The sequence below is a fragment of the Oncorhynchus nerka genome, linkage group LG24 (assembly GCF_034236695.1).
Source record: "Oncorhynchus nerka isolate Pitt River linkage group LG24, Oner_Uvic_2.0, whole genome shotgun sequence".
Classification (NCBI taxonomy): Eukaryota; Metazoa; Chordata; class Actinopteri; order Salmoniformes; family Salmonidae; genus Oncorhynchus; species Oncorhynchus nerka.
The window spans coordinates 2,672,310-2,816,488 of NC_088419.1; positions in this window are offsets into that span (position 1 = coordinate 2,672,310).

Genomic DNA, 144,179 nt, shown 5'->3' on the forward strand with positions numbered 1-144,179 from the left:
TTATTTGGCCCTAAACAGAGAGTACACAGCGGCAGAATACCTGACCACTGTGACTGACCCAAAATTAAGGAAAGCTTTGACTATGTACAGACTCAGTGAGCATAGCCTTGCTATTGAGAAAGGCCGCCGTAGGCAGACATGGCTCTCAAGAGAAGACAGGCTATGTGCTCACTGCCCACAAAATAAGGTGGAAACTGAGCTGCACTTCCTAACCTCCTGCCCAATGAATGACCATATTAGAGACACATATTTCCCTCAGATTACACAGATCCACAAAGAATTTGAAAACAAATCCAATTTTGATAAACTCCCATATCTACTGGGTGAAATTCCACAGTGTGGCATCACAGCAGCAAGATTTGTGACCTGTTGCCACGAGAAAAGAGCAACCAGTGAAGAACAAACACCATTGTAAATACAACCCATATTTATGCTTATTTATTTTATCTTGTGTCCTTTAACCATTTGTACATTGTTAAAACACTGTATATATATATATATAATATGACATTTGTAATGTCTTTACTGTTTTGAAACTTGTATGTGTAATGTTTACTGTTAATTTTTATTGTTTATTTCACTTTTGTATATTATCTACCTCACTTGCTTTGGCAATGTTAACACATGTTTCCCATGCCAATAAAGCCCTTGAATTGAATTGAATTGAGAGAGAGACAGAGAGAGAGACAGAGAGAGAGACAGAGAGAGAGAGACAGAGAGAGAGAGAGAGAGAGAGAGAGAGAGAGAGAGACAGAGAGAGAGAGAGAGAGAGAGAGAGAGAGACAGAGAGACAGCTAGATGTATATGTAATCTGCAGCTATGTCACTGTGTGTGATGTGTAAATTTAGAAGCACCAATTATTTCTCAGTCCTTTCATTTCTCATCTGTGTTTGACAACGTGTGTGGCTAGCAGGACGTTTGCTGCCTTTTTCTTTGGCTAAACCAACAAGGCTCATCATTTAACAATTGTATTTGTATTTACAGGTTTACATACAAGTTTGTTATTAAGACACATGAAAGTTCACATGAAAGTAAAAAAAGAAAAACACATTTAGATGTTTTGTTTTAAACGTTCAAACGGCTCTCGCGTGAAGTAGTAACCGACGACATACGCCTAGTTTCCTGAAGGATAAATAAACTCCTCCTCGTGGGCCTGCCTCGATTCGTGGGTCTGCCTCGATTCGTGGGTCTGCCTCGATTCGTGGGTCTGCCTCGATTCGTGGGTCTGCCTCGATTCGTGGGTCTGCCTCGATTCATGGGTCTGCCTCGATTCATGGGTCTGCCTCGATTCATGGGTCTGCCTCGATTCATGGGTCTGCCTCGATTCGTGGGTCTGCCTCAAAACAATTGTGGCTGTTCTGTGGACAAAAGAAGGTGCATCTCAGTATTAAGAAGTTAACATTGTTTTGTACACTCAGTGTTTATCAATGAATTGGCACTAGAACAGTCTGCAGCACCCGGCCTCACCCTATTAGAATCTAAAGTCAAATGTCTACTGTTTGCAGATTAATCTGGTGCTTCTGTCCCCAACCAAAGAGGGCCTACAGCAGCACCTAGATCTTCTGCACAGATTCTGACAGACCTGGGTCCTGCCAGACCTGGGTCCTGCCAGACCTGGGCCCTGACAGACCTGGGCCCTGCCAGACCTGGGCCCTGACGGACCTGGGCACAGACAGACCTGGGGCCTGACAGACCTGGGCCCTGACAGACCTAAATCTCAGTAAGACAAGCATAATGGTGTTCCAAAAAAAAGGTCTAGTTGCCAGGACAACCAATTCCGTCTAGACACTGTTTCCCTAGAGAAGTGGTTCCCAACCAAGGGTACCAGGACCACAGGGGGTACTTGGTCTATCCACAGGGGGTACTTGGTCTATCCACAGGGGGTACTTGAGAAGACTTATGAGACCATAGAACTACTGGTAAAATGCACGAGGGGGTAAAAATATTTGTCACAAGCTTTGTAAAACTACAGGTGTAGACTAACACTGAAAACGCTTTACAGGGTTTCCCAACAATGCAGGGAGAAATGTGTTAGCATTAATGTGATGACAAGCTATTTATCGAATAATTAACTATGTTTATTATTTACATGATTAAATTAATCATGTAACAATTAACTCAGTAACCTGGGGCACCACGGGGAAAAGTTTGTTTGACTTCCTCAGGATTGGTGGGTCCAAACTGGACGGTTGAGCTAACGTAGGCTAGTGAGATTAGCAATGGTTGTTTTTGTTTTGTATTGTCTAATACCAGATCTATTGTGTTATATTCCACTACATTACCAGATCTATTGTGTTATATTCCACTACATTACCAGATCTATTGTGTTATATTCCACTACATTACCAGATCTATTGTGTTATATTCCACTACATTCCTTTCACATTTCCATAAACGTCTAAAGTGTTTATTCTTTCAATTACCCTATTGTGTTATATTCCACTATTCCTTTCACCCATAAACGTAAAGTACCCATCTTACTATTACCCATATAAACTATTACCCATGTAAACTATTACCCATATATACTATTACCCATATAAACCATTAGCCATATATACTATTACCCATATATACTATTACCCATATAAACCATTAGCCATATAAACTATTACCCATATAAACTATTACCCATATAAACTATTACAAATGTAAACTATTACCATATATACTATTACCCATATAAACTCTTACCCATATAAACTATTACCCATATAAACTATTACCCATATATACTATTACAAATGTAAAATATTACCCATATATTATACCATTTAGTAATCTGATACAGATGCATATTTCCCAGAATACCCTGGGGATTTCATATTTCAGACCCAGTTAGAGTGGGTTATAATTACAGATCTCAGTGCAGGATATATATTTAAAGATAGCTGGAACATCACACTATCTCAATACTAATGGGTTTCAAATGTAACATATTACTGTGAATGAATTGTGATATTTGTGAAGAAGAGAAAGGCTACAGACAGATCATGCTTTCCATATGATCCTTCAACCTCCACTGTGTACAGGCTGGCCATAGGATCCTTCAACCTCCACTGTGTACAGGCTGGCCATATGATCCTTCAACCTCCACTGTGTACAGGCTGGCATATGATGCTTCAACCTCCACTGTGTACAGGCTGGCCATATGATCCTTCAACCTCCACTGTGTACAGGCTGGCCATGTGGACCTTCAACCTCCACTGTGTACAGGCTGGCCATATGATCCTTCAACCTCCACTGTGTACAGGCTGGCCATATGATCCTTCAACCTCCACTGTGTACAGGCTGGCCATATGATCCTTCAACCTCCACTGTGTACAGGCTGGCCATGTGGACCTTCAACCTCCACTGTGTACAGGCTGGCATATGATCCTTCAACCTCCACTGTGTACAGGCTGGCCATATGATCCTTCAACCTCCACTGTGTACAGGCTGGCCATGTGGACCTTCAACCTCCACTGTGAACAGGCTGGCCATGTGGACCTTCAACCTCCACTGTGTACAGGCTGGCCATATGATCCTTCAACCTCCACTGTGTGCAGGCTGGCCATATGATCCTTCAACCTCCACTGTGTACAGGCTGGCCATGTGGACCTTCAACCTCCACTGTGTGCAGGCTGGCCATATGATCCTTCAACCTCCACTGTGTACAGGCTGGCCATGTGGACCTTCAACCTCCACTGTGTACAGGCTGGCCATATGATCCTTTAACCTCCACTGTGTACAGGCTGGCCATGTGGACCTTCAACCTCCACTGTGTACAGGCTGGCATATGATCCTTCAACCTCCACTGTGTACAGGCTGGCCATATGATCCTTCAACCTCCACTGTGTACAGGCTGGCCATGTGGACCTTCAACCTCCACTGTGAACAGGCTGGCCATGTGGACCTTCAACCTCCACTGTGTACAGGCTGGTCATATGATCCTTCAACCTCCACTGTGTGCAGGCTGGCCATATGATCCTTCAACCTCCACTGTGTACAGGCTGGCCATGTGGACCTTCAACCTCCTCTGTGTACAGGCTGGCCATGTGGACCTTCAACCTCCACTGTGTGCAGGCTGGCCATATGATCCTTCAACCTCCTCTGTGTACAGGCTGGCCATGTGGACCTTCAACCTCCTCTGTGTACAGGCTGGCCATGTGGACCTTCAACCTCCACTGTGTGCAGGCTGGCCATATGATCCTTCAACCTCCTCTGTGTGCAGGCTGGCCATATGATCCTTCAACCTCCGCCCTGCAGACTGCGGAGGCCTTGTTTACCCATGTCTTCTGACACTATGGGGTGCCTGAGGACATCGTTTCTGATCGGGGTCCCCAATTTACGTCCAGAGTATGGAGGGCGTTTATGGAGAGACTGGGGGTCTCGGTCAGCTTAACCTCAGGTTTTTCACCCAGAGAGTAATGGGCAGGTGGAGCGTGTAAACCAGGATGTGGGCAGGTTTCTGCGGTCATATTGCCGGGACCGGCCTGGTGAGTGGGCAAGTTATGTTCCTTGGGCTGAGCTCGCTCAGAACTCCCTACGCCACTCCTCAACTAACATGTCCCCTTTTCAGTGTGTGTTAGGTTACCAGCCGGTCCCTGGCCCCATGGCGGCAGGGTAGCCTAGTGGTTAGAGCGTTGGACTAGTAACCGGAAGGTTGCAAGTTCAAACCCCCGAGCTGACAAGGTACAAATCTGTCGTTCTGCCCCTGAACAGGCAGTTAACCCGCTGTTCCTAGGCCGTCATTGAAAATAAGAATTTGTTCTTAACTGACTTGCCTAGTTAAATAAAGGTAAAACAAAATATAATGGCTTCAGAGCCAGACCGAGGCTCCTGCGGTTGAGGAATGGGTACAGCGCTCCAAGCACACCTGGAAAACCGTCCAGAAATCGCTAAGGTTAGCGGGAGAACGGCAGAAGAGGTGCGCTGACCAGCACCGCAGAGGGGGACAGCGTCTGGCTCTCGACCCAAAACCTGCCCCTCCACCTGCCCTGTCGGAACCGTTATTAACCCCTCGTTTCATGTGGCTGGTCCCCTGCAAGACGGTGAGGTGCCTGACGTCCCTCCTCCCCCTCTGGACATCGAGGGGTCCCTGGCGTACACAGTACGTGGCATTCTGGACTCGAGACGCCGGGTGAGGGGCATACAGTACCTCGTGGACTGGGAGGGGTACGGTCCGGAGGAGAGATGCTGGGTTCCGGTGGGGGACATTTTAGACCCTTCTCTCCTGAGAGATTTCCACCGCCTCGTCGTCCTCGAGGCCAGTGGTGGCACGCTGCGGGAGCCGCGCGTCAGGGGGGTACTGTCACGACTTCCGCCAACTCCCCTGCCTGTTCGGGACTCGCGGTAGAACCCTCCTAACCAACAGCAGGACTAATAGAACTGAACCAACAGCAGGACTAATAGAACTGAGAACTGAACCAACAGCAGGGATATAAGAACTGAACCAACAGCAGGACTAATAGAACTGAACCAACAGCAGGGCTAATAGAACTGAACCAACAGCAGGGATATAAGAACTGAACCAACAGCAGGGATATAAGAACTGAACCAACAGCAGGACTAATAGAACTGAACCAACAGCAGGACTAATATAACTGAACCAACAGAAGGACTAATAGAACTGAACCAACAGCAGGACTAATAGAACTGAACCAACAGCAGGACTAATAGAACTGAACCAACAGCAGGGATATAAGAACTGAACCAACAGCAGGACTAATAGAACTGAACCAACAGCAAGACTAATAGAACTGAACCAACAGCAGGTCTAATGGAACTGAGAACTGAACCAACAGCAGGGATATAAGAACTGAACCAACAGCAGGACTAATAGAACTGAACCAACAGCAGGGCTAATAGAACTGAACCAACAGCAGGATAATAAGAACTGAACCAACAGCAGGGATATAAGAACTGAACCAACAGCAGGACTAATAGAACTGAACCAACAGCAGACTAATAGAACTGAACCAACAGCAGGTCTAAACTGAGAACTGAACCAACAGCAGGGTAATAGAACTGAACCAACAGCAGGACTAATAGAACTGAACCAACAGCAGGGCTAATAGAACTGAACCAACAGCAGGGATATAAGAACTGAACCAACAGCAGGGATATAAGAACTGAACCAACAGCAGGACTAATAGAACTGAACCAACAGCAGGACTAATAGAACTGAACCAACAGCAGGACTAATAGAACTGAACCAACAGCAGGACTAATAGAACTGAACCAACAGCAGGGATATAAGAACTGAACCAACAGCAGGGATATAAGAACTGAACCAACAGCAGGGATATAAGAACTGAACCAACAGCAGGATAATAGAACTGAACTGAACCAACAGCAGGACTAATAGAACTGAAACCAACAATAGAACTGAGGGACTAATAGAACTGAACCAACAGCAGGACTAATAGAACTGAACCAACAGCAGGACTAATAGAACTGAACCAACAGCAGGACTAATAGAACTGAACCAACAGCAGGGATATAAGAACTGAACCAACAGCAGGACTAATAGAACTGAACCAACAGCAGGACTAATAGAACTGAACCAACAGCAGGACTAATAGAACTGAGAACTGAACCAACAGCAGGGATATAAGAACTGAACCAACAGCAGGACTAATAGAACTGAACCAACAGCAGGACTAATAGAACTGAACCAACAGCAGGACTAATAGAACTGAACCAACAGCAGGACTAATAGAACTGAACCAACAGCAGGGATATAAGAACTGAACCAACAGCAGGACTAATAGAACTGAACAAACAGCAGGACTAATAGAACTGAACCAACAGCAGGACTAATAAAACTGAGAACTGAACCAACAGCAGGGATATAAGAACTGAACCAACAGCAGGACTAATAGAACTGAACCAACAGCAGGGCTAATAGAACTGAACCAACAGCAGGACTAATAGAACTGAACCAACAGCAGGGATATAAGAACTGAACCAACAGCAGGGATATAAGAACTGAACCAACAGCAGGGATATAAGAACTGAACCAACAGCAGGAATAATAGAACTGAACCAACAGCAGGACTAATAGAACTGAACCAACAGCAGGACTAATAGAACTGAACCAACAGCAGGACTAATAGAACTGAACCAACAGCAGGACTAATAGAACTGAACCAACAGCAGGACTAATAGAACTGAACCAACAGCAGGACTAATAGAACTGAACCAACAGCAGGACTAATAGAACTGAACCAACAGCAGGACTAATAGAACTGAACCAACAGCAGGACTAATAGAACTGAACCAACAGCAGGACTAATAGAACTGAGAACCAACAGCAGGGATATAAGAACTGAACCAACAGCAGGACTAATAGAACTGAACCAACAGCAGGACTAATAGAACTGAACCAACAGCAGGACTAATAGAACTGAACCAACAGCAGGACTAATAGAACTGAACCAACAGCAGGGATATAAGAACTGAACCAACAGCAGGACTAATAGAACTGAACCAACAGCAGGACTAATAGAACTGAACCAACAGCAGGACTAATAGAACTGAGAACTGAACCAACAGCAGGGATATAAGAACTGAACCAACAGCAGGACTAATAGAACTGAACCAACAGAAGGACTAATAGAACTGAACCAACAGCAGGACTAATAGAACTGAACCAACAGCAGGACTAATAAAACTGAACCAACAGCAGGACTAATAGAACTGAACCAACAGCAGGGCTAATAGAACTGAACCAACAGCAGGACTAATAGAACTGAACCAACAGCAGGGATATAAGAACTGAACCAACAGCAGGGATATAAGAACTGAACCAACAGCAGGACTAATAGAACTGAACCAACAGCAGGACTAATAGAACTGAACCAACAGCAGGACTAATAGAACTGAACCAACAGCAGGACTAATAGAACTGAACCAACAGCAGGACTAATAGAACTGAACCAACAGCAGGACTAATAGAACTGAACCAACAGCAGGACTAATAAGAACTGAACCAACAGCAGGACTAATAGAACTGAACCAACAGCAGGACTAATAGAACTGAACAACAGCAGGGCTAATAGAACTGAACCAACAGCAGGGATATAAGAACTGAACCAACAGCAGGGATATAATAACTGAACCAACAGCAGGACTAATAGAACTGAACCAACAGCAGGACTAATAAAACTGAACCAACAGCAGGACTAATAGAACTGAACCAACAGCAGGACTAATAGAACTGAACCAACAGCAGGACTAATAGAACTGAACCAACAGCAGGACTAATAAAACTGAACCAACAGCAGGACTAATAGAACTGAACCAACAGCAGGACTAATAGAACTGAACCAACAGCAGGACTAATAGAACTGAACCAACAGCAACTGAACCAACAGCAGGGATATAAGAACTGAACCAACAGCAGGACTAATAGAACTGAACCAACAGCAGGACTAATAGAACTGAACCAACAGCAGGACTAATAGAACTGAACCAACAGCAGGACTAATAAAACTGAGAACTGAACCAACAGCAGGGATAAAGAACTGAACCAACAGCAGGACTATAAGAACTGAACCAACAGCAGGACTAATAGAACTGAACCAACAGCAGGATAATGAACCAACAGCAGAACTGAACCAACAGCAGGATAATAGAACTGAACCAACAGCAGGACTAATAGAACTGAACCAACAGCAGGATAACCAACAGCAGGACTAAGAACTGAACCAACAGCAGGACTAATAGAACTGAACCAACAGCAGGACTAATAGAACTGAACCAACAGCAGGGCTAATAGAACTGAACCAACAGCAGGACTAATAGAACTGAACCAACAACAGGGATATAAGAACTGAACCAACAGCAGGACTAATAGAACTGAACCAACAGCAGGACTAATAGAACTGAACCAACAGCAGGACTAATAGAACTGAACCAACAGCAGGATAATAGAACTGAACCAACAGCAGGACTAATAGAACTGAACCAACAGCAGGACTAATAGAACTGAACCAACAGCAGGACTAATAGAACTGAACCAACAGCAGGACTAATAGAACTGAACCAACAGCAGGACTAATAGAACTGAACCAACAGCAGGGATAATAAGAACTGAACCAACAGCAGGACTAATAGAACTGAACCAACAGCAGGGATATAAGAACTGAACCAACAGCAGGACTATAAGAACTGAACCAACAGCAGGACTAATAGAACTGAACCAACAGCAGGACTATAGAGAACTGAACCAACAGCAGGATATATAGAACTGAACCAACAGCAGGACTAATAGAACTGAACCAACAGCAGGACTAATAGAACTGAACCAACAGCAGGACTAATAGAACTGAACCAACAGCAGGACTAATAGAACTGAACCAACAGCAGGACTAATAGAACTGAACCAACAGCAGGACTAATAGAACTGAACCAACAGCAGGACTAATAGAACTGAACCAACAGCAGGACTAATAGAACTGAACCAACAGCAGGACTAATAGAACTGAACCAACAGCAGGACTAATAGAACTGAACCAACAGCAGGACTAATAGAACTGAACCAACAGCAGGACTAATAGAACTGAACCAACAGCAGGACTAATAGAACTGAACCAACAGCAGGACTAATAGAACTGAACCAACAGCAGGACTAATAGAACTGAACCAACAGCAGGGATATAAGAACTGAACCAACAGCAGGACTAATAGAACTGAACCAACAGCAGGACTAATAGAACTGAACCAACAGCAGGACTAATAGAACTGAACCAACAGCAGGACTAATAGAACTGAACCAACAGCAGGACTAATAGAACTGAACCAACAGCAGGACTAATAGAACTGAACCAACAGCAGGACTAATAGAACTGAAACCAACAGCAGGACTAATAGAACTGAACCAACAGCAGGGATATAAGAACTGAACCAACAGCAGGACTAATAGAACTGAACCAACAGCAGGACTAATAGAACTGAACCAACAGCAGGACTAATAAAACTGAGAACTGAACCAACAGCAGGACTATATAGAACTGAACCAACAGCAGGACTAATAGAACTGAGAACTGAACCAACAGCAGGGATATAAGAACTGAACCAACAGCAGGGACTATAGAACTGAACCAACAGCAGGACTAATAGAACTGAACCAACAGCAGGACTAATAGAACTGAACCAACAGCAGGACTAATAGAACTGAACCAACAGCAGGGCTAATAGAACTGAACCAACAGCAGGACTAATAGAACTGAACCAACAGCAGGGATATAAGAACTGAACCAACAGCAGGACTAATAGAACTGAACCAACAGCAGGACTAATAGAACTGAACCAACAGCAGGGCTAATAGAACTGAACCAACAGCAGGATTAATAGAACTGAACCAACAGCAGGACTAATAGAACTGAACCAACAGCAGGACTAATAGAACTGAACCAACAGCAGGGCTAATAGAACTGAACCAACAGCAGGACTAATAGAACTGAACTAACAGTAGGGATATAAGAACTGAACCAACAGCAGGACTAATAGAACTGAACCAACAGCAGGGATATAAGAACTGAACCAACAGCAGGGATAATATAAGAACTGAACCAACAGCAGGACTAATAGAACTGAACCAACAGCAGGGATATAAGAACTGAACCAACAGCAGGAATAATAGAACTGAACCAACAGCAGGACTAATAGAACTGAACCAACGGCAGGACTAATAGAACTGAACCAACAGCAACTGAACCAACAGCAGGACTAATAAGAACTGAACCAACAGCAGGACTAATAGAACTGAACCAACAGCAGGACTAATAGAACTGAACCAACAGCAGGACTAATAGAACTGAACCAACAGCAGGACTAATAGAACTGAACCAACAGCAGGACTAATAGAACTGAACCAACAGCAGGACTAATAGAACTGAACCAACAGCAGGACTAATAGAACTGAACCAACAGCAGGACTAATAGAACTGAACCAACAGCAGGACTAATAGAACTGAACCAACGGCAGGACTAATAGAACTGAACCAACAGCAGGGATATAAGAACTGAACCAACAGCAGGACTAATAGAACTGAACCAACAGAAGGACTAATAGAACTGAACCAACAGCAGGACTAATAGAACTGAACCAACAGCAGGACTAATAGAACTGAACCAACAGCAGGACTAATAGAACTGAACCAACAGCAGGACTAATAGAACTGAACCAACAGCAGGACTAATAGAACTGAACCAACAGCAGGGATATAAGAACTGAACCAACAGCAGGACTAATAGAACTGAACCAACAGCAGGACTAATAGAACTGAACCAACAGCAGGGATATAAGAACTGAACCAACAGCAGGACTAATAGAACTGAACCAACAGCAGGACTAATAGAACTGAACCAACAGCAGGACTAATAGAACTGAACCAACAGCAGGACTAATAGAACTGAACCAACAGCAGGACTAATAGAACTGAACCAACAGCAGGACTAATAGAACTGAACCAACAGCAGGACTAATAGAACTGAACCAACAGCAGGACTAATAGAACTGAACCAACAGCAGGACTAATAGAACTGAACCAACAGCAGGACTAATAGAACTGAACCAACAGCAGGGATATAAGAACTGAACCAACAGCAGGACTAATAGAACTGAACCAACAGCAGGACTAATAGAACTGAACCAACAGCAGGGATAATAAGAACTGAACCAACAGCAGGACTAATAGAACTGAACCAACAGCAGGACTAATAGAACTGAACCAACAGCAGGACTAATAGAACTGAACCAACAGCAGGACTAAAGAACTGAACCAACAGCAGGACTAATAGAACTGAACCAACAGGGATATAGAACTGAACCAACAGCAGGACTAATAGAACTGAACCAACAGCAGGACTAATAGAACTGAACCAACAGCAGGACTAATAGAACTGAACCAACAGCAGGACTAATAGAACTGAACCAACAGCAGGACTAATAGAACTGAACCAACAGCAGGACTAATAAAACTGAACCAACAGCAGGACTAATAGAACTGAACCAACAGCAGGGCTAATAGAACTGAACCAACAGCAGGACTAATAGAACTGAACCAACAGCAGGGATATAAGAACTGAACCAACAGCAGGACTAATAGAACTGAACCAACAGCAGGACTAATAGAACTGAACCAACAGCAGGACTAATAGAACTGAACCAACAGCAGGACTAATAGAACTGAACCAACAGCAGGACTAATAGAACTGAACCAACAGCAGGACTAATAGAACTGAACCAACAGCAGGACTAATAGAACTGAACCAACAGCAGGACTAATAGAACTGAACCAACAGCAGGACTAATAGAACTGAACCAACAGCAGGACTAATAGAACTGAACCAACAGCAGGACTAATAAGAACTGAACCAACAGCAGGGATATAAGAACTGAACCAACAGCAGGACTAATAGAACTGAACCAACAGCAGGACTAATAGAACTGAACCAACAGCAGGACTAATAGAACTGAACCAACAGCAGGACTAATAGAACTGAGAACTGAACCAACAGCAGGGATATAAGAACTGAACCAACAGCAGGACTAATAGAACTGAACCAACAGCAGGGCTAATGGAACTGAACCAACAGCAGGGATATAAGAACTGAACCAACAGCAGGGATATAAGAACTGAACCAACAGCAGGACTAATAGAACTGAACCAACAGCAGGACTAATAGAACTGAACCAACAGCAGGGCTAATAGAACTGAACCAACAGCAGGGCTAATAGAACTGAACCAACAGCAGGACTAATAGAACTGAACCAACAGCAGGGATATAAGAACTGAACCAACAGCAGGGATATAAGAACTGAACCAACAGCAGGACTAATAGAACTGAACCAACAGCAGGACTAATAGAACTGAACCAACAGCAGGACTAATAGAACTGAACCAACAGCAGGACTAATAGAACTGAACCAACAGCAGGACTAATAGAACTGAACCAACAGCAGGACTAATAGAACTGAACCAACAGCAGGGCTAATAGAACTGAACCAACAGCAGGACTATAAGAACTGAACCAACAGCAGGACTAATAGAACTGAACCAACAGCAGGACTAATAGAACTGAACCAACAGCAGGACTAATAGAACTGAACCAACAGCAGGACTAATAGAACTGAACCAACAGCAGGACTAATAGAACTGAACCAACAGCAGGACTAAAGAACTGAACCAACAGCAGGACTAATAGAACTGAACCAACAGCAGGACTGAACCAACAGCAGGGATATAAGAACTGAACCAACAGCAGGAATAATAGAACTGAACCAACAGCAGGACTAATATAACTGAACCAACAGCAGGACTAATAGAACTGAACCAACAGCAGGGATATAAGAACTGAACCAACAGCAGGACTAAAATAACTGAACCAACAGCAGGACTAATAGAACTGAACCAACAGCAGGACTAATAGAACTGAACCAACAGCAGGACTAATAGAACTGAACCAACAGCAGGACTAATAGAACTGAACCAACAGCAGGACTAATAGAACTGAACCAACAGCAGGGATATAAGAACTGAACCAACAGCAGGACTAATAGAACTGAACCAACAGCAGGGATATAAGAACTGAACCAACAGCAGGACTAATAGAACTGAACCAACAGCAGGGATATAAGAACTGAACCAACAGCAGGGATATAAGAACTGAACCAACAGCAGGACTAATAGAACTGAACCAACAGCAGGACTAAAAGAACTGAACCAACAGCAGGACTAATAGAACTGAACCAACAGCAGGGATATAAGAACTGAACCAACAGCAGGACTAATAGAACTGAACCAACAGCAGGACTAATAGAACTGAACCAACAGCAGGACTAATAGAACTGAACCAACAGCAAGACTAATAGAACTGAGAACTGAACCAACAGCAGGGATATAAGAACTGAACCAACAGCAGGACTAATAGAACTGAACCAACAGCAGGGATATAAGAACTGAACCAACAGCAGGGATATAAGAACTGAACCAACAGCAGGGATATAAGAACTGAACCAACAGCAGGACTAATAGAACTGAACCAACAGCAGGACTAATAGAACTGAACCAACAGCAGGACTAATAGAACTGAACCAACAGCAGGACTAATAGAACTGAACCAACAGCAGGGATATAAGAACTGAACCAACAGCAGGACTAATAGAACTGAACCAACAGCAGGACTAATAGAACTGAACCAACAGCAGGACTAATAGAACTGAACCAACAGCAGGACTAATAGAACTGAACCAACAGCAGGACAAATAGAACTGAACCAACAGCAGGGATATAACAACTGAACCAACAGCAGGACTAATAGAACTGAACCAACAGCAGGACAAATAGAACTGAACCAACAGCAGGGATATAACAACTGAACCAACAGCAGGACTAATAGAACTGAACCAACAGCAGGGCTAATAGAACTGAACAAACAGCAGGGCTAATAGAACTGAACCAACAGCAGGACTAATAGAACTGAACCAACAGCAGGGATATAAGAACTGAACCAACAGCAGGACTAATAGAACTGAACCAACAGCAGGGACTAAAGAACTGAACCAACAGCAGGAATAATAGAACTGAACCAACAGCAGGACTAATATAACTGAACCAACAGCAGGACTAATAGAACTGAACCAACAGCAGGGATATAAGAACTGAACCAACAGCAGGACTAAAATAACTGAACCAACAGCAGGACTAATAGAACTGAACCAACAGCAGGACTAATAGAACTGAACCAACAGCAGGACTAATAGAACTGAACCAACAGCAGGGATATAAGAACTGAACCAACAGCAGGACTAATAGAACTGAACCAACAGCAGGACTAATAGAACTGAACCAACAGCAGGGATATAAGAACTGAACCAACAGCAGGACTAATAGAACTGAACCAACAGCAGGACTAATAGAACTGAACCAACAGCAGGACTAATAGAACTGAACCAACAGCAGGACTAATAGAACTGAACCAACAGCAGGACTAATAGAACTGAACCAACAGCAGGGATATAAGAACTGAACCAACAGCAGGACTAATAGAACTGAACCAACAGCAGGGATATAAGAACTGAACCAACAGCAGGAATAATAGAACTGAACCAACAGCAGGACTAATATAACTGAACCAACAGCAGGACTAATAGAACTGAACCAACAGCAGGGATATAAGAACTGAACCAACAGCAGGACTAAAAGAACTGAACCAACAGCAGGACTAATAGAACTGAACCAACAGCAGGACTAATAGAACTGAACCAACAGCAGGACTAATAGAACTGAACCAACAGCAGGGATATAAGAACTGAACCAACAGCAGGACTAATAGAACTGAACCAACAGCAGGACTAATAGAACTGAACCAACAGCAGGACTAATAGAACTGAACCAACAGCAGGACTAATAGAACTGAACCAACAGCAGGACTAATAGAACTGAACCAACAGCAGGACTAATAGAACTGAACCAACAGCAAGACTAATAGAACTGAACCAACAGCAGGACTAATAGAACTGAGAACTGAACCAACAGCAGGATATAAGAACTGAACCAACAGCAGGACTAATAGAACTGAACCAACAGCAGGATATAAGAACTGAACCAACAGCAGGACTAATAGAACTGAACCAACAGCAGGACTAAAAGAACTGAACCAACAGCAGGACTAATAGAACTGAACCAACAGCAGGGATATAAGAACTGAACCAACAGCAGGACTAATAGAACTGAACCAACAGCAGGACTAATAGAACTGAACCAACAGCAGGACTAATAGAACTGAACCAACAGCAGGGCTAATAGAACTGAACAAACAGCAGGGCTAATAGAACTGAACCAACAGCAGGACTAATAGAACTGAACCAACAGCAGGGATATAAGAACTGAACCAACAGCAGGACTAATAGAACTGAACCAACAGCAGGGATATAAGAACTGAACCAACAGCAGGAATAATAGAACTGAACCAACAGCAGGACTAATATAACTGAACCAACAGCAGGACTAATAGAACTGAACCAACAGCAGGGATATAAGAACTGAACCAACAGCAGGACTAAAATAACTGAACCAACAGCAGGACTAATAGAACTGAACCAACAGCAGGACTAATAGAACTGAACCAACAGCAGGACTAATAGAACTGAACCAACAGCAGGGATATAAGAACTGAACCAACAGCAGGACTAATAGAACTGAACCAACAGCAGGACTAATAGAACTGAACCAACAGCAGGACTAATAGAACTGAACCAACAGCAGGACAAATAGAACTGAACCAACAGCAGGGATATAACAACTGAACCAACAGCAGGACTAATAGAACTGAACCAACAGCAGGACTAATAGAACTGAACAAACAGCAGGACTAATAGAACTGAACCAACAGCAGGACTAATAGAACTGAACCAACAGCAGGGATATAAGAACTGAACCAAAGCAGGACTAATAGAACTGAACCAACAGCAGGAGGGCTAATAGAACTGAACCAACAGCAGGGATAATAAGAACTGAACCAACAGCAGGGATATAAGACCTGAACCAACAGCAGGACTAATAGAACTGAACCAACAGCAGGACTAATAGATCTGAACCAACAGCAGGGCTAATAGAACTGAACCAACAGCAGGGCTAATAGAACTGAACCAACAGCAGGGCTAATAGAACTGAACCAACAGCAGGGATATAAGAACTGAACCAACAGCAGGGATATAAGAACTGAACCAACAGCAGGGATATAAGAACTGAACCAACAGCAGGACTAATAGAACTGAACCAACAGCAGGACTAATAGAACTGAACCAACAGCAGGACTAATAGAACTGAACCAACAGCAGGACTAATAGAACCGAGAACTGAACCAACAGCAGGGATAATAGAACTGAACCAACAGCAGGACTAATAGAACTGAACCAACAGCAGGACTAATAGAACTGAACCAACAGCAGGGATATAAGAACTGAACCAACAGCAGGACTAATAGAACTGAACCAACAGCAGGGATATAAGAACTGAACCAACAGCAGGACTAATAGAACTGAACCAACAGCAGGACTAATAGAACTGAACCAACAGCAGGACTAATAGAACTGAACCAACAGCAGGGATATAAGAACTGAACCAACAGCAGGACTAATAGAACTGAACCAACAGCAGGACTAATAGAACTGAACCAACAGCAGGACTAATAGAACTGAACCAACAGCAGGACTAATAGAACTGAACCAACAGCAGGACTAATAGAACTGAACCAACAGCAGGACTAATAGAACTGAGAACTGAACCAACAGCAGGGATATAAGAACTGAACCAACAGCAGGACTAATAGAACTGAACCAACAGCAGGGCTAATAGAACTGAACCAACAGCAGGGATATAAGAACTGAACCAACAGCAGGGATATAAGAACTGAACCAACAGCAGGACTAATAGAACTGAACCAACAGCAGGGCTAATAGAACTGAACCAACTGCAGGGATATAAGAACTGAACCAACAGCAGGGATATAAGAACTGAACCAACAGCAGGGATATAAGAACTGAACCAACAGCAGGACTAATAGAACTGAACCAACAGCAGGACTAAAAGAACTGAACCAACAGCAGGACTAATAGAACTGAACCAACAGCAGGGATATAAGAACTGAACCAACAGCAGGACTAATAGAACTGAACCAACAGCAGGACTAATAGAACTGAACCAACAGCAGGACTAATAGAACTGAACCAACAGCAAGACTAATAGAACTGAGAACTGAACCAACAGCAGGGATATAAGAACTGAACCAACAGCAGGACTAATAGAACTGAACCAACAGCAGGGATATAAGAACTGAACCAACAGCAGGGATATAAGAACTGAACCAACAGCAGGGATATAAGAACTGAACCAACAGCAGGACTAATAGAACTGAACCAACAGCAGGACTAATAGAACTGAACCAACAGCAGGACTAATATAACTGAACCAACAGCAGGACTAATAGAACTGAACCAACAGCAGGGATATAAGAACTGAACCAACAGCAGGACTAATAGAACTGAACCAACAGCAGGACTAATAGAACTGAACCAACAGCAGGACTAATAGAACTGAACCAACAGCAGGACTAATAGAACTGAACCAACAGCAGGACAAATAGAACTGAACCAACAGCAGGGATATAACAACTGAACCAACAGCAGGACTAATAGAACTGAACCAACAGCAGGACAAATAGAACTGAACCAACAGCAGGGATATAACAACTGAACCAACAGCAGGACTAATAGAACTGAACCAACAGCAGGGCTAATAGAACTGAACAAACAGCAGGGCTAATAGAACTGAACCAACAGCAGGACTAATAGAACTGAACCAACAGCAGGGATATAAGAACTGAACCAACAGCAGGACTAAAATAACTGAACCAACAGCAGGACTAATAGAACTGAACCAACAGCAGGACTAATAGAACTGAACCAACAGCAGGACTAATAGAACTGAACCAACAGCAGGGATATAAGAACTGAACCAACAGCAGGACTAATAGAACTGAACCAACAGCAGGACTAATAGAACTGAACCAACAGCAGGGATATAAGAACTGAACCAACAGCAGGACTAATAGAACTGAACCAACAGCAGGACTAATAGAACTGAACCAACAGCAGGGCTAATAGAACTGAACAAACAGCAGGGCTAATAGAACTGAACCAACAGCAGGACTAATAGAACTGAACCAACAGCAGGGATATAAGAACTGAACCAACAGCAGGACTAATAGAACTGAACCAACAGCAGGGATATAAGAACTGAACCAACAGCAGGAATAATAGAACTGAACCAACAGCAGGACTAATATAACTGAACCAACAGCACGACTAATAGAACTGAACCAACAGCAGGGATATAAGAACTGAACCAACAGCAGGACTAAAATAACTGAACCAACAGCAGGACTAATAGAACTGAACCAACAGCAGGACTAATAGAACTGAACCAACAGCAGGACTAATAGAACTGAACCAACAGCAGGGATATAAGAACTGAACCAACAGCAGGACTAATAGAACTGAACCAACAGCAGGACTAATAGAACTGAACCAACAGCAGGACTAATAGAACTGAACCAACAGCAGGACTAATAGAACTGAACCAACAGCAGGACTAATAGAACTGAACCAACAGCAGGACTAATAGAACTGAACCAACAGCAAGACTAATAGAACTGAACCAACAGCAAGACTAATAGAACTGAGAACTGAACCAACAGCAGGGATATAAGAACTGAACCAACAGCAGGACTAATAGAACTGAACCAACAGCAGGGATATAAGAACTGAACCAACAGCAGGACTAATAGAACTGAACCAACAGCAGGGATATAAGAACTGAACCAACAGCAGGGATATAAGAACTGAACCAACAGCAGGACTAATAGAACTGAACCAACAGCAGGACTAAAAGAACTGAACCAACAGCAGGACTAATAGAACTGAACCAACAGCAGGGATATAAGAACTGAACCAACAGCAGGACTAATAGAACTGAACCAACAGCAGGACTAATAGAACTGAACCAACAGCAGGACTAATAGAACTGAACCAACAGCAGGGCTAATAGAACTGAACAAACAGCAGGGCTAATAGAACTGAACCAACAGCAGGACTAATAGAACTGAACCAACAGCAGGGATATAAGAACTGAACCAACAGCAGGACTAATAGAACTGAACCAACAGCAGGGATATAAGAACTGAACCAACAGCAGGAATAATAGAACTGAACCAACAGCAGGACTAATATAACTGAACCAACAGCAGGACTAATAGAACTGAACCAACAGCAGGGATATAAGAACTGAACCAACAGCAGGACTAAAATAACTGAACCAACAGCAGGACTAATAGAACTGAACCAACAGCAGGACTAATAGAACTGAACCAACAGCAGGACTAATAGAACTGAACCAACAGCAGGGATATAAGAACTGAACCAACAGCAGGACTAATAGAACTGAACCAACAGCAGGACTAATAGAACTGAACCAACAGCAGGACTAATAGAACTGAACCAACAGCAGGACAAATAGAACTGAACCAACAGCAGGGATATAACAACTGAACCAACAGCAGGACTAATAGAACTGAACCAACAGCAGGACTAATAGAACTGAACAAACAGCAGGACTAATAGAACTGAACTAACAGCATGACTAATAGAACTGAACCAACAGCAGGACTAAAAGAACTGAACTAACAGCAGGGATATAAGAACTGAACCAACAGCAGGACTAATAGAACTGAACCAACAGCAGGACTAATAGAACTGAACCAACAGCAGGACTAATAGAACTGAACCAACAGCAGGACTAATAGAACCGAGAACTGAACCAACAGCAGGGATATAAGAACTGAACCAAAAGCAGGACTAATAGAACTGAACCAACAGCAGGGCTAATAGAACTGAACCAACTGCAGGGATATAAGAACTGAACCAACAGCAGGGATATAAGACCTGAACCAACAGCAGGACTAATAGAACTGAACCAACAGCAGGACTAATAGATCTGAACCAACAGCAGGGCTAATAGAACTGAACCAACAGCAGGGCTAATAGAACTGAACCAACAGCGGGACTAATAGAACTGAACCAACAGCAGGGATATAAGAACTGAACCAACAGCAGGGATATAAGAACTGAACCAACAGCAGGGATATAAGAACTGAACCAACAGCAGGACTAATAGAACTGAACCAACAGCAGGACTAATAGAACTGAACCAACAGCAGGACTAATAGAACTGAACCAACAGCAGGACTAATAGAACCGAGAACTGAACCAACAGCAGGGATATAAGAACTGAACCAACAGCAGGACTAATAGAACTGAACCAACAGCAGGACTAATAGAACTGAACCAACAGCAGGGATATAAGAACTGAACCAACAGCAGGACTAATAGAACTGAACCAACAGCAGGGATATAAGAACTGAACCAACAGCAGGACTAATAGAACTGAACCAACAGCAGGACTAAAAGAACTGAACCAACAGCAGGACTAATAGAACTGAACCAACAGCAGGGATATAAGAACTGAACCAACAGCAGGACTAATAGAACTGAACCAACAGCAGGACTAATAGAACTGAACCAACAGCAGGACTAATAGAATTGAACCAACAGCAGGACTAATAGAACTGAACCAACAGCAGGACTAATAGAACTGAACCAACAGCAGGACTAATAGAACTGAGAACTGAACCAACAGCAGGGATATAAGAACTGAACCAACAGCAGGACTAATAGAACTGAACCAACAGCAGGGCTAATAGAACTGAACCAACAGCAGGGATATAAGAACTGAACCAACAGCAGGGATATAAGAACTGAACCAACAGCAGGACTAATAGAACTGAACCAACAGCAGGGCTAATAGAACTGAACCAACTGCAGGGATATAAGAACTGAACCAACAGCAGGGATATAAGAACTGAACCAACAGCAGGACTAATAGAACTGAACCAACAGCAGGACTAATAGAACTGAACCAACAGCAGGGCTAATAGAACTGAACAAACAGCAGGGCTAATAGAACTGAACCAACAGCAGGACTAATAGAACTGAACCAACAGCAGGGATATAAGAACTGAACCAACAGCAGGACTAATAGAACTGAACCAACAGCAGGGATATAAGAACTGAACCAACAGCAGGAATAATAGAACTGAACCAACAGCAGGACTAATATAACTGAACCAACAGCAGGGCTAATAGAACTGAACCAACAGCAGGACTAATAGAACTGAACCAACAGCAGGGATATAAGAACTGAACCAACAGCAGGACTAAAATAACTGAACCAACAGCAGGACTAATAGAACTGAACCAACAGCAGGACTAATAGAACTGAACCAACAGCAGGACTAATAGAACTGAACCAACAGCAGGGATATAAGAACTGAACCAACAGCAGGACTAATAGAACTGAACCAACAGCAGGACTAATAGAACTGAACCAACAGCAGGACTAATAGAACTGAACCAACAGCAGGACTAATAGAACTGAACCAACAGCAGGGATATAACAACTGAACCAACAGCAGGACTAATAGAACTGAACCAACAGCAGGACTAATAGAACTGAACCAACAGCAGGACTAATAGAACTGAACCAACAGCATGACTAATAGAACTGAACCAACAGCAGGACTAAAAGAACTGAACCAACAGCAGGGATATAAGAACTGTACCAACAGCAGGACTAATAGAACTGAACCAACAGCAGGACTGATAGAACTGAACCAACAGCAGGACTGATAGAACTGAACCAACAGCAGGACTAATAGAACCGAGAACTGAACCAACAGCAGGGCTAATAGAACTGAACCAACAGCAGGGCTAATAGAACTGAACCAACAGCGGGACTAATAGAACTGAACCAACAGCAGGGATATAAGAACTGAACCAACAGCAGGGATATAAGAACTGAACCAACAGCAGGGATATAAGAACTGAACCAACAGCAGGGATATAAGAACTGAACCAACAGCAGGGATATAAGAACTGAACCAACAGCAGGACTAATAGAACTGAACCAACAGCAGGACTAATAGAACTGAACCAACAGCAGGGATATAAGAACTGAACCAACAGCAGGACTAATAGAACTGAACCAACAGCAGGGATAATAGAACTGAACCAACAGCAGGGATATAAGAACTGAACCAACAGCAGGGATATAAGAACTGAACCAACAGCAGGACTAATAGAACTGAACCAACAGCAGGACTAATAGAACTGAACCAACAGCAGGGATAAGAACTGAACAGGACTACCTGAACCAACAGCAGGACTAATAGAACTGAACCAACAGCAGGGATATAAGAACTGAACCAACAGCAGGGATATAAGAACTGAACCAACAGCAGGACTAATAGAACTGAACCAACAGCGGGACTAATAGAACTGAACCAACAGCAGGGATATAAGAACTGAACCAACAGCAGGGATATAAGAACTGAACCAACAGCAGGGATATAAGAACTGAACCAACAGCAGGACTAATAGAACTGAACCAACAGCAGGACTAATAGAACTGAACCAACAGCAGGGATATAAGAACTGAACCAACAGCAGGACTAATAGAACTGAACCAACAGCAGGACTAATAGAACTGAACCAACAGCAGGGATATAAGAACTGAACCAACAGCAGGACTAATAGAACTGAACCAACAGCAGGGATATAAGAACTGAACCAACAGCAGGACTAATAGAACTGAACCAACAGCAGGACTAATAGAACTGAACCAACAGCAGGGATATAAGAACTGAACCAACACCAGGGATATAAGAACTGAACCAACAGCAGGGATATAAGAACTGATCCGATGGAGATTTGGCCATGAAACTTGGTATGTAAACCTCATGTTTATGTCTTTAGTGGCTGTGTGAATATAAAGTCCTTGCAGCCTTAGATGGCTGCACCAGACCAGTTGGTGGTACTATAGAGGTCATTGACACCAGACCAGCTGGTGGTACTATAGAGGTCATTGACACCAGACCAGTTGGTGGTACTGTAGAGGTCATTGACACCAGACCAGTTGGTGGTACTATAAAGGTCATTGGCCATCAGACCAGTTGGTGGTACTATAGAGGTCATTGACACCAGCCCAGTTGGTGGTACTATAGAGGTCATTGACACCAGCCCAGTTGGTGGTACTATAGAGGTCATTGACACCAGACCAGTTGGTAGTACTCTAGATGTCATTGACACCAGTGGTTACTAGAGCAATAACTATTGATTAGAGGACTTTATCTCAATTAATAAATGTTAGATTTAAATTATGCAGACAAACAATGTGAAATATTTAGATAAGTACATCTGTATAATCACGTATTGTTGCCATATCATATGGTTTTGAACGTAGTGAAAAGTGGATCTGTTATTCTGGAAAATGTGAAATCGGAAGTCCTGCCATTTACACAGTCAGTGTGTTATAGCTATGCGAGTGTATTGATGCATTTTGGAATGCTAATGTTGAGTAATCCAACTGAGATCTAAATCATTTTTGCAAAGTGCTTACTTTGTTTTTACTTTGTTCTCCAACTGCCCTTTCTGTCATCCTGTTGAACCCCTTTCATTGCTGCTCACAGCTCCAACTGCCCTTTCTGTCATCCTGTTGAACCCCTTTCATTGCTGCTCACAGCTCCAACTGCCCTTTCTGTCATCCTGTTGAACCCCTTTCATTGCTGCTCACAGCTCCAACTGCCCTTTCTGTCATCCTGTTGAACCCCTTTCATTGCTGCTCACAGCTCCAACTGCCCTTTCTGTCATCCTGTTGAACCCCTTTCATTGCTGCTCACAGCTCCAACTGCCCTTTCTGTCATCCTGTTGAACCCCTTTCATTGCTGCTCACAGCTCCAACTGCCCTTTCTGTCATCCTGTTGAACCCCTTTCATTGCTGCTCACAGCTCCACCTGCCCTTTCTGTCATCCTGTTGAACCCCTTTCATTGCTGCTCACAGCTCCAACTGCCCTTTCTGTCATCCTGTTGAACCCCTTTCATTGCTGCTCACAGCTCCAACTGCCCTTTCTGTCATCCTGTTGAACCCTTTCATTGCTGCTCACAGCTCCAACTGCCCTTTCTGTCATCCTGTTGAACCCCTTTCATTGCTGCTCACAGCTCCAACTGCCCTTTCTGTCATCCTGTTGAACCCCTTTCATTGCTGCTCACAGCTCCAACTGCCCTTTCTGTTATCCTGTGAACCCCTTTCATTGCTGCTCACAGCTCCAACTGCCCTTTCTGTCATCCTGTTGAACCCCTTTCATTGCTGCTCACAGCTCCAACTGCCCTTTCTGTCATCCTGTTGAACCCCTTTCATTGCTGCTCACAGCTCCAACTGCCCTTTCTGTTATCCTGTGAACCCCTTTCATTGCTGCTCACAGCTCCAACTGCCCTTTCTGTCATCCTGTTGAACCCCTTTCATTGCTGCTCACAGCTCCAACTGCCCTTTCTGTCATCCTGTTGAACCCCTTTCATTGCTGCTCACAGCTCCAACTGCCCTTTCTGTCATCCTGTTGAACCCCTTTCATTGCTGCTCACAGCTCCAACTGCCCTTTCTGTTATCCTGTTGAACCCCTTTCATTGCTGCTCACAGCTCCACCTGCCCTTTCTGTTATCCTGTGAACCCCTTTCATTGCTGCTCACAGCTCCACCTGCCCTTTCTGTTATCCTGTGAACCCCTTTCATTGCTGCTCACAGCTCCAACTGCCCTTTCTGTCATCCTGTTGAACCCCTTTCATTGCTGCTCACAGCTCCAACTGCCCTTTCTGTCATCCTGTTGAACCCCTTTCATTGCTGCTCACAGCTCCACCTGCCCTTTCTGTCATCCTGTTGAACCCCTTTCATTGCTGCTCACAGCTCCAACTGCCCTTTCTGTCATCCTGTTGAACCCCTTTCATTGCTGCTCACAGCTCCACCTGCCCTTTCTGTCATCCTGTTGAACCCCTTTCATTGCTGCTCACAGCTCCAACTGCCCTTTCTGTTATCCTGTTGAACCCCTTTCATTGCTGCTCACAGCTCCAACTGCCCTTTCTGTCATCCTGTTGAACCCCTTTCATTGCTGCTCACAGCTCCAACTGCCCTTTCTGTCATCCTGTTGAACCCCTTTCATTGCTGCTCACAGCTCCAACTGCCCTTTCTGTTATCCTGTTGAACCCCTTTCATTGCTGCTCACAGCTCCACCTGCCCTTTCTGTCATCCTGTTGAACCCCTTTCATTGCTGCTCACAGCTCCACCTGCCCTTTCTGTTATCCTGTTGAACCCCTTTCATTGCTGCTCACAGCTCCAACTGCCCTTTCTGTTATCCTGTTGAACCCCTTTCATTGCTGCTCACAGCTCCACCTGCCCTTTCTGTTATCCTGTGAACCCCTTTCATTGCTGCTCACAGCTCCACCTGCCCTTTCTGTTATCCTGTTGAACCCCTTTCATTGCTGCTCACAGCTCCACCTGCCCTTTCTGTTATCCTGTGAACCCCTTTCATTGCTGCTCACAGCTCCACCTGCCCTTTCTGTCATCCTGTTGAACCCCTTTCATTGCTGCTCACAGCTCCAACTGCCCTTTCTGTCATCCTGTTGAACCCCTTTCATTGCTGCTCACAGCTACAACTGCCCTTTCTGTTATCCTGTTGAACCCCTTTCATTGCTGCTCACAGCTACATTTGTTTATGTTTTTTTTGTTTATGTTGTTTTTTGTTTCTTCTCACTTTTGTTTATTGTTTATTTCAATGACTTTTGCGGTGTAAACAAATGTTTACCATGCCAATAAAGCCCATTCAATTGAATTGAATTGAGAGAGAGACAAAAATAGAGAGAGAGAAAGGGGGAGAGTGAAGACGAGAGAGTTAGAGAGGAAGAGAGAGCGTCAGAGAGAGAGAGAGGGGGAGGGAGATATATAGAGAGAGAAAGTCAGGGTGAGAGAGAGAAAGGGGGGAGGGAGATAGAGAGAGAGATGGGGTGGGAGAGAGAGAGAGAGAGATGGGGAGGGAGAGAGAGACAGAGAGAGGGGGAGAGAGAGAGATGGGGTGGGAGAGAGAGAGAGATGGGAGAGAGAGAGAGAGAGATGGGGAGGGAGAGAGAGACAGAGAGAGGGGGAGAGAGAGAGATGGGGTGGGAGAGAGAGAGAGAGAGAGAGAGATGGGGTGGGAGAGAGAGAGAGAGAGAGAGAGATGGGGAGGGAGATAGACATAGGGAGAGGGAGGGAGGGAGGGATGTGGGGGAGATAGACATAGGGGAGGGAAAGGGTTTTAGCCTGGCATAGGTTCTTGCTGACAGAATAAAATTCTGATTCAGAGTCATATCTCTCCTCTGCAGCATGGGGATAATATCTCCTAGAGGGGAGGGGGTGGAGAGGAGGGATAAAGAGGGAGACAGAGAAGGATGAAGGGAGAGTCAACACTGGTGATATTTAACTTTCTGCCACCTTTGAGGTGGATTAGCCTACTATAATATTAGAGATGAAAAGATAGACATGATGAATAGATAGATAGATATGATGAAATGATAGATAGACATGATGAATAAATAGACATGATGAAGATAGATAGACATGATGAATAGATAGACATGATGAATAGATAGATAGACATGATGAATAGATAGATAGACATGATGAATAGATAGATAGACATGATGAATAGATAGACATGATGAATAGATAGACATGATGAATAGATAGATAGACATGATGAATAGATAGATAGACATGATGAATAGATAGATAGACATGATGAATAGAATAGACATGATGAATAGATAGATAGACATGATGAATAGATAGATAGACATGATGAATAGATAGATAGACATGATGAATAGATAGACAGACATGATGAATAGATAGATAGACATGATGAATAGATAGACATGATGAATGGATAGACATGATGAATAGATAGACATGATGAATAGATAGACATGATGAATGGATAGATAGACATGATGAATAGATAGATAGACATGATGAATGGATAGACATGATGAATAGATAGACATGATGAATAGATAGATAGACATGATGAATGGACAGACATGATGAATAGATAGATAGACATGATGAATAGATAGATAGACATGATGAATAGATAGACATGATGAATAGATAGCTAGACATGATAAATAGATAGATAGACATGATAAATAGATAGGACATGATGAATAGATAGACATGATGAATAGATAGACATGATGAATAGATAGACATGATGAATAGATAGACATGATGAATAGATAGACATGATGAATAGATAGATAGACATGATGAATAGATAGATAGACATGATGAATAGATAGATAGACATGATGAATAGATAGACATGATGAATAGATAGACATGATGAATAAATAGATAGACATGATGAATAGATAGACAGACATGATGAATAGATAGATAGACATGATGAATAGATAGATAGACATGATGAATAGATAGATAGACATGATAAATAGATAGATAGACATGATAAATAGATAGATAGACATGATGAATAGATAGACATGATGAATAGATAGACATGATGAATAGATAGATAGACATGATGAATAGATAGACATGATGAATAGATAGATATGATGAATAGACATGATGAATAGATAGACATGATAAATAGATAGATAGACATGATGAATAGATAGATATGATGAATAGATAGATAGACATGATGAATAGATAGATAGACATGATGAATAGATAGATAGACATGATGAATAGATAGATAGACATGATGAATAGATAGACATGATGAATAGATAGACAGACATGATGAATAGATAGATAGACATGATGAATAGATAGACAGACATGATGAATAGATAGACATGATGAATAGATAGACATGATGAATAGATAGACATGATGAATAGATAGACATGATGAATAGATAGATAGACATGATGAATAGATAGACATGATGAATAGATAGACATGATGAATAGATAGACATGATGAATAGATAGACAGACATGATGAATAAATAGACATGATGAATAGATAGACATGATGAATAGATAGATAGACATGATGAATAGATAGACATGATGAATAGATAGACATGATGAATAGATAGACATGATGAATAGATAGACATGATGAATAGATAGATAGACATGATGAATAGATAGATAGACATGATGAATAGATAGATAGACATGATGAATAGATAGATAGACATGATGAATAGATAGATAGACATGATGAATAGATAGATAGACATGATGAATAGATAGATAGACATGATGAATAGATAGATAGACATGATGAATAGATAGACATGATAAATAGATAGACATGATGAATAGATAGACATGATGAATGGATAGATATGATGAATAGATAGACATGATGAATAGATAGACATGATGAATGGATAGACATGATGAATAGATAGATAGACATGATGAATAGATAGATAGACATGATGAATAGATAGATAGACATGATGAATAGATAGATAGACATGATGAATAGATAGATAGACATGATGAATAGATAGATAGACATGATGAATAGATAGATAGACATGATGAATAGATAGATAGACATGATGAATAGATAGATAGACATGATGAATAGATAGACATGATAAATAGATAGACATGATGAATAGATAGATAGACATGATGAATAGATAGACAGACATGATGAATGGATAGATATGATGAATAGATAGATAGACATGATAAATAGATAGATATGATGAATAGATAGATAGACATGATGAATAGATAGATAGACATGATGAATAGATAGATAGACATGATGAATAGATAGATAGATATGATGAATAGATAGATAGACATGATAAATAGATAGACATGATGAATAGATAGATAGACATGATGAATAGATAGACAGACATGATGAATGGATAGATTTGATGAATAGATAGATAGACATGATGAATAGATAGACATGATGAATAGATAGATAGACATGATGAATAGATAGACAGACATGATGAATAGATAGATAGACATGATGAATAGATAGATAGACATGATGAATAGATAGACATGATGAATAGATAGATAGACATGATAAATAGATAGATATGATGAATAGATAGATAGACATGATGAATAGATAGATAGACATGATGAATAGATAGATAGACATGATGAATAGATAGACATGATGAATAGATAGATAGACATGATGAATAGATAGACATGATGAATAGATAGACATGATGAATAGATAGATAGACATGATAAATAGATAGACATGATGAATAGATAGACATGATGAATAGATAGATAGACATGATGAATAGATAGACATGATGAATAGATAGATAGACATGATAAATAGATAGATATGATGAATAGATAGATAGACATGATGAATAGATAGATAGACATGATGAATAGATAGATAGACATGATAAATAGATAGATAGACATGATGAATAGATAGACATGATGAATAGATAGACATGATGAATAGATAGATAGACATGATAAATAGATAGATAGACATGATGAATAGATAGATAGACATGATGAATAGATAGACATGATGAATAGATAGATAGACATGATGAATAGATAGATAGACATGATGAATAGATAGATAGACATGATGAATAGATAGACATGATGAATAGATAGACATGATGAATAGATAGATAGACATGATGAATAGATAGACATGATGAATAGATAGACATGATGAATAGATAGATAGACATGATGAATAGATAGACAGACATGATGAATAGATAGATAGACATGATGAATAGATAGACATGATGAATAGATAGATAGACATGATGAATAGATAGACATGATGAATAGATAGATAGACATGATGAATAGATAGATAGACATGATGAATAGATAGATAGACATGATGAATAGATAGAGATGATGAATAGATAGACATGATGTATAGATAGATAGACATGATGAATAGATAGATAGACATGATGAATAGATAGATATGATGAATAGATAGACATGATGAATAGATAGATATGATGAATAGATAGACATGATGAATAGATAGATAGACATGATGAATAGATAGATAGACATGATGAATAGATAGATAGACATGATGAATAGATAGACAGACATGATGAATAGATAGATAGACATGATGAATAGATAGATAGACATGATGAATAGATAGATAGACATGATAAATAGATAGATAGACATGATAAATAGATAGATAGACATGATAAATAGATAGATAGACATGATGAATAGATAGACATGATGAATAGATAGATAGACATGATGAATAGATAGATAGACATGATGAATAGATAGATAGACATGATGAATAGATAGACAGACATGATGAATAGATAGATAGACATGATGAATAGATAGACAGACATGATGAATAGATAGATAGACATGATGAATAGATAGACATGATGAATAGATAGACATGATGAATAGATAGATATGATGAATAGATAGATAGACATGATGAATAGATAGATAGACATGATGAATAGATAGACAGACATGATGAATAGATAGACAGACATGATGAATAGATAGACATGATGAATAGATAGATAGACATGATGAATAGATAGATATACATGATGAATAGATAGATAGACATGATGAATAGATAGACAGACATGATGAATAGATATATATATACATGATGAATAGATAGATAGACATGATGAATAGATAGATAGACATGATGAATAGATAGACATGATGAATAGATAGATAGACATGATGAAATGATAGATAGACATGATGAATAGATAGATAGACATGATGAATAGATAGATAGACATGATGAATAGATAGATAGACATGATGAATAGATAGATAGACATGATGAATAGATAGATAGACATGATGAATAGATAGACATGATGAAAAGATAGACATGATGAATAGATAGATAGACATGATGAATAGATAGACATGATGAATAGATAGACATGATGAATAGATAGATAGACATGATGAATAGATAGACATGATGAAAAGATAGACATGATGAATAGATAGATAGACATGATGAATAGATAGATAGACATGATGAATAGATAGATAGACATGAAGAATAGATAGATAGACATGATGAATAGATAGATAGACATGATGAATAGATAGATAGACATGATGAATAGATAGACAGACATGATGAATAGATAGATAGACATGATGAATAGATAGATAGACATGATGAATAGAAAGATAGACATGATGAATAGATAGATAGACATGATGAATAGATAGATAGACATGATAAATAGATAGACATGATGAATAGATAGATAGACATGATAAATAGATAGACATGATGAATAGATAGATAGACATGATGAATAGATAGACATGATGAATAGATAGATAGACATGATGAATAGATAGATAGACATGATGAATAGATAGACATGATGAATAGATAGATAAGCATGATGAATAGATAGATAGACAAGATGAATAGCCTGGGGACCCCGGACTGGAGACCCCGGACTGGAGACCCCGGACTGGAGACCTCGGACTGGAGACCCCGGACTGGGGACCTTCGCTGGAGGGTCTGGACAGCCGACCGTCTCAGGAGGTTCCGGACCGTCGCTGGAGGTTCGGGACGGGGAACTGTCGCCAGAAGCTCCAGGCTGGGAACTGTCGCCAGAAGCTCCAGACTGGGAACTGTCGCCAGAAGCTCCAGACTGAGAACTGTCGCTAGAAGCTCCAGACTGAGAACTGTCGCTAGAAGCTCCAGACTGAGAACTGTCGCTAGAAGCTCCAGACTGGGAACTGTCGCCAGAAGCTCCAGACTGAGAACTGTCGCTAGAAGCTCCAGACTGGGAACTGTCGCCAGAAGCTCCAGACTGAGAACTGTCGCTAGAAGCTCCAGACTGAGAACTGTCGCTAGAAGCTCCAGACTGAGAACTGTCGCTAGAAGCTCCAGACTGAGAACTGTCGCTAGAAGCTCCAGACTGAGAACTGTCGCTAGAAGCTCCAGACTGAGAACTGTCGCTAGAAGCTCCAGACTGAGAACTGTCGCTAGAAGCTCCAGACTGAGAACTGTCGCCGGAAGCTCTAGACTGTGGAGGCGCACTGGAGGCCTGATGCGTGGTGCCGGCACTGGTGGTACCGGGCTGGGGACACGCACCTCAGGGCGAGTGCGGGGAAGAGGCACAGGACGTACTGGACTATGGAGGTGCACTGGAGATCTGGAGCGTAGATGCGCAATGCGTCCTAGCTGGATGCTCACTTGAGCCCGGCAAGTGCGGGGCGCTGGCACAGGACACACTGGGCTGTGAAGGCGTACTGGCGATACAGTGCATATAGAAGCCGGCGCAGGATATCCTGGTCCGAAGAGGTGTACTGGAGACCAGGAGCGTTGAGCCAGCACCATCCGTCCTGGCTGGATGCCCACTCTAGCGCGGCAAATGTGTTGAGCTGGAATAGACCGCACCGGGCAGTGAATACGCACTGGAGAAACAGTGCACATCACCGCCTAACAAGGTGCCTGACCAGTGACACGCTCCCCACGGTAAGCACGGGGAGTTGGCTCAGGTCTAACCCCTGACTCCGCCAATCTACCCGTGCCCCCCCCCAAAAAAATGTTTTGGAGCTGCCTCTCGGGTTTCCGTGCTAGCCGTGAACCCTAGTATGTCCTCTACTCGTCTTTCTCCCGAGCCCAGGATGTCCACTCCTCTTGAACACGCTGCTTGGTCTTTTTCTGGTGGGATCTTCTGTCACGATTGTCATAATGATGAGACCAAGGCGCAGCCTGAAAAGAGTCCCACATATTTTTTATGAACTGAAACTCACCAAAACAAAACAACAAACAACCAAATGAAACGTGAAGCTACTAGTGTGAACACAGGCACCTAACTGTAGACAAGATCCCACACCAGAAAGTGGGAAAAGGGCTTCCTAAATATGAACCCCAATCAGAGACAACGATAAACAGCTGTCTTTGATTGGGAAGCATATCAGGCCAACATAGACATACAAAACCCCTAGACATACAAAAAACTAGAGTACCCACCCTAGTCACACCCTCACCCTCACCCTATATAGAAAACAGAGATATCTAAGGTCAGGGCGTGACAGCAAGACACAGCATACAGACAGAGCAACATAGAACAAGCAAGTCATAGCATACAGACAGAGCAACATAGAACAAAAAGCAACAAGACAATTTGACCACATCCCAGAGAATCACTCAGAGAAAACAGTGCCAGGCAGTTCGGACACAACTTCTCATTCAACGGGTATCTTCATTTGTTTACCTATTTTCTACACTGTAGAATGTGTGCAATGCTGACTTTAATTAGGCTTCTTTGAAGAATCTCAAATATAAAATATTCCATATGTGTTATTTCATAATTTTTTGATGTCTTCACTATTATTCTAGAATTTAGAAAACAGTAAAAATAAAGAAAAACCCTTGACTGAGTAGGTGTTCTAGAACCTTTGTGTACAAGCTTTTGACAGGAAGTGTATATTTATGTGTCATTCTTTTATTGCAATTTTTGTTCAGGTTTTTACTGCAGCCTCTTCAGCACCCCCCCACATTCCCGCCGCTATGCATCCTCTGCTCTCTCAACTCAGTGTTTACAATGGTGTTTCATCTTGCTAGACAGTGCCATCTCCCGACTAGAGATCAATGTGACGCCGCACTCAGCACAGAGTTGGTCGATACAGGCCGTGTCTATAATAGGTGAATTAAGATCATTATTATCGGTCTCTGCCTGGGCCTCAGCCCACGAGCAGCATGGGAAGGAATACAGAGGACTCTCTTTTGAGGCTGAAGTATCTGTCATGTTTAAGCCTGGCAGTCAAACGAAGCAAGGCAGAGCTATAAAGGGAAGGAGAGAGAAAGAGGGGGATTGAGAGAGATGGAGGGAAGGAGAGAGAACGAGGGGGATTGAGAGAGATGGAGGGAAGGAGAGAGAACGAGGGGGATAGAGGGAGAGATGGAGGGAAGGAGAGAGAACGAGGGGGATTGAGAGAGATGGAGGGAAGGAGAGAGAACGAGGGGGATAGAGGGAGAGATGGAGGGAAGGAGAGAAAACGAGGGGGATAGAGGGAGAGATGGAGGGAAGGAGAGAAAACGAGGGGGATAGAGGGAGAGATGGAGGGAAGGAGAGAGAACGAGGGATAGAGGGAAAGATGGAACGAAGGAGAGAGAACGAGGGGGATTGAATCAAATGGACTATGGGAGTTCTAAAAGTCAGGGGATGAATCCCCAATGGCATCCTATTCCTTAAACAGCCCTATGGGCCCTGGTCAAAAGTAGTGCATGTAGGGAATAGGGTGCCACAGTTTAAGCCTCGAGTCCCCACACTGCATCAGCACTTCTTCATCATTCAGATTGGTCCAGAACGTGTGTGTGAGCAGAGCTGATTAAATTCTGCAGAGCTGAGCTTTCTGTCTGCATAACAATAGACTGAACAACTATTGAACACAACACTGCATTTCACTAGTTTATGTTGTGTGTCCCTCCCTCTCTTCTCTCCCTCTCTCCCTCTCTCCCTCTCTCCCTCTCTCTCTCCCTCCCTCCCTCTCACCCTCTCTCTTCCACTCCCTCCCTCTTTCCAAGCACCTTTCTGTCCTGGCACCCCAATGGTGGAACAAGCTTCAACCTGAAGCTAGGACAGCAGAGTCCCTGCCCATCTTCTGAAAACATCTATAACCCTACCTCTTCAAACATAATCTTAAACATCTAGAACCCTGTCTCTTCAAACAGAATCTTAAACATCTAGAACCCTACCTCTTCAAACATAATCTTAAACATCTAGAACCCTGTCTCTTCAAACATAATCTTAAACATCTAGAACCCTGTCTCTTCAAACAGAATCTTAAACATCTAGAACCCTACCTCTTCAAAGAGCTTCTTAAATAATCCCCCCCCCATCTGAAGATGAATGTACTTACTCTGACTGTGATATGTGGTTGTTCCACCTAGCTATCTGAATATACTAACTACTGTGATATGTGGTTGTCTCACCTAGCTATCTGAATATACTAACTACTGTGATATGTGGTTGTCTCACCTAGCTATCTGAATATACTAACTACTGTGATATGTGGTTGTCCACCTAGCTATCTGAATATAATAACTACTGTGATATGTGGTTGTCTCACCTAGCTATCTGAATATACTAACTACTGTGATATGTGGTTGTCTCACCTAGCTATCTGAATATACTAACTACTGTGATATGTGGTTGTCTCACCTAGCTATCTGAATATACTAACTACTGTGATATGTGGTTGTCCCACCTAGCTATCTGAATATACTAACTACTGTAATATGTGGTTGTCCCACCTAGCTATCTGAATATACTGTGATATGTGGTTGTCCACCTAGCTATCTGAATATACTAACTACTGTGATATGTGGTTGTCCCACCTAGCTATCTGAATATACTAACTACTGTGATATGTGGTTGTCCCACCTAGCTATCTGAATATACTAACTACTGTGATATGTGGTTGTCCCACCTAGCTATCTGAATATACTGTGATATGTGGTTGTCCACCTAGCTATCTGAATATACTAACTACTGTGATATGTGGTTGTCCCACCTAGCTATCTGAATATACTAACTACTGTGATATGTGGTTGTCCCACCTAGCTATCTGAATATACTAACTACTGTGATATGTGGTTGTCCACCTAGCTATCTGAATATACTAACTACTGTGATATGTGGTTGTCCCACCTAGCTATCTGAATATACTAACTACTGTGATATGTGGTTGTCCCACCTAGCTATCTGAATATGAATATACTAACTACTGTAATATGTGGTTGTCCCACCTAGCTATCTGAATGTACTAACTACTGTGATATGTGGTTGTCCCACCTAGCTATCTGAATATACTAACTACTGTGATATGTGGTTGTCTCACCTAGCTATCTGAATATACTAACTACTGTGATATGTGGTTGTCCCACCTAGCTATCTGAATATACTGTGATATGTGGTTGTCTCACCTAGCTATCTGAATATACTAACTACTGTGATATGTGGTTGTCTCACCTAGCTATCTGAATATACTAACTACTGTGATATGTGGTTGTCCACCTAGCTATCTGAATATACTAACTACTGTGATATGTGGTTGTCCCACCTAGCTATCTGAATATACTAACTACTGTGATATGTGGTTGTCTCACCTAGCTATCTGAATATACTAACTACTGTGATATGTGGTTGTCCCACCTAGCTATCTGAATATACTAACTACTGTGATATGTGGTTGTCCCACCTAGCTATCTGAATATACTAACTACTGTGATATGTGGTTGTCTCACCTAGCTATCTGAATATACTAACTACTGTGATATGTGGTTGTCTCACCTAGCTATCTGAATATACTAACTACTGTGATATGTGGTTGTCTCACCTAGCTATCTGAATATACTAACTACTGTGATATGTGGTTGTCTCACCTAGCTATCTGAATATACTAACTACTGTGATATGTGGTTGTCCCACCTAGCTATCTGAATATACTAACTACTGTGATATGTGGTTGTCCACCTAGCCATCTGAATATACTAACTACTGTGATATGTGGTTGTCTCACCTAGCTATCTGAATATACTAACTACTGTGATATGTGGTTGTCCCACCTAGCTATCTGAATATACTAACTACTGTGATATGTGGTTGTCCCACCTAGCTATCTGAATATACTAACTACTGTGATATGTGGTTGTCCCACCTAGCTATCTGAATATACTAACTACTGTGATATGTGGTTGTCCCACCTAGCTATCTGAATATACTAACTACTGTGATATGTGGTTGTCCCACCTAGCTATCTGAATATACTAACTACTGTGATATGTGGTTGTCCCACCTAGCTATCTGAATATACTAACTACTGTGATATGTGGTTGTCCCACCTAGCTATCTGAATATACTAACTACTGTGATATGTGGTTGTCCCACCTAGCTATCTGAATATACTAACTACTGTGATATGTGGTTGTTCCACCTAGCTATCTGAATATACTAACTACTGTGATATGTGGTTGTCCCACCTAGCTATCTGAATATACTAACTACTGTGATATGTGGTTGTCCCACCTAGCTATCTGAATATACTAACTACTGTGATATGTGGTTGTCCCACCTAGCTATCTGAATATACTAACTACTGTGATATGTGGTGGTCTCACCTAGCTATCTGAATATACTAACTACTGTGATATGTGGTTGTCCCACCTAGCTATCTGAATATACTAACTACTGTGATATGTGGTTGTCTCACCTAGCTATCTGAATATACTAACTACTGTGATATGTGGTTGTCTCACCTAGCTATCTGAATATACTAACTACTGTGATATGTGGTTGTCTCACCTAGCTATCTGAATATACTAACTACTGTGATATGTGGTTGTCTCACCTAGCTATCTGAATATACTAACTACTGTGATATGTGGTTGTCCACCTAGCTATCTGAATATACTAACTACTGTGATATGTGGTTGTCTCACCTAGCTATCTGAATATACTGTGATATGTGGTTGTCCACCTAGCTATCTGAATATACTAACTACTGTGATATGTGGTTGTCTCACCTAGCTATCTGAATATACTGTGATATGTGGTTGTCCACCTAGCTATCTGAATATACTGTGATATGTGGTTGTCCACCTAGCTATCTGAATATACTGTGATATGTGGTTGTCCACCTAGCTATCTGAATATACTAACTACTGTGATATGTGGTTGTCTCACCTAGCTATCTGAATATACTAACTACTGTGATATGTGGTTGTCCCACCTAGCTATCTGAATATACTAACTACTGTGATATGTGGTTGTCTCACCTAGCTATCTGAATATACTAACTACTGTGATATGTGGTTGTCTCACCTAGCTATCTGAATATACTAACTACTGTGATATGTGGTTGTCCCACCTAGCTATCTGAATATACTAACTACTGTGATATGTGGTTGTCCACCTAGCTATCTGAATATACTAACTACTGTGATATGTGGTTGTCTCACCTAGCTATCTGAATATACTGTGATATGTGGTTGTCCACCTAGCTATCTGAATATACTAACTACTGTGATATGTGGTTGTCTCACCTAGCTATCTGAATATACTGTGATATGTGGTTGTCCACCTAGCTATCTGAATATACTGTGATATGTGGTTGTCCCACCTAGCTATCTGAATATACTAACTACTGTGATATGTGGTTGTCTCACCTAGCTATCTGAATATACTAACTACTGTGATATGTGGTTGTCTCACCTAGCTATCTGAATATACTAACTACTGTGATATGTGGTTGTCTCACCTAGCTATCTGAATATACTAACTACTGTGATATGTGGTTGTCTCACCTAGCTATCTGAATATACTAACTACTGTGATATGTGGTTGTCCACCTAGCTATCTGAATATACTAACTACTGTGATATGTGGTTGTCTCACCTAGCTATCTGAATATACTGTGATATGTGGTTGTCCACCTAGCTATCTGAATATACTAACTACTGTGATATGTGGTTGTCTCACCTAGCTATCTGAATATACTGTGATATGTGGTTGTCCACCTAGCTATCTGAATATACTGTGATATGTGGTTGTCCACCTAGCTATCTGAATATACTGTGATATGTGGTTGTCCACCTAGCTATCTGAATATACTAACTACTGTGATATGTGGTTGTCTCACCTAGCTATCTGAATATACTAACTACTGTGATATGTGGTTGTCCCACCTAGCTATCTGAATATACTAACTACTGTGATATGTGGTTGTCTCACCTAGCTATCTGAATATACTAACTACTGTGATATGTGGTTGTCTCACCTAGCTATCTGAATATACTAACTACTGTGATATGTGGTTGTCCCACCTAGCTATCTGAATATACTAACTACTGTGATATGTGGTTGTCCACCTAGCTATCTGAATATACTAACTACTGTGATATGTGGTTGTCTCACCTAGCTATCTGAATATACTGTGATATGTGGTTGTCCACCTAGCTATCTGAATATACTAACTACTGTGATATGTGGTTGTCTCACCTAGCTATCTGAATATACTGTGATATGTGGTTGTCCACCTAGCTATCTGAATATACTGTGATATGTGGTTGTCCACCTAGCTATCTGAATATACTGTGATATGTGGTTGTCCACCTAGCTATCTGAATATACTAACTACTGTGATATGTGGTTGTCTCACCTAGCTATCTGAATATACTAACTACTGTGATATGTGGTTGTCTAGCTATCTGAATATACTAACTACTGTGATATGTGGTTGTCCCACCTAGCTATCTGAATATACTGTGATATGTGGTTGTCCACCTAGCTATCTGAATATAAATATACTAACTACTGTGATATGTGGTTGTCCACCTAGCTATCTGAATATACTAACTACTGTGATATGTGGTTGTCCCACCTAGCTATCTGAATATACTAACTACTGTGATATGTGGTTGTCCCACCTAGCTATCTGAATATACTAACTACTGTGATATGTGGTTGTCCACCTAGCTATCTGAATATAAATATAATAACTACTGTGATATGTGGTTGTCCCACCTAGCTATCTGAATATACTAACTACTGTGATATGTGGTTGTCCCACCTAGCTATCTGAATATACTGTGATATGTGGTTGTCTCACCTAGCTATCTGAATATACTGTGATATGTGGTTGTCTAGCTATCTGAATATACTAACTACTGTGATATGTGGTTGTCCACCTAGCTATCTGAATATACTAACTACTGTGATATGTGGTTGTCCACCTAGCTATCTGAAGATACTAACTACTGTGATATGTGGTTGTCTCACCTAGCTATCTGAATATACTGTGATATGTGGTTGTCCCACCTAGCTATCTGAATATACTAACTACTGTGATATGTGGTTGTCCACCTAGCTATCTGAATATACTAACTACTGTGATATGTGGTTGTCTCACCTAGCTATCTGAATATACTGTGATATGTGGTTGTCCCACCTAGCTATCTGAATATACTAACTACTGTGATATGTGGTTGTCCACCTAGCTATCTGAATATACTAACTACTGTGATATGTGGTTGTCTCACCTAGCTATCTGAATATACTGTGATATGTGGTTGTCCCACCTAGCTATCTGAATATACTAACTACTGTGATATGTGGTTGTCCACCTAGCTATCTGAATATACTAACTACTGTGATATGTGGTTGTCCCACCTAGCTATCTGAATATACTAACTACTGTGATATGTGGTTGTCCCACCTAGCTATCTGAATATACTAACTACTGTGATATGTGGTTGTCCACCTAGCTATCTGAATATACTAACTACTGTGATATGTGGTTGTCCCACCTAGCTATCTGAATATACTAACTACTGTGATATGTGGTTGTCTAGCTAGCTATCTGAATATACTAACTACTGTGATATGTGGTTGTCCCACCTAGCTATCTGAATATACTAACTACTGTGATATGTGGTTGTCTCACCTAGCTATCTGAATATACTAACTACTGTGATATGTGGTTGTCCCACCTAGCTATCTGAATATACTAACTACTGTGATATGTGGTTGTCCCACCTAGCTATCTGAATATACTAACTACTGTGATATGTGGTTGTCTCACCTAGCTATCTGAATATACTAACTACTGTGATATGTGGTTGTCCCACCTAGCTATCTGAATATACTAACTACTGTGATATGTGGTTGTCCACCTAGCTATCTGAATATACTAACTACTGTGATATGTGGTTGTCTAGCTATCTGAAGATTAATATACTTACTGTAAATCACTCTGGATGCATCTGCTAAATTATTAAAATGTGTGTGTGTCGTCGTCGTGGATACTGGAAATCCCCTAAAATCCCCAAAAGGATAGTAAAACATTCCTCTCTTGTGGAGTTAGGTTCAGGGAAGATAATTTGATGAGTTAGGGTTAATAGTTAAGGTTCGAATGGAAATCTATTTTAGGTCCCCGCAAGGATAGTGAAATGTGTGTGTGTGTGTGTGTGTGTGTGTGTGTGTGTGTGTGTGTGTGTGTGTGTGTGTGTGTGTGTGTGTGTGTGTGTGTGTGTGTGTGTGTGTGCCCACACACTGACCCTGATACACACTGATCTTGATACACACTGCCGTGTGTTTACTATCATTAAACTTAAGACTTCGTTTTCATCAAAGATTCCAGTAATTAGTATTACGAGATTGAACTGAATAATCATGTAACTGTAATTAACTAGGTAATTGGGACACCAAGGAAAATATTCAGATTACAAAGTTATAATTTCCCAATATAACCTTTCATATATTTTCATATCTGATCAATAGACTTCTCATTCCAAACGTCATAAATTGTTGGTTATCTGCACGAACCCAGTCTTCACTATGAGTCATCCATACATCAATTGTCTTAAATCATTTATTTATTACTAACTAAGTAATTCACAGAAATGCATAAACAAACAAACAAGGTAAATGTGGTTACATGAAATGAGAATGTGCCCCTAGTGGACTGAACCGACATGGCGGCTTGTTAGACAAAAGGGGAGGTGTGGGTCGACTAAGAAGTCACTACAGAGTGATAATTATAACAATTAAAATGCTAATCCTTTACATATGAACGCTCACTCATTCGGGAACAATTGTAATCAATATATATATATTTACGCTCAGTGTGTCGTCTTGATCGCTGGTGAAAAGTTTGTGATTTAGCTCAAATCCAATTCCCCCAATTCCCCAATTCCCCAGTTTTCCTGCACACTGTCCCTGACACACACTGATACACACTGATACACACTGACACACACTGATACACACTGACCCTGACACACACTGATACACACTGATACACACTGACACACACTGATACACACTGATACACACTGATACACACTGACCCTGATACACACTGATACACACTGATACACACTGATACACCCTGATACACACTGATACACACTGACCCTGACACACACTGATACACACTGATACACACTGACACACACTGATACACCCTGACACACACTGATACACACTGACACACACTGATACACACTGATACACACTGATACACACTGATACACACTGATACACACTGACCCTGACACACACTGATACACACTGATACACACTGACACACACTGATACACCCTGACACACACTGATACACACTGACACACACTGACACACACTGATACACACTGATACACACTGATACACACTGATACACACTGATACACACTGATACACACTGACCCTGATACACACTGATACACACTGATACACACTGACACACACTGATACACACTGATACACACTGATACACACTGATACACACTGATACACACTGACCCTGATACACACTGACACACACTGATACACACTGATACACACTGATACACACTGATACACACTGACCCTGATACACACTGATACACACTGATACACCCTGATACACACTGATACACACTGACACACACTGATACACACTGAATCACACTGATACACACTGACCCTGATACACACTGATACACACTGATACACACTGATACACCCTGATACACACTGATACACACTGACCCTGACACACACTGATACACACTGATACACACTGACACACACTGATACACCCTGACACACACTGATACACACTGACACACACTGATACACACTGATACACACTGATACACACTGATACACACTGATACACACTGACCCTGACACACACTGATACACACTGATACACACTGACACACACTGATACACCCTGACACACACTGATACACACTGACACACACTGACACACACTGATACACACTGATACACACTGATACACACTGATACACACTGATACACACTGATACACACTGATACACACTGACCCTGATACACACTGATACACACTGATACACACTGACACACACTGATACACACTGATACACACTGATACACACTGATACACACTGATACACACTGACCCTGATACACACTGACACACACTGATACACACTGATACACACTGATACACACTGATACACACTGACCCTGATACACACTGATACACACTGATACACCCTGATACACACTGATACACACTGACACACACTGATACACACTGAATCACACTGATACACACTGACCCTGATACACACTGATACACACTGACCCTGATACACACTGATACACACTGATACACACTGACACACACTGACACACACTGACACACACTGATACACACTGATACACACTGATACACACTGATACACACTGATACACACTGACCCTGATACACCCTGATACACCCTGATACACACTGATACACACTGATACACACTGATACACACTGACCCTGATACACCCTGATACACACTGACACACACTGATACACACTGATACACACTGATACACACTGACCCTGATACACCCTGATACACACTGACACACACTGATACACACTGATACACACTGATACACACTGATACACACTGACCCTGATACACACTGATACACACTGATACACACTGACCCTGATACACACTGATACACACTGATACACACTGATACACACTGACACTGATACACACTGACCCTGATACACACTGATACACACTGATACACACTGACACACACTGATACACACTGATACACACTGATACACACTGATACACACTGACCCTGACACACACTGATACACACTGATACACACTGACACACACTGATACACACTGATACACACTGATACACACTGATACACACTGACCCTGATACACACTGATACACACTGATACACACTGACACACACTGATACACACTGATACACACTGATACACACTGATACACACTGACACACACTGATACACACTGATACACACTGATACACACTGATACACACTGACCCTGATACACACTGACACACACTGATACACACTGATACACACTGATACACACTGATACACACTGACCCTGATACACACTGATACACACTGATACACCCTGATACACACTGATACACACTGACACACACTGATACACACTGATACACACTGATACACACTGACCCTGATACACACTGATACACACTGACCCTGATACACACTGATACACACTGATACACACTGACACACACTGACACACACTGACACACACTGATACACACTGATACACACTGATACACACTGATACACACTGACCCTGATACACCCTGATACACCCTGATACACACTGATACACACTGATACACACTGATACACACTGATACACACTGACCCTGATACACCCTGATACACACTGACACACACTGATACACACTGATACACACTGATACACACTGACCCTGATACACCCTGATACACACTGACACACACTGATACACACTGATACACACTGATACACACTGATACACACTGACCCTGATACACACTGATACACACTGATACACACTGATACACACTGACCCTGATACACACTGATACACACTGATACACACTGATACACACTGACACTGATACACACTGACCCTGATACACACTGATACACACTGATACACACTGATACACACTGATACACACTGACACTGATACACACTGACACTGATACACACTGATACACACTGATACACACTGACCCTGATAGACACTGACCCTGATACACACTGACCCTGATACACACTGACCCTGATACACACTGATACACACTGATACACACTGATACACCCTGATACACACTGACCCTGACACACACTGACCCTGATACACACTGACCCTGATACACACTGATACACACTGATACACACTGATACACACTGATACACCCTGATACACCCTGATACACACTGACCCTGATACACACTGACCCTGATACACACTGATCCTGATACACACTGATACACACTGACCCTGATACACACTGATACACACTAACCCTGATACACACTGATACACACTGATACACACTGGTACACACTGACCCTGATACACACTGATACACACTGATACACACTGATACACACTGACCCTGATACACACCGATACACCCTGATACACACTGACCCTGATACACACTGACCCTGACACACACTGATACACACTGACCCTGATACACACTGACCCTGATACACACTGATACACACTGATACACACTGACCCTGATACACACTGATACACCCTGATACACACTGACCCTGATACACACTGACCCTGACACACACTGATACACACTGACCCTGATACACACTGACCCTGATACACCCTGATACACACTGACCCTGATACACACTGACCCTGATACACACTGATACACACTGATACACACTGATACACACTGATACACACTGACCCTGATACACACTGATACACACTGATACACCCTGATACACACTGACCCTGATACACCCTGATACACACTGATACACACTGATACACACTGATACACCCTGATACACACTGATACACACTGATACACCCTGATACACCCTGATACACCCTGATACACACTGATACACCCTGATACACACTGATACACCCTGATACACACTGATACACACTGATACACACTGATACACCCTGATACACACTGATACACACTGATACACACTGACCCTGATACACACTGATACACTCTGATACACACTGATACACACTGACCCTGATACACACTGATACACACTGACCCTGATACACACTGATACACACTGACCCTGATACACACTGATACACACTGATACACACTGATACACACTGACCCTGATACACACTGATACACACTGACCCTGATACACACTGATACACACTAACCCTGATACACACTGATACACACTGATATCCCCCCTAACCAAAGACTACTCCAGCCAATGGCAGTCTTACTCACACTCTTAATAAAATAGAAGTACCAGACTGGAGTGAAGGACTCTCCTGTCCTCTCTTCTCTCCTCGCCCTCTACATCATTAAAACCTTTTAAGGATGTTGCGAATTTTCGCAGCTTTTTGTTAAAAATCGCGCAACATTTCAGCGCCCTGCTATTCATGCCAGGAATATAGTATATGCATATGATTAGTGTGTGTGGATAGAAAACACTCAGACGTTTCCAAAACTGTTTAAATCACGCCTGTGGCATTTACAGAACGTGCGTTTCATCGAATAGTGCATGAAAATCTGTTCACTGAAAATGGAAAAATATATTCTTCCGCGACTACAGGCAATTGTTCAAAGCGAACCGAATTACATAGAGCCGAGTTTTCATTGGCTACAGCTTCCACAGGTTGTCTAGAGTCACGTCATTTGTTGCGCAATTGATTCTTGGTCTAACCGAAACAAGGGAACTCCTTTCCTACTGTCCCCGCCCAGATTTTGGTTCGACCTTTTCAAGACATCATTTTCTCCACAGACAAGCTAATCATTTCACATCGCCTCCTGAGGAATTTTATCGCTTATTAACGTGTACTAATACCTAAAGTTGCATTACAAAAGTATTTCGAAGTGTTTTGTGAAAGTTTATCGTCGACTTTTTGAATTTAAAAAAATTACGTTATGAAATGCTAATTTTTTTTCTTTACTCGCAACGGAGTCGTAGCTCGATATCTAGGCTATATATAGACCGATTTAATCGAAAAAATACCCTAAATGATGTTTATGGGACATCTAGGAGTGCCAAGAAAGAAGCTCGTCAAAGGTAATGAATGTTTTATATTTTATTTCAGCGTTTTCGTTTGCGACGGCTAACGCAAAATCTGTAGTTTTAGGTGACGGTGCAGTATTTTGAGGGTGCATGGTATCAGATAATAGCTTCTCATGCTTTCCCCGAAAAGCATTTTACAAATCTGACTCGGTTGATAGATTCACAACGGGTGTAGCTTTAATTCAGTATATTGTATGTCAATTTTAATGAAAGTTTGAGGTTTATCAACCTCTATGGTGGCGCTCTTGAGCATTTCTGCTGATTGTGGTCCCCACTTCGGTACCACGTCCTCAACAAGTTTTAAAGTGTGAAATATACTTACTAGAATTATTCATACAGAGGCCTTTGAATCAAACAGAGGTGGAGGATGTTGTAGTGGTCTGGGTGTAGCTGGAGGAGTCAGGACAGCAGAGATGAGTAACACAAGTAACTTTACTCAAATATTCCAATAACATGTCGTAATACCGAGCGCACGATAACGAACCGAACATACATAAAACAATCACACACAAAAACCATGGGGAAAACAGAGGGTTAGATACTGAACATGTAATTGGGGAATTGAAACCAGGTGTGTAAAACAAAGACAAAACAAATGGAAAATGAAAAGTGGATCGGAGATGGCTAGAAGGCCGGTGACGTCGACCTCCGAACGCCGCCCGAACAAGGAGAGGGACCAACTTCGTGACAGATATGATGATAATAATTTTATAAATAAATTAAATAAATAAAATAAAAATAAAAAATAAAATAATGACTTATTTTATCTTATTTAGATATTAATCTTAATTCATATTTCTGTAATATTTGTAATATTCTGCTTGATTAAAAAAAAGCTTGTTACATTTCAGAATGTTCCACTCAGGTACGTTTGGTATTTACGAATGTCAGTCAGCCTTGTTGTGTTGTGGTTGTGGTGTGTAGGCTACATCAACTACAGCCATATTAGATCTGTGCAGGTGCCAGTAGCAGCAGCCTTGTTGTGTTGTGGTTGTGGTGTGTAGGCTACATCAACTACAGCCATATTAGATCTGTGCAGGTGCCAGTAGCAGCAGCCTTGTTGTGTTGTGGTTGTGGTGTGTAGCCTACATCAACTACAGCCATATTAGATCTGTGCAGGTGCCAGTAGCAGCAGCCTTGTTGTGTTGTGGTTGTGGTGTGTAGCCTACATCAACTACAGCCATATTAGATCTGTGCAGGTGCCAGTAGCAGCAGCCTTGTTGTGTTGTGGTTGTGGTGTGTAGGCTACATCAACTACAGCCATATTAGATCTGTGCAGGTGCCAGTAGCAGCAGCCTTGTTGTGTTGTGGTTGTGGTGTGTAGGCTACATCAACTACAGCCATATTAGATCTGTGCAGGTGCCAGTAGCAGCAGCCTTGTTGTGTTGTGGTTGTGGTGTGTAGGCTACATCAACAACAGACATATTAGATCTGTGCAGGTGCCAGCAGCAGCCTCTCTATGCTTTATGCATGAGTAAAGGCAGTTCAGAAAAACTTCCACATTGTGCTATTTTCATAGCAAGAGAGGCAATCCGTGTGCAGGAAAATGGTAAAAAAAAAAAAAAAAGAATAAAGAAAAACCCTTGAATGTGTATGGGGGGGGGGAGCAAGACCATACCAGACGGCCTACAGAAGCCAGATGGCCTACAGAAGCCAGATGGCCTACAGAAGCCAGATGGCCTACAGAAGCCAGACGGCCTACAGAAGCCAGACGGCCTACGGAAGAGAGATGGCCTACGGAAGCCAGATGGCCTACGGAAGCCAGACGGCCTACGGAAGCCAGACGGCCTACGGAAGCCAGACGGCCTACGGAAGCCAGACGGCCTACGGAAGCCAGACGGCCTACAGAAGCCAGACGGCCTACAGAAGCCAGACGGCCTACAGAAGCCAGACGGCCTACAGAAGCCAGACGGCCTACAGAAGCCAGACGGCCTACAGAACCCAGACGGCCTACAGAACCCAGATGGCCTACAGAAGCCAGATGGCCTACAGAAGCCAGATGGCATACAGAAGCCAGATGGCCTACAGAAGCCAGATGGCCTACAGAAGCCAGATGGCCTACAGAAGAGAGATGGTCTACAGAAGCCAGATGGCCTACAGAAGCCAGATGGCCTACAGAAGAGAGATGGCCTACAGAAGAGAGATGGCCTACAGAAGCCAGATAGCCTACAGAAGCCAGATGGCCTACAGAAGCCAGATGGCCTACAGAAGCCAGACGGCCTACAGAAGCCAGATGGCCTACAGAAGAGAGATGGCCTACAGAAGCCAGATGGCCTACAGAAGCCCGACGGCCTACAGAAGCCAGATGGCCTACAGAAGCCAGATGGCCTACAGAAGCCAGATGACCTACAGAAGCCAGACGGCCTACAGAAGCCAGACGGCCTACAGAACCCAGATGGCCTACAGAAGCCAGATGGCCTACAGAAGCCAGATGGCATACAGAAGCCAGATGGCCTACAGAAGCCAGATGGCCTACAGAAGCCAGATGGCCTACAGAAGAGAGATGGCCTACAGAAGAGAGATGGCCTAGAGAAGAGAGATGGCCTACAGAAGCCAGATGGCCTACAGAAGCCAGATGGCCTACAGAAGCCAGACGGCCTACAGAAGCCAGATGGCCTACAGAAGCCAGATGGCCTACAGAAGAGAGATGGCCTACAGAAGCCAGATGGCCTACAGAAGCCAGATGGCCTACAGAAGCCAAATGGCCTACAGAAGAGAGATGGCCTACAGAAGAGAGATGGCCTACAGAAGCCAGATAGCCTACAGAAGCCAGATGGCCTACAAAAGCCAGATGGCCTACAGAAGAGAGATGGCCTACAGAAGAGAGATGGCCTACAGAAGCCAGATGGCCTACAGAAGCCAGACGGCCTACAGAAGCCAGATGGCCTACAGAAGAGAGATGACCTACAGAAGCCAGATGGCCTACAGAAGCCAGATGGCCTACAGAAGCCAGATGGCCTACAGAAGCCAGATGGCCTACAGAAGAGAGATGGCCTACAGAAGAGAGATGGCCTACAGAAGCCAGATGGCCTACAGAAGCCAGACGGCCTACAGAAGCCAGACGGCCTACAGAAGCCAGATGGCCTACAGAAGCCAGACGGCCTACAGAAGCCAGATGGCCTACAGAAGAGAGATGGCCTACAGAAGCCAGATGGCCTACAGAAGCCAGACGGCCTACAGAAGCCAGACGGCCTAGACAAGCCAGACGGCCTACAGAAGCCAGATGGCCTACAGAAGCCAGATGGCCTACAGAAGCCAGATAGCCTACATAAGCCAGATGGCCTACAGAAGAGAGATGGCCTAGAGAAGAGAGATGACCTACAGAAGCCAGATGGCCTACAGAAGCCAGATGGCCTACAGAAGCCAGACGGCCTACAGAAGCCAGACGGCCTACAGAAGCCAGATGGCCTACAGAAGCCAGACGGCCTACAGAAGCCAGATGGCCTACAGAAGCCAGATGGCCTACAGAAGAGAGATGGCCTACAGAAGAGAGATGGCCTACAGAAGCCAGATGGCCTACAGAAGCCAGACGGCCTACAGAAGCCAGACGGCCTACAGAAGCCAGATGGCCTACAGAAGAGAGATGGCCTACAGAAGCCAGACGGCCTACAGAAGCCCGACGGCCTACAGAAGCCAGACGGCCTACAGAAGCCAGATGGCCTACAGAAGCCAGACGGCCTACAGAAGCCAGATGGCCTACAGAAGCCAGACGGCCTACAGAAGCCAGATGGCCTACAGAAGCCAGATGGCCTACAGAAGCCAGATAGCCTACAGAAGCCAGATGGCCTACAGAAGAGAGATGGCCTAGAGAAGAGAGATGACCTACAGAAGCCAGATGGCCTACAGAAGCCAGATGGCCTACAGAAGCCAGATGGCCTACAGAAGAGAGATGGCCTACAGAAGAGAGATGGCCTACAGAAGCCAGATGGCCTACAGAAGCCAGACGGCCTACAGAAGCCAGATGGCCTACAGAAGCCAGATGGCCTACAGAAGCCAGACGGCCTACAGAAGCCAGATGGCCTACAGAAGAGAGACGGCCTACAGAAGCCAGATGGCCTACAGAAGCCAGATGGCCTACAGAAGCCAGACGGCCTACACAAGCCAGACGGCCTACAGAAGCCAGATGGCCTACAGAAGCCAGATGGCCTACAGAAGCCAGATAGCCTACATAAGCCAGATGGCCTACAGAAGAGAGATGGCCTAGAGAAGAGAGATGACCTACAGAAGCCAGATGGCCTACAGAAGCCAGATGGCCTACAGAAGCCAGATAGCCTACAGAAGCCAGATGGCCTACAGAAGAGAGATGGCCTAGAGAAGAGAGATGACCTACAGAAGCCAGATGGCCTACAGAAGCCAGATGGCCTACAGAAGCCAGATGGCCTACAGAAGAGAGATGGCCTACAGAAGAGAGATGGCCTACAGAAGCCAGATGGCCTACAGAAGCCAGACGGCCTACAGAAGCCAGATGGCCTACAGAAGCCAGATGGCCTACAGAAGCCAGACGGCCTACAGAAGCCAGATGGCCTACAGAAGAGAGACGGCCTACAGAAGCCAGATGGCCTACAGAAGCCAGATGGCCTACAGAAGCCAGACGGCCTACACAAGCCAGACGGCCTACAGAAGCCAGATGGCCTACAGAAGCCAGATGGCCTACAGAAGCCAGATAGCCTACATAAGCCAGATGGCCTACAGAAGAGAGATGGCCTAGAGAAGATAGATGACCTACAGAAGCCAGATGGCCTACAGAAGCCAGATGGCCTACAGAAGCCAGATGGCCTACAGAAGCCAGATGGCCTACAGAAGAGAGATGGCCTACAGAAGAGAGATGGCCTACAGAAGCCAGATGGCCTACAGAAGCCAGACGGCCTACAGAAGCCAGATGGCCTACAGAAGCCAGATGGCCTACAGAAGCCAGACGGCCTACAGAAGCCAGATGGCCTGCAGAAGAGAGATGGCCTACAGAAGCCAGATGGCCTACAGAAGCCAGAGGGCCTACAGAAGCCAGATGGCCTACAGAAGCCAGATGGCCTACAGAAGCCAGATTGCCTACAGAAGAGAGATGGCCTTCAGAAGCCAGATGGCCTACAGAAGCCAGATGGCCTACAGAAGCCAGATGGCCTACAGAAGCCAGATTGCCTACAGAAGAGAGATGGCCTACAGAAGCCAGATGGCCTACAGAAGCCAGATGGCCTACAGAAGCCAGATGGCCTATAGAAGCCAGATGGCCTACAGAAGAGAGATGGCCTACAGAAGAGAGATGGCCTACAGAAGCCAGATGGCCTACAGAAGCCAGATGGCCTACAGAAGCCAGATGGCCTACAGAAGCCAGATGGCCTACAGAAGCCATAAGGGCCTACAGAAGCCAGATGGCCTACAGAAGAGAGATGGCCTGAGAAGCCCGACGGCCTACAGAAGCCAGATGGCCTACAGAAGCCAGACGGCCTACAGAAGCCAGACGGACTACAGAAGCCAGACGGCCTACAGAAGCCAGACGGCCTACAGAAGCCAGATGGCCTACAGAAGCCAGATGGCCTACAGAAGAGAGATGGCCTACAGAAGCCAGATGGCCTACAGAAGCCAGACGGCCTACAGAAGCCAGATGGCCTACAGAAGAGAGATGGCCTACAGAAGAGAGATGGCCTACAGAAGCCAGATGGCCTACAGAAGCCAGACGGTCTACAGAAGCCAGATGGCCTACAGAAGCCAGATGGCCTACAGAAGCCAGATGGCCTACAGAAGAGAGATGGCCTAGAGACGAGAGATGGCCTACAGAAGCCAGATGGCCTACAGAAGCCAGATGGCCTACAGAAGCCAGACGGCCTACAGAAGCCAGATGGCCTACAGAAGCCAGATGGCCTACAGAAGCCAGATGGCCTACAGAAGAGAGATGGCCTACAGAAGCCAGATGGCCAACAGAAGCTAGACGGCCTACAGAAGCCAGATGGCCTACAGAAGCCAGATGGCCTACAGAAGCCAGACGGCCTACAGAAGCCAGATGGCCTACAGAAGAGAGATGGCCTACAGAAGCCAGATGGCCTACAGAAGCCAGATGGCCTACAGAAGAGAGATGGCCTACAGAAGAGAGATGGCCTACAGAAGCCAGATGGCCTACAGAAGCCAGATGGCCTACAGAAGAGAGATGGCCTACAGAAGAGAGATGGCCTACAGAAGCCAGATGGCCTACAGAAGCCAGATGGCCTACAGAAGCCAGATGGCCTACAGAAGCCAGATGGCCTACAGAAGAGAGATGGCCTACAGAAGCCAGATGGCCTACAGAAGCCCGACGGCCTACAGAAGCCAGATGGCCTACAGAAGCCAGACGGCCTACAGAAGCCAGATGGCCTACAGAAGCCAGACGGCCTACAGAAGCCAGACGGCCTACAGAAGTCAGACGGCCTACAGAAGCCAGACGGCCTACAGAAGCCAGATGGCCTACAGAAGCCAGATGGCCAACAGAAGAGAGATGGCCTAGAGAAGAGAGATGGCCTACAGAAGCCAGACGGCCTACAGAAGAGAGATGGCCTACAGAAGCCAGATGGCCTACAGAAGCCAGACGGCCTACAGAAGCCAGATGGTCTACAGAAGCCAGATGGCCTACAGAAGCCAGATGGCCTACAGAAGAGAGATGGCCTACAGAAGAGAGATGGCCTACAGAAGCCAGATGGCCTACAGAAGCCAGATGGCCTACAGAAGCCAGATGGCCTACAGAAGAGAGATGGCCTACAGAAGAGAGATGGCCTACAGAAGCCAGATGGCCTACAGAAGCCAGACGGCCTACAGAAGCCAGATGGCCTAGAAGCCAGTTGGCCTACAGAAGCCAGACGGCCTACAGAAGCCAGATGGCCTACAGAAGCCAGATGGCCTACAGAAGCCAGACGGCCTACAGAAGCCAGATGGCATACAGAAGCCAGATGGCCTACAGAAGCCAGACGGCCTACAGAAGCCAGATGGCCTACAGAAGCCAGATGGCCTACAGAAGCCAGATGGCCTACAGAAGCCAGACGGCCTACAGAAGCCAGATGGCCTACAGAAGCCAGATGGCCTACAGAAGCCAGACGGCCTACAGAAGCCAGATGGCCTACAGAAGCCAGATGGCCTACAGAAGCCAGATGGCCTACAGAAGAGAGATGGCCTACAGAAGAGAGATGGCCTACAGAAGCCAGATGGCCTACAGAAGCCAGATGGCCTACAGAAGCCAGATGGCCTACAGAAGAGAGATGGCCTACAGAAGCCAGATGGCCTACAGAAGCCAGATGGCCTACAGAAGCCAGATGGCCTACAGAAGAGAGATGGCCTACAGAAGCCAGATGGCCTACAGAAGCCAGATGGCCTACAGAAGCCAGACGGCCTACAGAAGCCAGATGGCCTACAGAAGAGAGATGGCCTACAGAAGCCAGATGGCCTACAGAAGCCCGACGGCCTACAGAAGCCAGATGGCCTACAGAAGCCAGACGGCCTACAGAAGCCAGATGGCCTACAGAAGCCAGACGGCCTACAGAAGCCAGACGGCCTACAGAAGTCAGACGGCCTACAGAAGCCAGACGGCCTACAGAAGCCAGATGGCCTACAGAAGCCAGATGGCCTACAGAAGCCAGATGGCCTACAGAAGAGAGATGGCCTACAGAAGCCAGATGGCCTACAGAAGCCAGATGGCCTACAGAAGCCAGACGGCCTACAGAAGCCAGACGGCCTACAGAAGAGAGATGGCCTACAGAAGCCAGATGGCCTACAGAAGCCAGACGGCCTACAGAAGCCAGATGGCCTACAGAAGCCAGATGGCCTACAGAAGCCAGATGGCCTACAGAAGCCAGATGGCCTACAGAAGAGAGATGGCCTACAGAAGAGAGATGGCCTACAGAAGCCAGATGGCCTACAGAAGCCAGATGGCCTACAGAAGCCAGATGGCCTACAGAAGCCAGATGGCCTACAGAAGAGAGATGGCCTACAGAAGAGAGATGGCCTACAGAAGCCAGATGGCCTACAGAAGCCAGACGGCCTACAGAAGCCAGATGGCCTAGAAGCCAGTTGGCCTACAGAAGCCAGACGGCCTACAGAAGCCAGACGGCCTACAGAAGCCAGATGGCCTACAGAAGCCAGATGGCCTACAGAAGCCAGACGGCCTACAGAAGCCAGATGGCATACAGAAGCCAGATGGCCTACAGAAGCCAGACGGCCTACAGAAGCCAGATGGCCTACAGAAGCCAGATGGCCTACAGAAGCCAGATGGCCTACAGAAGAGAGATGGCCTACAGAAGAGAGATGGCCTACAGAAGCCAGATGGCCTACAGAAGCCAGATGGCCTACAGAAGCCAGATGGCCTACAGAAGCCAGATGGCCTACAGAAGAGAGATGGCCTACAGAAGAGAGATGGCCTACAGAAGCCAGATGGCCTACAGAAGAGAGACGGCCTACAGAAGCCAGATGGCCTACAGAAGCCAGATGGCCTACAGAAGCCAGACGGCCTACACAAGCCAGACGGCCTACAGAAGCCAGATGGCCTACAGAAGCCAGATGGCCTACAGAAGCCAGATAGCCTACATAAGCCAGATGGCCTACAGAAGAGAGATGGCCTAGAGAAGAGAGATGACCTACAGAAGCCAGATGGCCTACAGAAGCCAGATGGCCTACAGAAGCCAGATGGCCTACAGAAGCCAGATGGCCTACAGAAGAGAGATGGCCTACAGAAGAGAGATGGCCTACAGAAGCCAGATGGCCTACAGAAGCCAGTAGGCCTACAGAAGCCAGATGGCCTACAGAAGCCAGATGGCCTACAGAAGCCAGACGGCCTACAGAAGCCAGATGGCCTGCAGAAGAGAGATGGCCTACAGAAGCCAGATGGCCTACAGAAGCCAGAGGGCCTACAGAAGCCAGATGGCCTACAGAAGCCAGATGGCCTACAGAAGCCAGATTGCCTACAGAAGAGAGATGGCCTACAGAAGCCAGATGGCCTACAGAAGCCAGATGGCCTACAGAAGCCAGATGGCCTACAGAAGCCAGATTGCCTACAGAAGAGAGATGGCCTACAGAAGCCAGATGGCCTACAGAAGCCAGATGGCCTACAGAAGCCAGATGGCCTACAGAAGAGAGATGGCCTACAGAAGAGAGATGGCCTACAGAAGCCAGATGGCCTACAGAAGCCAGATGGCCTACAGAAGCCAGATGGCCTACAGAAGCCAGATGGCCTACAGAAGCCATAAGGCCTACAGAAGCCAGATGGCCTACAGAAGAGAGATGGCCTACAGAAGCCCGACGGCCTACAGAAGCCAGATGGCCTACAGAAGCCAGACGGCCTACAGAAGCCAGACGGACTACAGAAGCCAGACGGCCTACAGAAGCCAGATGGCCTACAGAAGCCAGATGGCCTACAGAAGCCAGATGGCCTACAGAAGAGAGATGGCCTACAGAAGCCAGATGGCCTACAGAAGCCAGACGGCCTACAGAAGCCAGATGGCCTAGAAGCCAGTTGGCCTACAGAAGCCAGACGGCCTACAGAAGCCAGATGGCCTACAGAAGCCAGATGGCCTACAGAAGCCAGACGGCCTACAGAAGAGAGATGGCCTACAGAAGCCAGATGGCCTACAGAAGCCAGACGGCCTACAGAAGCCAGATGGCCTACAGAAGCCAGATGGCCTACAGAAGCCAGATGGCCTACAGAAGCCAGATGGCCTACAGAAGAGAGATGGCCTACAGAAGAGAGATGGCCTACAGAAGCCAGATGGCCTACAGAAGCCAGATGGCCTACAGAAGCCAGATGGCCTACAGAAGCCAGATGGCCTACAGAAGAGAGATGGCCTACAGAAGAGAGATGGCCTACAGAAGCCAGATGGCCTACAGAAGCCAGACGGCCTACAGAAGCCAGATGGCCTAGAAGCCAGTTGGCCTACAGAAGCCAGACGGCCTACAGAAGCCAGACGGCCTACAGAAGCCAGATGGCCTACAGAAGAGAGATGGCCTACAGAAGAGAGATGGCCTACAGAAGCCAGATGGCCTACAGAAGCCAGATGGCCTACAGAAGCCAGATGGCCTACAGAAGCCAGATGGCCTACAGAAGAGAGATGGCCTACAGAAGAGAGATGGCCTACAGAAGCCAGATGGCCTACAGAAGAGAGACGGCCTACAGAAGCCAGATGGCCTACAGAAGCCAGATGGCCTACAGAAGCCAGACGGCCTACACAAGCCAGACGGCCTACAGAAGCCAGATGGCCTACAGAAGCCAGATGGCCTACAGAAGCCAGATAGCCTACATAAGCCAGATGGCCTACAGAAGAGAGATGGCCTAGAGAAGAGAGATGACCTACAGAAGCCAGATGGCCTACAGAAGCCAGATGGCCTACAGAAGCCAGATGGCCTACAGAAGCCAGATGGCCTACAGAAGAGAGATGGCCTACAGAAGAGAGATGGCCTACAGAAGCCAGATGGCCTACAGAAGCCAGTAGGCCTACAGAAGCCAGATGGCCTACAGAAGCCAGATGGCCTACAGAAGCCAGACGGCCTACAGAAGCCAGATGGCCTGCAGAAGAGAGATGGCCTACAGAAGCCAGATGGCCTACAGAAGCCAGAGGGCCTACAGAAGCCAGATGGCCTACAGAAGCCAGATGGCCTACAGAAGCCAGATTGCCTACAGAAGAGAGATGGCCTACAGAAGCCAGATGGCCTACAGAAGCCAGATGGCCTACAGAAGCCAGATGGCCTACAGAAGCCAGATTGCCTACAGAAGAGAGATGGCCTACAGAAGCCAGATGGCCTACAGAAGCCAGATGGCCTACAGAAGCCAGATGGCCTACAGAAGAGAGATGGCCTACAGAAGAGAGATGGCCTACAGAAGCCAGATGGCCTACAGAAGCCAGATGGCCTACAGAAGCCAGATGGCCTACAGAAGCCAGATGGCCTACAGAAGCCATAAGGCCTACAGAAGCCAGATGGCCTACAGAAGAGAGATGGCCTACAGAAGCCCGACGGCCTACAGAAGCCAGATGGCCTACAGAAGCCAGACGGCCTACAGAAGCCAGACGGACTGCAGAAGCCAGACGGCCTACAGAAGCCAGATGGCCTACAGAAGCCAGATGGCCTACAGAAGCCAGATGGCCTACAGAAGAGATGGCCTACAGAAGCCAGATGGCCTACAGAAGCCAGACGGCCTACAGAAGCCAGATGGCCTAGAAGCCAGTTGGCCTACAGAAGCCAGATGGGCCTACAGAAGCCAGATGGCCTACAGACGGCCTAGAAGAGAGATGGCCTACAGAAGCCAGATGGCCTACAGAAGCCAGACAGGCCTACAGAAGCCAGATGGCCTACAGAAGCCAGATGGCCTACAGAAGCCAGATGGCCTACAGAAGAGAGATGGCCTACAGAAGAGCCAGATGGCCTACAGAAGCCAGATGGCCTACAGAAGCCAGATGGCCTACAGAAGCCAGATGGCCTACAGAAGCCAGATGGCCTACAGAAGAGAGATGGCCTACAGAAGCCAGATGGCCTACAGAAGCCAGATGGCCTACAGAAGCCAGATGGCCTACAGAAGAGATGGCCTACAGAAGCCAGATGGCCTACAGAAGCCAGACGGCCTACAGAAGCCAGATGGCCTAGACGGACGGCCTACAGAAGCCAGATGGCCTACAGAAGCCAGATGGCCTACAGAAGATGGCCAGAAGCCAGATGGCCTACAGAAGCCAGATGGCCTACAGAAGCCAGATGGCCTACAGAAGCCAGATGGCCTACAGAAGCCAGATGGCCTACAGAAGCCAGATGGCCTACAGAAGCCAGATGGCCTACAGAAGAGATGGCCAGATGGCCTACAGAAGAGATGGCCTACAGAAGCCAGATGGCCTACAGAAGCCAGATGGCCTACAGAAGCCAGATGGCCTACAGAAGCCAGATGGCCTACAGAAGCCAGATGGCCTACAGAAGAGAGATGGCCTACAGAAGCCAGATGGCCTACAGAAGCCAGATGGCCTACAGAAGCCAGATGGCCTACAGAAGCCAGATGGCCTACAGAAGCCAGATGGCCTACAGAAGCCAGATGGCCTACAGAAGCCAGATGGCCTACAGAAGCCAGATGGCCTACAGAAGAGAGATGGCCAGAAGAGAGATGGCCTACAGAAGCCAGATGGCCTACAGAAGCCAGATGGCCTACAGAAGCCAGATGGCCTACAGAAGCCAGATGGCCTACAGAAGAGAGATGGCCTACAGAAGAGACGGCCTACAGAAGCCAGATGGCCTACAGAAGCCAGATGGCCTACAGAAGCCAGATGGCCTACAGAAGCCAGAGCCAGAGATGGCCTAGAAGCCAGAGATGGCAGAAGCCAGATGGCCTACAGAAGAGAGATGGCCTACAGAAGCCAGATGGCCTACAGAAGCCAGATGGCCTACAGAAGCCAGATGGCCTACAGAAGCCAGATGGCCTACAGAAGAGAGATGGCCTACAGAAGCCAGATGGCCTCAGAAGCCAGATGGCCTACAGAAGCCAGATGGCCTACAGAAGAGAGATGGCCTACAGAAGAGAGATGGCCTACAGAAGCCAGATGGCCTACAGAAGCCAGATGGCCTACAGAAGCCAGATGGCCTACAGAAGCCAGATGGCCTACAGAAGCCATAAGGCCTACAGAAGCCAGATGGCCTACAGAAGAGAGATGGCCTACAGAAGCCCGACGGCCTACAGAAGCCAGATGGCCTACAGAAGCCAGACGGCCTACAGAAGCCAGACGGACTACAGAAGCCAGACGGCCTACAGAAGCCAGATGGCCTACAGAAGCCAGATGGCCTACAGAAGCCAGATGGCCTACAGAAGAGAGATGGCCTACAGAAGCCAGATGGCCTACAGAAGCCAGACGGCCTACAGAAGCCAGATGGCCTAGAAGCCAGTTGGCCTACAGAAGCCAGACGGCCTACAGAAGCCAGATGGCCTACAGAAGCCAGATGGCCTACAGAAGCCAGACGGCCTACAGAAGCCAGATGGCATACAGAAGCCAGATGGCCTACAGAAGCCAGACGGCCTACAGAAGCCAGATGGCCTACAGAAGCCAGATGGCCTACAGAAGCCAGATGGCCTACAGAAGAGAGATGGCCTACAGAAGAGAGATGGCCTACAGAAGCCAGATGGCCTACAGAAGCCAGATGGCCTACAGAAGCCAGATGGCCTACAGAAGCCAGATGGCCTACAGAAGAGAGATGGCCTACAGAAGAGAGATGGCCTACAGAAGCCAGATGGCCTACAGAAGAGAGACGGCCTACAAAAGCCAGATGGCCTACAGAAGCCAGATGGCCTACAGAAGCCAGACGGCCTACACAAGCCAGACGGCCTACAGAAGCCAGATGGCCTACAGAAGCCAGATGGCCTACAGAAGCCAGACGGCCTACACAAGCCAGACGGCCTACAGAAGCCAGATGGCCTACAGAAGCCAGATGGCCTACAGAAGCCAGATAGCCTACATAAGCCAGATGGCCTACAGAAGAGAGATGGCCTAGAGAAGAGAGATGACCTACAGAAGCCAGATGGCCTACAGAAGCCAGATGGCCTACAGAAGCCAGATGGCCTACAGAAGCCAGATGGCCTACAGAAGAGAGATGGCCTACAGAAGAGAGATGGCCTACAGAAGCCAGATGGCCTACAGAAGCCAGACGGCCTACAGAAGCCAGATGGCCTACAGAAGCCAGATGGCCTACAGAAGCCAGACGGCCTACAGAAGCCAGATGGCCTGCAGAAGAGAGATGGCCTACAGAAGCCAGATGGCCTACAGAAGCCAGAGGGCCTACAGAAGCCAGATGGCCTACAGAAGCCAGATGGCCTACAGAAGCCAGATTGCCTACAGAAGAGAGATGGCCTACAGAAGCCAGATGGCCTACAGAAGCCAGATGGCCTACAGAAGCCAGATGGCCTACAGAAGCCAGATTGCCTACAGAAGAGAGATGGCCTACAGAAGCCAGATGGCCTACAGAAGCCAGATGGCCTACAGAAGCCAGATGGCCTACAGAAGCCAGATGGCCTACAGAAGAGAGATGGCCTACAGAAGAGAGATGGCCTACAGAAGCCAGATGGCCTACAGAAGCCAGATGGCCTACAGAAGCCAGATGGCCTACAGAAGCCAGATGGCCTACAGAAGCCATAAGGCCTACAGAAGCCAGATGGCCTACAGAAGAGAGATGGCCTACAGAAGCCCGACGGCCTACAGAAGCCAGATGGCCTACAGAAGCCAGACGGCCTACAGAAGCCAGACGGACTACAGAAGCCAGACGGCCTACAGAAGCCAGATGGCCTACAGAAGCCAGATGGCCTACAGAAGCCAGATGGCCTACAGAAGAGAGATGGCCTACAGAAGCCAGATGGCCTACAGAAGCCAGACGGCCTACAGAAGCCAGATGGCCTACAGAAGAGAGATGGCCTACAGAAGAGAGATGGCCTACAGAAGCCAGATGGCCTACAGAAGCCAGACGGTCTACAGAAGCCAGATGGCCTACAGAAGCCAGATGGCCTACAGAAGCCAGATGGCCTACAGAAGAGAGATGGCCTAGAGACGAGAGATGGCCTACAGAAGCCAGATGGCCTACAGAAGCCAGATGGCCTACAGAAGCCAGACGGCCTACAGAAGCCAGATGGCCTACAGAAGCCAGATGGCCTACAGAAGAGAGATGGCCTACAGAAGCCAGATGGCCAACAGAAGCTAGACGGCCTACAGAAGCCAGATGGCCTACAGAAGCCAGATGGCCTACAGAAGCCAGACGGCCTACAGAAGCCAGATGGCCTACAGAAGAGAGATGGCCTACAGAAGCCAGATGGCCTACAGAAGCCAGATGGCCTACAGAAGAGAGATGGCCTACAGAAGAGAGATGGCCTACAGAAGCCAGATGGCCTACAGAAGCCAGATGGCCTACAGAAGAGAGATGGCCTACAGAAGAGAGATGGCCTACAGAAGCCAGATGGCCTACAGAAGCCAGATGGCCTACAGAAGCCAGATGGCCTACAGAAGAGAGATGGCCTACAGAAGCCAGATGGCCTACAGAAGCCCGACGGCCTACAGAAGCCAGATGGCCTACAGAAGCCAGACGGCCTACAGAAGCCAGATGGCCTACAGAAGCCAGACGGCCTACAGAAGCCAGACGGCCTACAGAAGTCAGACGGCCTACAGAAGCCAGACGGCCTACAGAAGCCAGATGGCCTACAGAAGCCAGATGGCCAACAGAAGAGAGATGGCCTAGAGAAGAGAGATGGCCTACAGAAGCCAGATGGCCTACAGAAGCCAGATGGCCTACAGAAGCCAGACGGCCTACAGAAGCCAGACGGCCTACAGAAGAGAGATGGCCTACAGAAGCCAGATGGCCTACAGAAGCCAGACGGCCTACAGAAGCCAGATGGCCTACAGAAGCCAGATGGCCTACAGAAGCCAGATGGCCTACAGAAGAGAGATGGCCTACAGAAGAGAGATGGCCTACAGAAGCCAGATGGCCTACAGAAGCCAGATGGCCTACAGAAGCCAGATGGCCTACAGAAGAGAGATGGCCTACAGAAGAGAGATGGCCTACAGAAGCCAGATGGCCTACAGAAGCCAGACGGCCTACAGAAGCCAGATGGCCTAGAAGCCAGTTGGCCTACAGAAGCCAGACGGCCTACAGAAGCCAGATGGCCTACAGAAGCCAGATGGCCTACAGAAGCCAGACAGCCTACAGAAGCCAGATGGCATACAGAAGCCAGATGGCCTACAGAAGCCAGACGGCCTACAGAAGCCAGATGGCCTACAGAAGCCAGATGGCCTACAGAAGCCAGATGGCCTACAGAAGCCAGACGGCCTACAGAAGCCAGATGGCCTACAGAAGCCAGATGGCCTACAGAAGCCAGATGGCCTACAGAAGCCAGACGGCCTACAGAAGCCAGATGGCCTACAGAAGCCAGATGGCCTACAGAAGCCAGATGGCCTACAGAAGAGAGAGATGGCCTACAGAAGAGAGATGGCCTACAGAAGCCAGATGGCCTACAGAAGCCAGATGGCCTACAGAAGCCAGATGGCCTACAGAAGCCAGATGGCCTACAGAAGAGAGATGGCCTACAGAAGAGAGATGGCCTACAGAAGAGCCAGATGGCCTACAGAAGCCAGATGGCCTACAGAAGCCAGATGGCCTACAGAAGCCAGATGGCCTACAGAAGAGAGATGGCCTACAGAAGCCAGATGGCCTACAGAAGCCCGACGGCCTACAGAAGCCAGATGGCCTACAGAAGCCAGACGGCCTACAGAAGCCAGATGGCCTACAGAAGCCAGACGGCCTACAGAAGCCAGACGGCCTACAGAAGTCAGACGGCCTACAGAAGCCAGACGGCCTACAGAAACCAGATGGCCTACAGAAGCCAGACGGCCTACAGAAGCCAGATGGCCTACAGAAGAGAGATGGCCTACAGAAGCCAGATGGCCTACAGAAGCCAGATGGCCTACAGAAGCCAGACGGCCTACAGAAGCCAGACGGCCTACAGAAGAGAGATGGCCTACAGAAGCCAGATGGCCTACAGAAGCCAGACGGCCTACAGAAGCCAGATGGCCTACAGAAGCCAGATGGCCTACAGAAGCCAGATGGCCTACAGAAGCCAGATGGCCTACAGAAGAGAGATGGCCTACAGAAGAGAGATGGCCTACAGAAGCCAGATGGCCTACAGAAGCCAGATGGCCTACAGAAGCCAGATGGCCTACAGAAGCCAGATGGCCTACAGAAGAGAGATGGCCTACAGAAGAGAGATGGCCTACAGAAGCCAGATGGCCTACAGAAGCCAGACGGCCTACAGAAGCCAGATGGCCTAGAAGCCAGTTGGCCTACAGAAGCCAGACGGCCTACAGAAGCCAGATGGCCTACAGAAGCCAGATGGCCTACAGAAGCCAGACGGCCTACAGAAGCCAGATGGCATACAGAAGCCAGATGGCCTACAGAAGCCAGACGGCCTACAGAAGCCAGATGGCCTACAGAAGCCAGATGGCCTACAGAAGAGAGATGGCCTACAGAAGCCAGATGGCCTACAGAAGCCAGATGGCCTACAGAAGCCAGATGGCCTACAGAAGCCAGATGGCCTACAGAAGAGAGATGGCCTACAGAAGAGAGATGGCCTACAGAAGCCAGATGGCCTACAGAAGCCAGATGGCCTACAGAAGCCAGATGGCCTACAGAAGCCAGATGGCCTACAGAAGCCAGACGGCCTACAGAAGCCAGATGGCCTACAGAAGCCAGATGGCCTACAGAAGCCAGACGGCCTACAGAAGCCAGACGGCCTACAGAAGCCAGATGGCATACAGAAGCCAGATGGCCTACAGACATCAACGACCTTGATAGACAGATGTGAGCGGTGGTTCTCAATGAGAAGGATCACTTTACTTTCCAGGCTGACCTTGGTACGCTTGGGCGAAGTGTTCAAGGAAAATGAGGAAGTCTCCTGCATCCAGCTGGATCCATTTCTACTTCCAACACATTCAATTGCTCCGTCCTATACAAAGCGGTCGTGGTATCTTTTGCGTGGGGAAAACAAAAGTTGAGGGGGATTGAATTTCCTAATTGTATTTATAGCACATTATAATTGGTTTTCCAGCTTCAGGTAAGGCGACACAAGTGGCACAAGTTGATTTGCAATGACTCCAGTGTTATTGTAATTTCAACGTATTTATTGTATCCAAATGGTAGTCTACATTGGCATATATATTAATAGGTTTACTTGATGGTCAACAGAGGCAACGGTATAATTTCTCCACATTTAGCTTTAATGTCAGGTTCATTGAGGACGTTTCCCCACATAAAGAACCACAAGAAGGAGATGCTCCATTTCAGATGTCCACTCTGGACGTTTCCCCCCATTTAAAGAACCACAAGAAGGAGATGCTCCATTTCAGATGTCCACTCTGGATGTTTCCCCACATAAAGAACCACAAGAAGGAGATGCTCCATTTCAGATGTCCACTCTGGACATTTCCCCCCATTTAAAGAACCACAAGAAGGAGATGCTCCATTTCAGGTGTCCACTCTGGACGTTTCCCCCACAAGAAGGAGATCCATGACCTCCATTTCAGATGTCCACTCTGGATGTTTCCCCCAAAAGAAGGAGATCCATGACCTCCATTTCAGGTGTCCACTCTGGACGTTTCCCCCACAAGAAGGAGATCCATGACCTCCATTTCAGATGTCCACTCTGGATGTTTCCCCCAAAAGAAGGAGATCCATGACCTCCATTTCAGGTGTCCACTCTGGCAGCCCTCCGACACCCAGGAACTAAGCTTGCTACTGTTTTCTTTAAAGCAGTCAACATTAAAATGCAGTTTAAACCACCTCTGAGCGGGATTCATATAATGCGCTCTAGTGCACCAAAGTCGTCTCCCAGTGCCTCCATGATTTATTGATGTGCATCCGTTCCAGCGGTATTATTAATATGTTTTATGGGGGGAAAAAGGGTATAAATAGGTGTCTCTGTAGTGACAATCTAAAATAGCCTGCAACTGGTAAACAGGTGTCACAACGTGGGTGTCTCCTCTCACTCACGTCACTCAAGCCAATAACTGTAGTGCTCTACTAACACACGCGCACGCACGCACGCACACACGCACGCACGCACACACACATTTTTAAAAACAATGTATTATTAGCAAACTAGCTAGTGTGCAGGCTAATTCAAATGAGCTGCTAACGTAGCCAGCTAGCCAACTTCGCATACTGTGTAGATAGCTAGCTAAGTGAATTAAATAATCACCAGCTACCTAACTTCAAATTAACTAGCTCTCTTGATGTATTTATCACTATAAAAAAACAACTCCAAATGCATTTGTAGGGAGCTAGCTAACGGCCATGGAGGAGGGTGAAAGGATAGCAGCCCCAACTGTCAGTGAGAGAGGAGGCTATTCCGGATAGAGCAGGTACTTTGTGTAGTTCCTGTTCCTAGAACTGAGGACGGAGATAATAGAAGTGAGGACAGAGATAATATAATATTTAGTGCTAGTCTAATTTGAGCTTAATGAAGTCTGTTTCTTGTGAGGTTTTCTGTCCTCAGATAAAGAGCTCTATGAAAGCCAGTCTACATATGAAGAGGTCCCAATGAAGAGCAGTGGTTCTCAGTCCTGGGAACTCAAAGAGGCACATTGTTGTTTTTTTTCTCAGCACTGCACAGCTGATTCAAATGATCAACTCATCATCAAGCTTCAAGTGGTATTTCTGTATTCATTTGTGATGCTGTCCTTGATATGATCCTGTTATTGTCACATGCTACACATTAACATATGTGTGTGCCCATGCATCTATCACTCCAATGTTGTCATGATTTGTTATCAGGGATATTATACTTTAGTAATATACAATGACCTGGTGATGTAACAGTCTAATAATGAAATTGTCTTCCATATTCCTATAGATGCCTTGTAGCTGGAGATTCCTTCAAAACGATGGCCTACAGTTACCGTGTAGGGCACTGCAAGGTTGGGTGACCAGGGCCATCTGGGACTGTCTCCCGGAGGAAATCAGGCGTGTGAAGGTTACCTGTGTCCTGCATAACCTCCTGAGGATGGACACAAGGACCAGGAGGGGATCTGCAGCTTACCGCCGTGTCCCAGAGGAGGAGTCTGCTGCTCTGCAGGAGGGGTTCTGCAGCTCACCGCCATGTCCCAGAGGAGGAGTCTGCTGCTCTGCAGGAGGGGATCTACAGCTCACCGCCGTGTCCCAGAGGAGGAGTCTGCTGCTCTGCAGGAGGGGATCTACAGCTCACCGCCATGTCCCAGAGGAGGAGTCTGCTGCTCTGCAGGAGGGGTTCTGCAGCTCACCGCCATGTCCCAGAGGAGGAGTCTGCTGCTCTGCAGGATGTTTCAAGGATGGGGTCCTACAACGCAGCAAGAGAGGCAATCCGTGTGCAGGAGATCTTCACCTCCTACTTATTCGAAGAGGGTGCTGTTCCCTGACAACACCATAGACTACACTATGGACAACCAAAGGCTCTTTTAAGAGGGTGCTGTTCCCTGGCAACACCATAGACTACACTATGGACAACCAAAGGCTCTTTTAAGAGGGTGCTGTTCCCTGGCAACACCATAGACTACACTATGGACAACCAAAGGCTCTTTTAAGAGGGTGCTGTTCCCTGACAACACCATAGACTACACTATGGACAACCAAAGGCTCTTTTAAGAGGGTGCTGTTCCCTGACAACACCATAGACTACACTATGGACAACCAAAGGCTCTTTTAAGAGGGTGCTGTTCCCTGGCAACACCATAGACTACACTATGGACAACCAAAGGCTCTTTTAAGAGGGTGCTGTTCCCTGGCAACACCATAGACTACACTTTGGACAACCAAAGGCTCTTTTAAAAGGGTGCTGTTCCCTGGCAACACCATAGACTACACTATGGACAACCAAAGGCTCTTTTAAGAGGGTGCTGTTCCCTGGCAACACCATAGACTACACTATGGACAACCAAAGGCTCTTTTAAGAGGGTGCTGTTCCCTGGCAACACCATAGACTACACTATGGACAACCAAAGGCTCTTTTAAGAGGGTGCTGTTCCCTGGCAACACCATAGACTACACTATGGACAACCAAAGGCTCTTTTAAGAGGGTGCTGTTCCCTGGCAACACCATAGACTACACTATGGACAACCAAAGGCTCTTTTAAGAGGGTGCTGTTCCCTGGCAACACCATAGACTACACTATGGACAACCAAAGGCTTTTTCAAGAGGGTGCTGTTCCCTGGCAACACCATAGACTACACTATGGACAACCAAAGGTTGTTCCTAGGCCGTCATTGTAAATAAGAATTTGTTCTTAACTGACATATCTAGTTAAATCAAATGTAAAAAATGTTTGTACCATGTTTTGTGCTGCTATCATGTTGTATTGCTACCATATTGTTGTCATGTTGTGTTGCTACCATGCTGTGTTGTCATGTGTTGCTGCCTTGCTATGTTGTTGTCTTAGGTCTCTCTTTATGTAGTGTTGTGTTGTCTCTCTTGTCGTGATGTGTGTTTTGCCCTAAGAGGCATATTGTTTATTTATTTTTTATTTTTTTTCCAGGCCCCCGTCCCCCGCAAGAGGCCTTTTGGCAGGCATTCATTGTAAATAAGAACTTGTTCTTAACTGACTTGCCTAGTTAAATAAAGATGAAATACGACAAACAACAAAAATATGAATTACAACTCACTCCGCTAGTTATATCATGTTTCCAGTCTATTGCATAGTTACAATGTGTCATCATTGATGTCCCAGGAGCAGGAGTGGTCATAATTGTAATACATACATGCAGACACAGCATCATTCAGACAAAGGAGTTTGATACACCTGGTATTGCATATGTCTGAAAAATAATGTCTCAGAGATTCATACCTGGTAGAGTACATGATCAGTTAATTTATTCAATGTACAGGCTACAATATGGGGGTATCATGCATGTAATAACTACAGTACATGTGTATATAGGACTTGCATCCTTGGCACAATAAAGTTATCATATTCTCCTCAATCCATAGGCTTTATTAATGCCATTCAGACTTGAAGTTGATACAACAACTATGATAGCTGAGGTTCATAGATTGGTATGAATATTAGCTCAGAACCTAACGTTTTAGGATACATATATAGATCGGCTACATAGCTAACAACACATCCATAGGCTGGTATTTTATCCTCCACTGAACAATAAGCAAGACAATAGTTAGCTAGCTACAAGACAATAGTTAGCTAGCTACAAGACAATAGTTAGCTAGCTACAAGACAATAGTTAGCTAGCTACAAGACAATAGTTAGCTAGCTACAAGACAATAGTTAGCTAGCTACAAGACAATAGTAGCTAGTTAGCTAGCTACAAGACAATAGTTCGCTAGCTACAAGACAATAGTTAGCTAGCTACAAGACAATAGTTCGCTAGCTACAAGACAATAGTTAGCTAGCTACAAGACAATAGTTAGCTAGCTACAAGACAATAGTTAGCTAGCTACGTTACTTCAGCTGTATTGCCCGGCAAATATAAGCAAGCCAAGCTTACCAAATTGTACATTCAATTTGCAGTAAATGCTTTAGCTAGCTAGATTCCTTACATCCACTGTTTCACAAGACAACAGAATGGTTTGCTGGTTGTTTCAGGAGTCCCTGAAATGTTAAACAACCATAATTGCAATTTCATACTTTTGTCACAACAAGCTGGCTAATGTTAACCCTGTCAGCTAGCTTAATAAATATCCACTTTTGTAAATTAACTTCATGCAAAATCGTTTGTCTCTACATTAACTAACATTTCCCTTCAACTGTACAAAGAAAAAAGAATGTCTGAAGAAAGTCTCCAGTCTTGGGTCGAATAGCATCAAATCCATCTGGGGAACCACTCGATATGATTGGTCATCGCGCATCGGTTGCTACTGGCGATTTGCATAAAGTTGGGAAATGTTTTCACTGCCTCCCACGCCAAGTTTGCGCTGCCCAGCGGCTACTTTTTCTTTGCGTCAGTGTTTCACTGCCTTGCGTGTACAGGGGTCATTAGAAATAGCCCAAAAAACCCTGCAACCCCAATACATTTTCACCTGTGACATCATTTTCAACATAGTCCAAATTGTACTGGGAGGCGGGACAGACAGAAGACTTCGTTTCATCGCTCGCTTTGTAACTGACAGGTGCCCTATCCTGTCAATAGATCACTTGAAGATGCATATCGTTCATTCTAGCGGGAGACTAAAACTTTTCTAATGAAAAGTAGCTAATATGAAGTAGAAACTGAAACCAACTGATAGTAGCACTGCACTGCAGGGGGAAATTACACTGTAGCCCACAGATGACCTATCACTGCTCAAACTCCAGGAATGATTGTACAGACGAAGGGAGACACACACACGCGAACAGACACACATACGCGCAGGCAGGCTGACTCAAAAACCCACCCACGCACGTACACATGCACACACTCCATTAAAAAGTGAATACCATTATAGAGGCTGGATTACAGTGAAATCCATTAAGACGAATCTCCGTGAAATGAAATAAAACTGAAATGAAAGAGTCTGGGGTTTACATGGGCCTAGAGGCTACGCTTATACATTGATAAACTACTATTATATAGATATAATAGAATGGACCATAGAGCAGAGAGAGGGAGGGAGGGAGGGAGGGAGGGAGGGAGGGAGGGAGGGCGAGAGAGAGAGAGAGAGAAGCAGAGAGAGAGAGAGGGAGAAAGGAAAAGAGAGAGACTGTATGTCTGTAGGGGGTAAAGAGACTGTATGTCTGTAGGGGGTAAAGAGACTGTATGTCTGTAGGGGGTAAAGAGACTGTATGTCTGTAGGGGGTAAAGAGACTGTATGTCTGTAGGGGGTAAAGAGACTGTATGTCTGTAGGGGGTAAAGAGACTGTATGTCTGTAGGGGGTAAAGAGACTGTATGTCTGTAGGGGGTAAAGAGACTGTATGTCTGTAGGGGGTAAAAGGCATCAGTATGTTTTTCTTACATTTACATTACATTTAAGTCATTTAGCAGACGCTCTTATTTCTTCGTTTATTTGTGATCAGTGATGACTTAACTCTGCCTCTTGCTCTTCTTTCAATGGCTTGTCAATATTGCTCACACACTCTAAACACAACTGGACTCACACAGACCCAAAACACACAATTGTGTGTAATGTGTGTGTGCTCAGAAACACACAAACACACACACACTAACACACACACACACACACACACACACACACACACACACACACACACACACACACACACACACACACACACACATACACTAGACACACATCAAGAACAACTACCACGTAGACCAAAATCCACTCAGGCCAAAGGTCAAATATCTAATGATAATGCAAGTTCAAACTCACAACTAGAAAACCTTCAGATTATGTTCACTCAGAGTTGTATAGAGGGCCACAAAGCCTGTTGAATAGGCAGCTCCCATTTTCACCATTTTAAAGTAGTGTGGGACTTCATGTTAAAGGAGAATCACAGAATTCCAGCCAGTGAATTATACTCCAGCACTGCAGGTGGCAGTATATCACCAACATTGGTGTTGACTAAACCACTTGCTGGAAGCCCTCTATACAACTCTATGTGTTGACTAAACCGCATGTTGGAAGCCCTCTACACAACTCTATGTGTTGACTAAACCACTTGCTGGAAGCCCTCTATACAACTCTATGTGTTGACGAAACCGCTTGTTGGAAGCCCTCTATACAACTCTATGTGTTGACGAAACCACTTGTTGGAAGCCCTCTATACAACTCTATGTGTTGACTAAACCGCTTGTTGGAAGCCCTCTATACAACTCTATGTGTTGACTAAACCGCTTGTTGGAAGCCCTCTATACAACTCATGTGTTGACTAAACCGCTTGTTGGAAGCCCTCTATACAACTCTATGTGTTGACTAAACCGCTTGTTGGAAGCCCTCTATACAACTCTATGTGTTGACTAAACCGCTTGTTGGAAGCCCTCTATACTACTCTATGTGTTGACTAAACCACTTGCTGGAAGCCCTCTATACAACTCTATGTGTTGACTAAACCACTTGCTGGAAGCCCTCTATACAACTCTATGTGTTGACTAAACCGCTTGTTGGTAGCCCTCTATACAACTCTATGTGTTGACTAAAACCTCAAGAAGCACAGTTCATGACTACGTCATCCTGAAGAACATCTGCCTGTGTGAGGTATGAAGAATGAGATATGAAGACATAAAGAGGGTGTGTGTGTGTGTGTGTGTGTGTGTGTGTGTGTGTGTGTGTGTGTGTGTGTGTGTGTGTGTGTCTGTGTGTGTGTGTGTGTGTGTGTCTGTGTGTGTGTGTGTGTGTGTGTGTCTGTGTGTGTGTGTGTGTGTGTGTGTGTGTGTGTGATGATATATATCAGGTATAAAACATACTGAAGTGTTCTTACCCTGACACTTCCCAATAACCAAAATCATCACTCACCTGGTGGAATAAACACACACACACACACACACACACACACACACACACACACACACACACACACACACACACACACACACACACACAAACACACACAGACACACAGACACACACAGAAACAGACACACACAGACACACACAGACACACACACACACACACACACACACACACACACAGAAACAGACACACACACACACACACACACAGACACACACACAGACACACACAGACACACACAGTATTAAACAGAGTGAGTACTGTAGTGTACTAAACAGAGTGAGTACGGTAGTGTAGTAAACAGAGTGAGTACTGTAGTGTAGTAAACAGAGTGAGTATAGTAGTGTAGTAAACAGAGTGAGTATAGTAGTGTAGTAAACAGAGTGAGTACGTTAGTGTACTAAACAGAGTGAGTACAGTAGTGTAGTAAACAGAGTGAGTACTGTAGTGTATTAAACAGAGTGAGTATAGTAGTGTAGTGAACAGAGTGAGTACGGTAGTGTAGTAAACAGAGTGAGTACGTTAGTGTACTAAACAGAGTGAGTACGGTAGTTTACTAAACAGAGTGAGTACGGTAGTGTACTAAACAGAGTGAGTATGGTAGTGTAGTAAACAGAGTGAGTATGGTAGTGTAGTAAACAGAGTGAGTATGGTAGTGTAGTAAACAGAGTGAGTACGTTAGTGTACTAAACAGAGTGAGTACGGTAGTGTATTAAACAGAGTGAGTACGGTAGTGTAGTAAACAGAGTGAGTACGGTAGTGTACTAAACAGAGTGAGTACGGTAGTTTACTAAACAGAGTGAGTACGGTAGTGTAGTAAACAGAGTGAGTACTGTAGTGTAGTAAACAGAGTGAGTACGGTAGTGTACTAAACAGAGTGAGTACTGTAGTGTAGTGAACAGAGTGAGTACTGTAGTGTAGTAAACAGAGTGAGTAAGGTAGTGTAGTAAACAGAGTGAGTACGGTAGTGTACTAAACAGAGTGAGTATAGTAGTGTAGTAAACAGAGTGAGTACGGTAGTGTACTAAACAGAGTGAGTACGGTAGTGTACTAAACAGACAAAGATTTCAAGACTAAAGTCTGGTTTTCTATTGACACGTCTGTAGTTTATTTGTCAAATGCAAAGGATACAGGTGTAAATGGTACAGAGAAATGGTCACTAGCATAGTGGAGTCTTTTGTTCAGACATGTAGCTAGCTAAACAATGAACCATAATCCCAATGTATTTATTTTTTTAACCTTTATTTAACTAGGCAAGTCAGTTAAGAACACATTCTTATTTCCAATGACGGCCTAGGAACAGTGGGTTAACTGCCTGTTCAGGGGCAGAACGACAGATTTGTACCTTCTCAGAAAATGTAGCTAGCTAGACTCTCTTACCCGTATACATGCATGAACACTTCTCCCTCTCTGCCATGGTTGCCCTTAGTTTGAAGATGTAATCTGGAGGCAGGTGTTTTATAACAACAGCCATTTGTGTTCTCTTTTCGACTCCCTCTGCAAATTTGCCTGAATTATCTCTATTCCCTTAGCTACCATACTCTGCTTCCACCAGGCATTCCACTGATTTCAAAACTCGGTCCTCCAGAAAGTGGAGAGCAACACCTTTTCAGTTCTACTTTGTGATGTCTCTCAAAACAGCTGCGTTAGAAAGGATTACCTTACATACTGAGCAGCTCATATTACAGACCGAATCGTTTTAAATGGCAGACCAATCCGAAATCATCCCTCGGCATGTCCAGCCCACTCATCATCTCAGCCAATCATGGCTAGCGAGAAGGTTTCCTGTCTTCTTCTGTGGCTAAACCAACTATGCTCATAATTTAACAATTTTATTCATATTTACAGATGGAATACAAGTTTGTAATTAAAGCACAAGAAAGTTCACATGTTCCAGAAGGCATTTCCGCCAAAAATAACACATTTTGATTTTAAAAAATGTTTACATTCAAATGCCTGTCCTGTGAAGTAGTGATGGGCAACATACACCTAGTTTCCTGAAACGAGTCACATATAGTATGCTATGCTAGCCCCTCTGCTAGCCCTGTACATAGTGTGACCATTGTGTGCCATTTTCTGCCTATTAGCCCAGTGCTATTAGTTGCTATATGCTACTGCTTAGCCATCACTGCTGTTATTCCTGTGCTGTTTATATAGCATTTGTAATATGGCTAGCCTATAGCCCTGCTATTTTGCTACTGTACTACTGCTAGCCTGTGTTGCTATACTCAAATCAAATTGTGTTTGTCACATGCGCCGAATTCAACAGTGAAATGTTTAATTACAAGGCCAACCTCTTTGGGATAGGTGTGACCCACCTCAACAACATCTGGTAAAATTGCAGAACGCGAAATAAAAATACAAAAAATCATAATATTAAACATTCATGAAAATACAAGTGGCATCATTTAAAAGCTTTACTTCTTGTTAATCCACGTGTTCCCCTCGTTCCAAAATGCATAAAAAAGGAATCCCAAAAGTTACCAATAAACTTTGTCCAAACAAGTCAAACAACGTTTCTAATCAATCCTCAGGTCCTAATATGTAAATAAACAATAAAACTTAAGACGGAGTTCATTACCGATAAATAACAAAGTGCCCTCATCCACGTGCGCCAGACTACAGTCAAAATGGGAGTCACCTAGAAACACTACAAATTATAGCTAATTTTTCAAAAAACAAGCTTGAAATTGTTTCTAAAGACTGTTGACATCTAGTGGAAGCCATAGAAACTGCAATCTGGGAGGATTTCCTTTGATTTCCCCATAGACAGGCATTTCAATGTGTGGTCACCTCAACAAAAATAAAATTCCGGATGGATTCTTCTCAGGTTTTCGCCTCCCATATCAGTTCTGTTATACTCACAGACATTATTTTAACAGTTTTAGAAACTTCAGAGTGTTTTCTTCAAATCTGGGCCAGATTAACAGGTAGTTTACTTTGGGCACGTCATTCATCCGAATTTCCGAATACTGCCCCCTGTCATTGAAAAGTTAAAAAAAAAATGTTTACATACATGTTTACATTTACATACATATTTCTCTTCCTGCAAGCTGCAGATGAGCTGGTTGCTGCTGTGGATTAATCTCATCCTAGCTTCTCTCTCTGCCCACCCAAAAATTATAAGGCCCTCTGAGCAGAGATTTTTTTTGCCATACTGATTGTTTGTGGTAAGGAGCCACACATGAAAAGCTATTTGTTTGTTGTGTCCCACCCCCAATTTGCACCCGGCTGGAGTAGAGTGTGGGACAATCCTACATTTTTTACAATGTACCAAAATAATGTATTGTTTTAACATTGTGCGGGTTCCTGCAAGACATTGTGTAGTTTCATACACTACAAAGGGTAAAGAGTGGGAGAAAAGTGAGAGACAGGCAGACAGGCAGAGAGACAGACAGGTTCTTGGTGCTATGTTGAAACAGCAGGCCCATGGAGGAGGGAGACAGAGTGAAGGCAGGGAGACAGACAGACAGGCAGGGAGACAGACAGGCAGGGAGACAGACAGGTCCTTGGTGCTATGTTGAAACAGCAGGCCCATGGAGGAGGAAGACAGAGTGAAGGCAGGGAGACAGACAGACAGGCAGGGAGACAGACAGGCAGGCAGGGAGACAGAGTGAAGGCACACAGCAAACCTTTTTGTTTCATCTTTACTTGTTTTCACCTACACACACACTTTTCAGGACTGACTTTGAGAAACTAGGTCTAGGCTTATATGATAAGGATATTTTTTTAAGTAAAAGAAGTTAAACCTTTTATTTTTTTTTAAATTTAATTTTATCTTAAAATCGAAAGCTTATTTCAGTTTTACTACAAGGTATGAATTACGAAGTTTGTTCAAACACAACAAAGGAGGTGATCGTGGAGTTCAGGAAACATCAGGACATCAGGAAACATCAGAGGGAGCACCCCCCTATCCACATCGAAGGGACAGCAGTGGAGAAGGTGGAAAGTTTTAAGTTCCGCGGCGTACACATCACAGACAAACCTCAGGAGGCTGAAGAAATGTGGCTTGTCAACCAAAACCCTGCCAAACTTTTACAGTTGCACAATTGAGAGCATCCTGTCGGGCTGTATCACCGCCTGGTACGGAAACTGCACCCTCCTCAACCGCAAGGATCTCCAGAAGGTGGTGCAGTCTGCACAACGCATCACCGGGGGCAAACTACCTGCCCTCCATGACACCTAGAGCACCCGATATCACACACACAAAAAGATCATCAAGGACAACAACCACCCGAGCCACTGCCTTTCACACAACTATCATCCAGAAGGTGAGGTCAGCACAGGTGCATCAAAACTGGGACCTAGAGACTGAACAACAGCCTCTATCTCAAGGCCTTCAGACTGCTAAACAGCCACCACTAACTCAGAGAGGCTAATAATGTCTTACTTTACATATATTACATTACTCATATCACTGCATTTTATACCATCTACTGCACCTTTCCTGTGCTGCTCCATATACTTACAAACTCAGCAAAAAAAAATAAACGTCCTCTCACTGTCAACTGCGTTTATTTTCAGCAAACTTAACATGTGTAAATATTTGTATGACCATAACAAGATTCAACAACTGAGACATAAACTGAACAAGTTCCACAGACATGTGACTAACATGTGACTAACAGAAATTGAATAATGTGTCCCTGAACAAAGGGGGGGATCAAAATCAAAGTAACAGTCAGTATCTGGTGTGGCCACCAGCTGCATTAAGTACTGCAGTGCGTCTCCTCCTCATGGATTGCACCAGATTTGCCAGTTCTGCTGTGAGATGTTACCCCACTCTTCCACCAAGGCACCTGCAAGTTCCCAGACATTTCTGGGGGGAATGGCCCTAACCCTCGCCCTGTGATCCAACAGGTCCCAGACGTGCTCAAGGGGATTGAGATCCGGGCTCTTCACTGGCCATGGCAGAACACTGACATTCCTGTCTTGCAGGAAATCATGTACAGAACGAGCAGTATGGCTGTTGGCATTGTCATGCTGAAGGGTTATGTCAGGATGAGCCTGCAGGAAGGGTACCACATGAGGGAGGAGGATGTTTTCCCAACGCACAGTGCACAGCGTTGAGAATGCCTGCAATGACAACAAGCTCAGTCCGATGATGCTGTGACAAACCTCCCCAGACCATGATGCACCCTCCACCTCCAAATCGATCCCGCTCCAGAATACAGGCCTCGGTGTAACGCTCATTCCTTCGACGATAAAACGCGATCCGACCATCACCCATGGTGAGACAAAACCACGACTCGTCAGTGAAGAGCACTTTTTGCCAGCACTGTCTGATCCAGCGACGGTGGGTTTGTGCCCATAGGCGACGTTATTGCCGGTGATGTCTGGTGAGGACCTGCCTTACAACAGGCCTATAAGCTCTCAGTCCAGCATCTCTCAGCCTATTGTGGATAGTCTGAGCACTGATGGAGGGATTGTGTGTTCCTGATGTAACTCAGGCAGTAGTTGTTGCCATCCTGTACCTATCCCGCAAGTGTGATGTTCGGATGTACCGATCCTGTGCAGGTGTTGTTACATGTGGTCTGCCACTGTGAGGACGATCAGCTGTCCGTCCTGTCTCCCTGGAGCTCTGTTTTAGGCGTCTCACAGTACGGACATTGCAATGTATTGCCCTGGCCTCATCTGTAGTCCTCATGCCTCCTTGCAGCATGCCTAAGGCACAATTACGCAGATGAGTAGGAATCCTGGGCAGTTTTCATAACTGTGACCTTCATTGCCTACCGTCTGTAAGCTGTTAGTGTCTTAACGACCGTTCCACAGGTGCATGTTCATTAATTGTTTATGGTTCATTGAACAAGTATGGGAAACAGTGTTTAAAACTCCGGGCTGCAATCCCGTTAACCTCTTAAGTCGTCCCTCTACTTTTTTGAACATTCTGTTAAAAATCGCGCAACATTTCAGCGCCCTGCTACTCATGCCAGGAATATAGTATATGCATTTGCTTAGTCTGTGTGGATAGAAAACACTCAGACGTTTATAAAACTGGTTAAATCACTGCTGTGGCTTTACCAGAACGGCATTTACATTGAAAAGCACAGGAAAAACTGATCACTGAAAATGGGAAAATATATCCATGCGCTACTTGAACCCATTGATAAAGGTGAACCACAATTAATTGACTGAGGTTGCAGTACCTACAGCTTCCACACGGTGTCTAGAGTCTTGTCATTTCCCTTCAAGTTTTTTCTTGGTCAAACACATGCAGGGCACCGTATCTCCTATGGTCTAGGACCGGATATTTTCGTTGAATTTCTAGCCGGACATTTTTCCAGACGGACAGCTAATGATCTTTACATCGCCTCCTGATGAATTGTATCGCTTATTAACGTTTACTAATACCTAAAGTTGCATTACAAACGTATTTCGAAGTGTTTTGTGAAAGTTTATCGTCGACTTTTTGAATTTTAAAAAATGACGTTACGTTTTGAAACTATGTTTTTTTCATTTATCACACAGTCTACATATAACGATATCTAGGCTTTAAATGGACCGATTTAATCGAAATAAAGACCCAAATAGTGTTTATGGGACATCTAGGAGTGCCAACAAAGAAGATGGTGAAAGGTAATGAATGTTTTCTATTTTATTGTGCGGTTTGTGTAACGCCGAAATGCTAATTATTTTGTTTACGTCCCCTGTGGGTCTTTTTGGGTGTTACATGCTATCAGATAATAGCTTCTCATGCTTTCGCCGAAAAGCATTTTAAAAATCTGACTTGTTGCCTGGATTCACAACGAGTGTAGCTTTAATTCGATACCCTGCATGTGTATTTTAATGAACTTTTGAGTTTTAACTAATACTATTAGCATTTAGCGTTTCCAGAGCTCTAGTTGGGACGCAAGCGTCCCGAGTAGAAGCAACAGGTTAACTGGATTGATATGACAACAGCCAGTGAAAGTGCAGAGCGCCAAATTCAAACAACAGAAATTTCATAATTAAAAGGTAATCTTGTTGTTAATCCCACCAAAGTGTCCGATTTCAAATAGGCTTTACAGAGAAAGCACCACAAACGATTATGTTAGGTCACCTCCAAGTCCAGCCAAAGAGGGGAGTCACAAAAAGCACAAATAGAGATAAAATTAATCACTAACCTTTGATGATCTTCATCAGATGACACTCATAGAACTTCATGTTACACAATACATATATGTATTGTTCGATAAAGTGCATATTTATATTAAAAAAATCTCAAGAAACATTGGCGCGTTATGTTCACTAGTTCCACAAACATCTGGTGATATGACAGAGAGCCACATCATGTCACAGAAATACTCATTATAAATGTTGATGAAAATACAATTGCTAGACATGGAAATATAGATACACTTCTCCTCAATGCCAGCGCTGTGTCAGATTTCAAAAAAACTTTACGGAAAAAGCAAACCATGCAATAATCTGAGTACAGCCTTTAGACAACAAAGCAGCCAAAAAGATACCAGCTATAATGACATCACAATACCCCATAATGACATCACAATACCCCAAAATGACATCACAATACCCCATAATGACATCACAATACCCCAAAATGACATCACAATACCCCATAATATCAGCTATATTGAGTAGTCAACAGAAGTCAGAAATAGCATTATAAATATTAACTTACCTTAGTTTAGTGTTAGTTTGTGTTAGACGTGTTAGTTTGACATGTGTTTGCGTTAGGCATGTTAGTTTGACATGTGTTAGTTTGTGTTAGGCGTGTTAGTTTGACATGTGTTAGTTTGTGTTAGACATGTTAGTTTGACATGTGTTTGTGTTAGACATGTTAGTTTGACATGTGTTAGTTTGTGTTAGGCATGTTAGTTTGACAAGTGTTTGACATTTTAGTTAGACATGTGTTAGTTTGACATGTGTTAGTTTGACATGTGTTAGTTTGTGTTAGACATGTTAGTTTGACATGTGTTAGTTTGACATGTGTTTGTGTTAGGCATGTTAGTTTGACATGTGTTAGTTTGTGTTAGACATGTTAGTTTGACATCTGTTAGTTTGTGTTAGACATGTTAGTTTGACATGTGTTAGTTTGTGTTAGACGTGTTAGTTTGACATGTGTTAGTTTGTGTTAGACATGTTAGTTTGACATGTGTTTGTGTTAGACATGTTAGTTTGACATGTGTTAGTTTGTGTTAGACGTGTTAGTTTGACATGTGTTTGTTTGTGTTAGACATGTTAGTTTGTGTTAGACGTGTTAGTTTGACATGTGTTTGTGTTAGACGTGTTAGTTTGACATGTGTTAGTTTGTGTTAGACGTGTTAGTTTGACATGTGTTTGTTTGTGTTAGACATGTTAGTTTGTGTTAGACATGTTAGTTTGACATGTGTTTGTGATAGACATGTTAGTTTGACATGTGTTAGTTTGTGTTAGACGTGTTAGTTTGACATGTGTTTGTTTGTGTTAGACATGTTAGTTTGACATGTGTTTGTGTTAGACGTGTTAGTTTGACATGTGTTTGTGTTTGGCATTTTAGTTAGACATGTGTTAGTTTGTGTTAGACGTGTTAGTTTGACATGTGTTAGTTTGTGTTAGACGTGTTAGTTTGTGTTAGACATGTTAGTTTGACATGTGTTAGTTTGTGTTAGTGTTAGTTTGACATGTTAGTTTAACATGTGTTAGTTTGTGTTAGACATGTTAGTTTGACATGTGTTAGTTTGTGTTAGACGTGTTAGTTTGACATGTGTTTGTGTTAGACTTGTTAGTTTGACATGTGTTAGTTTGACATGTGTTAGTTTGACATGTGTTAGTTTGTGTTAGACATGTTAGTTTGACATGTGTTAGTTTGTGTTAGACATGTTAGTTTGACATGTGTTTGTGTTAGACATGTTAGTTTGACATGTGTTAGTTTGTGTTAGACATGTTAGTTTGACATGTGTTTGTGTTAGACGTGTTAGTTTGACATGTGTTAGTTTGACATGTGTTAGTTTGACATGTGTTTCTGTTAGATGTGTTAGTTTGACATGTGTTAGTTTGACATGTGTTAGTTTGACATGTGTTAGTTTGACATGTGTTAGTTTGTGTTAGACATGTTAGTTTGACATGTGTTAGTTTGTGTTAGACATGTTAGTTTGACATGTGTTTGTGTTAGACGTGTTAGTTTGTGTTAGACGTGTTAGTTTGACATGTGTTAGTTTGACATGTGTTAGTTTGACATGTGTTAGTTTGACATGTGTTAGTTTGTGTTAGACATGTTAGTTTGACATGTGTTAGTTTGTGTTAGACATGTTAGTTTGACATGTGTTTGTGTTAGACGTGTTAGTTTGACATGTGTTAGTTTGACATGTGTTTGTGTTAGACGTGTTAGTTTGTGTTAGACATGTTAGTTTGACATGTGTTAGTTTGTGTTAGACATGTTAGTTTGACATGTGTTAGTTTGTGTTAGACATGTTAGTTTGACATGTGTTTGTGTTAGACGTGTTAGTTTGTGTTAGACGTGTTAGTTTGACGTGTTAGTTTGTGTTAGACATGTTAGTTTGACATGTGTTAGTTTGTGTTAGTTTGACATGTGTTAGTTTGTGTTAGACATGTTAGTTTGACATGTGTTTGTGTTAGACGTGTTAGTTTGACATGTGTTAGTTTGACATGTGTTAGTTTGACATGTGTTAGTTTGTGTTAGACATGTTAGTTTGACATGTTTGTGTTAGACGTGTTAGTTTGACATGTGTTAGTTTGTGTTAGACATGTTAGTTTGACATGTGTTAGTTTGAAATGTGTTTGTGTTAGATATGTTAGTTTGACATGTGTTAGTTTGACATGTGTTAGTTTGTGTTAGATGTGTTAGTTTGACATGTGTTAGTTTGACATGTGTTAGTTTGAAATGTGTTTGTGTTAGATATGTTAGTTTGACGTGTTATTTTGACATGTGTTAGTTTGACATGTGTTAGTTTGACATGTGTTAGTTTGACATGTGTTAGTTTGACATGTGTTTGTGTTAGATGTGTTAGTTTGACATGTGTTAGTTTGTGTTAGACATGTTAGTTTGACATGTGTTAGTTTGACATGTGTTTGTGTTAGGCATTTTAGTTAGACATGTGTTAGTTTGTGTTAGACGTGTTAGTTTGACATGTGTTAGTTTGTGTTAGACGTGTTAGTTTGAGTTAGTTTGTGTTAGACGTGTTAGTTTGACATGTGTTAGTTTGTGTTAGACGTGTTAGTTTGTGTTAGACATGTTAGTTTGACATGTGTTAGTTTGTGTTAGACATGTTAGTTTGACATGTGTTAGTTTGTGTTAGACGTGTTAGTTTGACATGTGTTTGTGTTAGACGTGTTAGTTTGACATGTGTTAGTTTGACATGTGTTAGTTTGACATGTGTTTCTGTTAGATGTGTTAGTTTGACATGTGTTAGTTTGACATGTGTTAGTTTGACGTGTTAGTTTGACATGTGTTAGTTTGACATGTGTTAGTTTGACATGTGTTAGTTTGTGTTAGACATGTTAGTTTGACATGTGTTAGTTTGTGTTAGACATGTTAGTTTGACATGTGTTTGTGTTAGACGTGTTAGTTTGACATGTGTTAGTTTGACATGTGTTAGTTTGACATGTGTTTCTGTTAGATGTGTTAGTTTGACATGTGTTAGTTTGACATGTGTTAGTTTGACATGTGTTAGTTTGTGTTAGACATGTTAGTTTGACATGTGTTTGTGTTAGACGTGTTAGTTTGACATGTGTTAGTTTGACATGTGCTTGTGTTAGACGTGTTAGTTTGACATGTGTTAGTTTGTGTTAGACATGTTAGTTTGACATGTGTTAGTTTGTGTTAGACATGTTAGTTTGACATGTGTTAGTTTGTGTTAGACATGTTAGTTTGACATGTGTTTGTGTTAGACGTGTTAGTTTGACATGTGTTAGTTTGACATGTGTTAGTTTGTGTTAGACATGTTAGTTTGACATGTGTTAGTTTGTGTTAGACATGTTAGTTTGACATGTGTTTGTGTTAGACGTGTTAGTTTGACATGTGTTTGTGTTAGACATGTTAGTTTGACATGTGTTAGTTTGTGTTAGACGTGTTAGTTTGTGTTAGACATGTTAGTTTGACATGTGTTAGTTTGTGTTAGACATGTTAGTTTGACATGTGTTAGTTTGTGTTAGACGTGTTAGTTTGACATGTGTTTGTGTTAGACGTGTTAGTTTGACATGTGTTAGTTTGACATGTGTTAGTTTGACATGTGTTAGTTTGACATGTGTTAGTTTGACATGTGTTTCTGTTAGATGTGTTAGTTTGACATGTGTTAGTTTGACATGTGTTAGTTTGACGTGTTAGTTTGACATGTGTTAGTTTGTGTTAGACATGTTAGTTTGACATGTGTTAGTTTGTGTTAGACATGTTAGTTTGACATGTGTTTGTGTTAGACGTGTTAGTTTGACATGTGTTAGTTTGACATGTGTTAGTTTGACATGTGTTTCTGTTAGATGTGTTAGTTTGACATGTGTTAGTTTGACACATTAGTTTGACATGTGTTAGTTTGACATGTGTTAGTTTGACATGTGTTAGTTTGATGTTAGTGTTAGTTTGACATGTGTTAGTTTGTGTTAGACATGTTAGTTTGACATGTGTTTGTGTTAGACGTGTTAGTTTGACATGTGTTAGTTTGACATGTTAGTTTAGTTTGACATGTGTTTGTTTGACATGTTAGTTTGACATGTGTTAGTTTGTGTTAGACATGTTAGTTTGACATGTGTTTGTTTGTGTTAGACGTGTTAGTTTGACATGTGTTAGTTTGACATGTGTTTGTGTTAGATGTGTTAGTTTGACATGTGTTAGTTTGTGTTAGACGTGTTAGTTTGACATGTGTTAGTTTGTGTTAGACGTGTTAGTTTGACATGTGTTTGTGTTAGACGTGTTAGTTTGACATGTGTTTGTGTTAGACGTGTTAGTTTGACATGTGTTTGTGTTAGACATGTTAGTTTGACATGTGTTAGTTTGACATGTGTTTGTGTTAGACGTGTTAGTTTGACATGTGTTAGTTTGTGTTAGATGTGTTAGTTTGACATGTGTTTGTGTTAGACATGTTAGTTTGACATGTGTTTGTGTTAGACATGTTAGTTTGACATGTGTTCATTTGTGATAGACATGTTAGTTTGACATGTGTTAGTTTGTGTTAGACGTGTTAGTTTGACATGTGTTTGACATTTGTGTTAGACTTGTTAGTTTGACATGTGTTAGTTTGTGTTAGACGTGTTAGTTTGACATGTGTTAGTGTTAGACATGTTAGTTTGACATGTGTTTGTGTTAGACATGTTAGTTTGACATGTGTTAGTTTGTGTTAGACGTGTTAGTTTGACATGTGTTTGTGTTAGATGTGTTAGTTTGACATGTGTTTGTGTTAGATGTGTTAGTTTGACATGTGTTAGTTTGTGTTAGACATGTTAGTTTGACATGTGTTTGTGTTAGATGTGTTAGTTTGACATGTGTTAGTTTGACATGTGTTTGTGTTAGACATGTTAGTTTGACATGTTAGTTTGTGTTAGATGTGTTAGTTTGACATGTGTTTGTGTTAGACGTGTTAGTTTGACATGTGTTTGTGTTAGACATGTTAGTTTGACATGTGTTAGTTTGTGTTAGACGTGTTAGTTTGACATGTGTTAGTTTGTGTTAGACGTGTTAGTTTGACATGTGTTTGTGTTAGACATGTTAGTTTGACATGTGTTTGTGTTAGACGTGTTAGTTTGACATGTGTTAGTTTGTGTTAGACATGTTAGTTTGACATGTGTTTGTGTTAGACGTGTTAGTTTGACATGTGTTTGTGTTAGACGTGTTAGTTTGACATGTGTTAGTTTGACATGTGTTTGTGTTAGACATGTTAGTTTGACATGTGTTAGTTTGTGTTAGACGTGTTAGTTTGACATGTGTTAGTTTGTGTTAGACGTGTTAGTTTGACATGTGTTTGTGTTAGACGTGTTAGTTTGACATGTGTTAGTTTGTGTTAGACATGTTAGTTTGACATGTGTTAGTTTGTGTTAGACGTGTTAGTTTGACATGTGTTAGTTTGTGTTAGACATGTTAGTTTGACATGTGTTTGTGTTAGACGTGTTAGTTTGACATGTGTTTGTGTTAGACATGTTAGTTTGACATGTGTTAGTTTGTGTTAGACATGTTAGTTTGTGTTAGACATGTTAGTTTGACATGTGTTAGTTTGTGTTAGACGTGTTAGTTTGACATGTGTTTGTGTTAGACGTGTTAGTTTGACATGTGTTAGTTTGACATGTGTTAGTTTGACATGTGTTAGTTTGACATGTGTTTGAGTTTAGTTTGACATGTGTTAGTTTGACATGTGTTAGTTTGTGTTAGACATGTTAGTTTGACATGTGTTAGTTTGTGTTAGACATGTTAGTTTGACATGTGTTTGTGTTAGACGTGTTAGTTTGACATGTGTTAGTTTGACATGTGTTAGTTTGTGTTAGACATGTTAGTTTGACATGTGTTAGTTTGACATGTGTTAGTTTGTGTTAGGTGTTAGTTTGACATGTGTTTGTGTTAGACATGTTAGTTTGACATGTGTTAGTTTGTGTTAGACATGTTAGTTTGACATGTGTTAGTTTGTGTTAGACGTGTTAGTTTGACATGTGTTTGTGTTAGATGTGTTAGTTTGACATGTGTTTGTGTTAGACGTGTTAGTTTGACATGTGTTTGTGTTAGATGTGTTAGTTTGACATGTGTTAGTTTGTGTTAGACATGTTAGTTTGACATGTGTTAGTTTGTGTTAGACGTGTTAGTTTGACATGTGTTTGTGTTAGACGTGTTAGTTTGACATGTGTTTGTGTTAGATGTGTTAGTTTGACATGTGTTTGTGTGACATGTTAGTTTGACATGTGTTTCTGTTAGATGTGTTAGTTTGACATGTGTTAGTTTGTGTTAGATGTGTTAGTTTGACATGTGTTTGTGTTAGATGTGTTAGTTTGACATGTGTTTGTGTTAGATGTGTTAGTTTGACATGTGTTTGTTTGTGTTAGACGTGTTAGTTTGACATGTGTTAGTTTGACATGTGTTTGTGTTAGATGTGTTAGTTTGACATGTGTTTGTGTTAGATGTGTTAGTTTGACATGTGTTTGTGTTAGACGTGTTAGTTTGACATGTGTTAGTTTGTGTTAGACGTGTTAGTTTGACATGTGTTAGTTTGTGTTAGACGTGTTAGTTTGACATGTGTTAGTTTGTGTTAGACGTGTTAGTTTGACATGTGTTTGTGTTAGACATGTTAGTTTGACATGTGTTTGTGTTAGATGTGTTAGTTTGACATGTGTTTGTGTTAGACATGTTAGTTTGACATGTGTTAGTTTGTGATAGACATGTTAGTTTGACATGTGTTTGTGTTAGACATGTTAGTTTGACATGTGTTAGTTTGTGTTAGACGTGTTAGTTTGACATGTGTTTGTGTTAGACATGTTAGTTTGACATGTGTTAGTTTGACATGTGTTTGTGTTAGACGTGTTAGTTTGACATGTGTTAGTTTGTGTTAGACGTGTTAGTTTGACATGTGTTAATTTGTGATAGACATGTTAGTTTGACATGTGTTTGTGTTAGACATGTTAGTTTGACATGTGTTCATTTGTGATAGACATGTTAGTTTGACATGTGTTAATTTGTGATAGACATGTTAGTTTGACATGTGTTTGTGTTAGACATGTTAGTTTGACATGTGTTTGTGTTAGACATGTTAGTTTGACATGTGTTACTTTGTGTTAGACGTGTTAGTTTGACATGTGTTTGTGTTAGATGTGTTAGTTTGACATGTGTTCATTTGTGATAGACATGTTAGTTTGACATGTGTTAATTTGTGATAGACATGTTAGTTTGACATTTGTTTGTGGTAGACTTGTTAGTTTGACATGTGTTAGTTTGTGTTAGACGTGTTAGTTTGACATGTGTTTGTGTTAGACATGTTAGTTTGACATGTGTTAGTTTGTGTTAGACGTGTTAGTTTGACATGTGTTTGTGTTAGATGTGTTAGTTTGACATGTGTTAGTTTGTGTTAGACATGTTAGTTTGACATGTGTTTGTGTTAGACATGTTAGTTTGACATGTGTTAGTTTGTGTTAGACATGTTAGTTTGACATGTGTTAGTTTGTGTTAGACGTGTTAGTTTGACATGTGTTTGTGTTAGACGTGTTAGTTTGACATGTGTTTGTGTTAGACATGTTAGTTTGACATGTGTTAGTTTGTGTTAGACGTGTTAGTTTGACATGTGTTAGTTTGTGTTAGACATGTTAGTTTGACATGTGTTTGTGTTAGACATGTTAGTTTGACATGTGTTTGTGTTAGATGTGTTAGTTTGACATGTGTTAGTTTGTGTTAGACATGTTAGTTTGACATGTGTTTGTGTTAGACATGTTAGTTTGACATGTGTTAGTTTGTGTTAGACGTGTTAGTTTGACATGTGTTTGTGTTAGACGTGTTAGTTTGACATGTGTTTGTGTTAGACAGTGTGTTAGACGTGTTAGTTTGACATGTGTTAGTTTGTGTTAGACATGTTAGTTTGACATGTGTTAGTTTGTGTTAGACGTGTTAGTTTGACATGTGTTAGTTTGTGTTAGACATGTTAGTTTGACATGTGTTTGTGTTAGACGTGTTAGTTTGACATGTGTTTGTGTTAGACATGTTAGTTTGACATGTGTTAGTTTGTGTTAGACATGTTAGTTTGTGTTAGTTTGTTTGACATGTGTTAGTTTGTGTTAGACGTGTTAGTTTGACATGTGTTTGTGTTAGACGTGTTAGTTTGACATGTGTTAGTTTGACATGTGTTAGTTTGACATGTGTTAGTTTGACATGTGTTTCTGTTAGATGTGTTAGTTTGACATGTGTTAGTTTGACATGTGTTAGTTTGACTGTGTTAGTTTGACATGTGTTAGTTTGTGTTAGACATGTTAGTTTGACATGTGTTTGTGTTAGACGTGTTAGTTTGACATGTGTTAGTTTGACATGTGTTAGTTTGTGTTAGACATGTTAGATTGTGTTAGACGTGTTAGTTTGACATGTGTTAGTTTGTGTTAGACATGTTAGTTTGACATGTGTTTGTGTTAGATGTGTTAGTTTGACATGTGTTTGTGTTAGACGTGTTAGTTTGACATGTGTTAGTTTGACATGTGTTTGTGTTAGACATGTTAGTATGACAAGTGTTAGTTTGTGTTAGACGTGTTAGTTTGACATGTGTTTGTGTTAGACGTGTTAGTTTGACATGTGTTTGTGTTAGACGTGTTAGTTTGTGTTAGACGTGTTAGTTTGACATGTGTTAGTTTGTGTTAGACATGTTAGTTTGACATGTGTTAGTTTGTGTTAGACGTGTTAGTTTGACATGTGTTAGTTTGTGTTAGACATGTTAGTTTGACATGTGTTTGTGTTAGACGTGTTAGTTTGACATGTGTTTGTGTTAGACATGTTAGTTTGACATGTGTTAGTTTGTGTTAGACATGTTAGTTTGTGTTAGACATGTTAGTTTGACATGTGTTAGTTTGTGTTAGACGTGTTAGTTTGACATGTGTTTGTGTTAGACGTGTTAGTTTGACATGTGTTAGTTTGACATGTGTTAGTTTGACATGTGTTAGTTTGACATGTGTTTTGTGTTAGATGTGTTAGTTTGACATTTGACATGTGTTAGTTTGACTTGTTAGTTTGACATGTTAGTTTGACATGTGTTAGTTTGACATGTGTTAGTTTGTGTTAGACATGTTAGTTTGACATGTGTTAGTTTGTGTTAGACATGTTAGTTTGACATGTGTTTGTGTTAGACGTGTTAGTTTGACATGTGTTAGTTTGACATGTGTTAGTTTGTGTTAGACATGTTAGATTGTGTTAGACGTGTTAGTTTGACATGTGTTAGTTTGTGTTAGGCATGTTAGTTTGACATGTGTTTGTGTTAGACATGTTAGTTTGACATGTGTTAGTTTGTGTTAGACATGTTAGTTTGACATGTGTTAGTTTGTGTTAGACGTGTTAATTTGACATGTGTTTGTGTTAGACGTGTTAGTTTGACATGTGTTTGTGTTAGACGTGTTAGTTTGACATGTGTTTGTGTTAGATGTGTTAGTTTGACATGTGTTAGTTTGTGTTAGACATGTTAGTTTGACATGTGTTAGTTTGTGTTAGACGTGTTAGTTTGACATGTGTTTGTGTTAGACGTGTTAGTTTGACATGTGTTTGTGTTAGATGTGTTAGTTTGACATGTGTTTGATGTGTTAGTTTGACATGTGTTTCTGTTAGATGTGTTAGTTTGACATGTGTTAGTTTGTGTTAGACGTGTTAGTTTGACATGTGTTAGTTTGTGTTAGACGTGTTAGTTTGACATGTGTTTGTGTTAGACGTGTTAGTTTGACATGTGTTTGTTTGTGTTAGACGTGTTAGTTTGACATGTGTTAGTTTGACATGTGTTTGTGTTAGATGTGTTAGTTTGACATGTGTTTGTGTTAGATGTGTTAGTTTGACATATGTTTGTGTTAGACGTGTTAGTTTGACATGTGTTAGTTTGTGTTAGACGTGTTAGTTTGACATGTGTTAGTTTGTGTTAGACGTGTTAGTTTGACATGTGTTAGTTTGTGTTAGACGTGTTAGTTTGACATGTGTTTGTGTTAGACATGTTAGTTTGACATGTGTTTGTGTTAGATGTGTTAGTTTGACATGTTTGTTTAGACATGTTAGTTTGACATGTGTTAGTTTGTGATAGACATGTTAGTTTGACATGTGTTTGTGTTAGACATGTTAGTTTGACATGTGTTAGTTTGTGTTAGACGTGTTAGTTTGACATGTGTTTGTGTTAGACATGTTAGTTTGACATGTGTTTGTGTTAGATGTGTTAGTTTGACATGTGTTTGTGTTAGACATGTTAGTTTGACATGTGTTAGTTTGACATGTGTTTGTGTTAGACATGTTAGTATGACAAGTGTTAGTTTGTGTTAGACGTGTTAGTTTGACATGTGTTTGTGTTAGACGTGTTAGTTTGACATGTGTTAGTTTGACATGTGTTAGTTTGACATGTGTTTGTGTTAGACGTGTTAGTTTGACATGTGTTAGTTTGTGTTAGACGTGTTAGTTTGGCATGTGTTAATTTGTGATAGACATGTTAGTTTGACATGTGTTAGTTTGTGTTAGACATGTTAGTTTGACATGTGTTTGTGTTAGACATGTTAGTTTGACATGTGTTCATTTGTGATAGACATGTTAGTTTGACATGTGTTTGTTTGTGTGTTAGTTTGACATGTGTTTGTTTGACATGTTAGTTTGACATGTGTTAGTTTGACATGTGTAGTTTGTGTTAGACATGTTAGTTTGACATGTGTTAGTTTGTGTTAGACATGTTAGTTTGACATGTGTTTGTGTTAGACATGTTAGTTTGACATGTGTTAGTTTGTGTTAGTGTTAGTTTGACATGTGTTAGTTTGACATGTGTTTGTGTTAGACTTGTTAGTTTGACATGTGTTAGTTTGTGTTAGACGTGTTAGTTTGACATGTGTTAGTTTGTGTTAGACATGTTAGTTTGACATGTGTTTTTGTGTTAGACATGTTAGTTTGACATGTGTTCATTTGTGATAGACATGTTAGTTTGACATGTGTTCATTTGTGTTAGACATGTTAGTTTGACATGTGTTTGTGTTAGACATGTTAGTTTGACATGTGTTTGTGTTGTGTTAGTTTGACATGTGTTAGTTTGTGTTAGACATGTTAGTTTGACATGTGTTTTGTGTTAGACATGTTAGTTTGACATGTGTTTGTGTTAGACATGTTAGTTTGACATGTGTTAGTTTGTGTTAGACATGTTAGTTTGACATGTGTTAGTTTGTGTTAGACATGTTAGTTTGACATGTGTTTGTGTTAGACATGTTAGTTTGACATGTGTTAGTTTGTGTTAGACATGTTAGTTTGACATGTGTTAGTTTGACATGTGTTAGTTTGACATGTGTTTGTGTTAGACGTGTTAGTTTGACATGTGTTTGTGTTAGACATGTTAGTTTGACATGTGTTAGTTTGTGTTAGACGTGTTAGTTTGACATGTGTTTGTGTTAGATGTGTTAGTTTGACGTGTTAGTTTGTGTTAGACATGTTAGTTTGACATGTGTTTGTGTTAGATGTGTTAGTTTGACATGTGTTTGTGTTAGACATGTTAGTTTGACATGTGTTTGTGTTAGATGTGTTAGTTTGACATGTGTTTGTGTTAGACGTGTTAGTTTGACATGTGTTAGTTTGACATGTGTTTGTGTTAGACATGTTAGTTTGACATGTGTTAGTTTGTGTTAGACGTGTTAGTTTGACATGTGTTTGTGTTAGACGTTAGTTTGACATGTTTTGACATGTGTTAGTTTGACATGTGTTTGTGTTAGTTTGACATGTGTTAGTTTGACGTGTTAGTTTGACATGTGTTCATTTGTGTTAGACATGTTAGTTTGACATGTGTTAATTTGTGATAGACATGTTAGTTTGACATGTGTTAGTTTGTGTTAGACATGTTAGTTTGACATGTGTTTGTGTTAGACATGTTAGTTTGACATGTGTTTTTGTGATGTGTTAGTTTGACATGTGCTTGTGTTAGACATGTTAGTTTGACATGTGTTTGTGTTAGACATGTTAGTTTGACATGTGTTCATTTGTGATAGACATGTTAGTTTGACATGTGTTAATTTGTGATAGACATGTTAGTTTGACATGTGTTTGTGGTAGACTTGTTAGTTTGACATGTGTTAGTTTGTGTTAGACGTGTTAGTTTGACATGTGTTAATTTGTGATAGACATGTTAGTTTGACATGTGTTTGTGTTAGACTTGTTAGTTTGACATGTGTTAGTTTGTGTTAGACGTGTTAGTTTGACATGTGTTTGTGTTAGACATGTTAGTTTGACATGTGTTTGTGTTAGACATGTTAGTTTGACATGTGTTCATTTGTGATAGACATGTTAGTTTGACATGTGCTTGTGTTAGACGTGTTAGTTTGACATGTGTTTGTGTTAGACTTGTTAGTTTGACATGTGTTTGTGTTAGACATGTTAGTTTGACATGTGTTAGTTTGTGTTAGACATGTTAGTTTGACATGTGTTAGTTTGTGTTAGACATGTTAGTTTGACATGTGTTTGTGTTAGACATGTTAGTTTGACATGTGTTTGTGTTAGACATGTTAGTTTGACATGTGTTAGTTTGTGTTAGACATGTTAGTTTGACATGTGTTTGTGTTAGACATGTTAGTTTGACATGTGTGTTTGTGTTAGACATGTTAGTTTGACATGTGTTAGTTTGACATGTTAGTTTGACATGTGTTTGTGTTAGACGTGTTAGTTTGACATGTGTTTGTGTTAGACATGTTAGTTTGACATGTGTTTGTGTTAGACATGTTAGTTTGACATGTGTTCATTTGTGATAGACATGTTAGTTTGACATGTGCTTGTGTTAGGCATGTTAGTTTGACATGTGTTTGTGTTAGTTTGACATGTGTTAGTTTGTGATAGACGTGTTAGTTTGACATGTGTTTGTGTTAGACATGTTAGTTTGACATGTGTTAGTTTGTGTTAGACATGTTAGTTTGACATGTGTTAGTTTGTGTTAGACGTGTTAGTTTGACATGTGTTTGTGTTAGACGTGTTAGTTTGACATGTGTTAGTTTGACATGTGTTTGTGTTAGACATGTTAGTATGACAAGTGTTAGTTTGTGTTAGACGTGTTAGTTTGACATGTGTTTGTGTTAGACGTGTTAGTTTGACATGTGTTAGTTTGACATGTGTTTGTGTTAGACATGTTAGTATGACAAGTGTTAGTTTGTGTTAGACGTGTTAGTTTGACATGTGTTAGTTTGTGTTAGACGTGTTAGTTTGACATGTGTTTGTGTTAGACGTGTTAGTTTGACATGTGTTAGTTTGTGTTAGACATGTTAGTTTGACATGTGTTAGTTTGTGTTAGACATGTTAGTTTGTGTTAGACATGTTAGTTTGACATGTGTTAGTTTGTGTTAGGCATGTTAGTTTGACATGTGTTTGTGTTAGACATGTTAGTTTGACATGTGTTAGTTTGACATGTGTTAGTTTGACATGTGTTAGTTTGACATGTTAGTTTGACTGTTTAGATGTGTTAGTTTGACATGTGTTAGTTTGAGACTGTTAGTTTGACATGTGTTAGTTTGACATGTGTTAGTTTGTGTTAGTGACATGTTAGTTTGACATGTGTTAGTTTGACATGTGTTAGTTTGTGTTAGACATGTTAGTTTGACATGTGTTAGTTTGACATGTGTTAGTTTGACATGTGTTAGTTTGTGTTAGACATGTTAGTTTGACATGTGTTTGTGTTAGACATGTTAGTTTGACATGTGTTAGTTTGACATGTGTTAGTTTGACATGTGTTTGTGTTAGATGTGTTAGTTTGACATGTGTTTGTGTTAGACATGTTAGTTTGACATGTGTTAATTTGTGTTAGACGTGTTAGTTTGACATGTGTTTGTGTTAGACGTGTTAGTTTGACATGTGTTTGTGTTAGATGTGTTAGTTTGACATGTGTTAGTTTGTGTTAGACGTGTTAGTTTGACATGTGTTTCTGTTAGATGTGTTAGTTTGACATGTGTTAGTTTGTGTTAGATGTGTTAGTTTGACATGTGTTTCTGTTAGATGTGTTAGTTTGACATGTGTTTGTTTGTGTTAGACGTGTTAGTTTGACATGTGTTAGTTTGACGTGTTAGTTTGACATGTGTTAGTTTGACATGTGTTAGTTTGACATGTGTTTGTGTTAGACGTGTTAGTTTGACATGTGTTAGTTTGTGTTAGACGTGTTAGTTTGACATGTGTTAGTTTGTGTTAGACGTGTTAGTTTGACATGTGTTAGTTTGTGTTAGACATGTTAGTTTGACATGTGTTTGTGTTAGACATGTTAGTTTGACATGTGTTAGTTTGTGTTAGACGTGTTAGTTTGACATGTGTTAATTTGTGATAGACATGTTAGTTTGACATGTGTTAGTTTGTGATAGACGTGTTAGTTTGACATGTGTTAATTTGTGTTAGACGTGTTAGTTTGACATGTGTTTGTGTTAGACATGTTAGTTTGACATGTGTTAATTTGTGTTAGACGTGTTAGTTTGACATGTGTTTGTGTTAGACATGTTAGTTTGACATGTGTTTGTGTTAGACATGTTAGTTTGACATGTGTTAGTTTGTGTTAGACATGTTAGTTTGACATGTGTTAATTTGTGTTAGACATGTTAGTTTGACATGTGTTTGTGTTAGACATGTTAGTTTGACATGTGTTCATTTGTGATAGACATGTTAGTTTGACATGTGTTAATTTGTGATAGACATGTTAGTTTGACATGTGTTTGTGTTAGACATGTTAGTTTGACATGTGTTCATTTGACATGTTAGTTTGACATGTTTAGTTTGACATGTGTTAGATGTGTTACATGTGTTAGATAGTGTTGTGACATGTTAGTTTGACATGTGTTTGTGTTAGACATGTTAGTTTGACATGTGTTAGTTTGTGTTAGACATGTTAGTTTGACATGTGTTTGTGTTAGACATGTTAGTTTGACATGTGTTAGTTTGACATGTGTTAGTTTGTGTTAGACATGTTAGTTTGACATGTGCTTGTGTTAGACGTGTTAGTTTGACATGTGTTAGTTTGTGTTAGACATGTTAGTTTGACATGTGTTAGTGTTAGACATGTTAGTTTGACATGTGTTCATTTGTGATAGACATGTTAGTTTGACGTGTTAATTTGTGATAGACATGTTAGTTTGACATTTGTTTGTGGTAGACTTGTTAGTTTGACATGTGTTAGTTTGTGTTAGACGTGTTAGTTTGAGATGTGTTAGTTTGACATGTGCTTGTGTTAGACGTGTTTATTTGAAATGTGTTAGTTTGACATGTGCTTGTGTTAGACGTGTTAGTTTGACATGTGCTTGTGTTAGACGTGTTAGTTTGACATGTGCTTGTGTTAGACGTGTTAGTTTGACATTGAAGAAAACAAGAGAAGACCTCGAGCTCTGAGAGCCAAACTGAAGGGAAGCCTCTGTCTAAAATGTAACATCGGGAGGTTTTATAACTATGCTCCAGAAGATACAGCATTGCTTTAAAGCCTGAGCGAGCAGTTAAAAAGCTGCCTGGGCTGCTGGGGGAGGTTGAGGCCTTAAAAAATGGGAATAGATTACAGTAATAAAATGATGGAGGAAATACAGCGGAAAATAAGATATTGAAAACTGCCGTGGACCCCCTAAAAGACACTACAGAGTGGCCACGGTATGATATTAAAACAATGAAAGCAGAATTACTTGATATAAAGTGCAGAAGGATGAAGGATAATATTGTTAGACAGTGAATAAAGGAGGATGAAAATGAAAACTATCAGACAACGGATGGAAAAAGTCTTGGTGTTCGTGAAACGTGATCTCAAGATGACGGATGAACAGGTGGGTACAATTGACTTTCAAAGGGCTCAGCATTTCGGTGGCAGAAGGGAGGGAAGGCCCTGTCCAATCGTAGCTATGCTAACACACTACCAAATGAAGATTGCCTTGTTACAACAGGGTAGAGAACTGAAGAACACTCCCTACAATTTCCTCATGAAACAGTGGAGAGACGACGTGCCCTGTACCCCACTTTCAAAAGGCTCCGAGCAGAGAAGCAGAATGTTCGGCTAGTGGTAAATTGTAAACAACCAAATGTTCAAGGACTCGAAGATTACAACCAGGCTGTGAGCGATTTACAACCAGGCTGAGTGATAGTTACTTCCTGCTGAAGTAGTCCCCGATACACACTAGCTCCTCTACATTTCCTAGCTCCCTTTTTCTATCTTCCTTCCCTTTTCCTTTCCTCTCCTTTCCTCCTTTTCTATTCTAGCTCCTCTACAGTGGCTTGTGAAATTATTTAGCGTTTCTTGTATTTTGTTGATTTATAACCTAGATTTATTTGGGGGGGTTTGTATCATTTGATTTGATGTATCACTTGAAGATACAAAATATTTTTTAATTGTGAAACAAACAAGAAATAAGACAACAACCAAAACAATAACATAACAATTCATTCAATACTTTGTAGAGCTTCCTTTTGCAGCAATTACAGCTGCAAGTGTCTTGGGAATGTCTCTATAAGCTTGGCACATCTAGCCTCTGGGATTTTTGCCCATTTGTTAAGGCAAAACTGCTCCAGCTCCTTCAAGTTGGATGGGTTCCACTGGTGTACAGCAATATTTAAGTCATACCACAGATTCTCAATTGGATTGAGGTCTGGGCGTTGACTAGGTCATTGCAAGACATTTCAATGTTTCCCCTTAATCCACTCAAGTGTTGCTTTAGCAGTATGCTTAAGGTCATTGTCCTGCTGAAAGGTGAACCTCAGTCCCAGTCTCAAATCTCTGGAAGACTGAAACAGGTTTCCCTGTATTTAGCTACATCCATCATTCCTTCAATTTTGACCAGTGTCCCAGTCCCTACCGATGCAAAACCTACCCATCACATGATGCTGCTACCACCATGCTTCCCTGTGGGGATGGTGTTCTCAGGGTGATGGGAGGTGTTGGGTTTGCGCCAGACATAGCGTTTTCCTTGATGGCCAAAAAGCAAAACGTTTGTCTCATCTAACCAGAGTACCTTCATCCATACGTTTGGGGAGTCTCCCACATGCCTTTTGGCGAACACCAAACATGTTTGCTTATTTTTTCTTCAAGCAATGGCTTTTTTCTGGCCACTCTTCCGTAAAGCCCAGCTCGGTGGCGTGTACAGCTTAAAGTGGTCCTATGGACAGATACTCCAGTCTCCAATGTGGAGCTTTGCAGCTCCTTCAGGGTTATCTTTGGTAGCTTTGTTGCCTCTCTGGTTAATGCCCTCCTTGCCTGGTCTGTGAGTTTTGGTGGGTGGTACTCTCTTGGCAGGTTTGTTGTGGTGCCATATTCTTTCCATTTTCTTTCCAACGGATTTAATGGTGCTCCGTGGGATGTTCAACGTTTCTGATATTTTTTCAAACCCAACCCTGATCTGTACCGCTCCACAACTTTATCCCGGACATATTTGGAGAGCTTGGTCTTCATGGTGCCGCTTGCTTGGTGGTGTCCCTTCCTTAGTGGTGTTGCAGACTCTGGGGCCTTTCAGAACAGGTGTATATATACTAAGATCATGTGACAGATCATGTGACACTTAGATGTAACTAATTATGTGACTTCTGAAGGTAATTGGTTGCACCAGATCTTATTTAAAGACTTCATAGCAAAGGGGGTGAATACGCATTTGCACAAACCACTTTTTTTTTTAACAATTATGTTTTTAATTTCACTTCACCAATTTGGACTATCTTGTGTTTGTCTATTACATGAAATCCAAACAAAAATCCAACCATTGTTATGCTACTTTAACCTGCTAGTATTTGTCATGGTTTTCACAGTCCAACCATTGTTTTTCTACATTGTTGATAAGGCAACACACACAGTATTTAAATACTTGGACAGCTCAAAACTTCCTCTAGCTAAATCAAGACAAGACAGAGGTACTTGTTGTTGGAGCCAAAGCACAGAGCAAATCTGGCTTGGTGTTATTTTAGATTCTGAACTCAATTTCAAATCACACATTAGGAATGAGACCACAATAGCTTTAAACCACCTGAGGAACATTGCCAAGGTGCAGCTGACTCATCCATGTTTTTATTACATACAGGCTTGACTACTGTAATGCTCTCCTGTCTGGTCTACCCAAGAAAGCCATTGGTCAACTGCAAAACATTCAGAATGCTGCAGCAAGGGTACTGACTAAGACCAGATGGCTGCCTGTGAGTTTTAGAATTGATTGTAAACCAATCCACGATTGTGCCCCCCAATACATGTCAGACATGCTTTTAAGTTATGTACCCAGTAGGTCCCTCAGGTCCTCTGGGCTTTTAACTATCTCAAAGCCAAGGACCAAGAGGCATGGAGAGACAGCCTTTTAACTATCCCAAAACCTAGGACCAAGAGGCATGGAGGGACAGCCTTTTAACTATCTCAAAGCCTAGGACCAAGAGGCATGGAGAGACAGCCTTTTAACTATCTCAAAACCTAGGACCAAGAGGCATGGAGAGACAGCCTTTTAACTATCCCAAAGCCTAGGACCAAGAGGCATGGAGAGGCAGCCTTTTAACTATCCCAAAGCCTGGGACCAAGAGGCATGGAGAGACAGCCTTTTAACTATCCCAAAGCCTGGGACCAAGAAGCATGGAGAGACAGCATTTTAACCTTCCCAAAACCTAGGACCAAGAGGCATGGAGAGGCAGCCTTTTAACTATCCAAAAACCTAGGACCAAGAGGCATGGAGAGGCAGCCTTTTAACTATCCCAAAGCCTAGGACCAAGAGGCATGGAGAGACAGCCTTTTAACTATCCCAAAGCCTGGGACCAAGAAGCATGGAGAGACAGCATTTTAACCTTCCCAAAACCTAGGACCAAGAGGCATGGAGAGGCAGCCTTTTAACTATCCAAAAACCTAGGACCAAGAGGCATGGAGAGGCAGCCTTTTAACTATCCAAAAACCTAGGACCAAGAGGCATGGAGAGGCAGCCTTTTAACTATCCCAAAGCCTAGGACCAAGAGGCATGGAGAGACAGCCTTTTAACTAGCCCAAAGCCTAGGACCAAGAGGCATGGAGAGACAGCCTTTTAACTATCCCAAAGCCTAGACCAAGAGGCATGGAGAGACAGCCTTTTAACTATCCCAAAGCCTAGGACCAAGAGGCATGGAGAGACAGCCTTTTAACTATCCCGAAGCCTAGGACCAAGAGGCATGGAGAGACAGCCTTTTAACTATCCTGAAGTCTAGGACCAAGAGGCATGGAGAGGCAGCCTTTAGTTACTATGCCCCCAGCCTGTAGTTACTATGCCCCCAGCCTTTAGTTACTATGCCCCCAGCCTTTAGTTACTATGCCCACAGCCTTTAGTTACCATGCCCCCAGCCTTTAGTTACCATGCCCCCAGTCTTTAGTTACTATGCCCCCAGCCTGTAGTTACTATGCCGCCAGCCTGTAGTTACTATGCCCCCAGCCTTTAGTTACTATGCCCCCAGCCTTTAGTTACTATGTCCCCAGCCTTTAGTTACTATGCCCCCAGCCTTTAGTTACTATGCCCCCAGCCTCTAGTTACTATGTCCCCAGCTTTTAGTTACTATGCCCCCAGCCTTTAGTTACTATGTCCCCCAGCCTTTAGTTACTATGCCCCCAGCCTTTAGTTACTATGTCCCCAGCCTCCAGTTACTATGCCCCCCTGTCTTTAGTTACTATGCCCCCCTGAGCCTTTAGTTACTATGCCCCCAGCCTTTAGTTACTATGTCCCCAGCCTTTGAGTTACTATGCCCCCAGCCTTTAGTTACTATGCCCCCAGCCTCTAGTTACTATGCCCCAGCCTTTAGTTACTATGCCCCCAGCCTTTAGTTACTATGCCCCACAGCCTTTAGTTACTATGTCCCCAGCCTCCAGTTACTATGCCCCCAGTCTTTAGTTACTATGCCCCCAGCCTTTAGTTACTATGCCCCCAGCCTTTGAGTTACTATGCCCCCTGGAGCCTTTAGTTACTATGTCCCCACCTCTGGAATACCTCTGAATACCTTTAGTTACTATGTCCCCACCTCTGGAATACCCTGAGCCTTTAGTTACTATGTCCCCACCTCTGGAATACCCTGAGCCTTTAGTTACTATGTCCCCACCTCTGGAATACCCCTGAGCCTTTAGTTACTATGTCCCCACCTCTGGAATACCCTGAGCCTTTAGTTACTATGTCCCCACCTCTGGAATACCCTGAGCCTTTAGTTACTATGTCCCCACCTCTGGAATACCCTGAGCCTTTAGTTACTATGTCCCCAGCCTTTGTTACTATGCCCTGAGCCTTTAGTTACTATGTCCCCAGCCTTTAGTTACTATGCCCCCAGAGCCTTTAGTTACTATGCCCCCAGCCTTTGGTTACTATGCCCCCAGCCTTTAGTTACTATGCCCCACCTCTGGAGCCTTTAGTTACTTACCTAATGCCCTGAGCCTTTAGTTACTATGTCCCCAGTCTTTAGTTACTATGCCCCAGTCTTTAGTTACTATGCCCCCAGTCTTTAGTTACTATGTCCCCAGCCTTTAGTTACTATGCCCCCAGTCTTTAGTTACTATGTCCCCAGGAATACCCTGAGCCTTTAGTTACTATGTCCCCCAGTCCCTTTTAGTTACTATGTCCCCAGGAATACCTTTAGTTACTATGTCCCCAATACCCTGTCTTTAGTTACTATGTCCCCAGTCTTTAGTTACTATGCCCCAGCCTTTAGTTACTATGTCCCCACCTCTGGAATACCCTTTTAGTTACTATGTCCCCACCTCTGAGCCTTTAGTTACTATGTCCCCACCTCCAGTTACTATGTCCCCACCTCTGGAATACCCAGTCTTTAGTTACTATGCCCCCAGTCTTTAGTTACTATGTCCCCAGTCTTTAGTTACTATGTCCCCACCTCTGGAATACCCTGAGCCTTTAGTTACTATGCCCCCAGCCTTTAGTTACTATGTCCCCACCTCTGGAATACCCTGAGCCTTTAGTTACTATGTCCCCACCTCTGGAATACCCTGAGCCTTTAGTTACTATGTCCCCACCTCTGGAATACCCTGAGCCTTTAGTTACTATGTCCCCACCTCTGGAATACCCTGAGCCTTTAGTTACTATGTCCCCACCTCTGGAATACCCTGAGCCTTTAGTTACTATGTCCCCACCTCTGGAATACCCTGAGCCTTTAGTTACTATGTCCCCACCTCTGGAATACCCTGAGCCTTTAGTTACTATGCCCCCAGCCTTTAGTTACTATGCCCCCAGCCTTTAGTTACTATGTCCCCACCCCTTTGTAGTTACTATGCCCCACCTTTTAGTTACTATGTCCCCAGCCTGGAATACCCTGGTTTACTATGCCCCACCTCTGGAGCCTTTAGTTACTATGTCCCCACCTCTGGAATACCTGTTTAGTTACTATGTCCCCACCTCTGGAATACCCTGCCTTTAGTTACTATGTCCCCCAGCCTTTAGTTACTATGTCCCCACCCCCAATACCCTGTCTTTAGTTACTATGCCCCCAGTCTTTTAGTTACTATGTCCCCACCTCTGGAATCTTTAGTTACTATGCTCTGGAATACCCTGAGTCTTTAGTTACTATGTCCCCAATACCCTGCCTTTAGTTACTATGCCCCACCCCAGTCTTTAGTTACTATGTCCCCAGCCTTTAGTTACTATGCCCCCAGTCTTTAGTTACTATGTCCCCAGTCTTTAGTTACTATGCCCCCAGTCTTTAGTTACTATGCCCCCAGTCTTTAGTTACTATGCCCCCAGCCTGTAGTTACTATGTCCCCACCTCTGGAATACCCTGAGCCTTTAGTTACTATGTCCCCACCTCTGGAATACCCTGAGCCTTTAGTTACTATGTCCCCACCTCTGGAATACCCTGAGCCTTTAGTTACTATGTCCTCTGGAATACCCTGAGCGGGGGCTGAAACTGTGGACATATTTAAAACAGATCTTAAAATACATATTTTTTAATATAAATATTTCCGTTTTTATTTTCATAGTTTTTTCCCTGTGAAACGCATTGTGTTGTTGCATTCATGTCTGAAACTATGCTATTTAGGTAAAGCTTGACTTGATGTATTACTCTGTTCCAGAATAAATGGGCTGTGGAATAACCCAGGTCCTTCCTCCACTATGCCCCCATGTGGAATAACCCAGGTCCTTCCTCCACTATGCCCCCATGTGGAATAACCCAGGTCCTTCCTCCACTATGCCCCCATGTGGAATAACCCAGGTCCTTCCTCCACTATGCCCCCATGTGGAATAACCCAGGTCCTTCCTCCACTATGCCCCCATGTGGAATAACCCAGGTTCTTCCTCCACTATGCCCCCATGTGGAATAACCCAGGTCCTTCCTCCACTATGCCCCCATGTGGAATAACCCAGGTCCTTCCTCCACTATGCCCCCATGTGGAATAACCCAGGTCCTTCCTCCACTATGCCCCCATGTGGAATAACCCAGGTCCTTCCTCCACTATGCCCCCATGTGGAATACCCCCTTTAGTTACTCCTTCCTCCACTATGCCCCGGAATGTGGAATAACCCAGGTCCTTCCTCCACTATGCCCCCATGTGGAATAACCCAGGTCCTTCCTCCACTATGCCCCATGTGGAATAACCCAGGTCCTTCCTCCACTATGCCCCCATGTGGAATAACCCAGGTCCTTCCTCCACTATGCCCCCATGTGGAATAACCCAGGTCCTTCCTCCACTATGCCCCCATGTGGAATAACCCAGGTCCTTCCTCCACTATGCCCCCATGTGGAATAACCTGAGCAGGTCCTTCCTCCACTATGCCCCCATGTGGAATAACCCAGGTCCTTCCTCCACTATGCCCCCATGTGGAATAACCCCTTCCTCCACTATGCCCCCATCCTTCCTCCACTATGCCCCCATGTGGAATAACCCAGGTCCTTCCTCCACTATGCCCCCATGTGGAATAACCCAGGTCCTTCCTCCACTATGCCCCCATGTGGAATAACCCAGGTCCTTCCTCCACTATGCCCCCATGTGGAATAACCCAGGTCCTTCCTTCACTATGCCCCCATGTGGAATAACCCAGATCCTTCCTCCACTATGCCCCCATGTGGAATAACCCAGGTCCTTCCTCCACTATGCCCCCATGTGGAATAACCCAGGTCCTTCCTCCACTATGCCCCCATGTGGAATAACCCAGGTCCTTCCTCCAATATGCCCCCATGTGGAATAACCCAGGTCCTTCCTCCACTATGCCCCCATGTGGAATAACCCAGGTCCTTCCTCCACTATGCCCGCATGTGGAATAACCCAGGTTCTTCCTCCACTATGCCCCCATGTGGAATAACCCAGGTCCTTCCTTCACTATGCCCCCATGTGGAATAACCCAGGTTCTTCCTCCACTATGCCCCCATGTGGAATAACCCAGGTCCTTCCTTCACTATGCCCCCATGTGGAATAACCCAGATCCTTCCTTCACTATGCCCCCATGTGGAATAACCCAGGTTCTTCCTCCACTATGCCCCCATGTGGAATAACCCAGGTTCTTCCTCCACTATGCCCCCATGTGGAATAACCCAGGTCCTTCCTTCACTATGCCCCCATGTGGAATAACCCAAATCCTTCCTCCACTATGCCCCCATGTGGAATAACCCAGGTTCTTCCTCCACTGCAGCCTCCTCAACAGTGTAATTCCTTTGCAAAAAACAACATTTGTGTCTTGGAAAGGGTAGCGATTATTCACATATTCATCAAATAATCAAAAAGATTGGGGTTTTGGAAAAGCAGGAAGTTTAGTGAAAACATCCCCATCTAGTGGAAATATAGTGTCATTACAAAAAATAGGAAATCACCATTCAAAACAAAGGCTGGGGGAACATTTTGTTTCAATAAAATAATGAATAAACGAAGGGGGGAGATTTGTTTTCACATGGACAAAAAGTATTACTTCAGAGGAAAACTTGTTGGTGCTACTAGTCAGTGTAGTGCTACTAGTCAGTGCTACTAGTCAGTGTAGTTCTACTAGTCAGTGTAGTTCTACTAGTCAGTGCAGTGCTACTAGTCAGTGCTACTAGTCAGTGTAGTTCTACTAGTCAGAGTAGTGCTACTAGTCAGTGCTACTAGTCAGTGTAGTTCTACTAGTCAGTGTAGTTCTACTAGTCAGTGTAGTGCTACTAGTCAGTGTAGTGCTACTAGTCAGTGCAGTGCTACTAGTCAGTGTAGTGCTACTAGTCAGTGCTACTAGTCAGTGTAGTTCTACTAGTCAGAGTAGTGCTACTAGTCAGTGCTACTAGTCAGTGTAGTTCTACTAGTCAGTGCAGTGCTACTAGTCAGTGTAGTTCTACTAGTCAGTGTAGTGCTACTAGTCAGTGCAGTGCTACTAGTCAGTGCAGTGCTACTAGTCAGTGCAGTGCTACTAGTCAGTGCAGTGCTACTAGTCAGTCATTCCGTTTGACCCTCAGCTACAATCTGTAGGACACTTCTGATATCAATGACAGCAGAATTTATTTGCTCACATTTTACAAAAACGAAATACATTCTGAATTAACACAATACAAATTGAACTTAAGATGATGGATCACGCAGTGATTGGAGACACTAAAGCATCCTAAATTAGTCCATGGGCTCGAGGGACACATTTCACACACAATTTTCCAACTTTGGCAAAGTGTCAGAATGATTTTCATTAAGGGTTAAATTTGGGTTATATTTAAATAATGCTTCGTTTATCTCATGATTCCCTCGATGATAACTACACTGCATATGAATGAACGCAACACAATAGAGTCGTCATTGATTTATGATTTTCAACGTGGAGAACTGAATTAATTATTTAATGCCTTATAGATAAGACCAACTGAACATGTTTGTTACTGTGAGGAAAATGCCAAAAGATTGCTCAGAGATGTGTTATTTAACTAAATATTACCAGAATAATGGTAGAAATATATATTACCATCATTTTAACTAGGCAAGTCAGTTTAAGAACAAATTCTTATTTTCAATGATGGCCTAGGAACAGTGGGTTAACTCCCTGTTCAGGGGCAGAACGACAGATTTTGTACCTTGTCAGCTCGGGGGTTTGAACTTGCAACCTTCCGGTTGCTAGTCCAACACTCTAACCACTAGGCTACCTGCCACCCTACACTCTAACCACTAGGCTACCTGCCGCCCCTACACTCTAACCACTAGACTACCTGCCGTCCCTCCACTCTAACCACTAGGCTACCTGCCACCTCTACACTCTAACCACTAGGCTACCTGCCACCTCTACACTCTAACCACTAGGCTACCAGCCGCCCCTACACTCTAACCACTAGGCTACCTACCACCTCTACACTCTAAGCACTAGGCTACCTGCCGCCCCTACACTCTAACCACTAGGCTACCCTGCCACCTCTACACTCTAACCACTAGACTACCTGCCGTCCCTACACTCTAACCACTAGGCTACCTGCCGCCCCTCCACTCTAACCACTAGGCTACCTGCCGTCCCTCCACTCTAACCACTAGGCTACCTGCCACCTCTACACTCTAACCACTAGGCTACCTGCCGCCCCTCCACTCTAACCACTAGGCTACCTGCCACCCCTCCACTCTAACCACTAGGCTACCTGCCGCCTCTACACACTAACCACTAGGCTACCTGCCGTCCCTCCACTCTAACCACTAGGCTACCTGCCACCTCTACACTCTAACCACTAGACTACCTGCCGTCCCTACACTCTAACCACTAGGCTACCTGCCGCCTCCACTCTAACCACTAGGCTACCTGCCGTCCCTCCACTCTAACCACTAGGCTACCTGCCACCTCCACTCTAACCACTAGGCTACCTGCCGCCCCTCCACTCTAACCACTAGGCTACCTGCCACCCCTCCACTCTAACCACTAGGCTACCTGCCGCCTCTACACACTAACCACTAGGCTACCTGCCTCCTCTACACTCTAACCACTAGGCTACCTATCGCCTCTACACTCTAACCACTAGGCTACCTGCCGCCTCTACACTCTAACCACTAGGCTACCTGCCGCCCCTCCACTCTAACCACTAGACTACCTGCCGCCCCTCCCTCTAACCACTAGGCTACCTGCCGCCCCTACACTCTAACCACTAGGCTACCTGCCGCCCTCCACTCTAACCACTAGGCTACCTGCCGTCCCTCCACTCTAACCACTAGGCTACCTGCCGCCCTACACTCTAACCACTAGGCTACCTGCCGCCCCTCCACTCTAACCACTAGGCTACCTGCAGTCCCTCCACTCTAACCACTAGGCTACCTGCCGCCCCTCCACTCTAACCACTAGGCTACCTGCCGCCCTCCACTCTAACCACTAGGCTACCTGCCGTCCCTCCACTCTAACTTCTAGGCTACCTGCCGCCCCTCCACTCTAACCACTAGGCTACCTGCCGCCCCTCCACTCTAACCACTAGGCTACCTGCCACCCCTCCACTCTAACCACTAGGCTAGCTGCCGCCTCTACACACTAACCACTAGGCTACCTGCCTCCTCTACACTCTAACCACTAGGCTACCTGCCACCCCTCCACTCTAACCACTAGGCTACCTGCCGCCCCTACACTCTAACCACTAGACTACCTGCCGCCCTCCACTCTAACCACTAGGCTACCTGCCGCCCCACCACTCTAACCACTAGGCTACCTGCCGCCCTCCACTCTAACCACTAGGCTACCTGCCGCCCCTCCACTCTAACCACTGGGCTACCTGCCGCCCTCCACTCTAACCACTAGGCTACCTGCCGCCCCTCCCTCTAACCACTAGGCTACCTGCCGCCCCTCCACTCTAACCACTAGGCTACCTGCCGCCCTCCACTCTAACCACTAGGCTACCTGCCGCCCCTCACACTCTAACCACTAGGCTACCTGCCGCCCCTCCACTCTAACCACTGGGCTACCTGCCGCCCCTCCACTCTAACCACTAGGCTACCCTGCCACCCCTCCACTCTAACCACTGGGCTACCTGCCGCCCCTACACTCTAACCACTAGGCTACCTGCCACCCCTCCACTCTAACCACTAGGCTACCTGCCACCCCTCCACTCTAACCACTAGGCTACCTGCCGCCTCCACTCTAACCACTAGGCTACCTGCCACCCCTCCACTCTAACCACTAGGCTACCTGCCACCCCCTCCACTCTAACCACTAGGCTACCTGCCACCCCTCCACTCTAACCACTAGGCTACCTGCCGCCCCTCCACTCTAACCACTAGGCTACCTGCCGCCCCTCCACTCTAACCACTAGGCTACCTGCCGCCCCTCCACTCTAACCACTAGGCTACCTGCACCCTCCACTCTAACCACTAGGCTACCTGCCGCCCCTCCACTCTAACCACTGAGGCTACCTGCCGCCCCTACACTCTAACCACTGGGCTACCTGCCACCCCTCCACTCTAACCACTAGGCTACCTGCCGCCTCTACACTCTAACCACTAGGCTACCTGCCACCCTCCACTCTAACCACTAGGCTACCTGCCGCCCCTCCACTCTAACCACTAGGCTACCTGCCGCCCTACACTCTAACCACTAGGCTACCTGCCGCCCCTCCACTCTAACCACTAGGCTACCTGCCACCCCTCCACTCTAACCACTAGGCTACCTGCCGCCCCTCCACTCTAACCACTAGGCTACCTGCCGCCCTCCACTCTAACCACTAGGCTACCTGCCGCCCCTCCACTCTAACCACTAGGCTACCTGCCGCCCCTCCACTCTAACCACTAGGCTACCTGCCGCCCCTCCACTCTAACCACTAGGCTACCTGCCGCCCCTACACTCTAACCACTAGGCTACCTGCCGCCCCTCCACTCTAACCACTAGGCTACCTGCCGCCTCTACACTCTAACCACTAGGCTACCTGCCACCCCTCCACTCTAACCACTAGGCTACCTGCCGCCCCTCCACTCTAACCACTAGGCTACCTGCCGCCCCTACACTCTAACCACTAGGCTACCTGCCACCTCTACACTCTAACCACTAGGCTACCTGCCGCCCCTCCACTCTAACCACTAGGCTACCTGCCACCCCTCCACTCTAACCACTAGGCTAGCTGCCGCCTCTACACACTAACCACTAGGCTACCTGCCTCCTCTACACTCTAACCACTAGGCTACCTGCCACCCCTCCACTCTAACCACTAGGCTACCTGCCGCCCCTACACTCTAACCACTAGACTACCTGCCGCCCCTCCACTCTAACCACTAGGCTACCTGCCGCCCCTCCACTCTAACCACTAGGCTACCTGCCGCCCTCCACTCTAACCACTAGGCTACCTGCCGCCCCTCCACTCTAACCACTAGGCTACCTGCCGCCCCTCCACTCTAACCACTAGGCTACCTGCCGCCCTCCACTCTAACCACTAGGCTACCTGCCGCCCCTCCACTCTAACCACTAGGCTACCTGCCGCCCCTCCACTCTAACCACTAGGCTACCTGCCGCCCCTCCACTCTAACCACTAGGCTACCTGCCGCCCCTACACTCTAACCACTAGGCTACCTGCCGCCCCTCCACTCTAACCACTAGGCTACCTGCCGCCCCTCCACTCTAACCACTAGGCTACCCTGCCACCCCTCCACTCTAACCACTAGGCTACCTGCCGCCCCTACACTCTAACCACTAGGCTACCTGCCACCCCTCCACTCTAACCACTAGGCTACCTGCCACCCTCCACTCTAACCACTAGGCTACCTGCCGCCCTCCACTCTAACCACTAGGCTACCTGCCACCCCTCCACTCTAACCACTAGGCTACCTGCCACCCCTCCACTCTAACCACTAGGCTACCTGCCACCCCTCCACTCTAACCACTAGGCTACCTGCCGCCCCTCCACTCTAACCACTAGGCTACCTGCCCCCCTCCACTCTAACCACTAGGCTACCTGCCGCCCCTCCACTCTAACCACTAGGCTACCTGCCGCCTCTCCCTCTAACCACTAGGCTACCTGCCGCCCTCCACTCTAACCACTAGGCTACCTGCCGCCCCTACACTCTAACCACTAGGCTACCTGCCACCCCTCCACTCTAACCACTAGGCTACCTGCCGCCTCTACACTCTAACCACTAGGCTACCTGCCGCCCCTCCACTCTAACCACTAGGCTACCTGCCGCCCCTCCACTCTAACCACTAGGCTACCTGCCGCCCCTACACTCTAACCACTAGGCTACCTGCCGCCCCTCCACTCTAACCACTAGGCTACCTGCCGCCCCTCCACTCTAACCACTAGGCTACCTGCCCCCCCTACACTCTAACCACTAGGCTACCTGCCGCCCTCCACTCTAACCACTAGGCTACCTGCCGCCCCTCCACTCTAACCACTAGGCTACCTGCCGCCCCTCCACTCTAACCACTAGGCTACCTGCCGCCCCTACACTCTAACCACTAGGCTACCTGCCACCCCTCCACTCTAACCACTAGGCTACCTGCCACCCCTCCACTCTAACCACTGGCTACCTGCCGCCCTCCACTCTAACCACTAGGCTACCTGCCGCCCCTCCACTCTAACCACTAGGCTACCTGCCGCCCCTACACTCTAACCACTAGGCTACCTGCCGCCCCTCCACTCTAACCACTAGGCTACCTGCCGCCCCTCCACTCTAACCACTAGGCTACCTGCCACCCCTACACTCTAACCACTAGGCTACCTGCCGCCCCTCCACTCTAACCACTAGGCTACCTGCCGCCCCTCCACTCTAACCACTAGGCTACCTACCGCCTCTACACTCTAACCACTAGGCTACCTGCCACCCCTCCACTCTAACCACTAGGCTACCTGCCGCCCCTCCACTCTAACCACTAGGCTACCTGCCACCCCTCCACTCTAACCACTAGACTACCCTGCCGCCACTCCACTCTAACCACTAGGCTACCTGCTGCCAAATATGCCAAAAAATGCTGTCTGGAATTCCATAGTTTTGTAGCCATTTTCAAATACTATATATTACATTAAAAACTATTTGAAATGTTGTAGAATCATTCACAGATGACATTAACATTAAGACATTCCCAGTAGAGTGCACCCTATATGAAATCACATAGGAATTGATTACGTCCAGCAAAACAGTACAGGGAAATCCATTTTCACAAAAATGCCTTCATGATGAGTGCACCAAATGTTACATAAAGTTAGGAACAGTCTAAACAATGAAGCCTAGCTATTACTGATTTAATAATAAGGTACACATTATCCAATATGGCCACCAACCAGTTCCATCCCACTGAGCACACACACACACACAATCATTTGTCAGCCTAATGTGTGGATTCTACGTTGAAAACAAATAGGGTTAATGGCTCTACGTAGTACAGGTACGACGGTAGCATTCCAAATGGTCCCCTGTGGAGGTTGGGGATCTATCACCCTTTTAGGATCTCTGGCTGGATGGAATGGCACAGGCAAAGGTCGGGCAGACCTCTCTGGCCCTCTCCCCCCTTTCCCTGGGGAAGGGAGCTGGGTGGATGTAGAGATGCCCTCTGGTGGTCGTTGGTGGGGGTCGGGCACCCTCTCCGGCCCTCTCCCCCCTTTCCCTGGGGTCACTCCCTGGCCCTCTCATCTCACCAGTACAGGGAGCTGGGTGGATGTAGAGATGCCCCCTGGTTGCTGTGAGCGGGGGTCGGGCACCCCTCCCTTGGTCAGCCTCAATTCTCTCTGACCCTCTCCCCCATATCCCTGGGGAAGGGAGCTGGCTGGATGTAATGGCGCCCCTTGGTGGCCTTGGCCAGCGGCAGGGGGGTCGCCCCCCACCCGCTTCTGGGCGCCGGCCACCATCCCCCCGGGGTTGGGCCCACCCAGTCTCTGGAGCAAGACTCTAGACAAGAGTCTCTGGGTTAGAGCGTGAACAAGACCTGTAAATGCACACTGGACAGGTGTAAAGATCACATTTTTAAAAATGGCATTTGAACAAAGCAATTGAAAGAATGATCATAGCGTTTAAATCATCTGTAAACTCACATGGACAGGTGAGCTGCACGGTACATATTGAACGCACACAGAACCGCTCCTAGTGCGGTATCCCAAACCTGCCCTTGTTCCGTTGACAAGGAACAACTTCAGAACACAAAGAGTTCCAAGTATCTGAGGAAGAAGTACTGCGTTATCTGTGTACTACCTAGATCCAGTACATTTCAGCACTGAAACAACTAGCTACCACTTGTACATTTTTCTTTTTGTTTTTGTCAAGTTGTTTTCTGAGCGTAATAACTTAGAAGTCCGGGTCATGCTTTTCTTATTTAAATAAATGCAGCATTGAGTTTTTTTATATATCCATTTATACATGTAATATTCTCCAGCGGCCACTAGATGGGGTGGAAGCTAAATGATAAATAAAAGATGTTGACTGTGAAGACTTCACATCTACCTCCGGTTGAAAAGACCAGTATGAATCCACTGAGCTGGACGCAGACAACTGAATTCACCAAGATCATCGTTGTCAGATAAGTTGCTGCTTTGTGTCTTCACAAAAAAATTATCCTATCTATTTTCACTCCATCGAAATGAGTGTAGTTTCTCTCCATGTTTGTGGCAGTTTTTAATCTGTCTATCTCTCCGTCTCTCTGCTGGGTGTACATACGCGTGCACCTGTGATGTCTCCAGTGTGTGTGTGTGTGTGTGTGTGTGTGTGTGTGTGTGTGTGTGTGTGTGTGTGTGCAGGGGTATTACAATTTCACAGAACACAAATCAACAACCCGTTCTCACGGTTTAAATGTTAAAGTCTATTGTTTGATGACTAATTAATTAAAATAACTACAATACCGTGGTGGTGTTATTCAGTGATGTTAGGACGGAGGATTTGTCTTCGTGGCGTAAGAGTTAATCTCTCTTCAATATTCTATTTTTACTATTTTCGCACCCCCTCCAGTAAACTCGCTTCCGATTGGACTCTGCTCTGTTACCAGGGTAACCAACTGTTTTGGCATTCCCTCCAGGGAGAGGGCGGGGTTAAAACCCTTCTCCTCTACTCCAGGGTTAGTGAGGTACAGAGAGCATGGTTTATACTCCTCTCCTCTCCTCTCCTCTCCTCTCCTCTCCTCTCCTCTCCTCTCCTCTCCTCTCCTCTCCTCCAGGTTTAGTGAGATGGGGGTTAAAGGGATACCTCAGGATGTTTTCAATGAGGCCCTTTATCTACTTCCCCAGAGTCAGATGAGGTCCGTTATCTACTTCCCCAGAGTCAGATGAGGTCTGTTATCTAATGACCCAGAGTCAGATGAGGTCCGTTATCTAATGACCCAGAGTCAGATGAGTTCCTTTATCTACTGACCCAGAGTCAGATGAGGTCCTTTATCTACTGACCCAGAGTCAGATGAGGTCTGTTATCTAATGACCCAGAGTCAGATGAGTTCCATTATCTACTGACCCAGAGTCAGATGAGGTCCTTTATCTACTGACCCAGAGTCAGATGAGGTCCGTTATCTACTGACCCAGAGTCAGATGAGGTCCTTTATCTACTGACCCAGAGTCAGATGAGGTCCGTTATCTACTGACCCAGAGTCAGATCAGGTCCGTTATCTACTGACCCAGAGTCAGATGAGGTCCGTTATCTACTGACCCAGAGTCAGATGAGGTCCGTTATCTAATGACCCAGAGTCAGATGAGGCCCTTTATCTACTGACCCAGAGTCAGATGAGGTCCGTTATCTAATGACCCAGAGTCAGATGAGGCCCTTTATCTACTGACCCAGAGTCAGATGAGGTCCTTTATCTACTGACCCAGAGTCAGATGAACTTGTGGATACCAGTTTTATGTCTCCATGTTTAGTATGAAGGAAGTTGGAGGTAGTTTTGAGCCGATGCTGACAAGTGTTGGAAGTCTATGCTAGTATATACCATAGACTTCTAGTTAGTATGCTATGCTATTTAGCAATTGCTTTAGCACTAGTGAGCAACTTCCTTCAAACTGCAAGGTTAAGGTTTAGTCTGTAGTTAGACGCTTCAGGGTGACTGTCTATTCATTAGTGCTTTTAATTGGCTCCTAGGGGAGAGAGGGAGGGGTCTCTGTCTCTTTGCAGAGCGATGCCTAGATATCCCATCAATAGAACACACACACACACCTGAGAGGGCTGAGGCTGACCCAGGGAGGGGTGCCCGACCCCCGCTCGCAGCAACCAGGGGGCATCTCTACATCCACCCAGCTCCCTGTACTGGTGAGATGAGGGGAGAGGGCCAGGGAGTGACCCCAGGGAAAGGGGGTGGACTCCTGTCAAATTATATTCTCAAAATCTCCCAATCTCTAAACATAGTGGAGATCTCCTTACAACAGCTCGATGGTTTTCCTCCAAAACCAACAACGAACTAATCATTTTGTTGTTGGTGTAACATTCCACCAAAATGATCAAGTATTGAATGGTTAATCTAGGCAGTTTAAAAGGTTTTCCACACAAATAAATCCTCAAATCCTCGCGCTCAACCAAACATTTCCCCCAAACTGCTACTACATTCCTCTCCAAGGGAAATGCCCTCTTTGAGGTATAATCCACCGAATTGACAATGGCAGCCATTTTGATTTTTTCCAAATAACGAAGTCAGAGCTGGCAGATACTATAACAGCATGAAAATACACATAAAGGTATAAGTGTTGATTTTAAAACTATAAACCAGACATACAGTATGTATCCGCCATAGGGCAACGCACACAGCTTCGCCCGGGTTTGGCTAGACCGTGGTTGTACATAACAATTTGTTCTTAACTGACTTACCTAGTTAAATAAAGGTTCTACTAGAAGTAGGTGTAGTAATATTATTATTATTATTAGTAGTATTATTAGTAGTAGTAGGTGTTGTAATATTATTAGTAGTAGTAGTAGTAGGTGTAGTAATATTATTATTATTATTAGTAGTAGTAATATTAATAGTAGTAATAGTAGTAATATTATTATTAGTAGTAGTAGTAGGTGTAGTAATATTATTATTATTATTAGTAGTAGTAATATTAATAGTGGTAATAGTAGTAATATTATTATTATTATTAGTAGTAGTAATATTAATAGTGGTAATAGTAGTAATATTATTATTATTATTAGTAGTAGTAATATTAATAGTGGTAATAGTAGTAATATTATTATTAGTAGTAGTAGTAGGTGTAGTAATATTATTATTATTATTAGTAGTAGTAATATTAATAGTAGTAATAGTAGTAATATTAATAGTAGTAATATTAATAGTAGTAATATTAATAGTAGTAATAGTAGTAATATTATTATTAGTAGTAGTAGTAGGTGTAGTAATATTATTATTATTATTAGTAGTAGTAATATTAATAGTAGTAATAGTAGTAATATTAATAGTAGTAATATTAATAGTAGTAATATTAATAGTAATCAAATTCAAATCAAATTTATTTATAAAGCCCTTCGTACATCAGCTGATATCTCAAAGTGCTGTACAGAAACCCAGCCTAAAACCCCAAACAGCAAACAATGCAGGTGTAAAAGCACGGTGGCTAGGAAAAACTCCCTAGAAAGGCCAAAACCTAGGAAGAAACCTAGAGAGGAACCAGGCTATGTGGGGTGGCCAGTCCTCTTCTGGCTGTGCCGGGTAGAGATTATAACAGAACATGACCAAGATGTTCAAATGTTCATAAATGACCAGCATGGTCGAATAATAATAAGGCAGAACAGTTGAAACTGGAGCAGCAGCACAGTCAGGTGGACTGGGGACAGCAAGGAGTCATCATGTCAGGTAGTCCTGGGGCACGGTCCTAGGGCTCAGGTCCTCCGAGAGAGAGAGAAAGAAAGAGAGAATTAGAGAGAGCATATGTGGGGTGGCCAGTCCTCTTCTGGCTGTGCCGGGTGGAGATTATAACAGAACGTGGCCAAGATGTTCAAATGTTCATAAATGACCAGCATGGTTGAATAATAGTAAGGCAGAACAGTTGAAACTGGAGCAGCAGCATGGCCAGGTGGACTGGGGACAGCAAGGAGTCATCATGTCAGGTAGTCCTGGGACATGGTCCTAGGGCCCAGGCCAGTTGAAACTGGAGCAGCAGCATGGCCAGGTGGACTGGGGACAGCAAGGAGTCATCATGTCAGGTAGTCCTGGGGCATGGTCCTAGGGCTCAGGTCCTCCGAGAGAGAGAAAGAAAGAGAGAAGGAGAGAATTAGAGAACGCACACTTAGATTCACACAGGACACCGAATAGGACAGGAGAAGTACTCCAGATATAACAAACTGACCCTAGCCCCCGACACATAAACTAATGCAGCATAAATACTGGAGGCTGAGACAGGAGGGGTCAGGAGACACTGTGGCCCCAACCCGAGGACACCCCAGGACAGGGCCAAACAGGAAGGATATAACCCCACCCACTTTGCCAAAGCACAGCCCCCACACCACTAGAGGGATATCTTCAACCACCAACTTACCATCCTGAGACAAGGCCGAGTATAGCCCACAAAGATCTCCGCCATGGCACAACCCAAGGGGGAGGCGCCAACCCAGACAGGCCGACCACAACAGTGAATCAACCCACCCAGGTGACGCACTATTAATAGGGACGGCATGAGAGAGCCCCAGTAAGCCAGTGACTCAGCCCCGTAACAGGGTAGAGGCAGAGAATCCCAGTGGAAAGAGGGGAATCGGCCAGGCAGAGACAGCAAGGGCGGTTCGTTGCTCCAGAGCCTTTCCGTTCACCTTCCCACTCCTGGGCCAGACTACACTCAATCATATGACCCACTGAAGAGATGAGTCTTCAGTAAAGACTTAAAGGTTGAGACCGAGTTTGCGTCTCTGACATGGGTAGGCAGACCGTTCCATAAAAATGGAGCTCTATAGGAGAAAGCCCTGCCTCCAGCTGTTTGCTTAGAAATTCTAGGGACAATTAGGAGGCCTGCGTCTTGTGACCGTAGCGTACGTGTAGGTATGTACGGCAGGACCAAATCAGAGAGATAGGTAGGAGCAAGCCCATGTAATGCTTTGTAGGTTAGCAGTAAAACCTTGAAATCAGCCCTTGCTTTGACAGGAAGCCAGTGTAGAGAGGCTAGCACTGGAGTAATATGATCAAATTTTTGGTTCTAGTCAGGATTCTAGCAGCCGTATTCAGCACTAACTGAAGTTTATTTAGTGCTTTATCCGGGTAGCCGGAAAATAGAGCATTGCAGTAGTCTAACCTAGAAGTGACAAAAGCATGGATTAATTTTTCTGCATCATTTTTGGACAGAAAGTTTCTGATTTTTGCAATGTTACGTAGATGGAAAAAAGCTGTCCTCGAAATGGTCTTGATATGTTCTTCAAAAGAGAGATCAGGGTCCAGAGTAACGCCGAGGTCCTTCACAGTTTTATTTGAGACGACTGTACAACCATTAAGATTAATTGTCAGATTCAACAGAAGATCTCTTTGTTTCTTGGGACCTAGAACAAGCATCTCTGTTTTGTCCGAGTTTAATAGTAGAAAGTTTGCAGCCATCCACTTCCTTATGTCTGAAACACATGCTTCTAGCGAGGGCAATTTTGGGGCTTCACCATGTTTCATTGAAATGTACAGCTGTGTGTCATCCGCATAGCAGTGAAAGTTTACATTATGTTTTCGAATAACATCCCCAAGAGGTAAAATATATAGTGAAAACAATAGTGGTCCTAAAACAGAACCTTGAGGAACACCGAAATTTACAGTTGATTTGTCAGAGGACAAACCATTCACAGAGACAAACTGATATCTTTCCGACAGATAAGATCTAAACCAGGCCAGAACATGTCCGTGTAGACCAATTTGGGTTTCCAATCTCTCCAAAAGAATGTGGTGATCGATGGTATCAAAAGCAGCACTAAGGTCTAGGAGCACGAGGACAGATGCAGAGCCTCGGTCCGTTGCCATTAAAATGTCATTTACCACCTTCACAAGTGCCGTCTCAGTGCTATGATGGGGTCTAAAACCAGACTGAAGCATTTCGTATACATTGTTTGTCTTCAGGAAGGCAGTGAGTTGCTGCGCAACAGCCTTCTCTAAAATTTTTGAGAGGAATGGAAGATTCGATATAGGCCGATAGTTTTTTATATTTTCTGGGTCAAGGTTTGGCTTTTTCAAGAGAGGCTTTATTACTGCCACTTTTAGTGAGTTTGGTACACATCCAGTGGATAGAGAGCCGTTTATTATGTTCAACATAGGAGGCCAAGCACAGGAAGCAGCTCTTTCAGTAGTTTAGTTGGAATAGGGTCCAGTATGCAGCTTGAAGGTTTAGAGGCCATGATTATTTTCATCATTGTGTCAAGAGATATAGTACTAAAAGACTTGAGCGTCTCTCTTGATCCTAGGTCCTGGCAGAGTTGTGCAGACTCAGGACAACTGAGGTTTGGAGGAATACGCAGGTTTAAAGAGGAGTCCGTAATTTGCTTTCTAATAATCATAATCTTTTCCTCAAAGAAGTTCATGAATTTATCACTGCTAAAGTGAAAGTCATCCTCTCTTGGGGAATGCTGCTTTTAGTTAGCTTAAGGAGCGACAGTATCAAAAAGGAATTTCGGATTGTTCTTATTTTCCTCAATTAAGTTAGAAAAATAGGATGATCGAGCAGCAGTAAGGGCTCTTCGGTACTGCACGGTACCGTCCTTCCAAGCTAGTCGGAAGACTTCCAGTTTGGTGTGGCGCCATTTCCGTTCCAATTTTCTGGAAGCTTGCTTCAGAGCTCGGGTATTTTCTGTGTACCAGGGAGCTAGTTTCTTATGAGACATTTTTTTAGTTTTTAGGGGTGCAACTGCATCTAGGGTATTGCGCAAGGTTAAATTGAGATACTCAGTTAGGTGGTTAACGGATTTTTGTCCTCTGGCGTCCTTGGGTAGGCAGAGGGAGTCTGGAAGGGCATCAAGGAATCTTTGTGTTGTCTGTGAATTTATAGCACGACTTTTGATGTTCCTTGGTTGGGGTCTGAGCAGATTATTTGTTGCAATTGCATTACTATTAATAGTAGTAATATTAATAGTAGTAATAGTAGTAGTAATAGTAGTAGTAATATAATAGTAGTAGTAATATTAATAGTGGTAATAGTAGTAGTAATATTAATAGTAGTAATATTAATAGTAGTAATATTAATAGTAGTAATATTAATAGTAGTAATAGTAATAGTAGTAATATTAGTAGTAGTAATATTAATAGTAGTAATATTAATAGTAGTAATATTAATAGTAGTAATAGTATATTAATAGTAGTAATATTAATAGTAGTAATATTAATAGTAGTAATATTAATAGTAGTAATATTAATAGTAGTAATATTAATAGTAGTAATAGTAATAGTAGTAATATTAATAGTAGTAATATTAATAGTAGTAATAGTAGTAGTAATATTAATAGTAGTAATATTAATAGTAGTAATATTAATAGTAGTAATATTAATAGTAGTAATATTAATAGTAGTAATAGTAGTAGTAATATTAATAGTAGTAATAGTAGTAGTAATATTAATAGTAGTAATATTAATAGTAGTAATATTAATAGTAGTAATATTAATAGTAGTAATATTAATAGTAGTAATAGTAGTAGTAATATTAATAGTAGTAATATTAATAGTAGTAGTAATATTAATAGTAGTAGTAATAATAATAGTAGTAATATTAATAGTAGTACTGTAGTAACTATCACACTCAACTGAACGACTTGATTAGTGTAGTGTTAGCTAGCTACATAGCTAGCTACATAGCTATGTAGTTGTCTTTGCTGTCTTCGTATCCAAGATAATTGTGTAGCTTAGAGTGTGGAGTCTTAGAGTGATAATTGCGTTATTATCGTATTTCGTCGCCCTCCTATCTGCCTAGCAGCTAGCCAGCTAGCATACGTTCACCGGCTACCGTAGCACTGTAGTAACTATCACACTCAACCGAACGACTTGATTAGTGTAGTATTAGATAGCTACATAGTTGTCTTTGCTGTCTTCGTATCCAAGATAATTGTGTAGTTTAGAGTGTGTAGTCTTAGAGTGATTATCTTAATTCACCGAGGTTAGCTAGCCAGCTATTTTGTCGTCCTAACGTAGGAGACACTCCTAGCTAGCCAATAGCCAGCCAACGTAATACTGAATAGAACTTTCGCATTCGTAGTAATATTAATAGTCGTCCACAGGTAGTATCACTTTTTCACTTCATTTCATTACAGTCCCAACGGTGTGATTTGTTTGAACGTAGCTAGCTACATAGCTAGCTACATAGCCGTAGTTGTTTCAAAGATAATTGTGTAGTCTAGAGCGATTTTCTAGGTTAGCTAGCCAGCTATTGTCGTTCTCCTAACGCAACGTAACGTAACCAACACTGCTAGCTAGCCAGCTAGTCCCGATAAGCAGCATTGTAGAAACTTCACACTCAACGGTAGACTTGATTAGGTAGTGTCAACAACGCAGCTAGCCTACCCCAGCAGTACTCTATCATTTTAATCATTTTAGTCAATTAGATTCTTGCTACGTAAGTAGTAACTTTCTGAACATTCGAGACGTGTAGTCCACTTGTCATTCCAATCTCCTCTGCATTAGCGTAGCCTCTTCTCTAGCCTGTCAACTATGTGTCTGTCTATCCCTGTTCTCTCCTCTCTGCACAGACCATACAAACGCTCCACACCGCATGGCCGCAGCCACCCTAATCTGGTGGTCCCAGCGCGCACGACCCACGTGGAGTTCCAGGTCTCCGGTAGCCTCTGGAACTGCCGATCTGCGGCCAACAAGGCAGAGTTCATCTCAGCCTATGTCTCCCTCCAGTCCCTCGACTTCTTGGCTCTGACGGAAACATGGATCACCACAGACAACACCGCTAATAGTACTGCTCTCTTAATAGCCCACGTGCTCGCACACCCCGAGAGCTTCTGGTCAGCGGGTGGTGGCACCGGGATCCTCATCTCTCCCAAGTGGTCATTCTCTCTTTTCTCCCTTACCCATCTGTCTATCGCCTCCTTTGAATTCCATGCTGTCACAGTTACCAGCCCTTTCAAGCTTAACATCCTAATATCATTTATCGCCCTCCAGGTTCCCTCGAGAGTTCATCAATGAGCTTGATGCCTTGATAAGCTCCTTTCCTGAGGACGGCTCACCTTCACAGTTCTGGGCGACTTTAACCTCCCCACGTCTACCTTTGACTCATTCCTCTCTGCCTCCTTCTTTCCACTCCTCTCCTCTTTTGACCTCACCCTCTCACCTTCCCCCCTACTCACAAGGCAGGCAATACGTAGTACCTCATCTTTACTAGATGCTGTTCCTCCACTAACCTCATTGCAATAGTCCCTCCAAGTCTCCGACCACTACCTTGTATCCTTTTCCCTCTCGCTCTCATCCAACACTTCCCACACTGCCCCTAATATTATGGTATCGCGCCGTATTAACCTTGCTATTCTCCCCCGCTACTCTCTCCTCTTCCATCCTATCATCTCTTCCCTCTGCTCAAACCTTCTCCAACCTATCTCCTGATTCTGCCTCCTCAACCCTCCTAGTCCTCCCTTAATCTGCATCCTTTGACTAATATGTCCCCTATCCTCCAGGCCGGCTCGGTCCTCCCCTCCCGCTAATCCGTGGCTCGAATACTCATAGCGAGCTCACAGAACAGGGCTATTAATAGCCGAGCGGAAATGGAGGAAAACTAGCCTCCCTGCAGACCTGGCATCCTTTCACTCCCTCCTCTCTACATTTTCCTCCTCTGTCTCTGCTGCTAAAGCCACTTTCTACCACTCTAAATTCCAAGCATCTGCCTCTAACCCTAGGAAGCTCTTTGCCACCTTCTCCTCCCTCTTGAATCCTCCTCCCCCCCCCCTCCTCCCTCTCTGCAGATGACTAGTAACCATTTTGAAAAGAAGGTCGATACATCCGATCCTCGTTTGCTAAGTCAAACGACACCGCTGGTTCTGCTCACACTGCCCTACCCTGTGCTCTGACCTCTTTCTCCCTCTCTCTCCAGATGACATCTAATAGCGTAATAGTAGTGACGGCCGTAAACAACCTGCCCGCTTGACCCTATCCTCCTCTCTCTTCTCCAGACCATCTCCGGTGACCTTCTCCCTTACCTCACCTCGCTCATCAACTCATCCCTGACCGCTGGCTACGTCCCTCCCGTCTTCAAGAGAGCGAGAGTTGCACCCCTTCTGAAAAACCTACACTCGATCCCTCCGATGTCAACAACTACAGACCAGTATCCCTTCTTTCTTTCTCTCCAAAACTATTGAACGTGTAATTGGCCAGCTCTCCCGCTATCTCTCTCAGAATGACCTTCTTGATCCAAATCAGTCAGGTTTCAAGACTAGTCATTCAACTGAGACTGCTCTTCTCTGTATCACGGAGGCGCCTCCGCACTGCTAAAGCTAACTCTTCTCCTCTGCTCTCATCCTTCTAGACCTATCGGCTGCCTTCGATACTGTGAACCATCAGATCCTCCTCTCCACCCTCTCCGAGTTGGGCATCTCCGGCGCGGCCCACGCTTGGATTGCGTCCTACCTGACAGGTCGCTCCTACCAGGTGGCGTGGCGAGAATCCGTCTCCTCACCACGTGCTAGTCACCACTGGTGTCCCCAGGGCTCTGTAGGCCCTCTCCTATTCTCGCTATACACCAAGTCACTTGGCGCTGTCATAACCTCACATGGTCTCTCCTATCATTGCTATGCAGACGACACACAATTAATCTTCTCCTTTCCCCTTCTGACGACCAGGTGGCGAATCGCATCTCTGCATGTCTGGCAGACATATCAGTGTGGATGACGGATCATCACCTCAAGCTGAACCTCGGCAAGACGGAGCTGCTCTTCCTCCCGGGGAAGGACTGCCCGTTCCATGATCTCGCCATCACGGTTGACAACTCCATTGTGTCCTCGTCCCAGAGCGCTAAGAACCTTGGCGTGATCCTGGACAACACCCTGTCGTTCTCAAATAACATCAAGGCGGTGGCCCGTTCCTGTAGGTTCATGCTCTACAACATCCGCAGAGTACCCTGCCTCACACAGGAAGCGGCGCAGGTCCTAATCCAGGCACTTGTCATCTCCCGTCTGGATTACTGCAACTAGCTGTTGGCTGGGCTCCCTGCCTGTGCCATTAAACCCCTACAACTCATCCAGAACGCCGCAGCCCGTCTGGTGTTCAACCTTCCCAAGTTCTCTCACGTCACCCCGCTAGTCCGCTCTCTCCACTGGCTTCCAGTTGAAGCTCGCATCTGCTAAAGACCATGGTGCTTGCCTACGGAGCTGTGAGGGGAACGGCACCTCACTACCTCCAGGCTCTGATCAGGCCCTACACAGTAGTAACAAACAAGGGCACTGCGTAATCCACCTAATGGCCTGCTAATATCCCTACCACTGAGGAAGTACAGTTCCCGCTCAGCCCAGTCAAAACTGTTCGCTGCTCTGGCCCCCCAATGGTGGAACAAACTCCCTCACGACGCCAGGACAGCGGAGTCAATCACCACCTTCCGGAGACACCTGAAACCCCACCTCTTTAAGGAATACCTAGGATAGGATAAAGTAATCCTTCTCCCTCCCCCTTAAAAGACCTAGATGCACTATTGTAAAGTGGCTGTTCCACTGGATGTCATAAGGTGAAAGCACCAATTTGTAAGTCGCTCTGGATAAGAGCGTCTGCTAAATGACTTAAATGTAAATGTAAATGTAGTACTAACATTAATAGTAATAGTAGTAGTAATATTAATAGTAGTAATATTAGTAGTAGTAATATTAATAGTAGTAATAGTAGTAGTAATATTAGTAGTAGTAATATTAATAGTAGTAATAGTAGTAGTAATATTAATAGTAGTAATATTAATAGTAATGATGTTAGTAATAGGACAGTGAATTTGCTCAGCGGACAGAGTAAGGAGATTCCCTTGAGACGTCTCCATGCGGTGTGTAACTGTGTATTCCTGAAGTGGACGGGGGAGAGCAGCAGGCTGAAGGAGAAGTAGATCAATGGGAAGAAGATTTAAAATATTAAATCACTAGTACACACACACACCTACGCACACACACACACAGACAAATACACACTTCTTTGCCTGCGAGGATGAGAGGCATGGTTCAGCTCCCTGTCGATGGTTCAGCATGTAGAGTAAGTAGCTGCAGGATGGGTACGGTTCTCACCTTGGTATACACTGGTTAGGACAGTGGAGATTTGGAGAGTCAAGCATGCGGTGCCCTCTTTACCCACAATGCATCAGTTTCCCCCGCAGTGAAACCAAATTATAACCACTGAGGTGATATTAAACAAGATCCTATTTCTCACGCTGCTCTACCTTCCTCTCTCCATATCTCTCCCTCTCTCCATATCTCTCCCTCTCTCCATATCTCTTCCTCTCTCCATATCTCTCCCTCTCTCCATATCTCTCCCTCTCTCCATATCTCTCCCTCTCTCCATATCTCTCCTCTCTTCTTACCTACCTCTGTCTCACTCTCCCACTTCTAATCCTTTTTTTTCATACTCTCACTTCATTTTATATCTTACTTTGAATTATCTCCCTACTTCCCCCTTCCGACCCTCTCTCTCCCTTCATATCTCATTCCATCCCCTGTCTATCTTCATCCTGTCTATCTCATCATCCCCTGTCTCACTGCCTTTCTCCTCATTCCATCCCCTCTCACTCTCCCTGCCCCCCTTCATATCTCATTCCATCCCCTGTCTCACTCTCCCACTCTGCCTGCCCCCCTCTCTCTCTCTCCCTGTGTGTTTCCAGTCTGATGGAGCTGGGTAGCTAGCTGTGTCTAAACTGTGAGGCTATCTTAATGACTTACCAGGCAGAGCAGCGTAAAGAGTTCCCCCAGCGTTTGACTGATGATGTCATTAGTTTCAGCGTGGAGGGAGACAGACAGACATGAAGTGAAGGACACAGTGAATCTAAACTACAGCCCCATGTCACTCCATCTCTCATCTCTCTCAGAAGCCATTTCACTCAACTCTCTCTCCCCTCTCTCTCTCTCCTCCTCTCTCTCTCCCCTCTCCTCTCTATCCCTCTCTCTCTCCCCTCTCTCTATCCCTCTCTCTCCCCTCTCTCTCTCTCTCTCTGTCTCTCTCTCTCTCTCTCTCTCTCTCTCTCTCTCTCCCCTCTCTCTCCCTCTCTCTCTCCTCTCTCTCTCCCCTCTCTCTCCCCCTCTCTCTCTATCCATCTCTCATCTCTCTCAGAAGCCATTTCACTCAACTCTCTCTCACCTCTCTCTCCCCTCTCTCTCTCCTCTCTCTCCCTCTCCTCTCTATCCCTCCTCTCCCCTCTCTACCCCCTCTCTCTCCCCTCTCTCTATCCCTCTCTCTCTCTCCTCTCTCCCCTCTCTCTCCCCTCTCTCTATCCCTCTCTCTATCCCTCTCTCTCCTCTCTCTCTATCCCTCTCTCTCCTCTCTATCCCCCTCTCTCCCTCTCTCTATCCCTCTCTCTCTCTCCCCTCTCTCTCTCCCCTCTCTCTCCCTCTCTCTCTCTCTCTCTCTCCTCTCTCTCTCCCCCTCTCTCTCTATCCCTCTCTCTCTCCTCCTCTCCTCTCTCTCCTCTCTCTATCCTAAATCCAAGCATACACATGATGAATCACATAATCCACCATAGAGGAAAAACAGAGGGAGAGAGGATGGAGAGAGAGGGGGAGAGAGAGTATGGAGGGGGAGAGAGGATGGAGAGAGAGGAGGGAGAGAGAGAGAGTATGGAGGGGGAGGGGGAGAGAGGATGGAGGGGGAGAGAGAGTATGGAGGGGGAGAGAGGATAGAGAGAGAGGAGGAGAGAGAGTATGGAGGGGGGAGAGAGGATGGAGGGGGGAGAGAGAGTATGGAGGAGGGAGAGAGGATGGAGAGTATGGAGGAGTAATTCTCCTCACATTCACCTTGCAGTCCCAATTATTTAGCCCGCGTCCGCACTCCCCGAATGCCCAGCCGCAAGAAAGTGGGTCACTGGGTTAAAGGCACAGCTACGCGGTTCCCCCTTCAAGCATCTACCGCTCCCCCACCCCACCACAGAGAGCAGTATCACTCCTCCTCCCCACCACAGAGAGCAGTATCACTCCTCCTCCCCACCACAGAGAGCAGTATCACTCCTCCTCCCCACCACAGAGAGCAGTATCACTCCTCCTCCTCACCACAGAGAGCAGTATCACTCCTCCCCACCACAGAGAGCAGTATCACTCCTCCTCCCCACCACAGAGAGCAGTATCCACCACAGAGAGCAGTATCACTCCTCCTCCCCACCACAGAGAGCAGTATCACTCCTCCTCCCCACCACAGAGAGCAGTATCACTCCTCCTCCCCACCACAGAGAGCAGTATCACTCCTCCTCCCCACCACAGAGAGCAGTATCCACCAGAGAGAGCAGTCCTCCTCACCACCAGAGAGCAGTAACACTCCTCCTCCCCACCACAGAGAGCAGTATCACTCCTCCTCCCCACCACAGAGAGCAGTAACACTCCTCCTCCCCACCACAGAGAGCAGTATCACTCCTCCTCCCCACCACAGAGAGCAGTAACACTCCTCCTCCCCACCACAGAGAGCAGTATCACTCCTCCTCCCCACCACAGAGAGCAGTATCCACCCCCACCACAGAGAGCAGTATCCACCACAGAGAGCAGTATCACTCCTCCTCCCCACCACAGAGAGCAGAATCACTCCTCCTCACCACAGAGAGCAGTATCACTCCTCCTCCCCACCACAGAGAGCAGAATCACTCCTCCTCACCACAGAGAGCAGTATCACTCCTCCCCACCACAGTATAGCTTCCGTCCCCCTTCTCACCCAAACCTGGGCTAGAACCAGGGACCCTCTGCAAACATCAACAACAGCCACCCTCGAAGCACCGTTACCCATCGCTCCACCAAAGCCACGGCCCTGATGCTCCCCAGGTCTTAAACAGAGGAATGGTCATGATGCTCCCCAGGTCTTACAGACTGGAGTGATCATGATGCTCCCCAGGTCTTACAGACTGGAATGGTCATGATGCTCCCCAGGTCTTACAGACTGGAATGGTCATGATGCTCCCCAGGTCTTACAGACTGGAATGGTCATGATGCTCCCCGGGTCTTACAGACTGGAATGGTCATGATGCTCCCCAGGTCTTACAGACTGGAATGATCATGATGCTCCCCAGGTCTTACAGACTGGAATGGTCATGATGCTCCCCGGGTCTTACAGACTGGAATGATCATGATGCTCCCCAGCAAACAATGATCATGATGCTCCCCGGGTCTTACAGACTGGAATGATCATGATGCTCCCCGGGTCTTACAGACTGGAATGGTCATGATGCTCCCCAGGTCTTAAACAGAGGAATGGTCATGATGCTCCCCAGGTCTTACAGACTGGAATGATCATGATGCTCCCCAGGTCTTACAGACTGGAATGGTCATGATGCTCCCCGGGTCTTACAGACTGGAATGATCATGATGCTCCCCGGGTCTTACAGACTGGAATGATCATGATGCTCCCCGGGTCTTACAGACTGGAATGATCATGATGCTCCCCAGGTCTTACAGACTGGAATGGTCATGATGCTCCCCAGGTCTTACAGACTGGAATGATCATGATGCTCCCCGGTCTTACAGACTGGAATGGTCATGATGCTCCCCAGGTCTTAAACAGAGGAATGGTCATGATGCTCCCCAGGTCTTAAACAGAGGAATGGTCATGAGAGAAAGAACCACAGTTCAAAAGTATTTCTGTCTCTTTATTGTAACACCACAAATACAGTTTAAAATCAAACAGTCTTGGTGTGAAATAGCAGTATAATCTTCATAATAATGTATAACAAAAGAAAAACTCATTTTGATAAAATAAAATGGTTCTGGGGCATCAAAATGTGTCCTGGATCTTGCTAATAAAACATGCACACTGAAAGCTGGACAGCGGATATCAAGTCTATACATTGGCTGGCTGGGCTGATGAGACAGTGGAGATCTAGTTTATAAATTGGCTGGTTGGGCTGATGAGACAGTGGAGATCTAGTTTATAAATTGGCTGGCTGGGCTGATGAGACAGTGGAGATCTAGTTTATAAATTGGCTGGGCTGATGAGACAGTGGAGATCTAGTTTATAAATTGGCTGGCTGGGCTGATGAGACAGCGGATATCAAGTCTATATATTGGCTGGCTGGGCTGATGAGACAGCGGATATCAAGTCTATATATTGGCTGGCTAGGCTGATGAGACAGTGGAGATCTAGTTCATAAATTGCCTGGCTGGGCTGATGAGACAATGGAGATCTAGTTTATAAATTGCCTGGCTGGGCTGATGAGACAATGGAGAACTAGTATATAAATTGTCTGTTTGGGCTGATGAGACAGTGGGATCTAGTTTATAAATTGGCTGGCTGAGCTGATGAGACAGTGGAGAACTAGTTTATAAATTGGCTGGCTGGGGTGATGAGACAGTGGAGATCTAGTTTATAAATTGGCTGGCTGGGCTGATGAGAAGGTGGATATTTATAAATTGCCTGGCTGGGTTTATAAGACAGCGGATATCAAGTCAATAAATGGGCTGGCTGGGCTGATGAGACAGTGAGGAACTAGTATATAAATAGGCTGGTTGGGCTGATGAGACAGTGGGATCTAGTTTATAAATTGGCTGGCAGGGCTGATGAGACAGTGGGATCTAGTTTATAAATTGGCTGGCTGGGCTGATGAGACAGCGGATACCAAGTCTATAAATTGGCTGGCTGGGCTGATGAGACAGTGGAGATCTAGTTTATAAATTGCCTGGCTGGGCTGATGAGACAGCGGATACCAAGTCTATAGATTGGCTGGCTGGGCTGATGAGACAGTGGAGATCAAGTTTATAAATTGGCTGGCTGGGGGCTGATGAGACAGTGAAGAACTAGTTTATAAATTGGCTGGCTGGGCTGATGAGAAGGTGGATATTTATAAATTGCCTGGCTGGGTTGATAAGACAGCGGATATCAAGTCAATAAATTGGCTGGCTGGGCTGATGAGACAGTGAGGAACTAGTATATAAATTGGCTGGTTGGGCTGATGAGACAGTGGGATCTAGTTTATAAATTGGCTGGCAGGGCTGATGAGACAGTGGGATCTAGTTTATAAATTGGTTGGCTGGGCTGATGAGACAGTGGAGATCTAGTTTATAAATTGCCTGGCTGGGCTGATGAGAAGGTGGATATTTATAAATTGCCTGGCTGGGTTGATAAGACAGCCGATATCGAGTCAATAAATTGGCTGGCTGGGCTGATGAGACAATGAGGAACTAGTGTATAAATTGGGTGGTTGGGCTGATGAGACAGTGGGATCTAGTTTATAAATTGGCTGGCTGGGCTGATGAGACAGTGGAGAACTAGTTCATAAATTGGTTGGCTGGGTTGATGAGACAGTGGAGAACTAGTTTATAAATTGGTTGGCTGGGCTGATGAGACAGTGGAGATCTAGTTTATAAATTGGCTGGCTGGGCTGATGAGACAGTGGATATTTATAAATTGGCTGGCTGGGCTGATGAGACAGTGGATTGGCACTCAGATGTAATAGTGAATAGGCTATTCAACGTCATAGCCTTAGCCGGTGGTACCTTAAATAATCAGCATCCAGGATTAGACCCACCCAAAAAATACTACAATAAATAACACTAAAATCCTCCACTATAGAAATCTGAGCTTATTTCGCTCTGGATAAGAGAGTCTGCTAAATGACTCACTACTGTAGTGGCTCTGGATGAGAGAGTCTGCTAAATGACTCACTACTGTAGTGGCTCTGGATGAGAGAGTCTGCTAAATGACTCACTACTGTAGTGGCTCTGGATAAGAGAGTCTGCTAAATGACTCACTACTGTAGTGGCTCTGGATCAGAGAGTCTGTTAAATGACTCACTACTGTAGTGACTCTGGATCAGAGAGTCTGTTAAATTACTCACTACTGTAGTGACTCTGGATCAGAGAGTCTGTTAAATGACTCTGTAGTGACTCTGGATCAGAGAGTCAGTTAAATGACTCACTACTGTAGTGGCTCTGGATCAGAGAGTCTGCTAAATTACTTAATAAATGTGAATAGCGAGTGAACCAGGCATTTAAAAATGTCACCTCAGAGTTCCGATAATGTTGTGCTTGAGCTCGCCACAAACCCCATACTGTGGATAAACTCTCAATGACATCAACTATCAACAGGGAATAGCTGTGGAGAAAAAAGTGGATGTGACGTGACCAACTCAGGACAACCAATCATACAGGTACCCTTCAGGAAGAACTGGAGAACTACAGTACTCATTTTATATGAGTCAACAAACACATTGACGTCAGTTTCATAAGCAACAAGACTCCGATGAGCCTCCAACGTGGTTCTGGTACCCAGGTCCTCTAGATCAGACGTTAAAGGGACTGAAGACTAGAACGTTCCCCTGGCTTGAGTTAGAACAGGGCATACTGTATATTCATCAAAATGGCAAATAAACAACATAAATTGTTTTTGTTTTTTTAAACACAGGAAAAACAAAACTATGACGCAGTGTATATTTTCTGTAGCTCCCCAAGCTAGAGCATCGTCTACATACATCCTGATAACAACAGAGGGTTAAAGCCCTTTGGGGGATCTATTAAGAGACCGTGGTTGGATCATGGCTGCTGGGTTACAGTGGAGAAAGAAGTTGACGTGGATATAACATGGTGTGTTATAGTGTGTAATGGTGTGTTATGGAGTGTTATGGTGTATTATAGTGTGTTATGGAGTGTTATAGTGTGTTATGGAGTGTTATAGTGTGTTATGGAGTGTTATAGTGTGTTATGGTGTGTAATGGAGTGTTATGGAGTGTTATAGTGTGTTATAGTGTGTTATGGTGTGTTATAGTGTGTTATGGTGTGTTATAGTGTGTTATGGTGTGTTATGGTGTTATAGTGTGTTATAGTGTGTTATGGTGTGTTATGGAGTGTTATGGTGTGTTATGGAGTGTTATAGTGTGTTATGGTGTGTTATGGAGTGTTATAGTGTGTTATGGTGTGTTATAGTGTGTTATGGAGTGTTATGGAGTGTTATGGTGTAATGGAGTGTTATAGTGTGTTATGGTGTGTTATAGTGTGTTATGGTGTGTTATGGTAGGTTATAGTGTGTTATGGTGTGTTATAGTGTGTTATAGTGTGTTATGGCGTGTTATGTTGTGTTATAGTGTGTTATAGTGTGTTATGGTATTCAGTTACGGCTGTAGAGTAGAGTAGAGTTATGGCTGTAGAGTAGAGTTACGGCTGTAGTGTAGAGTTACGGCTGTAGTGTAGAGATACGGCTGTAGTGTAGAGATACGGCTGTAGTGTAGAGATACGGCTGTAGTGTAGAGATACGGCTGTAGTGTAGAGATACGGCTGTAGAGTAGAGATACGACTGTAGTGTAGAGATACGGCTGTAGAGTAGAGATACGGCTGTAGTGTAGAGATACGGCTGTAGTGTAGAGATACGGCTGTAGAGTAGAGTTATGGCTGTAGTGTAGAGATACGGCTGTAGTGTAGAGATACGGCTGTAGTGTAGAGTTACGGCTGTAGTGTAGAGATACGGCTGTAGTGTAGAGATACGGCTGTAGTGTAGAGTTACGGCTGTAGTGTAGAGTAGAGTTACGGCTGTAGTGAAGAGATACGGCTGTAGTGTAGAGATACGGCTGTAGTGTAGAGATACGGCTGTAGTGTAGAGTTACGGCTGTAGTGTAGAATAGAGTTACGGCTGTAGTGTAGAGATACGGCTGTAGTGTAGAGATACGGCTGTAGTGTAGAGATAATGCTGTAGTGTAGAGATACGGCTGTAGTGTAGAGTTACGGCTGTAGTGTAGAATAGAGTTACGGCTGTAGTGTAGAGATACGGCTGTAGTGTAGAGTTACGGCTGTAGTGTAGAGATACGGCTGTAGTGTAGAGATACGGCTGTAGTGTAGAGTTACGGCTGTAGTGTAGAGATACGGCTGTAGTGTAGAGATACGGCTGTAGTGTAGAGATACGGCTGTAGTGTAGAGTTACGGCTGTAGTGTAGAGATACGGCTGTAGTGTAGAGATACGGCTGTAGTGTAGAGTTACGGCTGTAGTGTAGAGATACGGCTGTAGTGTAGAGATACGGCTGTAGTGTAGAGATACGGCTGTAGTGTAGAGATACGGCTGTAGTGTAGATTTACGGCTGTAGTGTAGAGATACGGCTGTAGTGTAGAGATACGGCTACAGTGTAGAGTTACGGCTGTAGTGTAGAGATACGGCTGTAGAGTAGAGATACGGCTGTAGTGTAGAGTTACGGCTGTAGTGTAGAGTTACGGCTGTAGTGTAGAGATACGGCTGTAGTGTAGAGATACGGCTGTAGTGTAGAGATACGGCTGTAGTGTAGTGTAGAGATACGGCTGTAGTGTAGAGATACGGCTGTAGTGTAGAGATACGGCTGTAGTGTAGTGTAGAGATACGGCTGTAGTGTAGAGTAGAGATACGGCTGTAGTGTAGAGATACGGCTGTAGTGTAGAGATACGGCTGTAGTGTAGAGATACGGCTGTAGAGTAGAGATACGGCTGTAGTGTAGAGATACGGCTGTAGTGTAGAGTAGAGATACGGCTGTAGTGTAGAGATACGGCTGTAGTGTAGAGTTACGGCTGTAGAGTAGAGATACGGCTGTAGTGTAGAGATACGGCTGTAGTGTAGAGATACGGCTGTAGTGTAGAGATTACGGCTGTAGTGTAGAGATACGGTGTAGAGTAGTGTAGAGAGAATACGGCTGTAGTGTAGAATACGGCTGTAGTGAGTTACGGCTGTAGAGATACGGCTGTAGTGTAGAGTAGAGTTACGGCTGTAGTGTAGAGTTACGGCTGTAGTGTAGAGTATTACTGTAGTGTAGAGATACGGCTGTAGTGTAGAGATACGGCTGTAGTGTAGAGATACGACTGTAGTGTAGAGAATACGGCTGTAGTGTAGAGTTACGGCTGTAGTGTAGAGATTACGGCTGTAGTGTAGAGATACGGCTGTAGTGTAGAGTTACGGCTGTAGTGTAGTGTAGTTACGGCTGTAGTGTAGAGATACGGCTGTAGTGTGTAGAGATACGGCTGTAGTGTAGAGATACGGCTGTAGTGTAGTAGAGTTACGGCTGTAGTGTAGAGTTACGGCTGTAGTGTAGAGTTACGGCTGTAGTGTAGAGATACGGCTGTAGAGTAGAGATACGGCTGTAGTGTAGAGATACGGCTGTAGTGTAGAGATACGGCTGTAGTGTAGAGATACGGCTGTAGTGTAGAGATACGGCTGTAGTGTAGAGATACGGCTGTAGTGTAGAGATACGGCTGTAGTGTAGTGTAGAGATACGGCTGTAGTGTAGAGATACGGCTGTAGTGTAGTGTAGAGATACGGCTGTAGTGTAGAGATACGGCTGTAGTGTAGAGATACGGCTGTAGTGTAGAGATACGGCTGTAGTGTAGAGATACGGCTGTAGTGTAGAGATACGGCTGTAGTGTAGAGATACGGCTGTAGTGTAGAGATACGGCTGTAGTGTAGAGATACGGCTGTAGTGTAGAGATACGGCTGTAGTGTAGAGTTACGGCTGTAGTGTAGAGATACGGCTGTAGTGTAGTGTAGAGATACGGCTGTAGTGTAGAGATACGGCTGTAGTGTAGTGTAGAGATACGGCTGTAGTGTAGAGATACGGCTGTAGTGTAGTAGAGATACGGCTGTAGTGTAGAGATACGGCTGTAGTGTAGAGATACGGCTGTAGTGTAGAGATACGGCTGTAGTGTAGAGATACGGCTGTAGTGTAGAGATACGGCTGTAGTGTAGAGATACGGCTGTAGTGTAGAGATACGGCTGTAGTGTAGAGATACGGCTGTAGTGTAGAGATACGGCTGTAGTGTAGAGATACGGCTGTAGTGTAGAGTTACGGCTGTAGTGTAGAGATAGGGCTAGTAGTGTAGAGATACGGCTGTAGAGTAGAGTTACGGCTGTAGTGTAGAGATACGGCTGTAGTGTAGAGTTACGGCTGTAGTGTAGAGATACGGCTGTAGAGTAGAGTTACGGCTGTAGTGTAGAGATACGGCTGTAGTGTAGAGATACGGCTGTAGTGTAGAGATACGGCTGTAGTGTAGAGATACGGACTGTAGTGTAGAGATACGGCTGTAGTGTAGAGAGATACGGCTGTAGTGTAGAGATACGGCTGTAGTGTAGAGATACGGCTGTAGTGTAGAGATACGGCTGTGGTGTAGAGATACGGCTGTAGTGTAGAGATACGGCTGTAGTGTAGAGATACGGCTGTAGTGTAGAGATACGGCTGTAGTGTAGAGATACGGCTGTAGTGTAGAGAGAGTACGGCTGTAGTGAGATACGGCTGTAGTGTAGAGATACGGCTGTAGTGTAGAGATACGGCTGTAGTGTAGAGATACGGCTGTAGTGTAGTGTAGAGATACGGCTGTAGTGTAGAGTTACGGCTGTAGTGTAGAGATACGGCTGTAGTGTAGAGATACGGCTGTAGTGTAGAGATACGGCTGTAGTGTAGAGTTACGGCTGTAGTGTGTGGAGAGTTACGGCTGTAGTGTAGAGATACGGATACTGTAGTGTAGAGATACGGCTGTAGTGTAGAGATACGGCTGTAGTGTAGAGATACGGCTGTAGTGTAGAGATACGGCTGTAGTGTAGAGATACGGCTGTAGTGTAGAGATAGGGCTAGTGTAGAGATACGGCTGTAGTGTAGAGTAGATTTACGGCTGTAGTGTAGAGATACGGCTGTAGTGTAGAGATTACGGCTGTAGTGTAGAGATACGGCTGTAGTGTAGAGATACGGCTGTAGAGTAGAGATACGGCTGTAGTGTAGAGATACGGCTGTAGTGTAGAGATACGGCTGTAGTGTAGAGATACGGCTGTAGTGTAGAGTTACGGCTGTAGTGAGATACGGCTGTAGTGTAGAGATACGCTGTAGTGTAGAGTTACGGCTGTAGTGTAGAGTTACGGCTGTAGTGTAGAGATACGGCTGTAGTGTAGAGATACGGCTGTAGTGTAGAGACTGTAGTGTAGAGATACGGCTGTAGTGTAGAGATACGGCTGTAGTGTAGAGTTACGGCTGTAGTGTAGTGTAGATACGGCTGTAGTGTAGAGATACGGCTGTAGTGTAGAGATACGGCTGTAGAGTAGAGTTACGGCTGTAGTGTAGAGATACGGCTGTAGTGTAGAGATACGGCTGTAGTGTAGAGATACGGCTGTAGTGTAGTGTAGAGATACGGCTGTAGTGTAGAGATACGGCTGTAGTGTAGTGTAGAGATACGGCTGTAGTGTAGAGTAGAGATACGGCTGTAGTGTAGAGATACGGCTGTAGTGTAGAGATACGGCTGTAGTGTAGAGATACGGCTGTAGTGTAGAGATACGGCTGTAGTGTAGAGATACGGCTGTAGTGTAGAGATACGGCACTGTAGTGTAGTAGAGATACGGCTGTAGTGTAGAGATACGGCTGTAGTGTAGAGAGATACGGCTGTAGTGTAGAGATACGGCTGTAGTGTAGAGACTTACGGCTGTAGTGAAGAGATACGGCTGTAGTGTAGAGATACGGCTGTAGTGTGATTACGGCTGTTGTGTAGAGTAGAGTTACGGCTGTAGTGTAGTTACGGCTGTAGTGTAGAGATACGGCTGTAGTGTAGGAGATACGGCTATGAGCAGATTTACGGCTGTAGTGTAGAGATTACGGCTGTAGTGTGGGACGGCCAGACGGCTGTAGTGTGAAATAATGGCTGTAGTGTAGAGATACGGCTGTAGTAGTAGGAGTTACGGCTGTAGTGTAGAGATTCGGCTGTAGTGTAGATATTACGGCTGTAGTGTAGAGTTACGGCTGTAGTGTAGAGTTACGGCTGTAGTGTAGAGTAGAGAGATACGGCTGTAGTGTAGAGATTACGGCTGTAGTGTAGAGAAAATACGGCTGTAGTGTAGAGATACGGCTGTAGTGTAGAGTTACGGCTGTAGTGTAGAGATACGGCTGTAGTGTAGAGATACGGCTGTAGTGTAGAGTTACGGCTGTAGTGTAGAGATACGGCTGTAGTGTAGTGAGATACGGCTGTAGTGTAGAGATACGGCTGTAGTGTAGAGATACGGCTGTAGTGTAGAGTTACGGCTGTAGTGTAGAGATACGGCTGTAGTGTAGAGATACGGCTGTAGTGTAGAGAGTCTGACTGTAGTGTAGAGTAGAGTTACGGCTGTAGTGTAGAGATACGGCTGTAGTGTAGAGATATACGGCTGTAGTGTAGAGATACGGCTGTAGTGTGAGATACGGCTGTAGTGTAGAGTTACGGCTGTAGTGTAGAATAGAGTTACGGCTGTAGTGTAGAGATACGGCTGTAGTGTAGAGTTACGGCTGTAGTGTAGAGTTACGGCTGTAGTGTAGAGATACGGCTGTAGTGTAGAGTTACGGCTGTAGTGTAGAGACACGGCTGTAGTGTAGAGTTACGGCTGTAGTGTAGAGTTACGGCTGTAGTGTAGAGAGACACGACTGTAGTGTAGAGATACGGCTGTAGTGTAGAGATACGGCTGTAGTGTAGAGATACGGCTGTAGTGTAGAGATACGGCTGTAGTGTAGAGTTACGGCTGTAGTGTAGAGATACGGCTGTAGTGTAGAGATACGGCTGTAGTGTAGAGATACGGCTGTAGTGTAGAGATACGGCTGTAGTGTAGAGTTACGGCTGTAGTGTAGAGTAGAGTTACGGCTGTAGTGAAGAGTAGAGTTACGTCTGTAGTGTGGAGATACGGCTGTAGTTTAGAATCGGCTGTAGTGTAGAGTTACGGCTGTAGTGTAGAGTAGAGTTACGGCTGTAGTGTAGAGATACGGCTGTAGTGTAGAGTTCGGCTGTAGTGTAGAGATACGGCCTTAGTGAAGAGAGACGGCTGTAGTGTAGAGATACGGCTGTAGTGGAGAGATACGGCTGTAGTGTAGAGATACGGCTGTAGTGTAGAGATACGGCTGTAGTGTAGAGATACGGCTGTAGTGTAGAGATACGGCTGTAGTGTAGAGATACGGCTGTAGTGTAGAGATACGGCTATAGTGTAGAGTAGAGTTACGTCTGTAGTGTAGAGATACGGCTGTAGTGTAGAGATACGGCTGTAGAGTAGAGATACGGCTGTAGTGTAGAGATACGGCTGTAGTGTAGAGATACGGCTGTAGTGTAGAGATACGGCTGTAGTGTAGAGATACGGCTGTAGTGTAGAGATACGGCTGTAGTGTAGAGTAGAGATACGGCTGTAGTGTAGTGTAGAGATACGGCTGTAGTGTAGAGATACGGCTGTAGTGTAGAGATACGGCTGTAGTGTAGAGAGAGAGTTACGGCTGTAGTGTAGAGTAGGCTGTAGTGTAGAGAACGGCTGTAGTGTAGAGATACGGCTGTAGTGTAGAGATACGGCTGTAGTGTAGAGATACGGCTGTAGTGTAGAGATACGGCTGTAGTGTAGAGTTACGGCTGTAGTGTAGAGTAGAGTTACGGCTGTAGTGTAGAGTTACGGCTGTAGTGTAGAGATACGGCTGTAGTGTAGAGATACGGCTGTAGTGTAGATTTACGGCTGTAGTGTAGAGATACGGCTGTAGTGTAGAGATACGGCTGTAGTGTAGAGATACGGCTGTAGTGTAGAGATACGGCTGTAGTGTAGAGATACGGCTGTAGTGTAGAGTTACGGCTGTAGTGTAGAGATACGGCTGTAGTGTAGAGTTACGGCTGTAGAGTAGAGATACGGCTGTAGTGTAGAGATACGGCTGTAGTGTAGAGTAGAGTTACGGCTGTAGTGTAGAGTAGAGTTACGGCTGTAGTGTAGAGTAGAGATACGGCTGTAGTGTAGAGATACGGCTGTAGTGTAGAGATACGGCTGTAGAGTAGAGATACGGCTGTAGTGTAGAATCGGCTGTAGTGTAGAGATACGGCTGTAGTGTAGAGATACGGCTGTAGTGTAGAGGATACGGCTGTAGTGTAGAGATACGGCTGTAGTGTAGAGTTATACGGCTGTAGTGTAGAGTTACGGCTGTAGTGTAGAGTTACGGCTGTAGTGTAGAGATACGGCTGTAGTGTAGAGATACGGACTGTAGTGTGGATTTACGGCTGTAGTGTAGAGATACGGCTGTAGTGTAGAATACGGCTGTAGTGTAGAGATACGGCTGTAGTGTAGAGATACGACTGTAGTGTAGAGATAGGGCTAGTAGTGTAGAGATACGGCTGTAGTGTAGAGTTACGGCTGTAGTGTAGAGATACGGCTGTAGTGTAGAGTTACGGCTGTAGTGTAGAGATACGGCTGTAGAGTAGAGTTACGGCTGTAGTGTAGAGATACGGCTGTAGTGTAGAGATACGGCTGTAGTGTGGGAATACGGCTGTAGTGTAGAAGATACGGCTGTAGTGTAGAGTTACGGCTGTAGTGTAGAGAGATACGGCTGTAGTGTAGAGATACGGCTGTAGTGTAGAGATACGGCTGTAGTGTAGAGATACGGCTGTGGTGTAGATTACGGCTGTAGTGTAGAGATACGGCTGTAGTGTAGAGATACGGCTGTAGTGTAGAGATACGGCTGTAGTGTAGAGATACGGCTGTAGTGTAGAGATACGACTGGCTGTAGTGTAGAGTTACGGCTGTAGTGTAGAGATACGGCTGTAGTGTAGAGATACGGCTGTAGTGTAGAGATACGGCTGTAGTGTAGAGAGTACGGCTGTAGTGTAGAGATACGGCTGTAGTGTAGAGATACGGCTGTAGTGTAGAGTACGGCTGTGAGATGTGAGAATACGGCTGTAGTGTAGAGATTACGGCTGTAGTGTAGAATACGGCTGTAGTGTAGAGATACGGCTACAGTGTGGGTAGAGATACGGCTGTAGTGTGAGATACGGCTGTAGTGTAGAGATTACGGCTGTAGTGTAGAGAATTACGGCTGTAGTGTAGAGTTAGGCTGTAGTGTAGAGATACGGCTGTAGTGTAGAGAGATACGGCTGTAGTGTAGAGAGTTACGGCTGTAGTGTAGAGATACGGCTGTAGTGTAGAGTTCACGGCTGTAGTGTAGAGATACGGCTGTAGTGTAGAGATTACGGCTGTAGTGTAGAGTACGGCTGTAGTGTAGAGTTACGGCTGTAGTGTAGAGATACGGCTGTAGTGTAGAGATACGGCTGTAGTGTATAGATAGGGCTGTAGAGTAGAGATACGGCTGTAGTGTAGAGATACGGCTGTAGTGTAGAGTTACGTAGTGTAGTGTAGAGATACGGCTGTAGTGTAGAGATACGGCTGTAGTGTAGAGATACGGCTGTAGTGTAAGAGTAGAGATTACGGCTGTAGTGTAGTGTAGAGTTACGGCTGTAGTGTAGAGATACGGCTGTAGTGTAGAGATACGGCTGTAGTGTAGAGATCGGCTGTAGTGTAGAATACGGCTGTAGTGTAGAGTTACGGCTGTAGTGTAGAGATACGGCTGTAGTGTAGAGATACGGCTGTAGTGTAGAGTCTGGCTGTAGTGTAGAGATACGGCTGTAGTGTAGTGTAGAGATACGGCTGTAGTGTAGAGATACGGCTGTTGTAGTGTAGAGATACGGCTGTAGTGTAGAGTTAGATACGGCTGTAGTGTAGAGATGCGGCTGTAGTGTAGAGTACGGCTGTAGTGTAGAGATACGGCTGTAGTGTAGAGATACGAGCGGTAGTGTAGAGATACGGCTGTAGTGTAGAATTACGGCTGTAGTGTAGAGAATCACGGCTGTAGTGTAGTGTAGAGGTTGTAGTGTAGAGATACGGCTGTAGTGTAGAGATACGGCTGTAGTGTGAGTTACGGCTGTAGAGTAGAGATACGGCTGTAGTGTAGAATACGGCTGTAGTGTAGATTGCGGCTGTAGTGTAGAGTAGAGTGTAGTGTGTAGTGAAGTAGAGATACGGCTGTAGTGTAGAGATACGGCTGTAGTGTAGAGATACGGCTGTAGTGTAGAGATACGGCTGTAGTGTAGAGATACGGCTGTAGTGTAGAGTTACGGCTGTAGTGTAGAGATACGGCTGTAGTGTAGAGATACGGCTGTAGTGTAGAGATACGGCTGTAGTGTAGAGATACGGCTGTGAGTGTAGAGATACGGCTGTAGTGTAGAGATACGGCTGTAGTGTGTGTAGAGGATTACGGCTGTAGTGTAGAGATACGGCTGTAGTGTAGAGTTACGGCTGTAGTGTAGAGATACGGCTGTAGTGTAGAGATTCTACGGCTGTAGTGTAGAGATACGGCTGTAGTGTGCAGATCTGACTGTAGTGTAGAGTTACGGCTGTAGTGTAGAGTACGGCTGTAGTGTAGAGATACGGCTGTAGTGTAGAGATACGGCTGTAGTGTAGAGATCTACGGCTGTAGTGTAGAGATTACAGGCTGCTGTAGAGTAGAGATTGCTGTAGTGTAGAATACGGCTGTAGTGTAGAGATTAATGGCTCTAGAAAGTGTAGAGATTACGGCTGTAGTGTAGAGATACGGCTGTAGTGTAGTAGTAGGGTCGGCTGTAGTGTAGAGAGATACGGCTGTAGTGTAGAGGGATCTTTGGCTGCAGTGTAGAGTACGGCTGTAGTGTAGAGATACGGCTGTAGTGTAGATACTGCTGTAGTGTAAGAATCTACGGCTGTAGTGTAGAGATACGGCTGTAGTGTAGAGATACGGCTGTAGTGTAGAGATACGGCTGTAGTGTAGAATCTGACTGTAGTGTAGAGTTACGGCTGTAGTGTAGAGTAGAGTCTGGCTGTAGAGTAGGTAGAGTTGGCTGTAGTGTAGAGATACGGCTGTAGTGTAGAGATACGGCTGTAGTGTAGAGATACGGCTGTAGTGTAGAGTAGAGATTACGGACTGTAGTGTAGAGATAAATTCTGACTGTAGAATCTGACTGTAGAGATACGGCTGTGTAGTGTAGAATACGGCTGTGCAGTGTTAGTGGCTGTAGTGTAGAGATACGGCTGTAGTGTAGAATACGGCTGTAGTGTAGATTTCGGCTGGTGTAGAGTTACGGCTGTAGTGTAGAGTTACGGCTGTAGAGTAGAGATACGGCTGTAGTGTAGAGATACGGCTGTAGTGTAGAGTAGAGTTACGGCTGTAGTGTAGAGTAGAGTTACGGCTGTAGTGTAGAGTAGAGATACGGCTGTAGTGTAGAGATACGGCTGTAGTGTAGAGATACGGCTGTAGAGTAGAGATACGGCTGTAGTGTAGAGATAAGTGTAGAGTACGGCTGTTGTGTAGAATAGAGTTACGGCTGTAGAGTAGAGATACGGCTGTAGTGTAGAGTCTGAATAGGCTGTAGTGTAGAGTTACGGCTGTAGTGTAGAGATACGGCTGTAGTGTAGAATGGCTGTAGTGTAGAGATACGGCTGTAGTGTAGAGATACGGCTGTAGTGTAGAGATCGGCTGTAGTGTAGATTCTGCGGCTATAGTGTAGAGTAGAGTACGGCTGTAGTGTAGAGATTACGGCTGTAGTGTAGAGATACGGCTGTAGTGTAGAGATACGGCTGTAGTGTAGAGATACGGCTAGAGATAATGGCTGTAGTGTAGAGATACGGCTGTAGTGAAGAGATACGGCTAGAGTACGGCTGTTGTGTAGAGTAGAGACACGGCTGTAGTGTAGAGATGTGTAGAGATACGGCTGTAGTGTAGAGACACGGCTGTAGTGAGAGAGATACGGCTGTAGTGTAGAGTAGAATGCAGAGTTAATGGCCAGTGTAGAATACGGCTGTAGTGTAGATTACGGCTGTAGTGTAGAGATACGGATGTAGTGAAGATACGGCCAGTAGAGTAGAGATACGACTGTAGTGTAGAGAGATACGGCTGTAGTGTAGAGTGTAGTGTAGAGATACGGCTGTAGTGTAGAGACACGGCTGTAGTGTAGATTTCCACGGCTGTAGTGTAGAGACACGGCTGTAGTGTAGAGTACGGCCAGTTACGGCTGTAGTGTAGAGAGAGTTACGGCTGTAGTGTAGAGATACGGCTGTAGTGTAGAGATTACGGCTGTAGTGTAGAGAGTTACGGCTGTAGAATAGAGATACGGCTGTAGTGTAGAGATACGCTGCTAGTAGTGTAGTGTAGAGATACGGCTGTAGTGTAGAGATTACGGCTGTAGTGTAGAGATACGGCTGTAGTGTAGAGATTACGGCTGTAGTGTAGAGTGTAGAGATTACGGCTGTAGTGTAGAGTCGGCTGTAGTGTAGAGATTCGGCTGTAGTGTAGAGATACGGCTGTAGTGTAGAGATACGGCTGTAGTGTAGAGTTACGGCTGTAGTGTAGAGTTACGGCTGTAGTGTAGAATAGATTAGAGTGTAGAGTTACGGCTGTAGTGTAGAGATACGGCTGTAGTGTAGAGTTACGGCCAGAAAGTGAGACACTGTAGTGTAGAATACGGCTGTAGTGTAGAATAAACGGCTGTAGTGTAGAGATTACGGCTGTAGTGTAGAGATACGGCTGTGCAGAATACTGCTGTAGTGTAGAGATACGGCTGTAGTGTAGAGTCTGGCTGTAGTGTAGAGTTACGGCTGTAGTGTAGAGATACGGCTGTAGTGTAGAGATACGGCTGTAGTGTAGAGATACGGCTGTAGTGTAGAGTACGGCTGTAGTGTTACCTATTGATACGGCTGTAGTGTAGAGATTACGGCTGTAGAGTGTAGAGAGATTACGGCTGCTGTAGTGTAGAGATACGGCTGTAGTGTAGAGTTACGGCTGTAGTGTAGAGTAGAGATACGGCTGTAGTGTAGAGATACGGCTGTAGTGTAGAGATACGGCTGTAGTGTAGAGATTAGTACGGCTGTAGTGTAGAGATTACGGCTGTAGTGTAGAGAGATACGGCTGTAGTGTAGAGATACGGCTGTAGTGTAGTGTAGAGTTACGAGTGTAGAATACGGCTGTAGTAGAGATTACTGCTGTAGTGTAGAGTTACGGCTGTAGTGTAGAGAATACGGCTGTAGTGTAGAGATACGGCTGTAGTGTAGAGATTCGGCTGTAGTGTAGAGATACGGTGTGTAGTGTAGAATCTGGCTGTAGTGTAGAATACGGCTGTAGTGTAGAGATACGGCTGTAGTGTAGAGTTACGGCTGTAGTGTAGAGTGGAGTTACGGCTGTAGTGTAGAGATTACGGCTGTAGTGTAGAGATTACGGCTGTAGTGTAGAATCGGCTGTAGTGTAGAATAGAGTTCGGCTGTAGTGTAGAGATACGGCTGTAGTGTAGAGATGGCTGTAGTGTAGAGATAGTAGAGCGGCTGTAGTGAAGAACGGGCCAGTGTAGAGTTACGGCTGTAGTGTAGAGATACGGCTGTAGAGTAGAGAGATATGGCTGTAGTGTAGTGTACGGCTGTAGTGTAGAGATACGGCTGTAGTGTAGAGATTACGGCTGTAGTGTAGAGATACGGCTGTAGTGTAGAGATCTGGCTGTAGTGTAGAGTTACGGCTGTAGTGAGTTACGGCTGTAGTGTAGAGATACGGCTGTAGTGTAGAGATACGGCTGTAGTGTAGAGATACGGCTGTAGTGTAGAGATACGGCTGTAGTGTAGAGAGATACGGCTGTAGTGTAGAGATACGGCTGTAGTGTAGAGATACGGCTGTAGTGTAGAGATACGGCTGTAGTGTAGAGATACGGCTGAGTGTAGATACGGCTGTAGTGTAGAGATTACGGCTGTAGTGTAGAGAAATTACGGCTGTAGTGTAGAGTAGAATTACGGCTGTAGTAGTAGAGATACGGGCTGTAGTGTAGAGATTACGGCTGTAGTGTAGAGTTCTGACTGTAGTGTAGAGTTACGGCTGTAGTGTAGAGATACGGCTGTAGTGTAGAGACACGGCTGTAGTGTAGAGAGTTACGGCTGTAGTGGCTGTAGAGTAGAGATACGGCTGTAGTGTAGAGTTATGGCTGTAGTGTGAGAATACGGCTGTAGAGTAGAGATACGGCTGTAGTGTAGAATTCTACGGCTGTAGTGTAGAGTTACGGCTGTAGTGTAGAGTTCGGCTGTAGTGTAGAGATACGGCTGTAGTGTAGAGATACGGCTGTAGTGTAGAGTTACGGCTGTAGAGTAGAGATACGGCTGTAGTGTAGAGATACGGCTGTAGTGTAGAGTAGAGTTACGGCTGTAGTGTAGAGTAGAGTTACGGCTGTAGTGTAGAGTAGAGATACGGCTGTAGTGTAGAGATACGGCTGTAGTGTAGAGATACGGCTGTAGAGTAGAGATACGGCTGTAGTGTAGAGATACGGCTGTAGTGTAGAGATACGGCTGTAGTGTAGAGATACGGCTACAGTGTAGAGTTACGGCTGTAGTGTAGAGATACGGCTGTAGAGTAGAGATACGGCTGTAGTGTAGAGTTACGGCTGTAGTGTAGAGTTACGGCTGTAGTGTAGAGATACGGCTGTAGTGTAGAGATACGGCTGTAGTGTAGAGATACGGCTGTAGTGTAGAGTTACGGCTGTAGTGTAGAGATACGGCTATAGTGTAGAGTAGAGATACGGCTGTAGTGTAGAGATACGGCTGTAGTGTAGAGATACGGCTGTAGTGTAGTGTAGAGTTACGGCTGTAGTGTAGAGTAGAGATACGGCTGTAGTGTAGAGATACGGCTGTAGTGTAGAGTTACGGCTGTAGTGTAGAGATACGGCTGTAGTGTAGAGATACGGCTGTAGAGTAGAGATACGGCTGTAGTGTAGAGATACGGCTGTAGTGTAGAGATACGGCTGTAGTGTAGAGATACGGCTGTAGTGTAGAGATACGGCTGTAGTGTAGAGTTACGGCTGTAGTGTAGAGTAGAGTTACGGCTGTAGTGTAGAGATACGGCTGTAGTGTAGAGATACGGCTGTAGTGTAGAGATACGGCTGTAGTGTGGGACAGATTACGGCTGTAGTGTAGAATAGAGATACGGCTGTAGTGTAGAGTACGGCTGTAGTGTAGAGAGTTACGGCTGTAGTGTGGAGATTACGGCTGTGGTGTGGATACGGCTGTAGTGTAGAGTTACGGCTGTAGTGTAGAGATACGGCTGTAGTGTAGAGATAGGGCTGTAGTGTGGATTACGGCTGTAGTGTAGAGTAGAGTTACGGCTGTAGTGTAGAGATTACGGCTGTAGTGTAGAGATACGGCTGTAGTGTAGAGATACGGCTGTAGTGTAGAGATACGGCTGTAGTGTAGAATAGAGATACGGCTGTAGTGTAGAGATACTGGCTGTAGTGTAGAGTAGAGATACGGCTGTAGTGTGGAGATACGACTGTAGTGGAGATACGGCTGTAGTGTAGAATACGGCTGTAGTGTAGAGATTACGACTGTAGTGTAGAGATACGGCTGTAGTGTAGAGTTACGGCTGTAGTGTAGAGATACGGCTGTAGTGTAGAGATACGGCTGTAGTGTAGAGATTACGGCTGTAGTGTAGAGATACGGCTGTAGTGTAGAGTAGAGAGATACGGCTGTAGTGTAGTGTAGATACGGCTGTAGTGTAGAGTTACGGCTGTAGTGTGGGAGATACGGCTGTAGTGTAGGGATACGGCTGTAGTGTAGAGATACGGCTGTAGTGTAGAGATACGGCTGTAGTGTAGAGAGGCTCTGTAGTGAGTTACGGCTGTAGTGTAGAGATACGTAGTGTAGAGATACGGCTGTAGAGTAGAGATACGGCTGTAGTGTAGAGATACGGCTGTAGTGTAGAGATACGGCTGTAGTGTAGAGATACGGCTGTAGTGTATGGGAGATTACGGCTGTAGTGTAGAGATAGGGCTGTAGTGTAGAATACGGCTGTAGTGTAGAGTTACGGCTGTAGTGTAGAGATACGGCTGTAGTGTAGGAGATACTGCTGTAGTGTAGAGTTACGGCTGTAGTGTAGAGTAGAGTACGGCTGTAGTGTAGAGATACGGCTGTAGTGTAGATACGACTGTAGTGTAGAGTAAGTTACGGCTGTAGTGTAG